Genomic DNA, 107,168 nt, shown 5'->3' with positions numbered 1-107,168 from the left:
GCTGCCAGCGGAGTGTGATGTTCCGCTCCTGAGTTTCAGCATCACAGCTACTTCCCCAGATATCTCTCTTCCCTTTTCATCCACGTGTTTGCAGTACTGGTATTTATTGGGGACGTGTTTGATGGCAACGTCCAAATGATCTGATTTGCGATAGCCAGCAAACACAGATCCGCAACCTCCTTCACCGAGTGGATGCAGTTCTACATATTTAGCCTCAAATCTAAGCTTTGGGTTGTCTTCTTCAGCTGGGTTTCCTCTGAATCTTTTGTCCAGCGGTTGTTCCAGATAGCTTGCTTTTCTCTTTCTGTTATGGTCAGGAATATAGAATGCAGATTCATCCTTTAGGGAAGGAAACTCAAGGTCCCTTCTTTTCTTTGTCGGTGTTGCAGATTCTTTGTCATAGTCAGAGATTTTCCTTTTGGCGCATCTTTGCTTGACTTTAGCATCATCTTGAAATTGAACAATGACTTTTAGTGGGTCACTGTGAAATGGAGGATTTTGATGTTTGCTTCCAAGGAAAGCGACTTTCCTAAGAAAACTGCCCTGATTTTGAAACATGGTTTTCAAAAAGCTTTAACACTGAGAAGAGAAGAATATCAGTCTTTAAAAAGACTACGAAGGTCTTCCTCTTTCAGTGAAGGCTCAGGGGAGTCAACCTGACTTGGGTTAGCACGTGTATAAGTGGATTAGGTTGGCAGTGACATCATAAAGCAGTTGGTGACATCAGGTTGGCATAGTCATCAATGATGTCATAAAGCAGTAGGTGACATCAATGTGTCTTGACTTGGGGCTATATGTCGTGTTGCCTAGCAACATGACTGTAAGGCATTATTAAAGGGCCTTTATGATGCCCTAGAATCATTATGTCATGTTGCTAGGCAACAGAGCTTTTTTTTTAGGACAGAATAGGAAAGATACAACCAGTTACACAATTCATCGGTGTACCTTTAAACAAATTAACAAACCTAATTTACATAAGAAAAATTGAAAGTAATGAAGACACAATTTTATATGAGATTTGAATTATTACATATAAAAATGTGTAATTACATGACGTTACAAAACCCTTTAACTAACATGAATAACAAACCCTAATATTATGTGAAAACAATAAGTTTGCTCCTGGGGAAAAAGTGATTTTTTTTTAACTCCACCCAAATACCTGCAAATGAAAAAAAAACCTTCATGACATCATTAAATCTGCTAATGGGAACAGTTTTGAAATATGGTTTGCTTTTGAACTGGGAGTCATTAAAAAATGAAAAATGAAACTCTGCCATTGGGAATTATTAGTTATTTTTGCAGCTCAGACTTCCCTCCTCCTTCCGCCCACTTCTTCCAGCACCTCTGGGGAGACCCCAGGGTGTTCTTAGGTCAGCCGACAGACATAGTCTCTTCAGCGTGACCTTGGTCTTCCCTGGGACCTCCACCCAGTGGAACATGCGTGGAACAATCCCCAGCGAGAAGTCCAAGAGGCGTCTGGACCAGATGCTTGAGTCACCTCAACAGGCTCCTCTTGACGTGGAGGACCAGTGGCTCTACTCCGAGGTCTCTCCAGGTGACCGAGCTTCTCACCCAATCTCTGAAGGAGGACCTGGAAAACTCCCATCCAGCCAGCTTCTTAACCAAAGAACCAAAGGTAGGACCCCTTCTTGGTCCACATGAATCACATGTTAATTCTCAACTAAAATATATTCTAACATCCAACTGTGTTCTTTTTGAAACTCAATCAGGTTTCAGGGCCACAGTGCAATCACAGCTGCAGTGTCTGCAACAAATGACATCATCAGTGCCTTGGCCACAAACCTGCTCTACTGTGTGTCTCCTCTGCTTTCCCCTTTTCTGATCAGGTGCTGATATAGTGAAGAAAAGCTTTGTAAGTTTCTCTCTGTTGTGGAGAACTCAGCATTTCAGCTGTTTAGCATCAGTAGAAAACCTTTTCCCTGCTGGAATTCAGCTGCTCAGACCTGCTGCTAATCCCAGAAATGTTGACATGAGGAACCATTTCAAGGGAAATAAAGAGGCTTTCCTACAAAATCAAATCTAGAACTAAGAAGAAATTGTCTGTTAAACTAAAACTTCTTTAGATGTTGTATAAAGTTTATTAAAGCACAACAACAACGGTTGGCTAGGATGAACAAAAAATAATATAATAGTTAAAATATTGAAGTTTCTGAAAAATAATCAAGAGTTTGTGACGGTGACGTTTTTATTGTGTCTGTTTTTGGTGCAGCTGAACGACCTTGAGAAGAAAAAGAGAAGGAGCATTAATGGGAACGTACCAAGCTTGTACTGGAGCTCAGCTGAACATTTGAGGAGGTCTTTGGAGACCTGTGTGACGAACTGGGTCCATCACATCTTCCTACAGGATTTCCTGTGAAGTCCTCCTTGTTTGATGAAGAACACTGAGTTGGAGGAGAGGCAGAGGAGGCAGTGGAGAGACTTCTTGGAGGAGAGTCTGAAGAGGAGCTCAGTCCAAACTTTGGAACCGGGCCAGTCGGTGTCTTTGGAACAGAGTTGATGGTCTCCTCTGGGTTCTCTGATGTTCCAGGAATTGGAATTCTCCTCACAGCAAGTATTGGATTGTCAGGATCGCTCGGGTTGGGAAGCAAAAGAGATTTCCAAGTGTAGCGCTGCTCTGTCTGAACATAAAGAATACATCACTGTTGTCACTTCCTGGTGTCTGTGCAATCATGGATCATACAATTTTTTATATACGGGGTGGAATCGTTGTGTTCTACGGGGTTGAGGCGTTACTCAGGGACAAAACAACAATTATTTTACTAACAACTTAATATTAATATTAAAACATAAAAATCATTGCCATCCAAGAAGTATCAACATTTTTTTTGGTTCATGTAAAAATTATTGACTTTTTATGATAAAATTGGTTGGTATTTGCAATGTAAACTTTTATTTAATTCATGACAAGATTGATGGTGTTGTTCGAAAACAAATATTTCTAAATAAAACACACAACTTAAATATCTTTTTTAAAGAAGTATTTAAATTTGCCTTTTATTGTATATATTAAGCTGTTTGAATATAAAGCTTGATGACCAGTTATATTAAACACAGGAGCTTGAAGCAACTGTTCCATTTTCGTGGAAGGACTCAGGAACATTTGGCTTCTCCACACATTTTCTGCTTTCTTTGGTAGAAATGTTGACATCTGAAGTCCCAAAACTTTAGTCATTCATTTACCTTTTGGCACCTTTGTTTCATTAAAACTTCCTTTGGGCAGTTAAATCCAGAAATAGATTTCTAATCTGTCAAGAAACTTAGATGGAAAAAGACAAAACATCTTTAGTGTGTGTGCTTTCATGCTGTAAAGCTTCGCAGTATTGTTTTTTTTTAATACAATTTACATTTAAAGTAATGCCCATTTAAATAAAGAGAAGTCTGACTAGAGAGAGGCTGTCGGGGCGCGTGCATGCGTGCGTGTCTCGCGCATGCAAATCTGTCAATCAGCGTCACCGCGTTCAGGTGTGCAGCTTCAAGCAGATCCCGGAAGTCCCGCTCGCCGCTGATTTGACCCGTTTGTCCGCTTCATTCCGGGATTCAGACGTGGGGAAGAGGAGCTGCCGCTGAGGTGAAGCTGTGAGACGAACGTTGAGCTCGTGCGATGAAGAGGAGGACAGGTGAGAGCAAAGGAGTCTACGCGCGCCCCCATCAATCATCTGTACTACACTAAGACACGCGCCTTAGGTGTAAATATGAGCATTAGTTAAATAAAGGAATTTTCACTGAGAGGAATTAAGAGTGCGCATGTCTGGAAAAACCCTGCAGCCACAAAAGGCTGAAGAGTTTTTCTAAGAATGAAATAAATGCTAACCAAGTGGTTTAAGTCTATAAGGAGGACTGGCTTCACCTGTGCTGATGTTATATTTTGTGGTAGTTTGCATAGTTCAAACCTCTTTCACACGCACGCGCGCACATTAACACGTGCATATGATTATAGAAAATATTAATGTCAGTATTTTTCCTCCTGCAAATCCCCTTCTGCTGGCTGTACTCTCCCATTCAAAGTTCTAGCTGTCTGTTCTTTTATAGAGGCAAAGCGCAGTCAAAGTGGAAGTTAACATTTCTTCTTTTCTGTCAGATTCCGAATATTAAGAACCCCCCCCACCCCCAACTCTGAAATTAGGCTAAATCTCAAGATTTTTAAGTATTTATTCTGAGAGCGTTGTGAGAATTAAAAAATTTAACTTGTTTTTCTAATTTTTTGAAAAACTTTTTTTTTATAGATATGATTCTGCCATTCTTTTTAGACAAAATTATTATTTTTTTAAAGTGTGTACTGAGACATAACTTCTGCTGAACGGCAGGAGCCCATCAGAAATGTGAGTTGTGGGGTGTGTTGGTTTGTGTGGAGCAGGGGGTCTACGACCTTCACCCCTCAAAGAGCCATTTGGATCAGTTTCCCACTGGAAGCTGCAACACCCTTTGGAAAGGCTGCTGTTTCCAGTGAACAGCATCATTTCACTGGTTTTTAACGGTACAGCATGAACTGTCTTCAGAGAAGGTCCTGGCTCGTATGATGCCCTGGGTGAAACAAAACGTCATTTATTTTATGGTATTCTTAAGCATGAAACTAATCCTTTGTTTTATGGGAAGCCAGTGTAAGTTTTGGAGAGTAGGTGTGAAAAAAAAAAATTGGTGAGCAATTTTGGAGCTTAGATCCAGATTCCAGCTCAGACCAGGAAACAAAGATGTTCGTGGATCTGTTTGTCTGTAAGTGGATGCATCAGAATGGAGGGGAGCAGGAAGCTTGTGGCCCCTCAGCTGTAACTACAAGCTTTATTTTAATGACATTTTTTTTTGCATGCCCTGATTCACCACAATTTGAACAAAGAAATCCTCAAATGCAGTTTAAGTCTTATGTGCCTCAAAAAAATGCCCCAAGGACATGTTAAACACACATTTTTCATTTGGGTGGTTCTTTAAAGTGAGCGGCAGCTCCTCTTCCTCACGTCTGAATCCCATAATGAAGCGGACAATAAATAAAGGATGACGGGTTTCATCCATCATTCTTTCATCTGGATCTCAGTGATCAGCTGATGCAATTTCTCCATACAGGGGCACAAACTTTGGTTGGTGGTGTTTCAGGAAGTGATGGAACCAGCTGCTGCTCACTGTGAAATATTCTTTTGCAGCTGACGGGCTGGTGCGCTCTTCACCTCCACTCCCCTTCTCAGAAATTCCCGCAGCACCTCCTAGGGATGCAAGAGTCTCTTGCAAGCGTCCTGAGTTGTCTGAGTTTTTGTGATGAAGTGGAGGAGTCACATGACTTTTACCAAGACAACGGGCGCAACCAGCAAGCAATATGGCAGTCGATGTGTGTTTCTTCATCAAAATACTCTGGTGCTCGGCTGCAGTTGTCAGGGACAAACTGCATGACAGTGTTGATGTTTCTCTTTGCCCGTTCTTCCTCCCAGGAAATTTCCATAGCTCTTCGCCATCCTGGTCTACATTCATCCAAACACCAACGCCGCCACAGCGACTGAGCACATCAACTGCTTTAATCAAACTACAGCCGTTATCTCCAAATGCCCCCAGGCTCATCATAGGGGATGTTAATCAACCATCCTGCTGCCTCCAGCACACACCAGTCATTAGGGGAGGTCATCAGAAGCTTCAGCTGACTGAGGAAAGCATCCAAGCCTCCAAAGGCTGTTTGAATCAAACTGACTTGTAGCAGGGGGGGGGTTGTTTTGCGCCAATGGTCCCACCCACAACTGAGTATTTCTTTATTCAAATTGTTCTGAATCAAGAGCTGGAAAAAGATGGTATAAATTACGCCGAAAATAAGCCGGGCGCACCACAGCTCCCTACTTCCCTTGAGGGGGGTGTTTGCTCTACGCCACCTGCCCCAAACTATACAGTGAATTTCTGATTTTAGCTACTGTCTCTCTGGAGAAACTGTCATAGAAAACACAGGTTTTTTGGTTTGGGCTTACATCAACATAATCATAATCAAAGGACCACTGGAAACGATTTGAAAATGGATCTAAAGATGATCAGCAGTAGGACTCCAATGAGCAGCTGGACATGGGTTTCATCACATATGTCCATAGTTCTATCAAAATCTGTCTATCTTTCCAAATGACCAGCCTTGATCACCAAAGCACAAATATAAATTCTCAACAAGAACAGGATTTTCTTTATCGGCTCAGAATCTGAATTCAGAGAAGATGACACTGACCTTAAACTGCAAAGCTGCAGTGGACAACTGAGGCAGAAAAACGAGAGGCTTAAAACCCCGGTAATACAGCTGCCAGCAGCCCAGAGTCATTCAGGTAGACGGTAGCAGCACCACATCCTTTCTTGATGACCAACATCTTTTTAGACTCGGACAACACCATCCAACTCCAGGAGATGTGAAGCCCTGTAAATCTTTCAAAATGTGAATATGCAATCATATTCTACCTCTAACTCCTTCAGAATAGTCTTTTCTCTTTTATAGTCTTTTGTTCTTGAATGTTTTGCTCTGGTTTTGCTCCTTTACATCACCTGCTGCTCTGTGCTATTTAAATTGTCTCCAGGGGACTATTATTTCTTTGAAGTGAATTGAACAGTTTATCTCTAGGATGTGTCATTCTGGATCTGTGATGAGACATGAAGACTTCTGGAAATCACTGAGTGTTTTCTCTGCATGTAACGTGATGGAGCTCAGAGCTCCTCTTAAACAACAAACAGCCCTGCGTGAGTGGAGGCATTGACCATTGTTTTGCAGAAAGCACAAAGGGACACTGAGCTGTATGGAAAAACTTGGTTGAACTCCTTTGAAATAATTTCATATGAACCGGTTTACATAACCCCAAGCCTTTAAATGCAAGGCTGTAGTTGGTCGTATTTTGGTGCATCAGGAGTCTGTAAAGTTAAACATTTAATTGGCTCAAAAGCTTTTTAAAGAGTGGACTCTGAAGCTGATTTGATGAGCTTTAGGGGTTTGTAGTGTGTGTGTGTTGCAGAAGCTGTCAAATTTTAGCAAACTGTTCCTGCAGTAGAGCAGAATTTGCATCATATTTTCCTGCGTAAATACAACGGCTGATGCAAATGTCTGAGCTGATGCTCTTAGTAGATTATGAAATGTATTCAGATGATTACCGAGAAGCTTGACAGTGTCCATTTGTGAGCACACCTGTTGATGTGGAAAATGCGTTGATCTGGCTATCATTTACCTTATGGTCTACAAATAGAAACACCAGATTGCTGGATGTGAGTTCTGTTGAACGCCCAAAACTGTTTGGACGCTGCATGAAGCTCTCTGGGTTTCAGCTCTAAGCGGCTTCGTCTACATCAGTTGTTTTTCACTTTTAAGGCTGGAAAAACCAACTTTGAATGGTTGTTCTGTAAACGTAAGTGTCATTTTCTCTTTTTCAAACAGCTTTTGAAATTGCCTAGATTCTCTTTACTGAACAGTTTGATGTGAAATTATTATTATTTATTTTTTTTAGAAGTTACTTTTATAAGTATTTAGTGTATGCGGGGTCGGTGGGAAAGGTGGGCTAGATTTTTATTATAATATTGACTTTTTGTCTTAAATGTTGGAGCATTGGTTTGCGCAAGGCATGTAAAGCGCTTTTTTATAGTTTGATTTGATTCAGAACCTAACATGTTCAAAATGCTCCTAATCAATCAGGTTTAATCTCAAAGATCCAGAATTTATTCTAATTCTTCAAAGGTTTCCACTAATATTTTTGAAGCTCTTGTTTGGCGTTAAGCTGATTTGACACATTTCCTGGTAAAGTTATTGCATTTGATGGTTTTCAGAGGACCTTATTGCGTTTCTGTGACATTTCCATTTAGTAAAGATGCAATGTTGTTTTATTCCAGGAGATATTTTTAGAACTAGACTTAAAAATTTGGGCATTTTTACGATATAAAAATATGTTTATAAAAAAGTTTAAATGGAAAGATGACTTGGAGATATTGATGCTTTTATCAAACTGAAGCTTACCATGTGACAGAGAATCGACGAGGCTTTTGCCAGTGAATTGAAGGTAGCTGCACTAAAATCAATTACTTGCAGGCATGTTGGACTCCAGCAGGGATGCCCTTTGTCACCGGGTCTGTTCATAGTTTTTATGGACAGAATTTCTAGGCGCAGCCAGGGGCTGGAGGGGGGCTGGTTTGGGGGCCACAGGTTTCCTCTCTGCCCTTTGCAGATTATGTTGTCCTGTTGGCTCAATCGAACCAGGACCTCCAGCGGGCTTTGGGGTGGTTTGCGGCACAGTGTCAAGCGGTTGGGATGAGGGTCTGCGCCGCTAAATCTGAGGCCATGGTTCTCGACAGAAGAAAGGTCCACCTCTCGGTGGGTGGAGGAGTTTAAATATCTTGGGGTCTTGTTCACAAGTGAGCGAAGAGCCGCGCGTAAGATTTACAGGAGGATCTGGCCCTGTACCTTTCCCCTTGTGACCGGTACAGGGACAGGTACAAGAGAGAGTTGAGCCAGAAAGCAAAGCTCTCAATTTACCAGTCAATCTTCCTTCAAATACTCACGTATGGCCATGAGCTCTGGGTCATGACCGAAAGAACAGGGTCCCGAATACAAGCGGCTGAAATGAGCTTCCTCCGTAGGGTGGCTGGGGGCTCCCTTAGAGATGGGGTGAAAAGCTCTGGTTACCTGCGGAGAGAGCTTGGAGTAGAACTGCTTCTCCTCCACATTCAGAAGAGCCAGTTACAGTGGCTCAGGCATCTAGTCAAGATGCATCCTGGACGGCCGCCTCCCTCTGGAGGTGTTCCGGGCATGTCCTACTGGAAGGAGGCCCCGGGGAAGACCTAGGACTTTCTGGAGAGACTACACCTCTCAGCTGGCCTGCGAACGCCTCAGGGTCCCCCCAGAGGAGCTGTAGGGAGAGGCCAGCTTTTTATTTTACTTATTTTATTTTTACTTTTTTACTTTTTATTACACTAATGTTTTAAACTTGATTCACTATGTATTATCATCTCAAAATTATATCACATTTGAAGAAAGCACAACCGAGACTATTGTCTCGTAACATTCCTTCAGCATCCTCCCCTTTCATCTTTGTGTGTGCTGGTGTATGTGCTCTGGGAAATGTCTGTGATAACCTCAGAGAGATCTGACACTTGAAGCTCTCTGACCTTCGAACATCTAGCCTGCAACAACCTGTGGGTGGGTTTTTCACACCACTGTCCATCGGGTGATCTTCTGAATATGCAAATGCAGGGTTTATATACCAAACCCATTTTCCAGTTTCCTTTGTTCGGAATTTGATGCAGCAACCCTGTTCATCTGTCTGTAACCCTTCGTACAAATTTGTGCCTCTTGTTTGGAGTGAAACTTCACTGAAGCTAAGTTTTGTCTCTGAGTCATTATTCATTCATTTCTGTGTGCAGGAAACTGATGGAACGAACCAACCTAATTTACCTATCTCACAGTCCTGTTTAGAATCTCCAGTTTCCGCACAAGTATGATTTCTTGATTGTGGTTGGTTAATTACATTTTCATATAAAGAGGCACAACTAGACGAGACAAACCAACTACAGCAAGCTAACTGGGAAAAAAGTGTGAAAAATTGACAAATCAACAACAATTAATTCAATTCAATTTAACGTTACTAAAATAGTTAAAGGAATGTCAGGCCGAATGGTTTTCCCTCACACATTTCCACCTCACTAAATGTCTCTTTGTCAAAAGTTTGGACATCCCTGCACTAAAGGAAACATGGTGTAAAGATTTCAAAGCAGCTTTCTTGTTTCTGTGACAAGCATTCATTTGAAAGGTTTCTGCAACAGTAAAAGAAAACATGTTTGCAGAAGTTGTGACATAACATGCAAACGAAGGACTAAAGTCAGTTTTCATGGTTGTAAACGTTATTGTGTTTGTGCAGAAAAACATCTATGCTGTTGATGAAATGCTGTTTCCAGTTATTAGTATTTGAGATGAGGAAATCTGATTTTCTGGAGATTCGTTTGTTTTCCAGCTGCTCAAACATCAGAAGTGAACACAGCATCATAAAGTAGACAGAAGAGTAATGCCTTAGTCCAAAATCAGCGTCTACTGAGTCGTGTTGACGAGCTTCTTTCTTTCTTCCCACAGACTAACATTGAATGCAGAATTGTGATGCTTCAGTTTGACCTCCACCTGATGCCTGAGGCTCCTTCTCACTGCTGAAAGTTTGGCACCATCTTCACTTGTTTGTCCCCTCAGAGTTCCAGCTCCTCCCTCATGAATCCTTACTCGGAAACAAACCAGGACTTTTCTCGAAGTGAGGACAAAGATGCTCTGAGCTCAATTTGCTGTTCAATTCCTGATTCCAACCCGTCGGTGCCCACTTCTCCTCTCCCCCAAATCTACACGGGTGAATCTTTTCCCCCAGCTTCACAGCGTCTGTCAGTCTCAGACCTGACCTGGCTGGACCAAAATGTCCAACCTCCGAGTTCATCTTTGCCCCTTCCAGCATTCACTCCTGCATCTACTCCTTCATGGGGTCTGACCCAGGACTCCCGGTCTCCTCCCATAGCAAACCCTTACTTCTCTTTTGACGACAACCCGCCCCACAAAGTCTCTGTGGATGTCCAGACTCCAGACCTGCACCCCTCTCCTCTCCCGTCTCAGTTCTCCGAGGAGTGTCCGGATCTGGAGTGCTCGATCTGCTTCAGCCAGTTCAACAACGTCTTCCGTTGCCCAAAGATGCTCCACTGCAAGCACACTTTCTGCCTGGAGTGCCTGGCACGCATCAACGTCAAGTCTGCAGAGCCCAATGCGATTCAGTGCCCGCTGTGCCGCGGACTCACGACCCTGCCAACCCTGGGCCTCCCAAAACTGGCCACGGACTCGGACGTGCTGTCCTACCTGCCAGCCGCCATGCAGAGGGTTTACAGCATCCGCTTCATCCGGAACAAAGGCAAGCTGCAGGTCAAGAGGTGAGATTCAACACTCTGGTGGGATCTGTAAATCTGCAAGCAGACTTCTTTTGCCTTTTCAAAGTAGTCTTGATAATGCTGTACAGAAGTTTTAAAAATGTTCAGGATTTTTTAATTATTTCATTCTAAAACTGATGTAAGATCAGTTCAAATGCATCATAGCTGCTGGGTTGTAAGGGATCAGTCCAAAAAAAAAAACCTGGGCTGATGCTATAAACATTTTTTTTTTAAATTGTTTTTATGTCCTCCAGCTTTTATTTACTTTAACTCCAAGATGAACTAAAACAAGTCTGGACCAAAACAGGAAAAGAAATTGACAGAAGAGTAGAAAGAGGCCTGAGGCTTATTTTATTCTACTTTACCATTAAAAGTAAAACTGCAAATAAACCGGAAATGAACAAATTACATTTTTTTATTAATTTTATTGCCCTGTCAGTTTTTTTCTTGTATGAACTGACGGCTGTTCTCCTGTTCAGGGCAACTGAAAGATCCCGGCAGAGGAGTCGCGCTTCGGTGATGTCTCTGGGCCCAACCAACCGCACGCTGAACGTAGGACTTCCCAGCTCAACCACGCAGGGCGGCGAGGCCCACAACATGGATGGAATGGTGCTGTGGATGACGGGACGGCCGGCGTGTCGAGCCTTCCTTATGAGCTGTGTGGTGATCACTGTCCTTGTTCTCACAGCCGCTATCATTTACCTTTTGTCCTACAAAAAGTAACACCATGTTTCACATTCACCTGTTGGATCTTTTTCCGTAGCTTTTACACCCATAAATTCTAGAGACTTGTTTTTTTTCTAAGCCGCTGTGATGAGAACCTTAAGAAATGGTGGAAGAAAAAATTTCGTTTAAAAAGATTTTATGATAAATAAGTGCCAGACTCCCTACAGATGTTGTGGCTGAACAGGATCTGTAGGCAGCAAAGGGGAACAAAAGTCAAACAGGACTGTCGGCATGAAAAAGGGATCATTGATTCTGTGAGGAAGTGATGCATGAGCCGAAGCCATGAAACCAGGCTGCAGGTCAGTGTGTTGCTGAAGGGGAACAAGCAGCAGCTCGCTCTTTGATTTCTGCTCTGATACAATGACGCTCAGGTTTTCATTTTTGTGTACAGGTTGTTGAACTGGCCAACAGTCAGACCCTTCCTCCTCTAAGCACTTTAAATCGTAGTTTTTAAACTTGTTACTACTATGTTGGAGCTGCAGCACTGTTCTTCTAAACAAATGCTGACGGCTCCATGGAAATGAGCCGGGCTGCAGCAGGTCTGCTGCCTGGTTCGGAGAGGGGAGCGGTCTTCTGTGGAGACGGGTACAAAAAGTTCAGTTTACCTGCTAAGGTCTGGTTTTATTCACGTTTGCAGCATGTTACATTAGTATGGAGTGAACTGGGTTAATGTGGTCCCAGCAGTTTCTAGGTTTTTTCTTCTGAACATCGTCTCTTGTTTATAGAGCAGTTTGTCAGTGAGGCCAACACTGGACTGAAGAAACAACAACTGTATAGATTCACAGAGAGGGGAATCTGGCCTTATGCCTCTGCTGCCTCTGCCTGCAAACATCTGCTTTAGTTTGGTCAGAAAGCGTTGTAGCATCAGATGATCATGATCCTCTCTTTAGACTCCGAAGGACTGAGACAAGTTTTCCATAAAAGAAATGTTTGTAAATCAAGACTGAATCCCGAAGCAGCTTTTTGTCCTAAAACCTAGTGTGTCAGTTTGGCTTCAGCATCCAGTTTAGTTTGACTCTACGCTGAAGCCCTTTGTCTTTGTTCTGTGTCTTTTAGGCTTCTCCCTGTTTTACTTTGCAATGTAAAATAAATGACTTTTATGTATTTATAACAATTTTAAGCAAATGTTGCACCTTTTCATATGTATTAAACTTAAATAAATTTCTACGAGAATCCAATCTTTTGTTTCTTATTACAAAAAGTAAAGTTTTCAGATTTGACTTTGATATCTGCACCCTTAGACGTGCAGAGATTACTGGTGTGGCGTGACCTTTCAGGGGAGGACTGCAGATATGTTACCTGTACAGCGACAAAACTGAAATCTGCAGCTTTGACCCTCCTGTTTGGGTCAAATCTAAACTGATTTACAACTTAAAACACTCATAAATGCTGTTTCATCTCTGACTGCCTCTATTATTTAATATCAATGAACTTGAGCATAAGTGATGAGCGTTTTTTCCTTGAATTTGGAGTGTATTAATTAGCCTTGTTGCGTTCTTGGTCAAAAGTGGCCGCCATAGGAAATGAAGGAATATCCAGTCTTTGGAGGTCATTTACACAAAACATCCCGCCAACTCACTCACTTACTTTTATCCATCTATCCATCCATCCATCCGTTGTCTAAACCTGTTCTATCCCGTTTGGGGTCATGGGGTTGCTGGGACCTGTCCTGGTTTCTGTTGGGCGAAGGCGGGATGCACCCTGGACAGGTAGCCAGCCTGCTAATCACTCCCACACAGGGATTAGTGACACTTGGGTGACATAATTCATGGGTTCACTCAGGTGTCTGTTAGGTGAACCTTTCTCTTTCTCAGGTCATCCACACCTTTCAGACTCATTGACATCATCTTCACACAGATCCCACATATATAGTAGTCAATTCCCAGTGTTTTCTGTTTAATGAATGATTCAAGTCCAAGACGTAAATAAAAAAACATAAGATGAAGAAAAAAACCCAGTTTTTGCTTCCTCAACGTGAAGGAAGGTCAGCTCTTGATACAGTAATTGCAAAAAAACATTTTCATGGTTAACACTTCAACTTTTTTCTGCCTTTATGATGAGCTTCATCCAGTCTGGGTCTTTGGGTAAGACCATTTGTGCTACCGTCTATGAAGCCACAAGGAGTCTCTAGTCTGGGTCCCTCTGTACCGGTCCCCAGCCCCCATGAGAATAAGTGAAAGCTGATTCGCTGTGCCCACTCACACACACACAAACACACACACACGCTGCTCTGAGCTGCATCAGCATATCCAGCCTCCGCTTCTTTCCTGGCACTGTTGGCTTCTGGGAATGTGATCCTCTAAAATGAGTTCACTGAGGACGTGCACGACGGAAAAATTAAATGATGTATTTCTAGCAATCATGCAGACCAGATGATGCCCTAAAAAGTTTAATCAGAAAAGTGAAGATGGAATTACTTTTGAAATGTGGTTTTGTTTTGATGACAACTTTGTTCTTTTTAAGGAAAATCTAAAAAATGTTTCTTTTCTTTTTTTGATGGTTCAGGCTGACCTGCTAACCTTTTTCCATTTATGCCAATTGTTTTTTTCAGTCTTCAATGTAAAGAAAAATAATCTAGCAGCACATTTAAACCAGTTAAAAAATCTTTGTTTTAATAAATGTAAAAGTAAGCAATTTAAAAACAATTTAAACAAGTTAAATAATTTAAACGTTTGTCCATTTAACCTTAAAATAACTACTAATCAATTGGACTTTAAAGAAGAGATGTTGAAATACAGAGGAATTGTATGTCACCTTTGAAGGCATTGCCATAATTTAATATTTATAATAATTTCATAAACACTGTACAATACTGTACTAAACTATACTACACCACATTCCACTATTTAACAATATACGTATACTGCCCCACACTAAACTATACTATGCTATACTAGACTAAACTATACGACTCGACACGACACAACACGAAACTTTCTAAACTGAGAACATTGATTCTAAGCGTTTTTTATGCTGATGATACCTAGTTTATTAAAAAGTTTGCTGGTGAAGTATTTGGTGGTTTTTACCCCCAGATTCATTTAGGAGTCTGTGTATCAGACAAAAACTACCCTTTAACCCTTGTTCTATCTTAGGTGACCCCCCCTTACATTGACGTGTTCTCCCTACCATGACAAAGGTGGATAAAGGTGGAAAGATTTCATGTAATCCATGGACACCAGTGAAGATCACAAATCATTGAAGAAAATGAACCTGCATGCCTAGATTTCTGCAGTACTGTTTTGTTACCAGGAGGGTGCAATCTTGTCTTTGCTAACTAGCAGTTTTGCAGCCGTCTGTCTCTGCTACTTAGTCACTGCAGGCATACAGACACAAAATAACTTGCATTTTTACTCAAAATGAGCTGAGAAAAAGAAAGCATTCAACCCAAAAATTATTAAACAATACAAAATTCTATATTATTTAGTTTTTCCTAAATATTTAGTGCTGTAAAAGAATTTCTGCTGCATTTCTGTGCTTATGACACACCACTGTTGTTCTGTGCATTCATAAAAATGGAACGAGTTAAATGAATGAAGCAGATGCTGGCTCTGAACGGGAAGCAGCTGCAGGCTGCAGCTTTGTTTGGATACATTTTTTTAGTCATTTAACTTGATTTGTATAACTCCCTCATTGTGTTTGCAGGTTCGAAGGAAGCCTCTCCTAAAGCCTTTGCACAAAAAAAGCTCCCCTAGAATTTGCTATGGCCAAAGCTGAAAAAGAGGAGGATTACTGGGACTCAATACCCTGGAGTGATGAGACAAAGATGTCAGTTTTTGGAACTTATGGTTTTAAAAGTATATGGCGTCTCAAAGGTTTGGATTTCAAAGAAAAATGCGTGGTGCCTACAGTAAAACATGGTGGTGGTCATGAGCCGGACCAGTCTAAATCTGCCGTTAAAGCGTCTGTTGGGATTAAATCTGCTCCCACAGTTTACTTGGTGTTTGGACACCTGCATCCGTGAGAAGTTTGTTGATGGTAATTGAGCTGCAAGGTTTCTTAGATGGGGTGAAGAAAGGACAGGAGCAAGCTGGGTTGGAGGCAAACACCTCATTGAATCTGCAGATTTCTGATTTAATTAGGAATGAATTCCACTTATAAATCTGTTTTTACATTTCAGGGACTCATCCATGATCCTCTGTGATCATTTGCCGGTAACACCTTGGCTTTGAGTATAATGTGGAATTTGCAAGAGCTGCTGAGTCAGGAATCTTTACCCAGAGTAAGGATGTAAGTTGATGTTGCCATGGTAATCTGCAGTAGAGACCCCAGCAAATATTTTTCCCTAACTTGCAACCAGTGGAGCTCAACTTCTCTGTACTGCTCCAAAGTTCCCTTTTTTTTCAGATGTCAAAGTAGGAAAGAACAGATATTATAATAATTCTGAATTGATATAAACCCTTTTTAAAACCATTATTAATAAAATATTGAAACAATTCAAAGAAATAATTAATACTTAAATCTAAATGTGACACCTGGATACATTATAATACAAAACAATTTAAAGGTTTAGATTTGATTAGTTGTGTTGCTATGATGATGTATTTGAAACTGGTTAATAGAAAACCTACAGATAATAAATAAACTGTTTTACTATTATTTGCCTAACACACATAGTCACAGGAACAAACTACTTAGGTTCATAGCTGTCAAGAAGGAACAGCCCACATGTAAAAATAATTATCCAGGTGTTTCATATATCATGCTGAAGGGAATTAAGCCAAATTCATCTAGGATGTTAAATAAAAAATAAAAAAAAGAGTTTGATGAGCAGATGTTTATAGACACAGACCGAGCAGAATAATGCAAGGACAGCAAGTAAATTTATCAAAAAACGTTTACATTTATTTTTCAAAATGTGTAGTTGGACAATGATGGGACCTTCAAAGAGGTCAAAGTAACAAAAGTAACTCAGGTTTTATAGCTTCAGCTTAACAGAGGACAACTGAACAGACAAACAAACTAATTTAAACTGACCTACTGGATTGAAAACTCAAGGGAACCTATATAATGGCTGATCAGACCAACAAGACACACAAGGGGGAACTTAAAATGACTAAGGGGCTGGGGTTGTTCTCCTGGGGCGGGGCCCAACGTTGGGCCCTACTGGCGCGGTGGGGGGCTGCTCTCCTGGTTGGGCTGGAGCTTGTACTCTCTGTCCCCCAGTGTCTCCCCGCTCTCTGGCTTTGGGGGCCCCTCAGGCGGTCCTGCTGGCCCTGGCCTGGGTGGCGGATGTGCTGCCGTGCGGTTGTCGTGCGTGCGCGTGTGTGTGTGTTTGTGGGGGGTTGTTGGGAGGGTCCTGGCTGCTGCTGCTGCTGCCGTGGCGGGGGTCATGGTGTGGGGATGACTGGGCACTCTCCCTCCTTTTTTTTACATTCCATCATCCACTTTAGAAGAACATAAAGATCCACTCGAGAACAGGTGCTATCTCACCTCTTAACAAATAGTTTGAGTGATTAAATGAAATATTTCACATGGGTCGGTCCGAATGCACAAGTATACGTGTGAACATCAGTTGTATGGTGTACATGTTGACGTATTTTGTATGTGGGCATTTTTGGAACCCACAGGTATGTTTGTGGCATTTCGGTGTGTGGACAGGTCCCACCCCCTTTTGGATTTATAGTACTTATAAACCTGACTGTAATGATTTTAAACATCCAGCAACTTGTTGCCCTTATGCTGCTTTACGGTTCTACCCCCCCCCCCCCCCCTCCTCTTTAATCACCCTCCTACCCCACCGGGCATCCCTCTTTCTTCTTTTCTCCTTTATTTTTTCGTCCGGTCCAACAAAAAACTGTTACAGATATGAGTAAGATGAATAAAGTTTAGCCTAAATTACAAAAAGGGGTTTATTTAAATATACACCTAGTGTGTCACATGTTTCATAACCCCTATTGTAACAGTAAAATCTGTCCAACACAAGAGGCTTTCAGCTTTCATAAGTCTGCTCAGCTGTTGGACAGGACAAGTTAAAAAAAATAATAATAAAATGACTAAGATACAATAGAGCAAAAAAAAAAAAATGATGTCCATCCTGCGGTAAATTAACATACACAAATGAATTAAACTGAGGAACATCAAAATAGAAACTAAAGTAAAGCAATACAAAAAGAGTTTCTTCTCCCCCCAGCGATGTTTCAGTCCAATTAGCTGCCTGCTGAATATAAAGCCTCTGCTGACTGGCATGCTTCCTTGTGTTAGGCTCCAAGTGGAACAGGGACATCTTGGCATACAAGGAGCATTTGAAATCAAAGATTGAAAAACAGGCGCATGATATCTGATGCATCACTCCCGACTCTTCTCCTGGACACGCCGTCAAAGGACGAGCGGTAAACGCCCAAGTCGAACAGAAACAGTCTTATGCATCTTCATGGACTTGTCTCTAGTACGTGTTCTGTATTCTCAGTTTGACATTCGGTCTATCCTGCTCTCTGATTGGCTGATTCTCCTGGAGCATCTTTATTTTTGAATGCATTCCGTTGTGTTGTCCTAAAAGACAACAAGACAAAGCATAGCGTTAAATGAATGAAGCAAATTATAATAAAGTAAACCGAAATGTGTTAATAAATGTGTGTTCAACCAAACATGTGTTTATGTTATGTTTGCAAAATAAGACATCTTCAAAAGTTTATGCAAAATGTGGAGTGAACAATTAAATGTAAGGTGTGGTGCAGGAAGTTACTGCCCTGATGGGGTGGCAGCGTAGGCCGCCATCACACACAGAAATTGCCAAAGAACAAACATTGTCTTAGTGAAACCGTGATAAAAGTCAGTGTGAGTCCATGCCTGGTCATTTTTGACTCTTATACCATTACATTGAGTCAGTCCTGTGGTGTTTATTCTATAAACGGGTGTGACATGCAGAAACATGCATACGTTCTTTCAGTGGTATGATTTCAGGATCAGGAAACTCTGTCATTTCAGCTCTAAGTAAGCAGTTTCATGAGGGGCAGACGGTGTGAGGGCCAGTGTGCTACGCTCTGTCCTTTTGCACATTTCCATGCATGTTCACTAAACCCACATTTAATCAGCATGAATGACTTCTCCGTGGCAATGACTTCTGTTTTGTCATGCATCACACAGAGTGTGTCATAACACCCCTTCACTGCTATTCTTGCAGATTTATATGCGCCTGTTACGGCGCTCATCCCCCAGTTTTTTGTAAACACTCCACAGTGGATGAGCAGCAAAAAGTGCAATTCTCATCCCTCCCTTCTTTCCTCTTCTTCTTTTCCGTCCAGTCCTACAAAACAGGGAGACAAATGTAACCAATCTGAATGAAGTTTTGCCTAAATTACAAGAGGGGTTTATACAAATATACACCTGGTGTGTTAGAAGATCCAGAACCCCCCGTTGTAACAGGAAAATATGTCCAACACAAGCGGCCTTCAGCTCTTCTCTGTGTGCTCAGCGGTTGACCAGGAAATGTTAGAAAAATGGAAAAAAAAGGAGATTCTTTCCTCTTCAAACAGAAATCCTAGACATATCATTTATTTGTATTATTCCGGTCCCTCTGTGCAACCCAACCCCATCTTTTAGTTGCAAATTTGATGCAAACCAGGAGGGAAATCTTCCTTTTCCTCGAAAGATCAGGGGAGGCGGTTGCAGAAGGGAACAATTTGACGTTTAACAATGTGTGTGCATGGTTGTTGTGTGTCTCCACCGTTGCAGTGACATGGCGACCCGCTTCCTGCCTGCAATGATGTCTGTGGTTGTTGATGATCTCACCTTCACTGTGGAACAGAAGCCTCCCAATGAAGAGAGGAGCTTGCTAACGTACCCCACAGGCCTGCCAGATGCATTTAGCAGGTTTGTTAGGAGGAAGTGTTGAAAAGCTCATTTTGACTCTTTAGAATCAGAAACAAGTGGAGATGGACCCATATTTTGTTTGTTTGTTTGTTCTTCATGGTTCGATACCAATTTATGTTGGTCAAAAAGGCTGATAACCAATATTTGGAACCAATTTGCATTAAAAGTTAGCATACTGGCAATAAAAATTCAGAATGATACAAACACCTATAATTAACTTAATTATATTTAAAAAAAACAAGTAAGTAAAAAGCAAATAAATATCTCCTTGGAGTGCAGGATCAGGAGCATTTTTTACATAACCAGTTTCCTGAAAATCTCGAATGTAAAAAAGTAAAAATTTATTAACATAAGTTACTGTACTTTAAACACTATATAGTGGGGCAAAAAGTATTTAGTCAGCCAATTATGCAAGTTTTCCCACTTAAAAAGATGAAAGAGGGCAGTAATTTTCATCATAGGTATAGACTTTTCGATTTTTGCAAAAAAGATAATGATGATATCAAATCAACCATAATAAAGTATTTTCAAAATGGTTTGTCCATCCTCCTTCCTTCAATAGTCTAGGCAGGGTCCAGGTCCTACTGGAAGGTGATGGTTTGATTGTCAGCAGAGTCACTGCATTCGGAGGTTGAATTTTCTCCCTGTGCATGTGTGGCTTTTGAATGATGTGAAATTTAAAAAATGATATCCTGAGGCTGTAATGTTTGATAATCTGCTGTATTTATTGAGCTATGGTAGCAAATCGATTTCAGCATTGTGGGATCAAAAATGGTTCTACTCTAGTCTATTCTAAACAACCACAGCTATAAGCTTATAACAGCAGTCTGGGGCCCTTTTGGACTTTTTAGTTCTACTTAACAATTTATTTATACATTTTTGCCAACAGATCAAAGCCCATTAATAGGTGAATTCACTAAGATTTTGATGCATCTGCTTGTAGACGACTAGATCCACGTACGTCTTTGTTTTCCTTGTCCAAGCCTGAGTCTGGCTCCAAACTGCAAGGTTGGATAGGATGCAATTTTGATGGCTACTTTTGTTGCACCGGTAAAGTTAGGTTGGGGGTGTGAGGGGCTGCAAGCTACTGGGAGTCTAAATAAATGTTTTTCAGGCAGTGGGGGTGGTCCTAAACTTATGAACTCTTGCCACTCTGCAGAAACTATTTACAAGAAAACAAAACCGTTTTTAAAATTTTGGCTAAAAACATAATAATAATCATAATTAAAAGACCACTGGGAATTATTTGAAAATAGATCACATGATGATCAGAGTGAACCTTTACAGTGTTGTTGCAGCTAAACAAAGCATCTCAACTGTAACAGCTTCCTGTTGTTTCATTAAAAAAGTCACATTTAGCTAAAGTTCATGGCAGAGATTCCTGACATCACTTGTTCATAAACGGAAAGTAGATTTAAAACCAAAATGACTTGGAGCACAGCAGAAAATGAAGGGATGGACTCCCAAAGGTATAGCAAAGTGATTTTGCTTTCTTTTCTTGCAGACTTGGAGAACATCTCTTCTCAGTTGGCATCTTCTAAAGCTCAGATAGTTGTGCAGCATTAGGTTCCCTCTGAGGATTTGATGGTACGTGGCTCCGCCCATCCTCCCATCCACACGGTGAAGTAACCCTGTGCAAGTTTCCTTGTGCAGTTCCACAATCCCATCCTTTAAATCCACTGAAAGCTCTTTAGTCTTTCCATGTTGGAGAGTTTGGAGCCGGATTCTGTGGACAGGTGTCTTTTCTACAGGTGACTAGTTCATACAGGTGTCTTCAATTCAGGTGACAGGTTGATTAGGAGAGTCTACTAGTCTGTGTGAACCAGAACTCTCAATGGTTATTAGGGGATCAAATGCTTATTTTCCTTATGCAACAGGTTTACAGAACCTGAAGCTTTCAAATGGAAGGCTGCAGTTGGTCGTATTTTTGTGCATCAGGAGTCTGTAAAGTTAAATGTTTAATTGGCTCAAAAGCTTTTCAAAGAGTGGACTCTGAAGCGGAATGATTGATGAGCTTTGGGTGTTTGAAGCGTTTGTTGGTGAAACTGTCAAATTTCACCAAACTGTTCCTGCAGCAGAGCAGAATTTGCATCATATTTTCCTGCATAAATATAACGGCTGAGCCACTTCATCTCCATCAGTTGTTTCTTTTTTAAGGCTGGAAAAACAATCTTTAAGGTGAAAATATTGAAGTTGATCAGCATGGTTGTTCTGTAAATGTAAGTGTGGTTTTCTCCTTTTCAAAGCGCTTTAGAAATTGCCTAGATTCTGTTTACTGAACAGTTTGATGTGAAATTAAATTTAAACTTACTTTTATAAGTATTCATTGTGTGTGGGTTCGGTGGGAAAGGTGGGCTAGGTTTTTATTATAATGTTTATGTTTTTTTTGTTTTAAATGTTAAAGGGCTTTGACTTGCGCAAAGCATGAGAAACACTTTTTTTATAAATAAAATTTGATTTGATTCAGAACCTAGCATGTTCAAAATGCTCCTAATCAATCTGGTTTAATCTCAAATATCCAGAATTTATTCTGATCCTTCAAAGTGGTTATCATTGATGGTTCACAAGGTTTCCACTGGTATTTTTGAAGCATTTTTGAAATTTGTCATAAGTTTGGACATCCCTGCACTAAAGGAAACATGGTGTAAATTTTTCAAAGCAGCTTTCTTGTTTCTGTGACATGCATTCATTTGAAAGGTTTTTGTAACAGTAAAAGAAAACATGTTTGCAGAAGTTGTGACATAACATACAAACGAAGGCTTAATGTCAGTTTTCATGGTTGCAGACCTTATTGTGTTTATGCCAAAAAACATCTATGCTGTTGATGAAATGCTGTTTCCAGTTATTAGTATTTGAGATGAGGAAATGGGATTTTCTGGAGATTCATTTGTTTTCCAGCTGCTCAAACATCAGAAGTGAACACAGCATCATAAAGTAGACAGAAAAGTGATGCCTTAGTCCAAAATCAGCTTCTACTGAGTCGTGTTGATGAGCTTCTTTCTTTCCTCCCACAGACTAACATTGAATGCAGAATTGTGATGCTTCAGTTTGACCTCTACCTGATGCCTGAGGCTCCTTCTCACTGCTGAAAGTTTGGCACCATCTTCACTTGTTTGTCCCCTCAGAGTTCCAGCTCCTCCCTCATGTTCGAAATAGATGATGATTATGATGATGACTGTTTTTCACCTGAGTACGATGATGATCTGAACACAGATTTCTATTCATCTTCTCCTTATCAACAGTATGAGCCCCAGTATCAGCCCCAGTATCAGCCCCAGTATCAGCCCCAGTATGATCCCCAGTATGATCCCCAGTATGAGCCCTCGCCGGACCAAAATGTCCAACCTCCGAGTTCATCTTTGCCCCTTCCAGGATTCACTCCTATACAATTGGATCCGAACCAGGACTCATACTCTTCTCAGGACGACCCGCCCGGCTCTGATGATGGCCAGACTTCAGAACAGGCCACGGACTCTGATGCACCGACCAAGCGGCCGGCCGGCAGGCGGAGGAACCCCAACAACCGCGTCATCCAAAACAAAGGCAAACCGCAGGTCAAGAGGTGAGGCTTTTCAAAGTGGTCTTGATAATACTGACCAGAAGTTTTTGCCATTTCCGACTTTTACTTCTCCTTTATGCTAACATTTTTTGTGTTATTTAACTCTAAAACTGATGTAAGATCAGTTCAAATGTATAATGACACCCGGGTTGTTTTTGTCCTCCAGCTTTTGTTTACTTTAATTCCAAGATGCACTAAAACAAGAGTCTGGACCAAAACAGGAAAATAAATGATCAGGAAGTAAAAAGAGGCCTACGGCTTATTTTAGTTTTCTACTTTAGAATCAAAAGTAGAACTGCAAATAAACCAGAAATTAACAAAAAAAAATTTTTTGTTAGTTTTATTAGTTTTGTTGCCCTGTCTTTTTTTTTAAATGTATGATTCTTCTGAACTGACGGCTCGTTCTCCTGTTCAGGGCCGCTGAACGTTCCTGGCAGCAGGGTCCCACTTATGTGACTGCTATTGGCCCAGCCTACCACACACAGAACGTAGGAATTCCCAGCTCAACGACGCAAGCTGGCGAGGCACATAGCACGGACAGAATAGTGCTGTGGCTGACGCGCCGCCCAGCAGGACGAGCCTTCCTCATGAGCTGTGTGGTGATCACTGTCATTGTTGTCACACTTGCTATAATTTTTGCTACCAAAGGTTAGTGAAGATAAATTTGGTTTAAAATGATTTTATGATAAATGAGTGCCAGACTACCTACAGATGTGGCTGAACAGGATCTGTAGGCAGCAAAGGGGAACAGAAGTCAAACAGAACTGTCAGCATGAAAAAGGGATCATTGATTCTGTGAGGAAGTGATGCATGAGCCGAAGCCATGAAACCAGGCTGCAGCTCAGTGTGTTGCTGAATGGGAACAAACAGCAGCTCGCTCTTGGATTTCTGCTCTGTGTTACGGCTGTGGCCGTAATATTGTTTTGTTTGTACTTTTGGAGCGGTTTTCTGTCTCCTTTTTTTCTTTTTCTTCGTTGCAATCGGAGGTTCCGTCTTTCCTTCTCTTCCCCTCCTATATTTTTTTTCATATCGGAGCCCAAGTTATTCTGAGACCCTGATTGGCTGGGTACGTCCAGCTCGGGTTTAAATACTGACACATCATCTGTTGGAACCCCCCCCCCCCCTCCATCTGGCAGCAGAAGAGCTTTACATTGATTGATATTGTTTGAGGCTTTGGTCCTTGTATTTTGGTGGTTTTTGTGTGGTTGGTGAGTTTTTTTTCCTGTAAAACCTTCCCAGCCAGGTTTCAGCCTGGGCTTGTTCGTGAGAGTTTTTGAGTTGTTGGAGTATTTATTTTGTTCCTTTTACCTTTATATTACAAACTTTTACAAGCACATAGACATGGGTGTAACATAAATTGGGGGCTTTTCCGGGATTTAACCTGTTTTTTTTGTGTGTGTGTGTGACATTTGGAAGCTAATTTACTTCATATTTTAATATTTGGCTTTGGGTTTTGCTTATTTGTTTGTCTAACTTTTTTTTGCAGTTTGGTTGGACAGTTTTATTGTGAGAGTAAATGATAATGGCTTTTGACTTAAATGATTGTATTCTGGCTCCATGTTTTGAGAAGTTCGATGTGTGCACCAAAGCTGACCTACTAACAGTTGTCCGTCACTGGGATTTTTACATAACCTGTAACTGTCGTAAACAGGAGAGAAGGGACATTTGTTTAGGCAGTTGGTGAAACAGGGTGTGGTCCTGCAAATGTGTCCCTGTTGCCTCCTGTCGCTGCTACACAGCAGTTTGATGTAAGTAAGCACATTGCACTCGTTTCAGCCTTAAGAGAAACTGAAGTTGATTCATATTTTAATGCGTTTCAGCGCTTCCCTGCTACTTTGAGATGGCCAAAGTGTGTAGAGTTTGCTGTTAACAGTAAAAAACTCATGGGAAAAGCACAAGAGGTGTGCTCCACATTATCAATAAACTAAAACCACTGGTTCCGGAAGCTTACCGCCAGAAATTTCGTGCCTGCAGAAAAGCTGTCAACCAAATGCAGTTTGATTGTGAGAAAAGCGTTCTGTTTGACAGGTGGTGCGCTGCATGCAAGGCAGATGACTTTGCTCAACTTCATGAATTAGTTTTACTTGAGTAGTTTCAGTCCTGCCTCCATGCAGGGGCGGTTTTGACACAAATGGCGCCCTAGGTGAGCCACACCAGTAGCACCCCTCTGTACCCCCCAATTACGACCCAGAAATGTACAATTGCTTATTATGGTTTACTTTATTGTTCAAATATGGAATATGGCAAAGTGGAATTAGAGGCTTGTATTCTTACAGCTTATAGGACTGTTATAAAAAATACTAAAGGTAACAATAAGTCTTACAAGGATAACATCATACATGTTTGCTTGAAGTTTCAAATGACCTCCATTATCAGATAAAAAAAAAACTATATACAAGTAGTGCAATTTAAAGCTTGAAACCCATTGAGATGACTATTGCTGTAATATTGGGCGATATAAATAAAACTGAATTAAAATGAATTGAAAATTCTTGCTGCTTACATTATGAACTTGGTCGAGTTCATTTAGTTTAGTTTAGTTTCTCTTAATAGAAACTAAAAATGTGCCCATCTTGCCTTAATACAGGTAAAGTCTTCTATCAAATCCTCATATGTTAGTTCCTCAGCTATGGTGTGGTTTATGCTTATAACTGCCAAACCAGAGAGCCGATCTTGAGCCTTGGATGAACTTAGGAACATTTTGATAAGCTTAAGCTTTTTTATCCGTACAGCTAATATTTTAAGTTTTCATGCAGTAGATATTATGTGGGCTTTTGTCATGTGAGGTGATCAAAGAACTGGCCTGCTTCCAGTCATTACATCCAGGGTTTGTTAAACTAATTTTCTTTTTAGAGATAAAGTTTGCATCAAAAAACACAAGAGCCTAATATTTTTTTCCAAGTACACCAACCATGTTCTTTTCATCTATTCTTCACCAACTAAAGTTTATTTTTTGAAGTACTGGTGATGGAAAAACAAATGTGGATGGCATCTCAATCGGTCCTCTGGAAACCAGATGTGTTCAATTCCTGTCAACATGGGTAAGGGCCAGTTAGCTGGGTCAGTTCTTTATCCACTGAAGCAACGGTAATGGATGGGGATTTTTTTGTGTTTGTAATCTTAAAAAAAAGGCACATATATTGTGAATAAATAAGTGTTTGTGGAATTTGTTGAAGCATTATGGATTGTCATTCATTTATTCATCTTCTTCTGTTTGTTCCCTTTCGGGGTCAAGGGGGTTCCGGAGCCTGTCCCGGCCACTTGTGGGCGAAGGCAGGGGACGCCCTGGACAGGTCGCCAGTCTATCGCAGGGTTGGATTGTCATTCAATTTATGAAATTATGTACACACTGTGACTAGGAAAATATGTACCATATCTACAACACTAGTAATTTAAAATGATGTGCAAACCCGTTGTTTCTTGCTGATGTGGATAAGATCCAAATAGGCCTTCAGTCTCTTTGAAAATGTTTGGTTCTGCCTAGGATAGCACAAGGGTTAATTGGCTGAATTTAACCACCCTTGTGCTATTTTAGATGACCCCCACTCTTACATTGACGTGTTCTCCCTTCCATGACAAAGGTGGATAAAGGTGGAAAGATTTCATGTAATCCATGGACACCAGTGAAGATCACAAATCATTGAAGAAAAAAGTTTTAACGCACTGACTAGTGGGTCTAAATGACACAACTCCCAATGTTGAAGTGCCTAGGATAGCACAAGGGTTAATGCACAAATTGAGTTTGGATTAACTAAACGTTTATATTAGAGGTTGACAAAAGCCTTAGCCTAACTCTTCAAATAGTATTGTGCGTGTTTAGTAAAGTTGTCTAAGGTTTACACATTGACATTAACTGTGTTCAATATCATACCTTTGTCCTTTTCACGTTATGTCGCCCACGATATAGGCCAGAGGTGGGCACTGAGGCCCGCATTCCTGCATGTTTTCCAGCATACCCTGCTCTGGCATGTTCTAATTGGCTGGACAAACCTGAACCAGGTAATCAGCCATGAGTAGGGCAAGACTATCTGAAAATCATGCAGACACACCGGCCCTCAAGGCCTGGAATTGCCCACCCCTGATATAGGCGACCGGCCATATCAAAAACCGCCACTGCCTCCATAAGAGGACTGTCGTTTATTTGAAATAATGAATGCATTAAACTCTGTCAAAGTGTTGGAGCATCAGATGATCATGATCCTATCTTTAGACTATGAAGGAGTGAGACAAAAGTTTACCACAAAAGAAATGTCGTTTGTAAATCAAGACTGAATCCCGAAGCAGCTTTTTGTCCTAAAACCTAGTGTGTCAGTTTGGCTTCAGCATCCAGTTTAGTTTGACTCTACGCTGCAGCCCTTTGTCTTTGTTCTGTGTCTTTTAGGCTTCTCCCTGTTTTACTTTGCAATGTAAAATAAATGACTTTTATGTATTTATAACAATTTTAAGCAAATGTTGCACCTTTTCATATGTATTAAACTTAAATAAATTTCTACAAGAATCCAATCTTTTGTTTCTTATTACAAAAAGTAAAGTTTTCAGATTTGACTTTGATATCTGCACCCTTAGACGTGCAGAGATTACTGGTGTGGCGTGACCTTTCAGGGGAGGACTGCAGAAATCTGTTACCTGTACAGCTACAAAACTGTAATCTGCAGCTTTGACCCTCCTGTTTGGGTAAATTCTAAACTGATTTACAACTTAAAACACTCATAAATATTGTTTCATCTCTAACTGCTTCTATTATTTAATATCTTTGCCACACTATGAACTTGAACATATAAAGTGATGATGACCGTTTTCCTCGAATTTGGAGTGTATTAATTAGCCTTGTTGCGTTCTTGGTCAAAAGTGGTCGCCATGGGATATAAAGGAATATCCAGTCTTTGGAGGTCATTTACACAGAAAACATCCCGCCAACTCACTCACTTACTTTTATCCATCTATTTATCCATCCATCCATTGTCTACACCTGCTCTATCCCGTTTGGGGTCATGGGGTTGCAGGGGCCTGTCCCGGCTTCTGTTGGGCGAAGGTCGGACAGCTTGTTGCAGGCCACATAATCCCTGCCACACAGGGATTAGTGACACTTTAGTGACACCATGCAACCTCTGATGCATGTTTTTGTACTGTGGGAAGTAGCCGGCCCGACCGGAGAAACCCACGCATGTATGAGGATTACATGCATCCTTCACACAGGATTCAAACCAGAGCCTTCTCGCTGTGAGGTGAGTGTGCCGGGGTGCAGCCCCACTCATTTTCAGATTTGATGTCTTTGATGTGTCATTCTCGCGCTTTTCATCTTCCAGATGAAACTATAGTTCATGTCTTCACACAGGTGTCTGTCAGGTGAACCTGTCTCTTTCTCAGGTGATCCACACCTTCCAGACTCATTGGTGTATCATCTTCACACAGAGCCCACGTATACAGTAGTCAATTCCCAGTGTGTTCTGTGTAACCCTTGTGCTATCCTAGGCACTTTAACATTGGGAGTTGGGTCATTTAGACCCACTAGACAATGCGCTGAACCTTTTTTCTTTAATGATTTGTGATCTTCACTGGTGTCCATGGATTACATGAAATCTTTCCACCTTTATCCACCTTTGTCATGGTAGGAATAACACGTCAATGTAAGGGTGGCATCATCTAAAAATAGCACAAGGGATAATGAATGATTCAAGTCAGATGTAAATAAAAAACGTTATAAAATGAAAAAGAATCCTTGTTTTAGTTATTAAACAAATGCTTCCTTAACATGAAGGAATGTGAGCTCTTGATACAGTAATTGCAGGAATCATATATTTTAATGGTAAACACTTTCAGGCTTTTCTGCCTTTACAATGAGCTTCATCCAGTCTGGGTCTTTGATGTTTCAGGCTGATCTGCTTATCCTTTTCCCTTAATGCCACTTGTTTTTCTCAGTCTTCAGTGTAAAGAAAAATAATCTAGCAACACATTTAAACCAGTCAACAAATCTGTTTTAAACAATTTAAAAGTGAAAGTTTGTCCATTCAACCTTAAAAAAACTATCTTCCAATTTGACTTTAAAAAAGAGTGGTTGAAATACAGAGGCATCGTGTATCACCTTGTAGACTGAAGGCATTTCCATCATTTATTATCTATAAATAATGGGTACCAGCCTCACCAATTAGCTGTAGGGAGGTTCCAATTATTATTAGCATTTACAAAAACAAACATTTTTTGTTTTTTGTTCTCAGCCTATTTCCTATTTCTCATTGTCTTTCCTCATCAGTTAGGGGTGAAAGGTGTGACAGGGGTGGGGGTTAGGGGGTTGTGTCTAGGTATGGGGAGGGGGGCCTTATTTTTATTTTCATGCAAGTTTTTATATAATTTATTTTGTTTTGTTTTAATGTAAAGCACTTGTGTTATGCTTTTATATGAAAAGTAATATATAAATAAAGTTTGATTTATAAAAATATCATAAACACTGTACTATACTATACCACATTTTACTATGCAACAATATATATTGCACCACGCTATACTATAATAGACTAGATTATACGACAAGGCAGAACACAACACTAAACTTTCTGCACTGAGTACATTGATTCTAAACTGTTTTTGTGCTGATGATACCTCGTTAATTAAAAAGTCTGCTAACTGAAAAGAAAATGAACCTGCATGTGTAGATTTCTGCAGTTCTGTTTTGTTACCAGGAGGATGCAAACTTGTCTTTGCTAATCATCAGTTCCTGCAGCCGTTTGTCTCTGTAATTAGTCACTGCAGGCCACAGACACTAACTATGGAAAAGAAATCATTAAACCCCAAATTAGTTAAACAAAAGTAAATTCCATAGTATTTATTTTTTCCTAAATATTTAAAAAAATTTCTCCTGCATTTCCCTGCTAATGACACACCAGTGTTGTTTTGTGCATTCATATAAATGGAATGAGTTAAATGAATGCTGGCTCTGAGTAGCAAACCGCTGCAGGCTGCAGCTCTGTCTGAATAAATTGTTTGTCTTTTTGATTTGTATTTTCCCTGATTGTGTTTGCAGGTTCTCTTGGAGGTTCCAGCATAGTGTTGGTCATTTCCAATTGGGTGCATATAGTTGTTCTTTATGGAGTCCTATACTGTTCATAATGAAATAAATATTTAATTCAATAAAGAAATATGGCCTCATGCAAATACACAATCAACCAATAAATCTCTCATAAATATATAAAAAGATCATGAAATTGTGATCCATGGAAATCGACTCATATTCCTGGATACCCGCTCTGCGGTGTGCCAGTCAGAGAGATGACACATTTCAGCGATATCTGCATGGCTTTGCTGACATTAGAGATCAAATAGAGAGAAACTATCTGTCTGCTGCAGAAGATGCAAACATGGACGACTCCGTTTTTGTAGTTTGAGGGTTTGTGTGGACCAAACCACAGAGGAGCTCCGGTCGTCCACGTCTCGAAGCCCCCCGTTGAAACACTCCTCGTTCTCACGCCATTCTCTCAGAGCTCGTCTCTGCTCTGCAGCTAACAGCTCTGCTGTCTGTGCTCACAGATCCAGTGTGACGTCACATCGTGCCTCACACTGTGTCGGCTCACGGGAGGCGAGCTGGCGGCCAGACCGGCTGGGGAAAGTGGAACAAGCCTGCTCGGCCTCCTGAACCTTATATTTTTTTTTATTTTCATTGAGAAAATGATTTTAATAACCAGGTCCTTTGATTTTATTTTTCCCTCTCGGGGAAAATGTTGAATCTTTCCTGCGATGACGTTTCTGACCGTGGTCGGAAAACGCAGCGGAGATCCGGGGTTTGATTTGGGGTTCACTTCCCCGTTCTGACCCTCCACAGCGGGTTAATAAAAGAATCAGGCTCTGTACTTTGGAGGAAACCTTTTTTTACTATTACTTTTCCGGCGAACTGAGCAACAGACCCTTAACTTGCGCTCACACAGACACACACACACACTTGCTGCGTGCTCTGATTTACACGTAATTTAAGACGTAGTTTGACTGCAGGAGTTGAAGCAGAGACTCTCTGGGATGATCTCATGAACTCAAACATGGAAACATTGTTATGTAGAACTATTCAAAATAAATAAACCTGATCTCTTAACATTCTCCGTGTGCATTGTGCATCCATGCATTGTAAGTGAGATAATCACAGACACCACTCCACATGTGGCTATCAGGCTTAAAACATTAGCTGGTAGCTCCTCACACATGCCGCATGGTATGTTCATGGAACTCCAGTTCATAGAGGTTTTGTGGAACTCCAACAGCCACCCAGCCTAACTTAGACCACTACTATACGTTCATCAGAAGATGAGAACCGCCGAACTGACCACAGAATCACCCGAATTATGCATACTCGCCCAAAGCCAATTTTATCCGCAAATTTAGAACCAAAACTGTCCAATTTCTTTTTCATTTTTTTTTTTTAACTTGTCCTGTCCAACAGCTGGGCAGTCAGATGAGAGCTGAGGGCCTCTTGGGTTGGACATATTTTACTTTAACAAGAGGGGTTATTAATCTTCAGACAAACCAAAGGTATGTCTGAATAAACCCCTTTTGTAATTGAGGCCAAACTTTATTAATTTCAAACATGTCTGAAAATCTTTGGTGTTGGACCGGACGGAAAAGGAAAGAGGGGAAGAAGAGAGAGGGACATTAGAGAGAGGGGGGGTAGGGGGTGATAATAGGAGGGGAAGGGGGATAAGACCATGAAGCAGCATAAAGCAACAAGTTTACTGGTTGTTAATCATTATGGTAAGGTTTAAATGTAAAAAAAAAAAAAAAAAAAAAAAAAAAGGGCGGAGCCTGTCCACACACACACTCAAATGTTATAAACACACCTGTTAGTTGCAAAAATGTCCACCTGTCGACATGTACACAAAACAGATAGTGTTCACACGCATACTTATGCCTTAAAACCAACTAGTGTGAAATATTTCAGTCATTCAGTCTGTTGAGCTAACACCTGTGCTCAGGTGAGTGTTTATGTTCTTCTAAAATGGATGGTGGAACGTGAAAAGAAGGAGGGAGAGTGCCCAGCCATCCCCACCCCAAGACCCCCACCCCACCAGCAGCGGCAGCCGGAATCCCCCCAACGCCACACGGAAACCGGCAGGGAACAACCGCCGCCCGGGCGACCAAGCCCGCCACCCAGGCCAGGGCCAGCAGGGCCGCCGCAAGGCCCCCAGAGCCAGAGAGCAGGGAGGCACGGAGGGAAAGAGGGCGCCGCCCCAGCCCAACCAGGAGAGCAGCCCCCCCGCCGCGCCGGGAGAACCCAACGCAGGGCCCCACCGAAGAAGGACGCCCACAGCCCCAGACGAGCACCCCACCACCACCCAGGAGTTCCGGGCATCCCCCCGCCCCAACCCCAGGTACGAGCCAGGACCCCCCAAGGGAGACCCACTCCGCACTCCAGGCAGCCATCCGCCCGGCCGACGGTTGGTCCAGGGAGGAGCGAGGCAGGGGCCCGCCGCCCCCGCCCAGGAGGGGGAAACCCCGGGGAAAAAAGAGGGCCCACAAGGGGTGTTGTAAATATGGCCCGACCAGGCTCGGCCACAGTTGGAAATTTGGCGGGGCCCAGCACTCAGGAGCAAGGACCAGAACCCACCCCCCAGGGACACGAACACCCCCGGCTCAGATGTAATGTGAACCCCCCCACCGCGCGGAGAGAGCACCGCCGGGCCCAGGAAGCCGGCACCCCGGGGACACAGCCGCCGTTGCAAAGGGGCCCGTACCCCCCACCAGGGAAGAGGCAGGGGACAGATGGTCCTAGGTCCCACCTTCCTTGCAAAATGTGTGTGCGTGTATGTGTGTTTGAGAGAGTGTGTGTGTGTGCATGTGTGTGTGTTTATGTTGGGATGTATATATTGAGGGGGGAGGGGTGTGTGTACTAAGGGGGGTGCGGTTAAAATTGGCGGGTAGGGCACTAAGGGGACATCTCCTGATTACTCACAGTGACGTCCCCTCACCCTCCCCACCAAGGGGCCCTAAATGTCTAAGGTGCGGTTAAAATTGGCGGGTAGGGTGCTAGGAGAACATCCTCTGCTTGCTGGCAGTGATGTCCAAGCACCCCCCCTACCAAGGGCCCTACATGTCTAAGGTGCAAATAAAACCGAAAGAGGGGGGGCCCACTCCATACGGCAACCACAGGAGGGGGGCCACTGCCTAGTAAACCCCCCCCCCCAAGGCTCATCGCAGGCTAAGCCCCCCACCCCCTCACCCTATTATGAGGTTATATGAGGAAGGGGGTAAGTTGGGGACAGATGATAGACTGTCCCCCCGGTGGTCAAACAGCCGTCCCCCGCCCCCCCCCCAGCAAGGGGGCCAGGCCCACCCAGCCCCGGGGCCCCACCCCCGGAGGCGCAGACACCCCAGGCCCAGCACCACCACCCCCACACAGAGAGAGGGGAGCCAGAAAGCGCCGCCCCCCCCCCGGAGCAAGCCCAGGCCCCCACCCCCAAACGCCGGCCCTAGAAGAGCTCTGGTCAGGCCTCGACGGGACCGAGGCAGCCAACCGGCCGGGGAAACCGCCGATGGCCTCAGCGGAGACCCCGACCCGTCAACCCCCCTGCCCCGTACCAATAGTGCCCCCCCCCCCTCCCCCAGAATGCCCCCCCACAGGACAGGGCCGACAAGACCCCCACCCCACCCCACCCCCAGACCCCGCAGCCGAAGCGGATGACACCCAGAGCGACCGGGGGCCCCAAGAGGGTTGTCCCGTCCCGCCCCAGAGCCAGGGAAGGGCCGATCCCAGCCCCAGGTGTAGACGGGAAGCCCATCCAGCGCCGCTGCCCCCCGGGCAGCGCCCCCCGCCAACCTCCCCCAGCACAGGCAAAGGGACCACCCCCCCAAGCCAAGCCAGACCACCACCCCACCCCCCCACCACGCACCCCCACACCCAAGCCCAGAGTACCACGCAGCGCCCCAGGCTGCCCCACCCAGGCGCCGGACCCGACCCCCCGACCAACGGAGCCCCCACCACCCCCGGCCAGGCACCGGAGGCCCCGACCCCCACCCCGGCCCACGGCAGAAGGGCAAGGAGCAGCGACGACCATGCCCCCCCCACCCCCTAAGTCACGGAGTTAGCTATGGGAGACCAGAGAGACCGAATTCTTTCAAAGTTACTTGAACTTTGGGCTGACATTTTTTCCAAGCTGATATGATCAAGCAGCAGATTTCTGTGTTGACTTATATTTATATTTTTTTTGCTTTTCCAATTTATTAAAATAGTTTTTTTAGCAATGCAAAGAGTTATGAAAATGATAGAGCCTAATCCTCCTTCTACATCGATGGCACTCATGTCACCAAGCACACAAAGTGACGGTGAAGCTGTGATTGAAACCTTAAGCCAGACTGATAGATCGGCACATACCTGCTGCCAGAGAGCCTGGACAGGCGTGCAGAACCATAGTGCATGCATGTAATTGTCGGGTAGATTACTGTCACAGTGCTGACAAATGTCTGAGTTACTGAGACCCATCTTGAACAGCCTCTGTCCAGTGTAGTAAATTCTGTGAAGAGTTTTGAAATGGATTAGCTGCAGATTTGGACTTTTTGTCATTTTAAAGGTGTTTAGACAAAGTTCTGACCAAAAACTTTCATCTGTGCTGATGCTCAAATCCGCATCCCATTTTGTTGTCGGAAGTGAAATATTGTTATCTAAATTACATAAAAGTTTGTATATTTTGGAGAGAGTTTTATTCATTGAGAAATTGATCAGAGTGGTAACTACATCTGGTAGCTTTAAATCGTTGTCTCTGTATAAAAAACTTAAACTTTTTAGTAATAATTGATTTAAGTTGCTGATATTCCAAGAAGTTATATATTCCATGTTTGTCTTGAAATTCCTGGGGAGTTATGAATCTTCTATCAATAATTATGTGCTCTAGTTGTTTTATGCCCCCTGCTTGCCAAGCTGGGAAGTGGATAATTTTTTTGTTTATGAGGATGTCTGGGTTGTTCCAGATGGGTGTCATTTTGCACGGTTGAATTGATGATTTTGATATTTTGAGAAATTCCCACCAGGCTGTTAAAGTGGCATTTATATTAATACTTTTGAAACAATCCTGTTTTTTAACTATTTGACTAATAAATGGAAGATCTGACAGGTTGATCTTTCCACATAACGCCTGTTCCAAGTCTAACCATGAGTTGGTTTCTGGATTATTTTTTAACCATTTTAAGATGTATTGTAATCTATTTGCAAGAAAGTAATTGTGGAAGTTAGGTAATTCTAATCCTCCACAGCTTTTTGCAGATTTTAAAGTTTTTAGACTAATTCTTGCAGGTTTATTGTTCCATAGAAAGCTTGATATGGATGAGTCTAATGTTTTGAACCATTTTAATGGCGGTTGTGTGGGAATCATTGAGAAGAGATAATTAACTTTGGGTAAGATTTTCATTTTAACCGTGGCTACCTTGCCCATAAGGGACAAAGGCAGGTTGGTCCAGCGTGTTAGATCGTCCTGTATGTTTTTCAGTAATGGGGTGTAGTTTAGCTGCACCAGTTCTGATATTTTGGGGGAAAAATAAATACCTAGATATTTTATATTGCCTGATTTAACTGGTATTGTGAGTCTTTGCTCCGCATTACTGTTCAGTGGTAATAAAACAGATTTATTCCAATTAATGGAATAGTCTGATATAGAATTCATTAATGATTGTTGCCGTTTCATTTACAGAATGTATATTACTTAAAAACAGTAATATGTCATCTGCATAGAGACTAATTTTATGATGGCTGTGTTTGGTTTTAATTCCTTTAATACTCTCATTCTGTCTTATTGCTGCAGCTAGAGGCTCGATAAATATTGCAAAAAGAGAGGGGGAGAGTGGGCAACCCTGTCTAGTTCCTCTTCCAAGAAAAAACCTGTTGGAAGTCTGTTTATTAGTTCTAACTGATGCATTGGGGTTGTGATATAATATTTTGATCCAATTGATGAATGATTCTCCAAACCCAAACTTATGGAGGGCAGCAATGAGGAACTTCCAATTTACTCTATCAAAGGCTTTTTCAGCATCCAGTGATAGTATAGTCATTTCCTGGTTTTTGATGGTGGCAAAGTCTATTATGTTAACGAGTCTGCGGACATTATCATCCGAGTGTCTGCCTTTGATGAATCCAGTTTGATCAAAGTCAATTATGTGAGGAGTGACTTTTTCTATTCTCTGTGCTAGTGCTTTGCAGATAATTTTTACATCTGCATTAATTAAAGAAATGGGGCGATAGCTTGAAGGACTCGTGGGGTCTTTGTCTGGTTTTAGAAGAAGGATAATGTTGGCAGAGTTCATGTTAGGTGGTAGAGATTGGCTTTCATTGATAAATTTTACCGTTTTATAAAACGTTGGTGCCAGTTGTTCCCAGAATTCCTTATAAAACTCTGCAGGAAAGCCGTCAGGCCCTGGTGCTTTACCATTAGGCATAAGTAACAGAGCTTCATGAAGCTCAGACAACGAGAGCGGAGAGTCTAAATTTGTGATTTGATCTTCGTTTAACTTGGGCAGGTTTATATTGTTGAGAAATGAGTTGATGCTTTGTTCTGATGGATTGATCTGTGGAGTGTATAAGTTTTGATAAAAGTCTTTAAACGCATTATTAATTTTTACCGGGTCATGGGTGACATTCCCTGTTTGGTCCATAATCGAAGTGATTGTTGATTTTTCTTTATTAATTTTAAGCTGATTAGCTAGAAATTTGCCAGATTTATTTGAGTTTTCATATCTTTCCAGTCGAAGCCTTTGTATCTGGAATTGTGTTTGTTTATTGATGATGTCATTTAACTGCAGCTTTAAATTTTTCAGGTCCCCCAGTATGTGTTCCTGTGCAGAAGCAGCATAAGCAGTCTCCAGAGTTTTTATTTTATTTCCTAATTCTAATAAATCTGCTTTCTCCTTGCGTTTTTTATGCGTTGAATAAGAGATGATTTTCCCTCTCATGACTGCTTTTGCTGCTTCCCAAAGAATACTTGGTGATATTTCAGAAGTATCGTTGAATTCTAAGAAGGTTGCCCACTCTTTTTTAAAGAATTCAATAAATTCCTGGTCTTTTAACAGAGACGTATTAAACCTCCAGGTTGAACCCGAGGGTCTGGGTACTTCCCTTGAAATAGTAACAGAAACTGGTGCATGGTCACTGATAATAATTGGATGAATGTTGGAACTTTTAATTTCTTTCAAAAGGGAGTTACTGACTAATAAATAATCTAAACGAGATTGTGAATTGTGAACTGGAGAAAAAAAGGTGAACCCCTTAGTGCAGGGGTCGGAAACCTTTTTGGCCAAGAGAGCCATAAATGCCACATATTTTGAAATGTAATTTCGAAAGAGCCATACAATAATGTAGTGTCCCTTCCCCACACTGAGGCACGGAGACTTAACCTCTTTTAAAGTTCTTTATTCCGATTACTGCAGACCACAACAAACGCCGTTCAATTAATTCAGCAACTCCTAATCTCTCCCGCCGACACGAGAGCGTTTCTCCCAACTTTATATTCCCCTGCTCCCGCTGCAGCCCTCCCATTTCCCTTATTCGGCCCATAGCTGAACCCCATTGGTCCAAACTACCTAACAACAGGCTGAGCGACAGAACTGAGAGCCAATCAGATCTCTGCTTGACGCGTTCAATGAACTCCAGAACTTTTAACGCGGCCCAACAGCCAAGTTAAACTCAGTCCGCGACAATATGTTTAAAACTAAATATACAAGTGAATGAGTGCATTTGATGTAATTTCAACATTTTTAAAGTACAATAAGTCTGAAAATTCTTTTTAATAACATTGTTATGCTGTTGATAAATGATGAGTATTTCTCGTGGTAGTTTTGCTGATTGTCTAGTCTGGTTGATACGTGGTGAGTTACTGCTTCATGGAGGCGTTGAGACTTTAAACGTGATCATAGGTCTGAATGTTCTGTAGATGTGACAAAGACTGATCACATGCAGACGGGGAGCCAAACACACACTCACACGCTGCAGTGAGTGACGGGCAGCGGGTTTTACGTTTTTACAATCCCTGCGCGATTCACCTGCTGGCCGTGCCCACAACCCCTCACCCCCACCCTCTGCTTTCTCCCTCACACATCCCGTCCCCGCATCTGCACGCTCTTTCTCAGAGACGGGAGCGCGCAGTTTTAGGCACGGCAATTCACAGGTTTCCAGCTGGTACAAACTCTGTGAAATAATAGATAATAGTAACTGATAGCGCTGGCGCAGATTTCTCTCTCTAAGCACTGCTACTACTGCGCGCCTCTGGCATCGCATCGCGCCCGAGAAGGACTGGTCTAATGAAAAAAAAAAACTATAATTAAAGATTTGTCTGCGAGCCACATGTGACCATCAAAAGAGCCATATATGGCTCGCGAGCCATAGGTTCCCGACCCCTGCCTTAGTGCTTGGATGACATGAGCGCCAAGCGTCGCAGAGACCCAGATCATTCATGTACTGCTTTAGAATACTTGCAGACTGCCATGTACGCTGGTTTGCTGCTGTGCTGAGTCTGTCAAGTTCAGGGTCCAAAACAAGGTTGACGTCTCCTCCTATAATGATTGTGGAGTCAGAGTGAACTGAGAGTGAGGTGAAGAATCTGTGAAAGAAGGAAGAGTCGTCAAAATTAGGACCGTATACACTCGCTATACAAAAGTCCTTATTCTGAATGGATATATTAATGATTACAAATCTGCCTTCTGGGTCAGTAACTGTATCCTTATGAGTAAATGTAACATTTTTATTAATCAAAACTGCAACCCCTCTTTGTTTGGAGTTGAAACTGGCAGAATACATAGCTGGATACTGGGAACAGCACAGGAGATGACCAGCTGATAAAGATAAATGGGTCTCCTGCAGCAGAGCTATATCTGCTTTAAGATCATTCAGGTGATTTAACACTTTCAATCTCTTTGGCCCAGAACCAAGTCCACGCACATTCCAGCTAACGATGTTAAGACTGTTCATAGCTGTTCTAACCGGGAGAGTGCAAGGCTAAATAGTGCGTGTGCCCGTCCGTGTGCGCGTGCCCGCTGTGCGTTCCTGCTACACTGACAAGCGCTATGCGTTGTGGGTGAACGTGTCTTAGCTGTGAGCTACATGTTGCGTGCGTCCTGTGTGAGCCTAAGTGAGGTTTTTGCAGTTTATCAACGTGTGTGTGCGGGATCGCGTGTGCATGCTCTTATGCGCGCTAGTATGCGCGCGCGCCCGTTCCGTGCATAAATAAATACTCACCGTGGTTGCGTTGACTTTACCTGATTCACATATGAGGAAATGGGAAGGGGGGGGGGGCAAGAGAAAAGAGAGAGGGAAAGAGAAAGAACAAAAAACAAAAACAACAACAGAAACATGAATGTGAGAGAAAGAAAAAACACTTTTCCTGAGAGGTGTGGATTATTGATGATCCGATTATTTCCTATTCAATTAAATAAGTTTGCGGGTTTCTTCTGGGCAGTGCAGGTGTCAGTGCGCCTCTGAAAGCCTTCAGCACAGCCAGGGTGTTACCTCTGGGTCCCGGAACAGCTTGCCATTCACAAAAAGTTTATCAACGGCAACCACCGCACGGGCTCCAGCAGACAGGTGCTTCCTCCTCAGCGGGAAGAGGATTTTCCGCCGGCGGAGGATCTCGCCTGGAAACTGATCATTCACGCTGTAATGTGTGTCTTTCAGCTCTCGCCCTCTGCTTTTTACCTGCTCCTTTTGTTTATAATGTTCAAATTTAGCAACAATAGGACGGGGACGCTGATTGTCCGGCCTCTTTCCTCCGAGCCGGTGAACCCTGTGGAAGGAGATCTTCTGGACTTCTTCCTTGGGGAGTTTCAGGTGGACCTCTATGAAGGACTTGACAATGTTCTCCGGGACTTCTCCTGCCTCTTCTGGAATCCCTGCGAACACTAGATTGTCCCTCATGCTCCTCGCCTGAAGATCCAGGAGGGTTTCCTTGATGGATCCGTTTTCCTCAGAGAGACGGGCGGTGTCGTGGCCCAAGGTCTTGACGGTCTCTCTGAGGGCCTGGTTCTCCGCTGCGAGCTCCTGCACCTGCTGTTGGCTGAACTCCAGAGACTCTCGCAGACCTTGGAATTCCTTATGGAGGATCTCCAGCAGATTTAAACGGCAATCAAGGCTGGAGAGCCTTTTATCAATTGAATCCAGGATATCACTCATGTTGCTGCCTGGGGAGGAGGCAGCCCCCGGGGAGTCTTCGGGACGGTTGCGTTTGGTGGACGGAGTGGCGGTGTTGGATTTCTTCATGGGGCAGGTATTGAAACACTCGATGTAATTCTCCAGATCCTCCAGGTCCTCCAGGTCTTCCAGGCTGGCAAATGCTTGACAAACTTTTTCAGATTTTTATTTTTTAAACTTTATGGATTATTTAAATATGGCGGTGTAATTAAATAAATCAAAAATGTTTGTTCACAACTTACGCGCCGCCAAGTAAACTCACCACACTCCTCTCGTCGGCTCTCGCGATACTACAGCATCACGTCCAAAAACTGTCCAATTTCTGGTAACACTGGATGTGTTGAGGTGCACACTCCCCTCTAGTGTTGAGGAGTGGGCATCGCGCCGTCACGTTTGCTGAAGCATCTTCGATGATGTAGTCAGGGTGCTGCTGCTTATGTCTGAGTGTAGGAGTAACCAATCACAAATGTGTTTCTGCCTTGTCTGGTTTGACAGACTCAGTCTGCTGAAAAATTTCTACATGAAATAAATAAGTCATTGTGAAAAACAGCAACATGAAATAAAACAAAGCTACTTTGGAAAATATTGATTTTGAAATCCGAGGTTCTGAAAAAAGACGTAGAATTATAATATTCAACATGATTAAAATGAATATTGAAAAATGCTGTTTTGAAAATAATGAACAGGTTTTTAAAGCAAAATGAAATATATTGAATAATATAATGGCTCATTTACAATCTGTGTGCAGGTTTTTCACAATTTCATGATCTTTTTATATATTTGAGAGATTTATTGGCTGTGTATTTGCATGAGGTCATATTTATTTAATTATGAACAGTATAGGACTCCAAAGTTCTTAAAGTACTTACAAAAAATTACAGTATATGAAAAGAAAACATTTTTCCTAACTCGTGTTAAAGAAAATGTTCAGGAAATGAACTACAATAATATGAAGTTGAACTACAAAGAGCACACATAGAAATGCATCACACAAAACATGCAAACACACTTTTAAACATGAAATGCTCTTTAAAGAGCCATTCTAAGGAGAATGGTGTTTTTTTGTGATTAGTGCATCAGTAGTGCAAATTTTAACATGATAAGTCTTACACGTCATATAAAAGTTCATTGGTGGTACATGCGTGAAAAGTCTGTTGGACATGCGTGGAAAGCCACAAACATTCGTAAGTGTCTCGCAGAAATAACGCACAAATTTGTAAAATTTATGTAGTACAAGGCTAAAGTGTGTAGCGCTCAACAATACAAAAATCTTGGACAGCTCACGGCCAAATTCCTGTAAAGACACTGGCTAAAACCCTGAACGGACATCTGAACACATGGACGAGTCACAAACACAAGAAAGATTTATGAATTCCATAAATCATGCATGCATCATGAAAGCTCAATTTCATTCATGGAAAAAGTGGGTGGGGTGTTTTTCTGTTGATCCACATTCATGCTCACCAGCAGCAGACTGGGAGAGACTAGACGCAACTCTTGGTGAAGTGGGGAACTGGCGGTTTCTAGCCCAACTTTCCCGCTGGAACATGGTGATGTGCTACTGAACCTCGCTGGTTTTCCATTCTTCTGGAGATTTCAAACTCAGCCTGTTTGCAAGGTGTTGGATCTAAATACAAGACAACACTTCTCAACTACATGCATGAAGGAGGAAAGGACACGCACTCACTAGATATCTTTCTCAAGGAGAGCAAACAGGAAACGCACTCAGACAAATCTCCAATTTGTTGAGTTTACAGTGTCTGCCACCTCGTATTTACTGAAGTCAGGGAGTTCCATCAATACAATGTGCAGGGTCTGCTCTGAGGGATAAGGACACAAGTTCCATAAAAGAGAAAGTTACAATATACTCGGACAGTTGGACCTTGTTCATCACTGAATGAGGGCGGCTACCTCCAGGGACTTCTCAGCCCCACTGCACCGGTGGGTAGCCAACTAACAACGCCAAGGGAGATCTCCAATCCAACCCTCACCAGTAGTACCTGCCCAGGGCCCCAATACACACAATCACACCACAACCCCAATAGTGATTTAAAAAAAAAACAAAAAAAACAAAAAAAAAAAAACACAAAACAGAGGAGGTGCACCTGAGCAGGACAAAATTACTTGTAGGCTGAAACACAAGGCTACCATATGGCAACCACCAACTACTGCAAGGATGAAGGGAGAAGGCAGCCACCTCCAGCCAAGTCCAACCACTAAGACAAAAAGGGGCACAAAAACACAGTTTAAAAATGGATAAAAATAAGGGTGTCAAGCTTGATTAAAACATTAAAAACAATTACTAAAAACACAAGAAGCAAAACAGCAGTGGCAACTCTCCTGGAAAAAATAAAGACTAATAAGTTAGTTCTCCCTGGGACATACACATCATGTTTACAAACCCTTTACCTCTCATGCCCCAGGGTCAGAACTCATTCCACCACCTGTTGATATAAATACAATTTAAAATGTTGCAAACTCAAATAAAAACTTCAGTAAAAGGACTCAAATAATTAAAAACTTCAGTGTAAAAAAAGAGAGAGAAAAATAAAAAAAGGTCCACATATCAAGATCACTCACCAAGCCAAACCAGGAAACCAGTATCTAGTTGGGACTCCCACAGCTGCCATTTATCAGCCTCATGGGTCACTAATAGCTCAACAGACAGGTGGTGGCCATGAATGTTGGCCTATGGTACACCATGAGGAACAAACTACCACCCACAGCCCTGTCTGTCACATAAACACCCTCTTTCAATAACAACTGCTCCTATGAGATATCTCTTTGCAGCTGACCTCTGTGGTTTAGAACAGTGGTCTCCAATCTTTTTAATGGCACGGAGCAGTATGACGTCAGTCAAAGATTTCACGGACCAGTCTTTAAGATGTGGCGGACTATTATGCTGCGATGAAGAAGGAACAGAGACGTGACAAGACAAACTTTGCACTTTTATTTTGACATGCATGTCATTTTTCATTGCACAGGTGTCATCATCCTCTCCCCTTCCCACACTCATGGTGCAAAAAAGACATACTGTCTATTAAATGTAGTTTTCTTTTTTTTTGGAAGTCGAAGGCTCCTCTTCTGTCTCCTGGCTGGGCATTTTCCCCTTGGCAAAGAAACTTTTATAAAGACGTTTGTTTTTTACTTATTTTGCTAGCTCCTATAGGTTTCATTTTAGGGTGCCTCGGCCTGAAGGGTGCCTTGACCTGCGTCGAGTGACATAGACGGATGTAACACAGAATCGGCCAAATCCCTGCAAAACCAGAGCCCTGAATGATCTTCAACTTGTGGGTGTCACCTCCCTGATTATGACAGCCATGGAGAAGGTCATGAGCACCAGCTCATCAGAGCTACAGACTCCCAGATGGACCAATTACAGTCTATGTATCACACAGGTGTGGAGGATGTAAAAACATTCATTTTCATGATTCGTAACAGCTGGAGCAACCCAGCTCTTCTGCCAGAATCCTGTTTGGTGGCTTTTACTCCCTGGAAGACACTAAACCCTCCTGCTGCCTTCTTTAGTTCCTTGAAATGAATTGAACGGTTGATCTCTAGGATGTGTAACTCTGGATCTGTGATGAGACATGAAGACTTTTGGAAATCACTGAGTGTTTTCTCTGCATGTAACGTGATGGAGCTCAGAGCTCCTTTTAAAAAACATTCATCGCTGCGTGAGTGGAGGCATTGACCATTGTTTTGCAGAAAGCACAAAGGGACACAGAGTGCTGTATAGAAAAACCTGCCTGAACTCATTTGAAATAATTTCATATGAACAGGTTTACATAACCCCAAGCTTTGAAATACAAGGCTGCAGTTGGTCATATTTTAGTGCTTCAGGAGTCTGTAAAGTGAAATGTTTAGTTGGCTCAAAAGCCTTTCAAAGAGTGGACTCTGAAGCTGATTGATCGATGGGCTTTGGGGGTTTGAAGCGTGTTTTGGTGAAACTGTCAAACTTGAGAAAACTATTTTTGCAGCAGAGCAGGATTTGCATCATATTTTCCTGCTAACAGCTGATGCTCTTAGTAGATTGGGAAGCTTAACAGTGTCCATTTGTGAGCACATCTATTCTTAGTGATGGGAAAATGTGTTGATCAGCCTTCCAGATGGACTGTGGCTCTCACAGTGAGTTCTGTTGAACGCCCAGAACTGTTTGGATGCTGCATGAAGCTCTCTGGATTTCAGCTCTGAGCGGCTTCGTCTACATCAGTTGTTTTTCCTTTTTAAGGCTGGAAAAACCAATTTTAAGGTGGAAACTTTGAAGTTGATCTTGGATGAAAGTTGATCTTAAGTTTTCAGCATGGTTGTTCTGTAAACATAAGTGTGATTTTCTCTTTTTAAATCAGCTTTAGAAATTGCCTAGATTCCGTTTGATGTGAAATTACATTTAAAGTTTCTTTTAGGAGTTATTTTTATAAGTATTTAGTGTTTGCGGGGTCATGTGTCATGTGTGTTAACGGAGGGGAGTGGGAAAGGATGGTTGGGTTTTTATAATGTTTTGTTTTTTGTTTTAAATGTTAAAGAGCTTTGAGTTGCGCAAAGTGCTTCTTTATAAATTAAGTTTGATTTGATTCAGAACCTAACATGTTCAAAATGCTCCTAATCAATCAGGTTTAATCTCAAAGATCCAGAATTTATTCTGATTCTTCAAACTGGTTATCATTGATGGTTCACCAGGTCTCCACTAGTATTTTTGAAGCTCTTGTTTGGCGTTTAGCTGATTTGACACATTTCCTGGTAAAGTTATTGCATTTGATGGTTTTTCAGAGGATCTTATTGTGTTTCTGTGATATTTCCATTAAGTGAAAACACAATGTTGTTTTATTCCAGGAGATATTTTTTTAACTAGACTTAAAATTTAAAAACACTTTCTAAAAAACTGGGTAAGAATTTCTTGATTGAGGTTGGTTAATTACATTTTCATATAAAGAGGCACTACCAGATGAGACATACCATCTACTGCAAGCTAACTGGAAATAAACAGTGTGATAATTGACAAATCAACAGAAAAAAATGTATTTTTATGTTTTTGTTCTATGGGAATAAATGAAAAGTATGCAATAAAAGGTTAATTATTAAAATAGTTAAAGGTCAGCCCGAATGGTTGTCCTTCACACATTCACTCCAAATTTTTCCCTCTTTGTCAAAAGTTTGGACATCCCTGCACTAAAGGAAATGTGGTTTTCAGTTTTCAGTTTTCATGGTTGCAGACCTTATTGTGTTTGTGCAGAAAAACATCTATGCTGTTGATGAAATGCTGTTTCCAGTTATTAGTATTTGAGATGAGGAAATGGGATTTTCTGGAGATTCATTTGTTTTCCAGCTGCTCAAACATCAGAAGTGAACACAGCAACATAAAGTAGACAGAAAAGTAATGCCTTAGTCCAAAATCAGCTTCTACTGAGTTGTGTTGACGAGCTTCTTTCTTTCCTCCCACAGACTAACATTGAATGCAGAATGAATCATGAATCCTTACTCGGAAACAAACCAGGACTTTTCTCGAAGTGAGGACAAAGATGCTCTGAGCTCAATTTGCTGTTCAATTCCTGATTCCAACCCGTCGGTGCCCACTTCTCCTCTCCCCCAAATCTACACGGGTGAATCTTTTCCCCCAGCTTCACAGCGTCTGTCAGTCTCAGACCTGACCTGGCTGGACCAAAATGTCCAACCTCCAAGTTCATCTTTGCCCCTTCCAGCATTCACTCCTGCATCTACTCCTTCATGGGGTCTGACCCAGGACTCTCGGTCTCTTCCCATACCAAACCCTTACTTCTCTTTTGACGACAACCCGCCCCACAAAGTCTCTGTGGATGTCCAGACTCCAGACCTGCACCCCTCTCTGCAGGTCAAGAGGTGAGGCTCAACACTCTGGGATCTGTAAATCTGCATGCAGACTTCTTTTGCCTTTTTAAAGTGGTCTTAATAATGCTGTCCAGAATTTTTTTTTCAACTTTTACTCCTTCTTTATGCTAACATATTTTGTGGTATTTAACTCTAAAACTGATTTAAGATCAGTTCAAACGTATCGTAGCAGCCGGGTTGTAAGGTTTTAAGGGATCAGTCACAAAATGAACAAGTTCATTTTTTTGGAGAAGGTTTTAGTTTTATTGCAGCCATTTTTTTTTTGTACGATTCCTCTGACATGATGGCTGTTCTCCTGTTCAGGGCTGCTGAAAGATCCCGGCAGAGGAATCGCACTTCTGTGACGGCTCTGGGCCAAACCAACCGCAAGCAGAACGTAGGACTTCCCAGCTCAACCACGCAGGGCGGCGAGGCCCATAGCATGAACAGAATAGTGCTGTGGTTGAAGCGCCACCCAGCGTGCCGAACTACCCTTATATGCTGTGTGGTGATCACTGTCGTTGTTGTCACAGCTGCTATCATTTTCATTTTGTCCTACAAAAAGTAACACCATGTTTCACATTCACCTGTTGGATCTTCTTACGTAGCTTTTACACCCATAAATTCTAGAGACTTGTTTTCCAGTCCAGTCTGGGTCTTTGGGCAAGACCCTTTGTTCTACCGTCTACGCATGTAGCCAAAAGGGGGCTCTAGTCTGGGTCCCTGTGTACTGGTCCCCAGCCCCAATGAGAAAAAGTAAAGGCTGATTTGCTGTGAACAACGACATGATGCTCCAAGTGCGTTACAGTCACAGGTTTCATCCATACACACACACACACACACAATCACAAACAATTGAGGGGGGAACTGCCTTGCAAGCCGCTAGCCAGACCACTAACAACAGTGTTGGGGTCATCCTTTGGACTCAAATAGGCAGACGGTGTGAACCGAATCTGTGACTTTTCAATCAGCCGTTAACCGCTCTTCCACTATGCCCCTGTGCCACAACGGCAGAGAATAAAAACAGAAGGACAGAGAGGAGAGCTAGAATTCAAACGTCAAGCAAGTTTGGATTTTTAAACACCCCAAAATCAAGATTCAAGAAATATTTACTGTAATTTTGATCCAGTAATTTACCAATAAAAAATGTATACATTTATCTGTGTCCCTCATAATTCTTTATTTATAGGCTTATTTACCACGTCCTCGTGTGTGTGTGTTTATGTGTGTGTGTGTGTGTGTGTGTGTGCACTTGAGCTGCTCTAAAGATGTAAAGTCTACAAATTCATCACTGTACTATGACTCTACATGTTTGTGTTGGACATTACCAAACGCCCTCCCTAACGACACACACACACACACACACCTAAAGACACACACAACCACACACACGCTCACCCACACACGCGTGCAGTCACTGCAATGACATTTGGTTGAATGAAGACTGTTTGTTTTTAGGGAAAGAGGAAGAGGAGGAGAGCTTCATCTGCTGCTGCTGAAGATGAAGGTGAGACAGGAAGTCAAAGACAGTTGGTGTTTCCATGATGGAGGAATCAGATGGTGGATGTGATCAGAGCAGGAGTCTTTGTAAGCTTTGTAAATATTTACAAATATGTATAAAGCTTTTGTCAAAAGCCTTGTTAATATTTTTAAATTGTTTTTTTTCAAACTTAATTAAAAATCTTTCAATATTTTAGTGAGTTTTTTTTTCTTATAGACTGGATGAATCAGATGATCACTTCCAAAACACACAAACTCTTTCAGGCTCATTATCTTCTGTTTATTGATTGAAAAAATCATTAAACCGCTATACATTTAGTTCTAAAATATATCATATTTTAGAACTAAATGTATTTCTTGAATGTCTACAAAGAAGGTTTGAAATGTTTGCAAGTATTAAATAGTTTGCAGTGGAATGTGAATAAAATCTCTGAGAAGACGTGTGTGTGTGTGTGTGTGTGTGTGTGTGTGTGTGTGTGTGTGTGTGTGTGTGTGTGTGTGAGTGGGGGTGAGTGGGGGTGGGGGGTCAGCTGCTCCTGCTGGGACAACATTGGGAAATGCTGCAGCACCTTTGAAGAGCAGGTACTCCCCCAACATGAGGATGAGGATGGTGACCAGCAGCTCGCTGAGAGGAAGCAGGATCTGGATCCTGGTTGGTTTTATTAGAGTTGCTACTAGAATTAGTTAAGGGTGAGTGTTTCTGTGAGGAAGTTACATGTTATGTTCAGAAAAGAGCTGTTAACAAAACGCAGTGGGTTATTAATGTATCAGGCAGAGGTTTGACACACAACAAGACACACAGTGGAGTCTTGTACCCCCTGATGTTGTCGAAGCACAAAAAGCATCAATAGAAGAACCTAACATATTAAACCACTCCATAGTTGTTCTATTTTTATTTGATCAAATGTTTGATTTCATTCATTCAAAATAAAGTTTTCCATGTGATTGTGTTTTTACAACACAAATGTGTTGGTTGTTGAAGACCTTGTAGTGTGTTGCTGCCACTAGGGGGCAGAATTTAAAGCAAAAATGCAAGATTTTTCAGTTAGTTTTGCTGCAGAGAATTAAATGTATAATAACAATCTAGAAGGTTTATTTTCACTTGTGGTTCATCTTGATCTGCAGGACTATCAGCCTGGAAGACAACTGAGTCTCTGTCATCAATGTGGAAGATATTTTCATGTGTTCCAAAGTGGTAGTCTTTCCAAAAAAACACTGATGTTGGTCACAAAAACAACAAACTGTCTAATGAAAAATAATTTTGATTTATAAATAGTTTATTTCAAGCAATCAAAGCAAAGAAATGATAAATACGATAAACACAATTTATAAGTATAGAAATAAAACTTTAAGTGATTCATTTTGACCTGATTAAAAAAAAATTCAAGTTAAAAGGACACACACACGCACGCTTACACACACACGCACACACCATTTCCTGCATCTAAGCTGTTATTGAACAGGCTACTGAGAAACTTTCAGGTGAAGCCAGATCCTAACAAATAAAGCTTCTGTAGTTGAAATATCTAAAAAGAAATAAAGAAAAAGTCATAGAGAAGAAAATATCTGCACACCTTTAAACAATAAAAATGTGAACAAAAAAATGTTTTCTCATTTTTATTTACTTGTTCTAAGAAGAGTTTTCTTAATCTCTTCTTCACAGGACGTCTTCATCAGCATCTACAGTTCTTCTCCCTGAGGAAGCAGAATTTGGAAGATCAATCAGATGTTTTTATTTCTAAAAGTGCAACTATTGTTTAAGGTCGCCAACTTAATTTGTTAGTAAAAGAGTGAAAGTACTTGTTCTAGTTCTCTGGTCCTCATTCCCTTTGGTTCTCCTCCTGTACATGTAGACCAGAGCAACAACCACACCCAGAAACATCAACACCACCTTCATCACGGCTCCAACGATGATGATGATGTTGTGACCAGAAAGATCTGCAGACAAAAGATTTACCAACATCAACTAAATATATGTGTGTATGGATTACACATTCAAAACTTTGTCTCTGTGGATAAAAATAATGAAAAACATTTTTACCTGAAAGGTCCAGAACATAGACAGCATCTATCTTCACTTCATCATCTTCAACAAACTTGCAGGTGAAGCCTTTGTTGTTTCCACTCTGATGTTTCACAGTCAGAACAGAATCACAGTTTGTTTGTCCTCTAAACTCAAACCCAACACCTTCACCAGACAGGTGAGATCCTGTCGCATCCACCCAGATGATGCTGTTCTGTTCACAGGGAATTGTTGTATCATGTCTATTCAGTGAACACTGTAATGTGACACTTCCATTTCCTCTTGGATGAACTTCTGCTGGATCTTTAGAAACTGAAGGAAAACAAAAACAGAAAAGTTTCTCTGTTAGACGTTTTGACAAAAAACCTTTAGTCCTGACAGTGACTACATTTACCTGCACACCATGTTCCCAATAAAGAACAGGTTTTACTGTTTTAGAAACTATTCAGAGAAAATGTTTTCATTTGTTTAAACAGTAGAAATATTCTTGATTTTTGTGTTTCAGAGTAAACAAAGTCAGAGGTTGATGGAGTCACAACTTTTAACAAATAATATTATAGAAATAATATAAAAATATATCAAATGAATCCAAAGAAATGTTCTCTGCTTGAAGCTGAAACTGCTCTGTCGTCGTCTCTTTCTTTGTCTTTCTAGTCCTGATTCTCCCGGTCTGTCTGGTCTAACTCCTATATTTCTCTGTTAGAAAAGCACAGAAGCTCTGGATTTGTGAAATAAATCTCTCCTCATCTAAGAGGAAAACTGATTTTGACTCTGAACATAAATAAAGGAACAATTTGTCATCTATTATAGAATCTTGAGATTAGAGACTTTAGATAATAAAAAAACTCCAAATGTCAGAGTCTCTTCAGGATTTGAGCTTTTTTTGGATCAGATCAGAATGTTGACATTCACGTAGTCACAGAATTATTCAAGTCAGAATACTCACTGCTCAAAGTATTAAGATACACGTCTAACTCATTCTTGTTCCTGAGCTGACAGAGATATCGACCAGCATCTTCATCAGTGATGTTTGTGATGAGCAGAGAGCAGTCACTGCTCACACTGAGCCTGGAAGCTCCAACTGAACTCTGGACAACATTTCCATTGTTTACTTCTGTTCTTGATGCTGCATTTGGATCTTTCTGGTACAGCCAGTTAACATCAGAACATGAGGAAGAGGAGGATGTAGTTCTGCAAGGTAAAAGGACGTCATCTCCAACTCTTTCATAGAGATGTTTAGTTTGTCCACTGATGTCTGCAGGAGACAAAAGAACAAACTCAGAGAAAAGTTGAACCTTTAACACAACAGTCACTGAAAAAATCACTGAAGAAATACAATAAGATAGATCCACCTGTAAACACACTCCTGATTAAAATCTTAAGACCAGTTAATAAATTGCATGCGTTTCCATTTTGCGTGGTTACATTTTAATAAGGTTCTCAGTAGAGCTTTAAATGTAAAACAAAAATAAAATAAAAAAAGAAATGGGACCAAGAGACAGTTGAATTAAAACAACAGCTGAACTGAAATGGGCTGTTCATTAGCTGATCAAAAGTTTAGGACCATAGCACAAAAACCCTGTTACATTCAAACAAAACGCTCAGTCATAAAAAGCTGCACCAGTCTTGCTGATCACCCCAAAAATCTGTATTGGCTCGTTTCTAAAAGGCTTTTGGAAAGGTTGTGCCAAGTGGTGAAGATGGCTTCATGAAGAGCACCCACTGTCTGGAACTGATGTCCATATTTGTCATTTGTACCATCCATCCCCAAATGTTCTCAAAAGGGTTTAAATCAGGGGAACATGCAGGATGGTCCAAAAGAGTTCAAAAAAGAGCTGATGAACAATCCATTTGATTTATTTAGTTATTATCAATAAATTGGCAACTAGGAATATTTGTTTTCCTGCTCCTTTTTCTTCTTTTTGCATTTTGAAGATCTATTTAGAAGCTTGTTAAGGTCCAGCTGGAATACGTTCAATCTCCTGCATTTTTTTAATTGGTCTCAAGAGTGTAGATTTGTGTTTTTTCCTTTCATCCATGTTTCGCCTAATTGTGCCGTTCATCAACTTTTACTAAACTAGATCTTTACCTTCAGAGTGCAGAATAAAAAGGATCAATAGTTACAGCTTTAGAGCCAGCCTGTCTTGTTGGATGCTGATCTGTTATAAAAGTTTAGTTCAGGGTTGGATTTTCTCTTTAGTAATGATCTAACTAAAAATCAGTCATGGCTCCACCCACTCTGTAATGGAGTCAGACATTTTAAAGCTAAAATGTTACAAAAATAAAGAATAAACAAGACAGTCTAAGTAGTGAAATGTTTTAGAGAGGGAAAGAAAATTGTCACGGTTTTAGTTTCTTTGCTTTTGTGTTCCAGTTGTTTTTTGTTTCTGTCTTGTTTTGGGTTCAGTTTCCTGTTTTATTTTGAAAGTCTTCCTGTTATGTTGTTGTTTCGAGTCTTACTTTTGGTCCCCATCTGCCTGCATTGTTTCCACCTGTGTCTCGTCTGTTCTAAATGTATTAAGTCCTGTCTTCCCTTCTTCCTGTGCTAATCCATAGTGTCATGGTGGTTTGTTTCTCGAGTTTCTGTGTCTTTGTAGGTTCGAGTTTGCCAGCATGCAGCAGTGGAGTTTTCTTTATTAAAGAACTTGGGATCCTGGAACCTCCTGCCTCCTCCTCCTCTCTGCGCCTCGGTGCTTCCCTCAACCCTCAACCCCATTGTAACAAAAATAAGTTCAGACGCCGTGACTCAACTTCAAGACAACGTCCAAATCCAAGTTCCTCCTCTGGGGCTCCTCCCCATCGTTCAGATTGTAGGAGCATTTAAGGTTTCAATGGTGTCTGAACCCTTTTTTTAAGGGGGAGCTGTAGTGAATTTAAGGCAGGATATTCTCCGTCAGAAGGGTAATCCATGTTGCCTTGTGCTGCGATATATAAGTAATGACTTTTTGTTTGCATGATGTTTTAAAAACAGAAAACCGATCTTGTTCTGTATTTTCCCAGCACTGGCAACTGACCAATCATGACATCATCTAGTGGTAGTTACGTTGAAGACAGAATTTTTCCATCTCTCTACGCTTGGAGACTAAATTTAGGGGTAGAAACAAGCCTTAGGGGTGGGGAAGAATTCAGATGTCACCTAAATCAATGAGAATCTTCATCCACATATTAAGGGAAGTCTTTTTTTTTTTTTTTTTTTTTGCTCCTACTTTTCTTTCTTGTCAGTTTTGTCATAAAAGAGAAGCTTCCTGTTGGCAAATGTCTTGTTCCTGTTTTCTTCATGGTTCTTTAGCTGCTTTGCAAACATCTATCAGATGACGGGTTGTGTCTGTGTTTTTCAAACTTTCTTTTGCATCACTTTCTACAAAAGAAATGACTTTTTGTGGCAAATTTGGAGTTTTCTATTGTGGAGGTCAATAATTAATTAATTAATAATCTCCCCTTTTGCAAAAGGGGAGAGGTGGAAACTGCACATTTCATTTTTGGACGTCCTGAACCATCCGAATCTGCGAAGGCCGGACGAGACGGCAACACTATTTTACTTTTTTAAAGTCAGAGTTCTTTTGAGAGATTTTTGACTCATCAATGCAAGAAGGTTTTCCTAAAATGAACCAGAAGAGTCATCATAACGCACTTTTTTACAGTAAAAAGGTGTGAAAAACGTCTTCCAAATCCTCACAGCAAGTGATCAAGTACCTAGAGAGCTCACAGCTCCCCTAAATAAGGTTAAATGTGAGTCTCTGCTACAGGATCAACAGAGTCTCACTCAAGAACACAACAGACATTTTGAACAACTGCAGAAAAAAACAAAAACTGAAACTATCTTCTTGAGGCTTTAACATTTTCTTGATTGTTAACTAAATAAGTCATAAAAGTCACACGTTCCTCTAAAACTGTTGAATGGTTGTAATTTCATTCATGTTTTTCTAAAGTAAACTCCAAACAGGTTCTGTTATTTAAAGTATAAAATCTGCTTTAAAAGAAGTGTTTTATTGAATTTAATTTCTGCTTATAGTTGCTTATAGTTTTGCAATTTCGTTGTACTGTTGTACCAAGTCTGACTGTACAGTGACAATAAAGCTTTTTCTTATTTTAAAAGAAACAGTCTCAACAGAAACGAACACGTTTTGCCTGCCGGCTTATTTTCTTACTAGTCAAAATAACAACTATGAAATTGACATTGAAAATTTAAAAATATATATTTTTGATTGACATTGAATGTGTTTTAAAATGATCCACAGTGATGTTGTGTAAAAGTTTGTTTTTGTTTGAATCTGAAAATCTTGACAGAGCAAAGATTCACAGCAATCACTGAAAAGAACAGAATGTGTTTTTGTTTCTAAACTGTGAAAAAATATGTGGTTAAGATATGATTTGATAAAACACAATTATAAACTAAAATCCTTCAAAATGTCTTACCTGTAAGAACGTAGACAGCATCTATCTTCACCTTGTTGTTTTCAACCAACTTGCAGGTGAATCTTTTGTTGTTTCCACTCTGATGTTTCACAGTCAGAACAGAAACACAGTTTGTTTGCTTTTTAACCTCAAACTCAGGATTTTTACCAAACAGTTGAGATCCTGTCTCATCCATCCAGATGATGCGGTTTACATCACAGGCATATGGTCTATAAAAACCTCTTAAAGAGCATGTTAGGTCGACTCTTCCATAAATATCTGAAGGAGACGAAGAGACTAAAGAAAAACAAAAAATAGAAAATAGTTTTCAGTCTATCCTTTTTGTTCATAATTGAATTTTCTATTTAACATTTTTTAATGTGTAATACATTTACAGTTTTTACTAAAATCAATCAAACTGATCTGAAGTTTATCAAGTTAAACTAAACAGGAAACTCTCTGTTCACCTCTTTAATCAGTGATAATCAGAGACATTGATCTTTACTGTTCATGGATTCATCAATTCAACCTATTTACTATATAAAGAATGAAACATGTAATGATATTTTCTCCCATGAGTCGACTCTCTCACACCTCTCACAATAAACATGCTTTGTCAGCAGTTTGACCTTTTTCCAGCCTAAATGATTCAATGAGTTCACATGTCAGAGTCTCTTCAGGGTTTGAGCTTTTTTTGGATCAGATCAGAATGTTGACATTTATGTAAATACATAATTATTCAAGTCAGAATACTCACTGCTCAAAATATTAAGAAACACATAGGTGTCATTTTTGTAATTGTCTCCTAGCCGACAGGCGTATCGATCAGCATCTTCATCAGTGATGTTTGTGATGAGCAGAGAGCAGTCACTGCTCACACTCAGCCTGGAAGCTCCAACTGAACTCTGGACAACATTTTCTTTGCAGCTTATTTGTTCTGAATGAGGTTTTCCAGGTCTGTAGAACAACCAGTGAACATCATAGAATTGGTTAGAGGATCTATCAACATCACACGGTAAAGTGACGTCCTCTCCAACTCTTTTATAGAGGGTCTCCTCTTTAAGACTGAAACCTGCAGGAGAAACAAGAAGCAGAAAGTTAAAATCCGAACCACAAACAGAATCATTGATAAAAACTGCAGGTTTCTAAATACAGAGTAGAAATCCACAGTCTGCACACATGTTTAGTATTGACCTCACTCACATCTTTAACTCTGACATTTTCTGAATAGAATTGTGAATTCAGATGAAGTATTAATTATTTCCTGTAATTGATGGTATTTCAAATATTTGGTCTCTTTTCAAATTATTAGTTTGTACTTTTAGAAATGGAAAGCAAAAGTTACAAACAAACCAACATTTAGATTATTAATGACCTTTTAGGCATTTAAAAACTAAAGCCATTTGCAAACATTTGGTTATTTTTCTTTCCTTGATTTAATGTAAACCATAAATGAAGAGAAACTTCACATTTTTAAAAGTAAATTTGTTTAGTGGTGAAATATGAGGTCAGTCAATCAATTTCTGAAATCTGTAGCGTTATTATTGGTGTTCTTGAAAGTCTTCCTTTTATTCTCTTCCTCAATTATTTCTTTATTCAACAAAACTGATTATTTTCATCTTTATTATTATTTAATGCAGTTTTTGCAGTTAAAATAACAAAAGTCATTTCAGTTTCAGGAACTTAGTTCAGTTTTTAGTTCATGAGTTTTAGCAAATATTTCAACTTTTAGACTTTTCTTCACTGTGTTAACATTCTTCACCATCTTCACAGTTTTAACTGTCAGTATTCAAATATGCACTTTTGCAGCAAATGGAACTTTTAAAAGTGATTTTTTATTTGTTTTTATTTAAAAAGAAATCTGTTTACAATACAAATTAGAAGAAATATTTTGCAAAAAATACCTATATCCCCTCCAGACTGAAGCATTAAAAAAAGGATTATTTTGTTTTCAGAGTCAAAGTCTGCTTTATTGTCAAATATGCTGCATACACATGATATACAGCATAGATGAAATTACTTTCCTCTCGACAAAACAAATTACACCAAAATTGTTTTTTCTTCCTAAGGAATCTTAAAATACATTTTTTATCAACATAAAACTAATAATATCTACAACTTTATCCTATAAATAACCTACTTTTACTAAACACATCTTTATGAAAATATAACTTAAGAAATAGATCCTCTATATGTGGTAAAGAACAGTTTAAAGCCAAAGTAAGAAATAATTTTGCAAAACATTAAAATAAATATTACCTCCAGATTGAAGCATGAAAATAAGGATTATTTCCAGTAATAGTGTCATTCTTAGTTTGTTGGTTTCTCGCTGTAAATGTTCATTTCCTCTTTGATGATGACTAAATAGAAAAGAAAGTCTTGGCTCCACCCACTCAATAATTTTAGTGCCAGTACATTTGTGAGTGATGTCAGAGTGAAAGGATGAATCACTGATTAAAAAATATAAAATTAAGTTTCTGAAGGTAAAAATGAAACAAAAGAAGACATTTGATGTCATTATATTTGAAGATAAAACTAAACAGTTCATCAGTTTAGTATCATAAAAAGAAAGTCTTTCTTTGTCCTGTCAGGAGTGTTACAACAGAGGAAAAGCTGTGTTTGTTCATTTCCTGTACTCACTACATGCTTCTTAAACTGCTGTGCAGTGAACTTTATTACTTTTGTTCACAAACTGTCTGGTTTTGATCTTTTATAACAAACTTGATGTTTCATCAAAGCAGCAACTGAAACGACTGTTAGTCCATGAAAAAGTCCGTCCTCTTTTATTCCAACTGGTCCAGTCTTGTGAAGGAAGCCGCCTGCTTTAAAAAACAAATGTAATCTCTGGGATTAGATTTGATCACAGCTGCATTTCTGTCTCGGTGGCGGTTTTGGAACAAATGATGTCCTGGGCGAGCCACATCAGTAGCGCCCCTCTGTACCCCCTAATTACGATCCATAGATGTAGAATTGCTCATTATGGTTTACTTATTGTTCAAATATGTAACAAATTTAAATGATAAAAGATGCACCTACAGGCTTGTAATTTCTCATAGTTTATAGGACTATTATAAAAAATACTAAAAGTAACAATAAGTCTTACAAGGATAACATCACACATGTTTGCTTGAGGTTTTAAATGATCTCCATTATAAGATTAAAAAAAACGATATACACATAGTGCAACTCAAAGCTTGGCAACAGCGGCCGTGTCCCTTGGGTGCTGGCTTCTTGGGCCCGGCAGGCCTCTCTCCAGGCAGGGAGAGGGATCCCTGTGCTCTCTGGCAAGACCAGGAGCCGGGGATAACATCACATCTGAGCCAAGGGGTGTCCGTGTTCCTCCAGTGTGGGTTCTGGTCCTTGCCCTCGAGCGCTGGCTTTCTCCAAATTCCAACTATGGGTGAGCCTGGTTCGGCCATGGTAACAACACTCCTTGTTTTGTTTTTGGTTCTATGTTTAGTTCTGGTTCCTGTTTTATTTGGAAAGGTTTCCTGTTTGTGATTTGTATAATGGTTTTGAGTTTTACCTTTGGTCCCCATCTGTCCTGGTTCACCTGTGTCTCGTCTTGTCTGTATGGATGTAAGTATGTATAAGACTGTGTTCCTAGAACCTCCTCCTCTCTCCACCTGGGTACTCCCTCAACCCCCACCGTGACACTACTGGGTGGTGGGTGTTCGTCTGGGGATGGGGGTGCTCTCCGGGGGCGGGGCCCCGCGTTGGGCCCTCCCGAGATGGCGGCGGGGGGGTTGCTCTCCTGGTTGGGCAGGAGCTGCACTCTCTGTCCCCCCATGCCTCCCCGCTCTCTGGCTTTGGAGGCCTCTGTGGCGGTCCTGCTGGCCCGTGCATGGGTGGCAGATGCGATTGCCTGAAGGGCAGTTGTCCTCTGGTGTGGGGATGGCTGGGCACTCTCCCTCCTTCCTTTTACATTCCATCATCCATTTTAGAAGAACATAAACACTCACTTGAGCACAGGTGTTAGCTCACCTTTGCATAAATAGTTTGCGTGACTGAATGAAATGTTTCACGTATTGGACTGAAGACATAGGCATTCGTGTGTGAACATTAGTTGTATTGTGTACATGTTGACATGTGAACATTTTTGGAGCCAACAGGTATGTTAATACCTGTTTTAGATTTGTATTACTTCTAAACCTGACCATAATGATCATAAACATCTAGTATTGCTTTATGCTGCTTATTGGTTTCACCCCCCCCCCCCTCTTCTTTTTTTTTTTTTTTTTTTTTTTTTTTTTTTAACTTGTCCTGTCCAACAGCTAGGCAAACAGATGAGAGCTGAGGGCCTCTTGTGTTGGACATATTTTATTTTAACAAGAGGGGTTATTCATCTTCAGACAAACCAAAGGTATGTCTAAATAAACCCCTTTTGTAATTGAGGCCAAACTTTATTAATTTCAATCATGTTTGAAAATCTTTGGTGTTGGACCGGACGGAAAAGGAAAGAGGGGAAGAAGAGAGAGGGACGTTAGAGAGAGGGGGGGGTAGAAGGGTGATAATAGGAGGGGAAGGGGGGTAAGACCATGAAGCAGCATAGAGCAGACAGGTTTACTGGTTGTTTATCGTTACGGTACGGTTCAAATGTAGTACAAAAAGGGCGGGGCCTGTTCACACACACTCAAATATTATCAACACACCTGCTAGCCGCAAAAATGTCCACATGTCAACATGCACACAAGACAGATAGTGTTCACGAACGCATACCTATGCCTTTAAACCAACTAGTGTGAAATCTTTCATTCATTCAATCATGCAAACTATTAGTGCAAAGGTGAGCTAACACCTGTGCTCAGGTGAGTGTATATGTTCTTCTAAAATGGATGGTGGAATGTGAAAAGAAGGAGGAGGAGCGCCCAGCCACCCCCACACCCATACCCCCGCCGCAGCAGCAGCGGCAGCCGGAATTCCCCCAACGCCACACGGGAACAGGCAGGGAACAACCGCCCCCCGGGCGACCAAGACCGCCACCCAGGCCAGGGCCAGCAGGACCGCCGCGAGGACCCCAGAGCCAGAGAGCAGGGAGGCGCAGAGGGAAAGAGAGCACCGCCCCAGCCCAGCCAGGAAAGCAGCCCCCCGCCGCGCCGGAAGAGCCCAACGCAGGGCCCCACCGGAGAGGGACGCCCACAGCCCCAGACGAGCACCCCACCACCACCCAGGAGTTCCGGGCATCCCCCCGCCCCGACCCCAGGTACGAGCCAGGACCCCCCAAGGGAGACCCGCTCCGCACTCCAGGCAGCCACCCACCCGGCCCACGGTTGGTGCAGGTAGGAGCAAGGCAGGGGCCCGCCGCCCCCGCCCAGGAGGGGGGAACCCCGGGGAAAAAAGGGCGGCCCACAAGGGATGTTATAAATATGGCCCGACCAGGCTCGGCCATGTTGGAAGTTTGGCGGGGCCCAGCGCCCAGGGGCAAGGACCAGGACCCACCCCCCAGGGACACGAACACCCCCGGCTCAGGTGTAATATGAACCCCCCCACCGTGCGGAGAGAGCACCGCCGGGCCCAGGGAGCCGGCACCCAAGGGACACGGCCGCCAAGCCCAAGGGGCCCGCACCCCCCACCAGGGAAGGGGTAGGGGACAGATGGACCCAGGTCCCACCTTCCTTGTAAAATGTGTGTGCGTGTATGGGTGTTTGAGAGGGTGTTTGTGTGCATGTTTGTGTGTTTATGTTTGAATGTATATATTGAAGGGGGAGGGGTGTGTGTACTAAGGGGGGTGCAGTTAAAATTGGCGAGTAGGGCACTAAGGGGACATCTCCTGATTACTCACAGTGATGTCCCCTCACCCTCCACACCAAGGGGCCCTAAATGTCTAAGGTGCGGTTAAAATTGGCGGGTAGGGTGCCAGGAGGACATCTGCTGCTTGCTTGCAGTGATGTCCAAGCACCCCCCCTACCAAGGACCCTACATGTCTAAGGTGCAAATAAAACCGAAAGAGGGGGGGCCCACTCCATACGGCAACCATAGGAGGGGGGCCACTCCCAAGTAGCCCCCCCCCCAAGGCGCATCGCAGGCTAGACCCCCCACCCCCTCACCCTAATATGAGGTTATATAAGGAAGGGGGTAAGTTGGGGACAGCTGGTAGACTGTCCCCCGGTGGTCAAACAGCCGTCCCCCAGCCCACCCCCAGCAAATGGGCCAGGGCCACCCAGCCCAGGCCCCCCCCCCCTCTTCTGTAATCACCCTCCTACCTCCCATCCCCCTCTCTTTAACATCCATCTCTTTTCTTCCCTCCTTTCCTTTTCTGTTTGTTCCACAAATACCATTAAGATGAATAAAGTTTGGTCTAGGTTACAAAAAGGGTTTATTCAGACATACCTCTGGTAATTCAGAAGATTCATAAACCCTGTTGTCAAAGTAAAATACGCCCAACACAAGAGGCTTTCAGCTCTCATCTGTTTGCTCAGCTGTTGAACATGTAAGGTTTAATGGCCACGAAGTGTGCTTTGCCACTTTTTAACCCATGCCGTGGAAGCCTGAATTGCTTCTGCGAAGTGTGTTAAAAGTGATAATGCACACGCATTGCGCCGCACCACCCCTGCAGTCAAGATTCGGCGGATTATATATGCTGATCTTTCTGATGGGTTGAAGAAAGCATCAGTTCAGAGAAAAAGTTCACCTCTTACTGCTTGTTTTTGTCCAAGTGATGAAGCAAAAGGTTGTTTTAAAGAAGCCAGCGCAGTGATACAAAACATTTAGGCTAAGTGACCGGAACTTCTTTTTTCACCGTGCGGTAATCCTGTGTTAATATCACTTTTTAATGTACACCCAGCAGCCAATAAGAATCGAGTATTCACCCGGACCAAAGTATAAGACAAGTTAGACAGAAAAAAAAGGATTGTTCTTCTGTTTATTTCAAGGAAATACACACATCAAACAGCTTAGCCAGAGTTAACCCAGCGGCTACCCTGGAGATCAGACACCCATGAATTCAGACACACACATGAACTAATTATTATTTATTAATTGTTTTTATTACCCTCTGATGGATTTGAGTGTGGTTTAAGATCCCAAAAAAAAACTTAATATGAAATTAGGCAAAGAGCCACAGTACAGTATTTTCATATCCATAGGGCGCACTGGATTATAGGGTGCAGTTTTAGTTATGGGGGCTTTTTCTGTATTTAACACATACAAAAGGGGCACCGGGTTTTAAGGCGCGGGCACGTTAACACATAACGGTAAAACATGCATGCTAGTATGTGTTTAAAAAAGGCAGCGGGAGCAAAACTGAGTTGGTTATGATTTATTTTATATTTTTTCAGTCATCAATCAGCATCCCAAATCCATAAAAGTCCTCATCTTCTGTATCTGAAATGAACACCTGGGCTAAATTTCCATCAAACACGGCAGCTTTTTTTTTGCTCCTACTTTTCTTTCTTGTCAGTTTTGTAATAAAAGAGAAGCTTCCTGTTGGCAAATGTCTTGTTCCTGTTTTTCTTCATGGTTCTTTAGCTGCTTTGAAAACATCTATCAGATGACGGGTTGTGTCTTTGTTTTTCAAACTTGCAAAATTTCGTTGTGATGAAACTTTGTATGCTGCAGAAGTGTATCATATTAAAGATTGTTGTTTTCACTGCTGTCTTGTTTCTCTTTCAATTTGCCACATGTTTGCAAGAAGTAATCAGACTAGATTATGTTTTTACAATGCAGTTACTTCAGGCTTACAAACAAGTTAGCATTGTCTCATTGGTGAGGTCAGAAGACCAAGTGTGTATAAACACTGTACGGGAAGGTAATACGTGAAGATACCCAGCATTTACTACTGAAAGTACCATGTAGTTGAGTGGAAATAGGGCTGACTTTCTTTTACAGTCCAGTTTCATTGTACTTAAGGGGTAAGTACCAACTAGGCCTGCACAATATACCGCAAATTTATCGTTATCGCAATATCCAGCTCTGCAATATGCATATCGCGAAAGACGGTGAATATCGCAATAAATCATAAACCCAAAATGTGTTAAAACAATCTTATGGCAGCTTGAAGCATTTAACGCATTAAATAAATCCCTTTGTGCTTTGACCAATCAGATGGACGCCTTCCCATTGTTTACCAATCAGATGGAGGCCTATTATGTTAGACGATTGTCACCTATGTCAATGAGGGTCATTTGGAGTATAATTTTCAAACTGTTGCAATGAAATGGGAATGATGTTTTTGGTTATTTTTCTATTTGTTTATATACCGCAAATTATATCGTTATCGCCATATTGATCATTTATATCGCATATCGCAAGTTTTCCTCATATCGTGCAGCCCTAGTACCAACTAAAATATTCAAGTGAACATACCCAACATCTACACACACACACACACACACACGCAATGCTGGGAGCTGCATCCAGCCTCCACTTCTTTCCTGGCACTGTTGGTTTCTGGGAATGTGATCCTCTAAAGCAGTGGTCTCTAACCACCGGGCTGCGGGTCGCTACCGGTCCGTGGATCAATTGGCACTGGGCCGCAGAACAAATAGATAATTATGCCTGTTTTTTTTTTCTTTTCTTTTCTTTTAAGTTTCGACAATCTTTTATCCTAAAAAATCTTTCATTTTGAAAAATAACCAGATACTGGGCGGAGGCCCCGGAGAAGACCCAGGACACGCTGGAGAGACAACATCTCTCAGCTGGCCCAGGAATGTCTGGAGAAGGAAGTCTGCGCATCTTTTTTTAGACAGCTTCCCCGCGACCCTCTCCCGGATGAGAGGAAGAAGATGGATGGATGGATGGATGGATGGATGGATGGATGGATGGATGGATGGATGGATGGATGGATGGATGGATTCTCTCAGCTACAGCTAAATCGGAATTATAATTGGCCCATGAAATCATATCAAATGCGCATTAGAGCTGGCCCACAGTAATTTACATGGTTGTTTTTTGTCATTTGGGGCTATCTTTATTATTGTCCTGTTTTTTTGAGGCAATAAAAATCAAACACATGAAACTGGTGTTTCTTATCAGTCATTAATAGTGTTATGTCTTGCTGCTGTCAGGATTAGTTAGCCCTCTGGCTGTCACTTCCTGTTTTATTTTGAAGGCCTGTCTTTTTTGTCTTCATTTCCAGTTCCTGCTGTGTGATCTGCTTCCTCCTTAATGTGCTCCACCTGTGCCTCATTGTCTTCCCTATATAAGCAGTGCTCTTTTCTCAAGCCAGTGCCAGATTGTCTTTCTTTCCCTGTGAGCAATCCAGCCTTAATCTCTCCAGAGTTCATAGCGTAATTTGTTCCTGATTAATTCCTCTTTTGGATGGCCTCCTGAACTTATATTAAAGACTCTGATTCTGCCACTCCCTGACTCCACCATTGTGTCCGCCTGAGCTGCACCTGATAGTACAATCTGGCCATAACATGGATACATCGGAGTCAGAACGTCTCCTCGCAGCGCTTGGAACACAAGGTCAGAGAATAACCCAGCAGGACCAACAGCTCGCACAGCTTCGCCATGATTTTGCAACTGCCATGTCATCACTCTCAACGCAGCTCTCTGACGTAACCACGGCGCTCCAGAATCGGAACGTTTCGGAATGTTCTTCCTCTGTGACTCCCTCTGCTCCCGCTGAGACAGATACTACGCCCCCCGGACCTTCCGAGCCCCGCCCTGTCAGACTATCCAGTCCAGAGCGCTTTTCCGGGGACTCAGGAGACTGTCGCTCTTTTCTCACGCAGTGTGAGCTCCATTTTGAGTTCCAGTCCCACGCTTTTCCTTCGGACAGAGCCAAAATCGCCTACATCGTATCCTACCTGTCTGGACGAGCCAAGGCGTGGGCCACATCGGAATGGAGCCGGCGCAGCGCTGTGTGCAACTCGCTGCCTTTATTCCTAGAGACTTTCAGACAGATTTTCCATTCAGCTGTCCCTGGAAGAGAGGCTGCCAAAGCTCTTGTGAACATAAAACAAGGTAGAAGATCAGTAATGGATTATGCCATTGAGTTCAGAACTCTATCTGCTGATAGTGGATGGAACCAGCCGGCGCTAGTGGATGCCTTCTACACCGGATTGTCGGAGCGTTTAAAGGACCATCTCGCTCCTCTCGACCTCCCCCCAGAGCTGGATGCTCTGGTTTCGCTGGCGTCCAGAATAGATCAACGTTTACAAGAGCGTCAACGTGGGAGATTATCTGCCAGTCTCTCCAGACCTCCAAGTTTGCCTTACGCCCCTGAACTCCAACCATCATGCTCAGGGGCTGTTCCGCCTCCTGATGCTGTTGAACCCATGCAAGTGGGTCACACCCGCCTAACTCCAGCAGAACGCCAACGGCGTTTCAGCGAGGGTCGCTGCCTCTACTGTGCTCAGCTGGGACACCTGATCGCCAACTGCCCTATCAGGGGAGCTGCTTCCACCAACACCTCCTCCGTCATGGTGAGTGCAACCCAGTCCAGGATCTCTGTACCCAGACAACTAACGCAGGTCACGCTCACCACAGACACCTCCACATCCGCTCAGGGTGTGCTGCTAGATTCTGGAGCAGACACCAACTTGATGAGCTATGAGCTAGCTTCCAAACTACACATAAAGGAAGTTGAGATGTCAGTACCTCTCACAGCCACTGCACTGGACGGCAGATTGCTTTGCTACATCACGCACAAGACCCCTCCCGTGACTCTTTCATTTCCTGACGGACATTCAGAGCTGATAACCTTTCACCTGTTTCGCTCAGCAGCTCATCCTCTGATATTAGGGTTCCCGTGGCTTCTCAGGCACAACCCCCACATAGACTGGTCCATGGGAACTGTAAAGTCCTGGGGGAAAAGCTGCTTTAATGACTGTTTTCCTGTGTCCCCTAACCTAAATCCCGATGACACTCCAGACCTGGAAGGTGTTCCTCGGTGCTACCATGACTTAAAGGATGTGTTTAATAAATGTTATGCCACCTCCTTACCTCCCCACAGAGACGGTGATTGCGCCATTGACCTCCTCCCAGGGGCACCCATTCCTAAAGGCAGGCTTTTCTCCCTGTCAATCCCTGAGCGTCTTGCCATGGAAGAATACATCAAGACCTCGCTACGGGCGGGGCTGATCCGGCCGTCCTCTTTCCCTGCTGGTGCAGGATTCTTTTTTGTTGAGAAAAAGGACAAGACCCTGAGACCTTGTCTAGATTACACTCAACTAAATGACATAACCATCAAAAACAGGTACCCTCTTCCCCTTGTCTCCTCTGCCTTTGACATTCTGCAGGGTGCTAAAATATTCACAAAACTTGACCTACGGAATGCCTATCACCTGATCAGAATACGGGAGGGGGATGAGTGGAAGACGGCCTTCAACACCCCCATCGGACATTATGAGTACCTGGTCATGCCTTTTGGCCTCACAAATGCCCCCGCCGTATTTCAATCTCTAGTGAATGATGTTCTCCAGGATCTGTTAAATAAAAAGGTTTTTGTGTATCTGGACGACATCTTGGTTTTTTCCCCCAGCCTGGACGAACACGTCTCCACAGTAAGAGAAGTCCTCACACGACTACTTGACAACAACCTCTATGTGAAGGCGGAGAAGTGTGAGTTCCATAAGGACCAGGTCAGTTTCTTGGGTTACATCATTTCTCAGGGGTCTCTGGCCATGGACCCATCCAAGGTGGATAGTGTGCTGAAGTGGCCCATCCCTACCACCAGGAAAGATCTCCAACGGTCCTTGGGCTTTGCAAACTTCTATAGGAAGTTCATCAAGGGTTTTAGCTCGGTGGCTGCTCCCCTTCATGCGCTAACCTCTTAAACTACTTTCCAGTGGTCTGCATCGGCTGACGCCGCCTTCCAACGTTTAAAGTCATCCTTCACTACAGCTCCCGTCCTCACCTTGCCGGACCCAGCTAAACAGTTCATCGTGGAAGTGGATGCCTCCAATATTGGTGTTGGAGCTGTCCTCTCCCAGAGGTCGGGTGAGGACGGAAAAATTCACCCTTGTGCTTTCCTTTCTCGCAAGCTGTCTTCTGCAGAAAGGAACTATGCTGTGGGGGACCGCGAACTCTTGGCAGTCAAAGTCGCACTGGAAGAATGGAGGCACTGGCGAGAGGGCGCAGTCCATCCGGTTCTTATCTGGACCGATCACAAGAATTTGGAATTCATAAGGACAGCTAAACGTCTGAATCCCCGGCAAGCAAGGTGGGCTTTCTTTTTCTCCATATTTAACTATATACTTTCATACAGACCTGGATGCAAAAACATAAAACCGGATTCTCTGTCGCGGATGTATTCCTCTGCTGACCTGCCTGCGGAGGAGTCCGTCATCTTGGCTCCTGAAAGAGTTCTGGGAGCATTCACATGGAGCATTGAATCCAAAGTAAGGTCTGCTAACAGATCCATCGCCAGTCCTGCAGCATTGCCCCCTAATCGGCTGTTTGTTCCTCCGGAGTTGAGAAGTGAAGTACTACAGTGGGGGCACTCCTCCCTGTTATCGTGTCACCCAGGGGTGAAACGGACCTTGTTTCGTGTAACAGAGAGGTTCTGGTGGCCAGATATGAAAAAAGATGTGTCCGAGTTTGTGTCTGCATGTTCTGTCTGTGCCCAACAGAAATCCTCAAATGCCCCTCCAGCTGGACTCCTTCAACCCCTGCCTATTCCTCAGCGTCCCTGGTCAGAGATCTCTGTGGATTTTGTCACCGGATTACCGCAATCTCAAGGTAACACTGTGGTTCTTACAGTGGTTGACAGATTCTCCAAAATGACCAAATTTTTTGCCCTGCCCAAACTTCCAACTGCCAAACAGACTGCTGAACTCCTCACCACCCATCTGTTTAAAGAATTTGGATTTCCTCAGAGCATTCTGTCTGACCGGGGCCCACAATTTGTTGCCCAATTCTGGAGGGCGTTTTGTGTCCTGATAGGTGCTGAGCCGAACCTGACCTCAGGTTACCACCCCCAAAGCAATGGCCAGACAGAGCGAGTGAATCAGGATCTGGAAACGGGACTGCGATGCTTGTCTGGGCAGAATCCCTCGTCCTGGTCCAGATCTCTTCCCTGGGTGGAATACGCCCACAACACGTTACCCTCTGCCTCCACAGGCCTGACGCCCTTTCAGGTGGTTTTTGGTTACCAACCTCCTCTGTTTCAGAGCTTGGAAAAGGAGGTTGCAGTTCCTTCAGCGGCAGCTATGGTGCGTCGTTGTAAAGGCATGTGGATCAGAGCGAGGGCAGCCCTGTTGAAATCGTCACACTCATACAAAAAGTCTGCAGACCGCCGCCGTCGTCCGGCTCCGGTTTACTCGCCTGGGCAGAAAGTGTGGCTTTCATCCCGGGACCTCCCGCTGAAATTGCAGTGTCGTAAGCTGGCTCCGAGATTTATTGGACCATTTCCAGTATCGAAAATATTTAATCGCTCTGCTGTCAGACTCCGCTTACCCAGGTCTTCTCGGATTCATCCCACCTTCCATGTTAGCCGCATCAAACCGGTAAAGGAAAGCCCCCTGGTTCCACCCTCTGCACCACCTCCGCCCCCCTCGGATACTTGATGGAGGCCCTGTATATACTGTCCGCCGCCTGCTGGCGGTACGGCGTCGGGCCGAGGTTGCCAGTATTTGGTGGACTGGGAGGGCTACGGGCCTGAGGAACGGTCCTGGGTTCCCTCCCGCCATATCATGGACCCCCGGTCCATTTCCACACCTCTCACAGGTCTGGGCCGCACGGGGTCGGCCGTGGGAGGGGGGGTACTGTCAGGATTAGTTAGCCCTCTGGCTGTCACTTCCTGTTTTATTTTGAAGGCCTGTCTTTTTTGTCTTCATGTCCAGTTCCTGCTGTGTGATCTGCTTCCTCCTTAATGTGCTCCACCTGTGCCTCATTGTCTTCCCTATATAAGCAGTGCTCTTTTCTCAAGCCAGTGCCAGATTGTCTTTCTTTCCCTGTGAGCATTCCAGCCTTAATCTCTCCAGAGTTCATAGCGTAATTTGTTCCTGATTCATTCCTCTTTTGGATGGCCTCCTTAACTTATATTAAAGACTCTGATTCTGCCACTCCCTGACTCCACCATTGTGTCCGCCTGAGCTGCACCTGATAGCTGCTTCTGCTTTGCTGCATCCCCTTTCATTCTGCTCACCTGGCAGGTGAAGCCAATGATCTTGATCAGCACCTGCCAGGTGTTTAAGTCATAGGAGGCCACAACCAAGAGAGGCATGCAGAGAGAGCAGAGCAGAGGGGTATTCCAGGAAGCATGTTTAAACTAGCCTGACTTTAAGCCTGAACTCTGGCTGAAATCCGCCTGAACTTGCATACTCGGGGTATGTCGGTTCCAACAGACCGGATATGAGTTGGCGTAATTACGCTCGACTTGGTAACCCTGGGTTAATGCGGGTGCATGTCAAGTACATAAAGACATTCTCAATGGATCGCCGATTTACAGAGTCACCATGGAAACGCGTGGAGAAAAAAAGAGAACGTCTACCTCAGTGATGCCATTTTTGCTTTGAGAATGTTGATGGAAAAGTACAGAGATGGTCAGAAGGAGCTGCATTGTGTGTTCGTAGATTTAGAGAAGGCGTATGACAGGGTGCCGAGGGAGGAGCTGTGGTACTGTATGAGGTCGTCTGGAGTGGCAGAGAAGTATGTCAGAGTAGTTCAGGACATGTATGAGAGAAGTATGACGGTGGTGAGATGTGCTGTAGGTCAGACAGAGGAGTTCAAGGTGGAGGTGGGACTACACCAAGGATCAGCTTTGAGTCCCTTTTTGTTTGCTATGCTGATGGACAGGCTGACAGACGAGGTAAGACAGGAATCTGCCTGGACAATGATGTTTGCAGATGACATCGTAATTTGCAGTGAGAGTAGAGAGCAGGTGGAGGAACAGCTAGAGAGGTGGAGGTTTGCTCTGGAAAGAAGAGGCATGAAGGTCAGTCGTAGTAAGACAGAATACATGTGTCTGAACGACAGGGATCAAGGTAGAAGCGTTAGGTTACAGGGGGCTGAGGTGAAGAAGGTGCAGGAGTTTAAGTACTTGGGGTGAACAGTTCAGTGTGATGGGGGGTGTGGAAAAGAGGTGAAGAGGCGAGTGCAGGCAGGTTGGAGCGGGTGGAGGAAAGTGTCAGGAGTGTTGTGTGACAGAAGAGTGTCAGCAAGACTCAAAGGAAAGGTGTACAAGACAGTGGTGAGACCAGCTCTGCTCTATGGGTTAGAGACGGTAGCAGTGAGACAGAGACAAAAGGCTGATATGGAGGTAGCGGAGATGAAGATGTTGAGGTTCTCCTTAGGAGTGACCAGGTTAGACAGGATAAGGAACGAGTACATCAGAGGGACGGCTCATGTTGCCTGTGTTAGCGACAAAGTCAGAGAAGCCAGACTGAGATGGTTTGGACATGTTCAGAGGAGGGACAGTGGATTTATTGGTGGAAGGATGTTGGAGATGGAGCTGCCTGGCAGGAGGGCAAGAGGACGGCCAAAGAGGAGATATATGGATGTCTTAACAGAGGACATGAAGTTGGCTAATGTTAGGGTAGAAGATGTCCATGATAGACTGAAGTGGAAAAGAATGATTCGCTGTGGCGAAACCTGATGGGAAAAGTCGAAAGAGAAAGAAGATACCTCAGTGAGACGGAGTCTGAGATTTGAATGACGGCATATGAAGATTATACGTCCATCAAAATAGTAACACGGCTGCATCAGCAAAAGAAAGAGTTTCTGCTTGTAGAAAAAGAACAGACAAAGTAAACGCACGAGTTTCTGATCTTATTTACATTTTCCTTGTGATGCATATATATATATATATATATATATAAAAAATCTCTTATCCAATTTTGCCACCTTAAATGAATTACTTCTATTGGTAACAAATAATTGAGTTAAATTTATTCAACCTAATTTCTTACGTCTATAAAACTCAATAATTGTTTATGCAACTGAAATTTATGTATTTATCTAACTGTCATACTAATCGAATTCAATTAATATTTTTTCCTTAATAATTAATTATATTTCTTGATCTCTCATATGTCTAAGTATGAGCCGGCAGATATGCTCATTTTTTTAACAATAAAAAGACGGGGGAAAAATAAACGTTGCGCGTAAATTCATTAAAGAATATTACTTCATTGTCTTTACAGTATGAAGTGGTTGTATTGCTATATAAACTCATCATCCTCTCCTTCACTCTCACTCATGGTGCAGAGACATAACCACAGTAGGACAAAATAACTCGGTAAAACATGGCAAAACACAGTAAAACAGCTACAACTAAACACATTTGGTCAAAAACCCACACTTAAACCAAAATCCGTCCAGACAGGCAAAGGGAATGGTATCCCACAATTCCTTGCAGTGCCGATCCAACAGCAGCACCAAAGTTACACCTACTTAATTGAATTCATTTGAATGAAAGTAAAATAACTGTCTGATAACTACGTGTTATTTTTAAACTGATTTAACAAAAACTGATTTATCTTAACTGAAGCAAATAACTAAGTTATATCAAAGTAAAAAAGTTTAATTTTCCAACATCCATATGTGATCTTATCACCCTCTCACAGTGGAAAAAGTATTATCTGAGCTTCTTCATCCAATAAATCATCTTCAGATGGACATGCCATGCTGCTTCACCTCTCTGTAAACAAACTAACCTTCAACTAAACCTGCTCCAGACCAGGTTATGTTCAGAGCATGAGTTGCTATGGCAACTTGACCCACCCTGAAACATACCTCCATTTCTGGAACCGAAAACTGAGGTTATCAACTTCCTTAGCCTCAAACTTACCGTGGGAGCTACATAACCTGCTTCCTGGAATACCCCCCAGGAGGCTGAGGAGCAGTTGTTTTTGTGTTGGAGCTGTGCTGGTTGGTTTGTTTGTTTCCATTTTGATTCCTTCTTGGTCCTCAGCAGTCTTATACTGCTGGGTTTTGTTATGTTAGTTTGGGGTTGGACCTTGGTAGTCCTTACTTGCGGGTTTTGTTTATTTACTTTCAATACTTAGATTTTGTTAGGCAGCCTTAGCAGGGAGCTGCTGACTCCGACGGTCAACGTGGCTGGGTCAGTTGTCTCCCTGAATTATTTTCTGCTTGGCCAAGGCTCCAATCCCTTTGTTTTGTCTTTTGTTGGGACCAGCACAGTAATTCTTTCTTGTTGTTTTACAGGACACAGGTTATTTCTACCATCTAACAAACTGTGTTCCTAAACTTTGGTGTCCATCGTCCATATGTTTTGGCCCCTTCATGATTTTCCTCTAGACTGCGACAGGTTTGCCTGTCAGGGCCGTAACATATTTGGGGGCTCGTCCTAAAAGCTTTATCCCGCTTGACCAGTGGCAGTTTTTGTTTTGGCAATACTTATTTGGAGGTCTGTCTTTATACAGCCTGTATTGTCTTTGTCATCTGCCCAGGGTTTTGGCGCTGGAATGCGCATTTGTGACTCGTGTTAGCACTTAGTTTTGGGGTGCTTTTTTGTGCCTCATGCTGACACTTCGTTTGAGACATTTTTGCTTGTTTGTGTGAATTTGTTATTCGCACATCTTTAGACACCAGTTTGTGGTTTTGTGTAATCTTCTGCTTTGGTTTTTTTCCTCTCTCTTGCTCCTTTGTAAAGCCCCTGCCTGTCAGTTGATTGAGGGTCAGCTGTTTTGATCTGAGCGAAATTTTGTTGCTCCCTTTGGAGGTATTTTGTTTGGGAGGATGAGTTTGCCGGACAGCAAAGCTTCTACGTCTCTCCGTCTTAAGGAGCTTGAGGTTGAACTGCTTCTTTTGAGAATCAAAAAGAAGGAAGTTGGTTATGAGTTTGAGCTCAGAAAAATTAAGGAGGAAAACCACAGGCAAATCTGCCTAAATGAGCTCGAACTGCAACAAGCCACCTCAGTTGCACCACCTCCTTCCTTTTGTGTGACACCATTTGATGTGGACAAATGTGTTAAATCTGTACCTCCACTAGGTGACAGGGCCATTAATGAGTATTTTGCTCTGTTTGAGAATGCTGCTAGGGTGTTGCAGTGGCCTAAGACTGTCTGGCCAATTTTGCTGCGGAGAGTCCTTACTGGGAAGGCACAGGAAGCAGTGGTGTCCTTGCCAGCCACTGAGAGTCTGGACTATGACAAGGTGAAGGCTGTGGTGCTGCATGCATATGCACTTAAGCCTGAGGTTTGTGGAGGAGATGATGGATTTATCAGGAAAACAAATGATCTAGCTGAGGACCAAGCCCTGATAAACAAATATGTCGTTCCCATCTCTGTTAATCAGGTTTCTGAATTGGTTGTGAAACATCCTAAAGGTTTTCCTGCCAGAGACAGAAGACAGGAGCAGGATAAATCTACAGGAAATGACTTTCTAGACCTGCGTGACGGCTTCATGGCTCATCTTGAAGCAACTGGCCTGCAGCCTGTCGAGTTTCATGTTCACATTGGTGACCATGAGGCCAGAGTCCCTGATCCCCTGGGTGTTTACCCTTTTCTGGCACTGCTTTAAGGGACTAACAGTGTTCCCTCTAAAGAAACTTATTTTAAGGAAAATGTGTGACCTTTCAATGACATCCCAATCTCATTTAGTAGTAGATGCTCCAAGGAACCAAGGGACAAAAAGTATTCAGTGCCTTCAGTTTCTGGTAATGGATGAACAATCTGAGCAGGTTACTGTGGACAGAAACCCATTACCAAGCACTGAAGATATGAGACGGTTTCCTTTAAATAACATGCATTCATGGTCTCTCTTTACAGAAGCCATCCTCACAGCACACACAGCCAAAGCAGACCTTTTACAGGAGAGGTGAGAATTCTGGAGCATTTGTTTTCCAGGTACAGGACCCCACAGGGTTTGAGTTATTCCAACCCAATACCTGTTGGAGTGGACCAGTCCAAAAGATCAGCAAGACCTCACAGTTGCCTCTAAAAAGAACAACATTTTGTCTGACTGTATTACTTGTAAACATGTCTTTTCATTTTCTAATTGCAGGAAATTGGCCCCCTCGCTATATAACAATATATATGCACCACACTATACTATAATACGCTATGCTATACTAGACTAGACTATATGACACGACACTAAACTTTTTACACTGAGTACATTGATTCTAAACTGTTTTTATGCTGATGATACCTCGTTTCATTACAAAGTCTGCTTGTGAACTATATGGAGGTTTACCTCACACAAATTAATTCAAGAGTCTGTGTATTAGACAGAAACTACCCTTTAACTGAAAAGAAATTGAACCTGCATGTCTAGATTTCTGCAGTACCGTTTTGTTACCAGGAGGGTGCAAACTTGTCTTTGCTAATCGGCAGTTCCTGTAGCCGATTGTCTCTGCTGTTTAGTTACTGCAGGCCACACAGACACAAAATAACTTGCATTTTTACACGTTGCACAATGAGCTGAGGACAAGAAAGCATTGCACCCAAAATTTGTTAACAAAACAAAATCCTATAGTTTTTATTTTTTCCTAAATATTTAACAGTGTAAATACATTTCTGCTGCATTTCCCTGCTTATGACACACCATTGTTGTTCTCCGTGGCGGAGCTATGTCCGGTGAATCGTATGGCAAAGCAGCAAGCCTAGGTATCATAAATCTTATAATATTTTTCTTATCTTCATTGAGACAGTAATAAATTGATCATTCTTGTTTTTATTTTTCCTTTCTTGAAATAATGTGGGTCACAGATACACGAAAGTTACCGTTGAAAGCGGCTTTTGCGGCCCGACGGAGAGCATATCCGTGTTTATGAATGACATATGACGTGAATAATTATTGCGTTCGAACGAATTAATTATTGTGTTCGCACAAGTTAAGCATTTCGAGGGAAATGATCGAGGGAAATGTTCGCACGAAATACCATTTCGAAATACCATTTCGTGCGAACAAGATATTAATTTGTGGAAACAAGATATTAATCTGTGAGAATGAGATATATTTTAATTTTTTAATGTCAGGACACGGGCTCCGTGGGTATGGACTCTGTTTCATGTGTTTTTGTGTAATTGATGGTAATGCTGGTTGTCCTGGATATTATTTTAAGTTACCTCTATTTTAATATTTTGAGGACTTATAGGTTTTTTGATTCTATATTATTTTGATATTTGTTAAAACAAAAATGCTTTGAGTTATTACTATTATTATTTTGTGAAAGTTTTCTCTGAGTTTGTGCCGAGACGACTGAGAGGAGCATACTGCGACCCCATGTGTTTAACCAGGGAACTGCATGTCACCAAGTTGTCTTTATGTTTTGTTTGATATGTACAGATCTCGCTGTGGTGATCAAATAAAAGGGCAGCAACCAGCAGATGCTCGGGTCCAGACTCTCCTCATTTGTCCAGCAACACAAAAATAACACAACGCAAATTGATTGGGTCAACGGACGCGCATTGCGAACTGAATTGCAGCCAGACTGATTGGCGCCCGTTACACGGACAAAATGAATGAACATCGTTGTGTTTCCACCCCCATTTCTGAAATAGCTTTGATTTACTCAGATGAACACAGCTGTTATATAAAACTGTGAGCAGCTCTGAATTAACTGTGTCTATGAGCCCCCAACCTCTGCCCTTGCAGGTCACTTCATTGTTGAAGCAATTGTTTGTCTCAGTGTACAACCCAGTCTCATCCCTAAAACGGTAGTAGCTGTTTGCAAAGGATTCAAAAGTGTGTCACATTTAGGTTCAAAATGTTAACCAACATGGTGGCAAAATAAATAAATGGCCACACCCCCTTTTGCAACAAGCTTTTGGTGGTGTTTGAAAGGGGGGTGGGTCAAAATGGCTGCAACCTCATGTTTGCAACTTTCAATGACACTTTGAATAAACTGCATTATCAGAGTCACAGAGTCCATGAATCTATTTTTCCATTTTGTGGGAGTTTTTAAAGCAGGACTTTTTACTGTGGATAAAATTAAATTAAATTTACTCCAAGAATTTCTGCACAATTTTCACAAGTTTCAAGCAGAGTACACTGAAACGTATTTTCATTTATTGTCCTGAATGTGTTTTTTACAAGTGAAAAAGCTGTGATGACATCATCGCAGAACGTCTTCATTGAATCATTTCAGGAAAATCCTGTTTGTATGATTTATCCACTGGAGCCCTGATTACTTCCGACAGCAATAATTGTGACCAGCAGGCGTTGCAGACACAGTAGGAAATGATGACGATGCATTTTTACAGGCACAATCACTGCTCCCCACAAATATGATCTCTTTTATTCAGACTTAATGATTTTCAAGCTCCAACATGCCTCAGCTTTCCTGGAGCACTTTAAATCAGCATTTGTTTAGTGTTCACTTCCCTGATTGGTTGTATTGAGATGCTGTCATCCTGAGGAGAAACGGGGAAAATCCACACTTTCTCTTGTTGCATCAGAAGAGTCAGTCACATCCTCTTACAAAAGGTTTCTTCATTACCACAATTAGCTGAAAAACTAGCACTGCTCTTCCTGATATGTCTTTCAAGATATTGATATGAATTAAACCCTGTGTGTCTTCAGTTTGAGCAAAGTTATTTTCTCCAGAAAACTTCCTTCATCATGAATCTTCTTGCAAGTTCTTGCAGAGTCGCTTATCAAAGATATTTCTTTTTCCTGTTGTAAATCTCAGCTGGATAGTCAGTGTGATGAAGAAGTCAATGAAACAAACGCAATTTAACAAAGGCTTTAGAAGAGGGGTGTCAAACATACGGCACGCGGGCCATATCCGGCCCGCCAGATGGTTTAATCTGGCCCACACATGAAGAGTAAAAATTATAAGGATTTTAAAAAAAACATGTTTCTAGTCCATTCCTGTGGTGAGTTATGATTTTGTGAAGAAATAACCGAAATGTGCAATTCCGCCACTAGGGAGAGCAAAGGAAAAGCATAACAGGTGAAACAGCATATCTCTGCACGTGCCAAAAGCGAAACCTAAGAGCTTTAGGTCTGGGTAGAATGTAGTTTGGTTCCCTGCAAGCCTCACCACTGTTACATTGCTATAAGAATGATCAGTATTGACACAATAATGACCAATATGTTGTCAAAAAGAAAAAAAAGGTTGAAGTGGAGTGCCGAGCTTTCCAGGAAAAATGGAAAGAGTTTTATTTGTTCACAGAGCTGAATGCAAAAACTTGGTTTTGGTATGTCATCAACAGGTCACAGTGCTCAGAGAATATAACGTTCAGCACCACTATGAGACTCACCATTGAGAAAAGTTTCACCATTTGGAGTTAAGAAAAAAGAAGACGTACAAACTATTAGCTGGACTGACAGAACAACCATTTGCATTTACCGCTGCTGTGACGTCATTTATGGAGCAGTGACACTTTATTGCAGACAAGTTGGAGCAAACATCCAAGCCATTTTCAGAGTTGAACTTATGATATTTCTGCAGAAGTCTTTTGCCCCCAAAAGCAGTCGACCTTTGCCAACATGAGTCTGTCAAGGACTACCATTGCAGATACAACATCTCTAAAGAGACTTGGTCGCCAAATGAAGGAATCCAGTCATTTATTGCATTTGCGGTTGCTGCTGATGAAAGAACCGACATCACAGAAGATGCACATCTGTGCATACAGTCTTTTGCATATTTATTAGAGGTTGAAGAGACTGTCACAGCAGAGTTTCACGAGTTTTCTCCCATGATAGACACAGCAACAGCTGATGACATAGTCAGCTCTCTAGTAACTGCACTGGACAACGTTGGAGTGAACTGGTCACCTGATGTCAGTCTGGTCACTGATGGCACCCCTTTAACCCTTGTGCTATCTTAGATGACCCCACCCTTACATTGACCTGTTCTCCCTACCATGACAAAGGTGGAGAAAGGTGGAAAGATTTCATGTTATCCATGGACACCAGTGAAGATCACAAATCATTGAAGAAAAAAGGTTCAGAGCACTGTCTAGTGCAGGGGTCGGGAACCTTTTTGGCCGAGAGAGCCATAAACGCCAAATATTTCTAAATATAATTTCGAAAGAGCCATACAATAATGTAGCGCTCCTTTTCCACACTGAGGCACGGAGACTTAGCCTCTTTTAATGTTCTTTATTCTGGTCGCTGCAGGCCGTACCAAACACCGTACAACTTGTTCAGCAACTCCTGAATCTCTCCCACCGAGAGCGCTTCTCCACAACTTTTTATTCTCTCGCTGCCTGCCGCATCAAGCCCTCCCATTTCCCTTATTTGGCCCATAGCTGAACCCCATTGCTCCAAACCCCCCAATGACAAGCTGAGCGACACAACTGAGGGCCAATCAGATCTCTGCATGATGCGTTTAATGAACTCCAGAACTTGGAACGCGACCCAACAACAGTCAAAACTCAGTCCGCTACAATATGTTTCAAACGAAATATACAAATGAATGTGTGCATTTGGTGTATTTTCAACCTTTTTAAATTACAATAAGTCTGCGGATTCTTTTCAATAACACTGCTATGCTGTTGCTAGTAAATGATGAGCAGTTCTTATCATTAATGCGACTTCTGGTGCTGCATTGTTTTGCTTATGCTCTTGTAGTCTGGCTGATAAGATGTGAGATTGAGCTACATGCAGGCGTTGAGACTTCCGTCGGTTAGACGAGATCGTACGTTGGTCTTAATGTTCTTAAGATGTGAAAAGGACTGCTCACATGCGTACGTGGAGCCAAACATCGTCAATACAGCAACACTCACACGCTGCAGTGTGAAGAATGTGACAGGCAGCGCGTTCCAAGTTTTGAGAATCAGCTGGTCTGCGGGTTGAAGTGTTTTCATTTCTTCCCACTTGTGTTGGCTCGCCAGCTCTGCTTTCTGTCGTTCAAGTCTTTCCAGATCTTCATTCAGTGACTTGAACTTATTCACCCACAAGTCTGAGGCCTTCAGGTCAGCAGCTTGCAGCTCAAAATCTCTGACAGAGACACCGGGGATGTAACTCAAGTCCGTGCTGTTCACAGCGCACTCATGTGGATGGGTGATGAACTTAAAAAGACGAGTGCGCTCGCGAAATTCTCCAAAGCGCGCTTTGAATGACTGCAGGAGATTAGATGTGAAGCCTGCTAGCTGCTGAAGATGAAGATGTCGATCAGGGTCACTTGCTATGCATGCATCTTTAAATTCTGACAGTTTCTCAAAGTGCAGTAAACGACCCGTTTCAATGTCGGCGATGAAGAGTTCCAGCCTGTTTTCAAATGCAAACACTGCTTGTTGCAGGGATAAGATTGTATTTCCAACACCTTGCATTTTTACATTGAGGTGGTTTAAATGTCCAGTCATGTCCACGAGATAATAGAACTTCAGGAGCCACTCTGTGTCAGCTAACTCAGGATGCTCGACATTTTTCCTTTCTAGAAAAGTCCGGATTTCGCTCAGACAAGCCGCAAAACGGCTGAGCACCTTCCCCCTTGACAACCAACGCACGTTGCTGTGCAGAAGCAGACCAGGGTAACTGTTCCCAACTTCATCCAGCAGAGCTTTAAACTGGCGATCATTTAAAGCTCGGGCAACAATAAAGTTGACCACCCTCCTGATGTAGGATGCAGTGAAAACTTAGGATGCGTCTCTTTTCATGTTCACGAAGAAGCGCAACGAATCCTCTGTTTTTCCCCACCATGCACGGAGCACCATCAGTGCACACCAAAACAAGTTTGTCCATCGGTAGATTCTTTTCTTTAGCAAACTCATTGAAGGATTTAAATAAATCCTCCCCTCTTGTTGTCCCTTTCAGAGGCAAAACAGCAAGACTTTCCTCACGTATTGTGTCACCAGCAACATACCTTGCAATCACGCTGAACTGGGATAAATTGCTCACATCTGTTGACTCATCCAGAGCGAGAGAAAAAAACGGTGCCGCATTTATGTCCTTCACTTGTGTCGCCAAATTTGATTTGACATCATGATGGTCCGATCGTGAACAGTTCTTGCAGACAGAGGCATGTCTTTTATCTGTTTTATTATCTTGTCTTTATCCGAAAAGTTGGCATAAAGTTCATTGGCAACATCAAGCATGAAAGATTTGGCGAACTCCCCATCTGTAAATGGCTTTCCGTTTTTTACAATTGTCAAAGCAGCAGCAAAACTAGCCGAATTCCCGTCACCTTGTTGGGTCCAAACACGGAGTTGCTGCTGGCTAGCTTCCACTCTGGACAGTAGCTCTTGACATGCTTTTTTTCTGCTGTCCCCCGCAGGATATTTCGATGCAAATGCAGCATGACGTGTGTCGAAGTGTCGTTTAATATTTGACCTTTTCATTGATGCAATTTTATCACTGCATATAAGGCACACTGCAGAACTTGCTCTCTCCACAAAGGCAAATTCATCTGTCCAATCCTGCTGAAAAGTACGATACTCATCAACTTTTTTTCTTTTAGCCATCTTTAGCCTCAAAAGGTTTCTAAAGTTAGTTAGCAACAACGCGTGTTCACGGTAAGCCGTTGAGCGGACCCTTTGGCGCAAACGCACATCGCCCCGCTATTTTACGACATAAAATACGGCAATCCCACTTGAACAGTGTTTCTGCCTCATCTGCGTTGTCTATAGGATTGATAAATAAATAGACAGCATGATATGTATTTTTCCCACTTTCACACTGAAATGACTGTGAACCGGCCTTCTAGTTGCCGGTGACAGTCGCCGGTGACAGTCACCGGTCCGCGCATGTGCAAAGCAGTCTACTAAAACATTTTTCGTCTGCGAGCCATATGTGGCCATCAAAAGAGCCATATATGGCTCGCGAGCCATAGGTTCCCGACCCCTGGTCTAGTGGGTCTAGATGACTCAACTCCCAATGGTAAAGTGACTAGGATAGCACAAGGGTTAAAGGTCAAGAAGAAGGCAGGTGTTACCTCAAAATTCAGGCAGCCAACCAGAAAAAAAATTCTTGAAAATGTCATTGTGTTTGCAAACTTGAACAACAGTAAATGTGTTTCTGCACAGGATCTGAATTGATGACAGGCGGAAGTTTCAGGAGAGAAAGGGAGGTTAACTCCAAATTCTTGTTAGGTTCACAAATGTTTGCAAGTTTGATTTAGTTTAATTTTTCATTGATTTGCACATTTTAATCTTTGGAAGGGTGTTTAATTTTTTTCTGTAGCCCCCTCTTGGTTATTTTGCTTTTATGTCACTGGTCCGGCTCACTTGAGATCAGACGGGTTGAATGTGGCCCCCGGACCAAAACAAGCTTGACACCCCTGCTATTGACTGTATATTATCAGGGTTTGGTATCTTTCCTTCTCATGAGATTCCATATGCATCTTTTAAGTAGTTCCACTGAAAAAGGGCTTGAGCTGCCATTGCATTTGCTCTCTGAAACAAAGCTCCTACAAGATCAATATTTGAAAAGGGAGTAGAAAATACCGCATGTAAGGATTTTCCTCCATGTTTTGGGAAAAAAAGGTTTCATACTAGAGAAAATGTTTCATACAGGAAATGTCTGGAAGTTGCAGGTTCAACTACACTTCTACCTGTGGACACTGAGCAGCTCTTCTCAGGCAAACTTGCCAATCTGCACACTTCAGTGGGAATCCTGCTACAGCAAATAAAAGATCTGCAAAATGTTCACACTTCATGTCAATTTAAAAACAAAACTCTGACAGTTTTTTGTTTTAGTTCTAAACAAAAACAAAACCAAGTTTTCATGTCATTTTTTGACACTAATCCTTTAGATTAATTGATCAAAGACTCAAATCCTCCCAAACTTTGAACATTTCAAAGCGATCAGCCGCAGTAACAGCTCTGTCAGGTTCTGAGGACAAATTCAGGGTAATATTTTTTTGCTGTGGTAGAGTGGCTGGACGTTACAGCATTCTGGATGGATTTGGACGACCAGGAAGCAGAAGGTCAGAACAGTGGGACAGGAATGGATTTTTTGGAAGTCCTAAAGTGTCAGGTTGGGAGGGCTGGTGAGCATTAAAGACCCAAAATGCAGAGACAGTAGGCACACAGTTTCAGGGCAAGGGGTTTATTCGTAAACAAAAGCGCAGCAGAGCAGGAAAACTAAACTAACATGAACACATGACAAACTACAGTCAGGGAAGAGACGCTATGGACCGGCACAAGAGGAAGGCAGAGAGAAGACTTATATACAGACAGGACTGACAAGACACAGGTGAAAACGATCAGGGAAGTCAAAACTCAAAAACATCACAAAACAGGAAACCTTCCAAAATAAGACAGGAAACAGAACTCAAACATGACAGTAACAAAAAACTAAGGCAAAGACACCCAAACCATGACATAAAGAAGACCGGCTCACTGGCAGAAACTCAAACTTTAAAGATATCTGAAGATATCCTAGTTTTTTTAAGCTTTTATAAGATTTATATCAATATTTGACACCTCTCATCCTTCAGATAATTAAGATTATACCAAAGTAAAAGTAAAGTCAAAGTGGAAGTTAAAATTTCTTCTTTTCTATAAGTTTCAGATAAATATTATTCAGCTGTTCTGTCATCATATGTTCCCCCCCCCCCCCCCCCCCCTATTCTGAGATTAGTCTACATCTCAAAACTCTTTGGGATTTATTCTGAAAGTATATTCGTAAGAATTCAAAAAATTAAACTTCTTTTATGTCGTATTTTTTAAAACTGGTTTGTTGGAGATATTATGATTCTGCCATTTTTAGACAAAGATAATTTTAAAAAGTATTTTCTAAGACATTACTCCTGCAGAACGGCAGGAGCCCATCAGAAATGTACCCTGTGTTGTGGGGTGTGTTGGTGTGGAGTAAGCCTGTGTTTATTTCCCATCATGCCTTTGCTTAAATGCTTTCCCACTAACTTACAGCCCCTCACAACTCCAACCCAACATTACCACTCCAACAAAAATGCTGAGCAATATTGGGGCTTTTGAGCCGTTATCTCCACATGCCCCCAGCTCATCATAGGTGATGTTAATCAACCATCCTGCTGCCTCCAGCACACACCAGCCATTAGAGAAGGTCACCAGAAGCTTCAGCAGACTGAGGAAAGCATCCAAACACTGCAAGGCTGTTTAGAATGAATGGCTGACACAGAAGCTATTACGGAAGGGGGGGTTGTTTTGCACCAATGGTCCCACCCACAACTCTGAATATCAGTATTTCTTTATTCAAATTGCTCTAAATCAGGTGAAGAAAAAAAGCTATACCAGCAGGAAAAAAGATTGTATATATTACGCTGAAAATACGACAGGGGGACCACAGCTCCCTACTTTACTGGGGGGGGGGCTGCTCTACAGCATAACCAAATGAGCACCTTGACTGGACCACTGGGTTGTTTCAGACCCCCTTCAAAGCTGTCTGAACAGCACCAGGTTGTCTCATTGACCATTGTTTTGCAGAAAACTTAACAGGACTATGAGTGCTGTATGGAAAAACTTGGCTGAACTTATTTTAAATAATTCCATATGAACTGCTTTACATAACCTCAAGCTTTCAAATGCAAGGCTGCAGTTGGTCGTATTTTAGTGCATCAGGAGTCTGTAAAGTGAAACATTTAATTGGCTCAAAAGCTTTTCAAAGAGTGGACTCTGAAGCTGATTGATCGATGAGGTATGGGGTTTTTTTTAGGGTGAGTAAGTGAAACTGTAAAATTATAGCAAACTATTTCTTGCAGCAGAGCAGGATTTGCATCACATGTTCCTGCTAAGAGCCGCTGATTTTAGTAGATTATGAAATGTATTCAGATATTTACTAAGGAAGCTTGACAGTGTCCCTTTGTGAGCACATCTATTCTTAGTGATGGGAAAATGTGTTGATCAGCCTTCCAGACAGACTGTGGCTCTCACAGTGAGTTCTGTTGAACGCCCAAAACTGTTTGGACGCTGCATGAAGGTCTCTGGGTTTCAGCTTTTAAGCAGCTTCAAATAAATTAATTCTTTTCCTTTTTAAGTCTGGAAAAGCAAAGTTTAAGGTGGAAATTCTGAAGTTGATTTTTAGATGAAACTTGATCTTAAGTTTTCAGTCTGGTTGTTCTGTAAATGTAAGTGTGATTTTCTCTTTTTTGATCAGCTTTAGAATTGGCCTAAATTCTGTTTACTAAACAGTTTGGTGTGAAATCACATTTAAATTTTCTATTAGAAGTTATTTTTATAAATATTCATTACGTGAGGGGTCGGTGGTAAAGGTAGGTTGGATTTTATTATAATGTTTATATTTTTTGTTTTAAATGTTAAAGAGCTTTGAGTTGCGCAAAGCATGAGAAACACTTTTTAAAAATACATAGTTTGATTTGATTTGATTTGATTCAGAACCTAACATGTTCAAAATGCTCCTAATCCATCAGGTTTAATCTCAAAGATCCAGAATTTATTCTTCAAAGTGGTTTTTATTGATGGTTCACCAGGTTTCCACTGGTATTTTTGAAGATCTTGTTTGACGTTTAGCTTATTTGACACTTTTCCTGGTAAAGTTATTGCATTTGATGGTTTTTCAGAGGATCTTATTGGATCTATGTGATATTTCCATTTAGTGAAGATGCAATGTTGTTTTATTCCATGAGAGACTTTTAGAACTAGAATAAAAAATTTGGCCATTTTTAAGATTCATTCATCTTCTTCTTATCTGTTTGCTCCCTTTTGGGGTCACAGGGCTGCTGGAGCCTATCCTGCCCATTTGTAGGCAAAGGCAGGGACAGGTCACCAGTCTGTTGCAGGGCCACAATCACATTCACACTCACACCTAGGAACAATTTTACATATGAAAAATATATTTAAATGGAAAGCAACAGTAAAAGAAAACGTGCTTGCAGAAGTTGTGACATAACAGACAAATGAAGGACTAATGTCAGTTTTCATGGTTACAGACCTTATCGTGTTTGTGCAGAATAACATCTATGCTGTTGATGAAATGCTGTTTCCAGTTATTAGTATTTGAGATGAGGAAATGGGATTTTCTGGAGATTCGTTTGTTTTCCAGCTGCTCAAACATCAAAAGTGAACAAAGCAACATAAAGTAGACAGAAAAGTAATGCCTTAGTCCAAAATCAGCGTCTACTGAGTCGTGTTGACGAGCTTCTTTCTTTCTTCCCACAGACTAACATTGAATGCAGAATTGTGATGCTTCAGTTTGACCTCCACCTGATGCCTGAGGCTCCTTCTCACTGCTGAAAGTTTGGCACCATCTTCACTTGTTTGTCCCCTCAGAGTTCCAGCTCCTCCCTCATGAATTTTTACTCAGAAACAAACCAGGACTTTTCTCGAAGTGAGGACAATGATTCTCTGAGCACAATTTGTAGTTCAATTCCTGATTCCAACCCGTCGGTGCCCACTTCTCCTCTCCCCCAAATCTACACGGGTGAATCTTTTCCCCCAGCTTCACAGCGTCTGTCAGTCTCAGACCTGACCTGGCTGGACCAAAATGTCCAACCTCCAAGTTCATCTTTGCCCCTTCCAGCATTCACTCCTGCATCTACTCCTTCATGGGGTCTGACCCAGGACTCCCGGTCTCCTCCCATAGCAAACCCTTACTTCTCTTTTGACGACAACCCGCCCCACAAAGTCTCTGTGGATGTCCAGACTCCAGACCTGCACCCCTCTCCTCTCCCATCTCAGTTCTCAGAGGAGTGTCCGGATCTGGAGTGCTCGATCTGCTTCAGCCAGTTCAACAACGTCTTCCGTTGCCCAAAGATGCTCCACTGCAAGCACACTTTCTGCCTGGAGTGCCTGGCACGCATCAACGTCAAGTCTGCAGAGCCCAATGCGATTCAGTGCCCGCTGTGCCGCGGACTCACGACCCTGCCAACCCTGGGCCTCCCAAAACTGGCCACGGACTCGGACATGCTGTCCTACCTCCCAGCCGCCATGCAGAGGGTCTACAGCATCCGTTTTATCCGGAACAAAGGCAAGTTGCAGGTCAAGAGGTGAGATTCAACACTCTGGTGGGATCTGTAAATCTGATCTGCAAGCAGACTTCTTTTGCCTTTTCAAAGTAGTCTTGATAATGCTTTCCAGAAGTTTTAAAATTTTTCCAATTTTTACTCCTTCTTTATGCTAACATTTTTTGTGTTATATAATTCTAAAACTGATGTAAGATCAGTTCAAATTATTAACGGAAGCCGGGTTGTAGCGTTTTAAGGTGATCAGTAAAAAAAAAACTGGACTGAAGCTATATATGTGTATATGTAAAAAAAAAAGCCCCTCTCACCCTTCTGCGGGTGGTTTCTTCCCCAAGCTCCAAGGTCCTCTACCAGAGGCCTGGGGGCTTGAGGGTCCTGCAGTATCTTAGCTGTTCTTAGCACTGCGCTCTTCTGGACTGAGAGGTCTGAGGTCTTTCCAGGTATCTGTTGTAGCCACTCCTCCAGCTTGAGGGTTACTGCCTAGAGTGCTCCAATTACCACAGGCACCACTGTCACCTTCACTTTCCAGGGTTTCTCCAGTTCTTCTCTGAGTCCCTGGTATTAGTCCAGTTTCTCATGTTCCTTTTTCCTGATGTTCCCATCGCTTGGCACTCCTCTGTTCTTTATCCACCACTACAATGTCTGGTTTGTTAGCCATTACCGTCCTATCAGTCTGGATCTGGAAGTCCCACAGGATCTTTGCCCTCTCATTCTCTACCACCTTCGGAGGTGTTTCCCATTTTGACCTTGGGGTTTCCAGTTCATATTCTGCACACATGTTCCTGTATATTATTCCAGCCACTTGATTGTGGCGCTCCATGCATGCTTTCCCTGCCAGCATGTTACACCCTGCAGTTATGTGCTGGATTGTTTCAGGCGCCTCTTTGCACAGCCTACACCTTGGGTCTTGCCTGGTGTGGTAGATCTACACCTTGGGTCTTGTCTGGTGTGGTAGATCTGAGCCTCTATGGCTCTGGTGCTCAGGGCTTGTTCCTGAGCTGCCAGGATGAGCGCTTCAGTGACTACCTTGCCTCTCTTTGTCACCATCCAGCTGCTTTTCTCGTCCCTGAATGACTTCCCAATGTCAGTACTGTAGATCTTGGTGGTGTGGATCAGGGAGTCAATGTCACGCTTGCTCTTAGCAGATAGCTTGATGTCATCCATGTAGAGGAGGTGACTGATGTTGGCCCTATTTCTGAGTCGGTATCCATAGCCAGTCTTGTTGATTATTTGGCTGAGGGGGTTCAGACCTATGCAGAAAAGCAGTGGGGACAGAGCATCACCTTGGTACATCCCACATTTGATGGACACTTGTGCAAGTGGCTTCCCATTGGCTTCAAGGGTGGTTTTCCACAGCTTCATGGAGAAGGCTCTTAGATTCCTGTTGATGTTGTACAGCTCCAAGCATTCAGTGATCCATGTGTGTAGCATTGAGTCATAGGCTTTCTTGTAATCAATCCAGGCTGTGCAGAGGTTGGTGTGTCGTGACCTGCAGTCTTGAGCGACTGTTCTGTCGACCAGGAGTTGGTGTTTGGCTCCTCTGGAAGGGTTACATGCAGAAAATGTTGAATAAATAGTTTTTCTTGCACGATTCCTCTGAACTGACTGCTTGTTCTCATGTTCAGGGCTGCTGAAAGATCCCAGCAGAGGAGTCGTGCTTCTGTGATGTCTCTGAGCCAAACCAACCGCACGCTGAACGTAGGACTTCCCAGCTCAACCATGCAGGGCAGTGAGGCATATAGCGCAGATGGAATGGGGCTCTGGATGATGGGCCACCCAGCGTGTCGAGCTACCCTTCTGGCCTGTTTAGTGATCCTTCTTATTGTTGTCGCAGCCACTGTCATTAACCTTTTGGCCCACAGAAAGTAACACCATGTTTCACATTCACCTGTTGGATCTTCTTACATAGCTTTAACATCCATAAATTCTAGAGATTTGTTTTTCCAGTCCAGTCTGTGTCTTTGGGCAAGACCCATTGTTCTACCATCTATGTATGTAGCCACAACTTTTTTTTTTAGTCTGGGTCCCTCTGTACCGGTCCCCAGCCCGAATGAGAAAAAGCGAAAGCTGATTTGCTGTGCCCAAAGGTGAACAAGGACATGAACGCTCAAAGTACGTTACAGTCACAGGTTTCATCCTTACACACAGACACATTTGGGGGAACTGCCATGCAAGCCACTAACCAGACCACTAACAACAGTGTTAGGTTCATCCTCAAATAGGCAGACGGTGTGAACTGAGCCTGTGACTTTTCAATCAGACATTAACCGCTCTTCCACCATGCCCCTGTGCCACAACGGCAGAGAATAAAAACAGAAGGACAGGGGCATGGTGAGCTTGAAACCAAACACTAAGCAACATTGGATTTTTTAAACACCCCAAAATCAAGATTCAAGAAATATTTACTGTAACTTAGATCCAGTAATTTACCAATAAAAAATTGATACATTTCTATGTGTCTTTCATAATTCTTTATTTATAGGTTCATTTACCACTTCCTCTTAAGTTATTTCTTGTGTGCAGCTGTGTGTGTGTGTGTATGCGTGCGTGCGTGTGCTCGAGCTGCAGAGCTAAAGATGTAAAGTCCAAAAAATGGATCACTGTACTATGACTCCATAAGTTTATGTGGGACATTACCAAACGCCCTTCTTATCCACACACACACACACCCACACACACACACACACACACAATGCTGTGAGCTGCATCAGCATATCCAGCCTCCGCTTCTTTCCTGGCACTGTTGGCTTCTGGGAATGTGATCCTCTAAACTGAGTTCACTGAGGACGTGCACGATGGAAAAATTAAATGATGTATTTCTAGCAATCATGCAGACCAGATGATGCCCTAAAAAGTTTATCAGAAAAGTGAAGATGGAATTACTTTTGAAATGTGGTTTTGTTTTGATGATGACAACTTTGTTCTTTTTTTCTTTTCTGTTTTTAGGTTCACGCTGACTTGCTAATCTTTTTCCATTCATACCACAAATTTTTTTCAGTCTTCAATGTAAAGAAAAACAATCTAGCACATTTAAACCAGTTAAAAAATCTTTAAAAGTGAAAAGTTTTTCCATTTAACCAAAAAAAAAAAAAAAAACTACCAACCAATTTGACTTTAAAGAGGAAAGGAAAGGAAATACAGAGGCATCGTATTTCACCTTGTAGATTGAATGCATTACCATTATTTATAATAATTTCATAAACACTGTCCCGTAATGTACTGTACTGTACTATACTTTACCACATTACACTATACAACAATATATACTGCACCACATTCAACTATTTAACAATATACTTACACTGCCCCACACTAAACTATACTATGCTACACTAGACTATACTATACAACAAGGCACAACAAGACACTAAACTTTTTCCACTGAGTACATTGATTCTAAACTGTTTGTATGCTGATGATACCTCGTTTGTTAAAAAGTCAGCTTGTAAACTATTTTGTGGTTTATCCCACCAAATTAATTTAGGGGTCTGTGTATCAGAGAGAAACTACCCTTTAACTGAAAAGAAAATGAACCTGCATGTCTAGATTTCTGCAGTACCGTTTTGTTACCAGGAGGGTGCAAACTTGCCTTTGCGAATCAGCAGTTCCTGCAGCCGTTTGTCTCTGCTACTCAGTCACTGCAGGCCACACAGACACAAAATAACTTGCATTTTTAAACAAAATAAGCTGAGCTGAGAAAAAGAAAGCATTAAACCCAAAATTTGTTAACAATATATTTTTTATTTTTTCCTAAATATTTAAAAGTGTAAATGAATTTCTGCTGCATTTCCCTGCTTATGACACACTATTGTTGTTCTGCGCATTCATAAAAATGGAACGAGTTAAATGGATGAAGCAGAGGCTGCACCTCTGTCTGGATAAATTGTTTTAGTCTTTTTCTTTGACTTGTATTTTCCCTTATTGTGTTTGCAGGTTCTCTTGGAGGTTCCAGCATAGTGTTGGTCAGTTTGACCAATTTGTTAACTTCAACATTATTTCAGTTGGGTTGAGTGCTTATAGTTGTTTTTAAAGTACTTACAAATTAAGTTAATTTTGATTCAGAAGATCCATCCATCTGTTATTTTATCCGGGACCGGGTATCAGGGACAGCAGTCTAATCAAAGATGCCCTGACTTTCCCTCTTCCTGGTCACTTCTTTCAGCCCCTCTGGGGGGACTCCGAGGCGATCCCAGGTCAGGCAAGGGACGTAGTCTCTCCAGCGTGTCCCGGGTCTTCCCTGGGGCCGCCGCACAGTAAGACATGCCTGGAACACCTCCCCAGGGAAGCGTAGGAGGGATCCAGACCAGATGCTCAAGCCACCTCAACCAGACTCTTCTGGATGTGGAGGAGCAGCGGCTGTAGTCCGAGCTCTCTCTCTGGTAGACCAAGCTTCTCACCCTATCTGGGCGGCCGTGGTGCAGTGGTAGGGCGGTCGACCCATGATCATAAGGTTTCAGGTTCAATTCCTGCCTTGCATGCCCATGAGTCAAAGTGTCCCTGGGCAAGACACTGAACCCCACCTTGCCTCTGGTGGTAGGCGGGTGCCTGTGTTTGGCAGCAGAGCAGCCACTAGTGTGTGAATATGTGTGTGAATGGGTCTGTGACTGTAAAAGCACTTTGTCCTTGTAGGTAGAAAAGCACTATACAAGTATACACCATTTACCATCTATCTGGTCAGGACAATCCACCCTCATTTTAGCTGCTTGTATTTGCGACCTTGTACTTTTGGTCATGACCATAGGTGAGTATTGGAACAAAGATCAACCGGTAAATTAAGGTAAACCAGATTGTGAATGCGGTTTCACACCAAGAACATCAACAGCGGTCTTCAATGCTTTCTTTCTGTGAATAGTTCCAAGAAGAAGTTATTTTTAAATCCAAATGTCTTTTTCTAACATCTCTGTTTGCAGACTGAACTGTGAGACAATGCCTTCAGTGCTTTCTGTCACTCAGGTTTCAGCTCTCAAACTTCATGTGACGTCCTGAACCAAACCCTCCACTGACATTTAGCACGGGTCTGGAGGTTGGAGATTTGTGTTTATCTCTCAACTGCTTCTTTTATTGTCTCTAAAATGTGATTAATGAGGTCTCTGCATGGCAGCAGCTTCTGTTTTCAGGTCATGTTTTGATGTAAGAAAACAGAGCAGTTATGTGACAAAGCCAGTGGGTGGAGGATGAAGAGGAGGAGGACAAAGACACTCAGTCCAGAACCCAAGAACAAAAGAAACTTCAATCCAGAAAAAATGAATGAACATCGTTGTGTTTCCACCACCATTTCTGAAATAGCTTTGATTTACTCAGATGAACACCGCTGTTATATAAAACTGTGAGCAGCTCTGAATTAACTGTGTCTATGAGCCCCCACCCTCTGCCCTTGCAGGTCACTTCCTTGTTGAAGCAATTGTTTATCTCACTGTACAACCCAGTCTCTTCCCAAAACCTGTGGTAGCTGTTCGCAAATGATTCAGATAGTGGGTCACATTTGGTTTCAAAATGTTATCCAACATGGTGTCAGAAACGCATATAGTAACGACGCAGGCCACACCCCTTTTTGCAACAACCTTTTGGTGGCGTTTGGAAGGGGGGGTGCTAGAAATGGGTGCAACCTAATGTTTGCAACTTTCAAAGAAACATATTTTGAATAAATTGCATTATCAGAGTCACAGAGTTTATGAATCTATTTTTCCATTTTGTGGGAGTTTATAAAGACTTTTTACTGTGGATACAATTAAATTTACTCCAGGGATCTACTTAAAGTCCCCACTCAGATCATCTTTTGAACTCTTGTAAAAGTTGGTCTTTTAATTATGGTTGTGTCATTTTTAGCCAAAATCAGGCCATAGTTTGTGCAGAGCGGCAGGAGTTTATCAGAAATTCACCTCTGAGTTGTGGGTTGGACACAACTCGGGCTCCCGCTAGCTTAAAGTCCCTCATGACCTCAATATTAACAATGCTACAAAAATGGCGAGCAACATTGGAGCTATCCAGCCGTACAGTTCTGATCCACATACCAGCTCAGACGAAGAAAATAAAGACGTTTATGGATCTATTTGTCTGGAAGTAATCAGGATGGAGTAATTCGATGTTTCGACAACAGTAAAGGGAACATAAACCATTTTATATTATTTGCTTGGGTCTTTTAATCTACACAGGTCTCTACTGCTTCTTTTAAAACTCGGCTCCTTTCACCTTTGGATCTTTGCCTTCAGATGCAGCATCTTCAGAGTCACTGCTATTTGTTTGAGCACGTCGGCTGTTTGTTTCCCGACTGTCATGGTGATCTGTCAGTGTTACCTTTGGAATCAGAGCAAGTATCGATTGCCTAACTCAGTGGTAAAGATGAGGTTCTCCTTCTCCTTCTCCTCCTCTCAGGGTCAAACGGTTTTGGATTGTAGCCTGTTGAGACTCACCCCCACCTGAAACCTCACACACTTATTCATTAGCTCTCCCTGTCATTATAAGTGTAATCAGATTACAGGTTGGAACTGGGGCAATAGACATGCCTTTCAAGGGTCTGAACAATGCTTCTCAATGTTTTCCTGCTTAAACTGCTTTTGATGAGGAAAGACAGAAAGGCGTCATCATTATGCTTTTGTCTGACATGTTCACTTAACCCCATTTTACGGATCAATTTGGAAAAAAAGGAAAATGAAATACATGAAAAAATTTTTTTTTCAAGTTTGTGTTAGAGAAAAAAATTCTGAAAATTAAATTTTTGTGCTTAAAATTTTTTGTTTTCCGTATTTTGAGATGCATTTAAAATTCACAATCCCACAAACGTATCTGATAAAACTACGAAAAGCCACAACCAAATGCAAGACTTCCCTGTGTCTGTGCATGAACATTTTCTTCAGCTTCATCAACAATAACGAACTACAAATATATGAATACAATATGGTCCTTGCAGTCAGTGACTGCTGCTGCTGCGGGCATAATTACATAATCACACATGTATCATGAAAGACCAAAATTTCATACGTGAAAAATGTAGTTAAAAATACCACTGGGAGTACTTTTACTATAGCCTCTGGAGACCCGAGCTCCTGTTTGATATGCCTCTTTTATTTCGTAGTCACAGGGCCCCAGGTAATCAGAATGAAGTGCAGTGGTAATAAAACCCACAGAGTGATGTCAATGTCTGAGGATGTCACGTCTCAAGAGGGTAAATCAAAAGATGATCAGAGTGAGACTTTAAAGCTTCAAAAATGGCTAAAAAAACAGCGTCAACCCTTTCAATAGCAATTGTTCAGCAACTTAAAAAAACAAAAGCTGCCAGGTTAGGTTTACCACAGCTTAACCAGCAGTTGAACCATCAGCATATCTTAGGGTCACCAAGGCTTATTAAAAAATCTACCTTTAACCAGAACACGTCAACTCACAGCAACATTACACAAAGCAGGGAGGGCTACTGCTTTGGTCTATGGAAAAGTAACATTTGCAATTTCTGCACAATTTTCACACGTTTCAAGCAGAGTACACTGAAACGTATTTTCATTTATTGTTCTAAATGTGCTTTTTACAAGTGAAAAAGCTGTGATGACATCATCCCAGAACGTCTTCACTGAATCATTTCAGGAAAATCCTGTTTGTATGATTTATCCACTGGAGCCCTGATTACTTCCGACAGCAATAATTGTGACCAGCCGGCGTTGCAGACACAGTAGGAAATGATGACGGTGCATTTTTACAGGCACAATCACTGCTCCCCACGAATATGATCTCTTTTATTCAGACTTAATGATTTTCAAGCTCCAACATGCCTCAGCTTTCATGAGCAGTTTAAATCAGCATTTGTTTAGTGTTCACTTCCCTGATTGGTTGTATTGAGATGCTGTCATCCTGAGGAGAAACGGGGAAAATCCACACTTTCTCTTGTTGCATCAGAAGAGTCAGTCACATCCTCTTACAAAAAGGTTTCTTCATCACCACACTTAGCTGGAAAACTAGCACTGCTCTTCCTGATATGTCTTTCAAGATATTGATATGAATTAAACCCTGAGTGTCTTCAGTTTGAGCAAAGTTATTTTCTCCAGAAAACTTCCTTCATCATGAATCTTTTTGCTAGTTCTTGCAGGTTCTTTTTCCTGTTGTAAATCTCAGCTGGACTGTCGATGTGATGTAGCAGTCAATAAAACAAAGAAACTCAATTTAACAAAGACTATATACTGTATACTATCAGGGTTTGGTATTTTTCCTTCTCATTTGATTCAATATGTATCTCACTACATGGTCCACGAATTCATACAAAAAACTTCTTTGTGATGATACGATGCAGTTCTTTTACCTTAATGGATACAATCTAGATATTTATTATTCATTTGAAACTTAAAAATATAAATGAAAATACATTTTAAAGATTAAATTTTTGTTTTTGTTTTACTGGCACTTTATATTTTATGGTGTATTCAGACTGGGCACATTTGGTTTGCTTAAAGTGAAGCAGAGTTCATTTCCCGGGATAATCCGGAACAAATTTTCATTCGGAATACATCCAAGTGGACCTTGGTCCGGAACCTGGAACCGTTCTCAAACCCATCTTTGGAGGTGATCTCAGTTTTTTTTCAGTTGGACTGAGCTTCAGTTCGCCCTGAGATTCCTCAGTCTGAATAGGCTAAATGGTCAGAGTAGAAAAACTGGACCAAAATGGCCACAGTCACCGGTAAACAGAGAGCCACGGACAAACAATGAGCCACAGCAACTCACTGAAATGTGGTTGGATGAATGCAAGCTTATTAAAACAACTTTTATGAGACACATTGTCTCTCACTGTTTGCCCGACAATCTACATTATCCTTAATACTTATCAGCGTACCTTCTTAGCCGACGTTTCCTTGGTAACCGCCTTGCAGCGTGCCTCAGCCAGATCAAAACAACAGTTAAATATGTTGTACCAGATATTGATAGACATTTAAAATTGATCAGGGAAATATAAAGTTTGAATAAGAGAATTATCCCGACAAGGAATAAAAAGAGTAGGAATTCCATTATTCTTTCTCTTGTCGCTTTACCCCGCCCTCATAATTCCTGGCCAATGACTGAGGAGATCTTTAGTCATTGGCCAGAATAGTAGATCTTTTATTTACAAGCTTTGGTTTAACACAGTAAAGTTTGCGTAATGACAGTCTGAATACAGACCAAACGCAAAGAACAGGACTCGATCTGCATCAATTAAGCAGAGTCAGCCTGGACCAACGGACTTTTCCAATCTGAATATATCCCGAATCAACAAATACAAAATGTCTTTGACATAACAGGTTCCTCAATTAAAACCTTCATTTTGGATCTTGTACTGTTTGTTTCTTTGTGGAGTCAAAATAATTTGTTCAGGTATTGTTTGCAGTGCTGTGGTGAAAACAAAAGCTATTACATGTTTAGTGAACACAACACAAATGAACGACCCTGGGAGTATTTCAGGCAGGCAACTCGAGCTGTGCGTTTACCTGGTTACTCCTCCCTGCGGGCAGTTCAGTCTAATTAACTCACCTGTTTTATGAGGTTCCATTTGTGCCAAAAATATCAAAATGTGTTTTTGCGACCACTTTTATGTCTTTGGTCCATTGTCTATGTCTATTGATCGTGTTTTTGCGTCCACTGTCTATGCTTTGGGCTCATTGTCTATGTCTATTGAACAAGTTCATTTTACATTGGTTCATGTCTATGTACTACTAAGCAATATCTTCTGCATGCCCATGATTCTTTGATTATTACTTTGAATTTACTTTGTGATGTATATGCTTGCTCCATGCTTAAACTTTGCATTTGTCTTTGTCATTGTCATTGTCCTTATCCCATGTCGTCTAACTACGACGTCAGGAAAGTCCTTAGCAACAGTTGCTAGTGTCGTTTGCTACGTCGTCTCACCATGTCGTGTCCTTAGATCTTGTTGTATTTCAAATTTTGCAAAAGTTGTCAGAGAAGTCCTTTGTACGGTTGGTAAATTGTTTCCTGTATTATCACAGAACGAAACATGTTTAAAACATGTTAAAAAAACTTTATTGATAATCCTGCAAACGCGCATTGCCAGAAAGGGGGGGGGGGGGGGGGGGCAAGCGTACAACGGTTTCGCGTTCCCGTTTAAAGTTATTTAGTTTTAAGTTATTTAGAATATGGCTTCAATTCAATCTTGTAATGAAACTATTATTTAAAAGTCTTTTAAAAAGTAACTGATCTTTATTCAACATTTTGTTACAAATCTGATGGATAAACGAGGAGCAGAGGCGCCCAAAAGAGCCTTATAGTGGTCCAGAGAGCGCCACCTCATGCTCAAATAAATACATAACAGATTGAAAAGAAAAGATCAAAATCCATTCAAAGATTTTGGGCCGTCTGCTCCTCGTTTATCCACCCGATTTGTGACAGCATGTTTGATAAAGATCAGCTGTTTTTTAAAAGACTTAAATAGTAGTTTCATCTCCAGATTTAATTGAAGATAGACTCTAAATAACTTTAAAAAATTGGCGAGAGAGTCGCTTCGGGAACGAGAAAGCGTTGTATGCATGCGCCCCCCCCTTTCTGGCATTGCGCGTTTGAGGGAATATCAATAAAGTTCATCTTAAAAAAGTGTTTGTCATGGTTAACCCTAGCGCCGGCTTTAATAAACATTTCTTTTTTCATTCGGCGGTAGTACAGAAAACAATTTACCGGCCGTACAAAGGATTTTTCTGACGACTTTGGCAAAATTTGAAAAACGACAAGATCTATGATCTAACGACAAGACACGGGGAAACGTTGTAGCTAACGACAGTAGCAAACGTCGTAGCTAACGACAGTAGCAACGGTTGCTAAGGAGACGACAGGGTGTATAACAAAGACAAATGCAAAGTTTTACACATAACGCATGAACCAATGTTCAATGAACTAGGTCAGTAGACATAGACAATGGACCAAAGACATAGACAGTGGACACAAAAACAGATTTTTGGCACAAACGGAACCTCATACTGTTTAGCGTCCTGAACAGGTGTGCCGTACAATCGTCTTAATCCATTTCCGCGAGCTCTGCGTTCGTCACCCCACCCTCCTCCCCGGCTTCCACCTGTGAGCTCCGTTAGGTGAAAGCCTAACAAAGTTTTCTATGGAGATCTTTGGTTTATGTATCCGAACGGAGCCTTGAGCCAAACTAAAAGAATTTTGGAAATAAATCTTCTTTACTGCACGAGTTGTCTGACTGAAATCCCTTTCTGTGTTTCACCTTCAGCCGATTGGAATTGACCCGACATTGTAGAAGCAAACTTGTAATTGGACGCCTTTTTGTTTGCATCACATGTACGGTACGTAAAAAGATAAAGACAGTAGAGATGCTACAGGGAGATGAACTAACAACAGAAACTGGTTATTTACTTCCTGATCGACTTTATACTTTTTTACCAACAAAATCATGTTTATGTCTGAGGTTTTCAACTGATGCTGAACATTTAATATTTGATTTTGGTATTTTGATATTAAATAAACATTTTATTTAATATTTGTATATATTATATGCTTATACATTAGGCCTATTTTAGTAAGCTTGTTGGAGAATCATCACAGGTGTCTAAAGGTCTAATGAGGCTCTTTCAGGAGACATCAGCTGTCAATGAGGAAATGTTTCTCACATGAGTGACAGTCAGGCAGCCATAGTTGTGGTTTGACTCATTTGCTGACATTGAGGGCTTCATGAGCTCTTCTACTGTTTATTGTAGGTGTATCTCAGCTGCAAACGATCTTGTACTTTGGCTTTTTAAGTACAAGCATATCTATGTATTCTTTTAACAAAAATATAGACTCTTTAATTGATGTTGGAATTTGAAAAAATCCCAGGGGTGGTGTTCCTGGTATGTTCCAATAGGAGGCACACATTTAGTTTCTTTTGTTCTGTCATACATAGTTCTGGTAATCGTTTTAATTTCGCTTTCTTACCTGAGTGACTTCCTTCCTGGTCTGGAGCTCTTCCTGGTCTAAAGTAGTGGCTGAAAGTGGAGCTGGTTTTTATGCCCCTGGGGGAACTGGAATAAATTTAAGCTTTTTGTAAACTTACGAAACTTCAAGTAATTATTAGCTTTGAGTAAACATAAGCTTTGTTAAAGTGAATACATTCTTTTGATGTGTCTCATCTTGAGGGTCGTTTGTTTTGTTTCTTTGTTCCGTCAGAGTTCTGGTTAAGCCCATGTTTGCTGTTGTTTGAGTTTTGTCGACCTCTTTTATGGGCCCAAATGTGTACTGTTTTACCTGCGGTTTGTTTTTAACCACCTGGTTTCTTAGCAATGGGAGAAGATGATTTACCACTGTCGCTGATGGACATGCATGCTTGCAGGAGTGAATGAAGCCGTGCTGAAGTCATGGTAAAGATGTTCCACTATTGCTGTTGTTTTTCTTTTTCCAAAAAAAGAGTGATGTGAGAATATACAGCTCGAAATCTAATCACTTATTTTTTCATTTCAGGCACTTATAGGTCAACAAAAGCAGTTTTGCTTCTGCTTGGATGTTTAATTTCTTTCTTTAATACACATCATTATTTTCCTGCAAGTGTAAAAAGCTAAACAAGGAATGGTCTAAGGAGTAACGTATTTATCACACATCAGCTTCATTTGCATCTCCCGCAGACGTCATCATAAAAATGATTGTTAGCATGCCTGTACAGTACGTAAATAAGCGACTCGTCGCATTTCGGGCAGACACTCGGCAGAATTGCAGTTTACTCCCCTAGGGCGGGTCTGTTAATTAACCCACCTGCTTAGCGTCCTATTTAAGTCAGGTGTACAATTGTTCATTCTCTCTTACCTTCAGCGCTCATTCTTCGCCGGTCTCCGAGCCCGCGGGTCTCCTTCTCTTTCGGCGTCTTGCCATGTTCCCCCGTCCTTGGGAAGGATGATCCCCATCTTTCTGATGTGGGGTTTTGGTTTCGCCGCGTCTGCTCTCCTTAATTTCTCCTCCGCTCCGCGGGCGGCTGCCGATCCGCGGGCGGCTGACGGCGCACAGCGCGTTCGTTTCGCCGCGGTCGCGTGCATCTGCAGGGGGTGTGCTTTCCGCAATGTTCGGGATGTCCGTGCCCCCCGATCAGGAGTAGTCGGGTCTTCTCGTCTGCCGTGGTCACCCCAATTATCCACGGTGAGCGTCGTGCGGTACTTTTCCCATGTAGTTTTCTATGGCTGCGTCTCACTTCCTGTTTACTTCGGTGACGTCACGCCCCTAAGGACCCTGGGAATTGTAGTTTTTTTCGGGTCCTTTATGATGCACTTCTGATTCTTTTTCTGCTGCGTAGTTCTGCGTCGTCCGGTTGTTTTATTTTTTTTTTTTTCAGGGGTTGTGGGGTCCTTTCTGTGGTTGTGAAGGCTGGCAGTCCTCGTTTGGACAGGTTTCTCATGCTGGCTGAATTTATCGTGGCTTTTAGCATTTATTTTCTATTGCTGTTTTGTTCTTTGGGAGCTGTGTGTAAATCTTGATTGTCTTTAATTTGATGCTGGCTTTATTATTATGGCGGTTCTTCTGTTTGTTTTCTTCGTTGTTGTAGCTGCTGGTTAGTTGGAATGTGAATCAGTGTCTCTTGGACCCGTCTCTGCGCTATGGACATTTTCCCTTATGATTGGTCTCTCTTATGCAGCGTCTATGGCTCATTTTATTCACTCAGCGATCCTCATTCATTGCCCCGCACGTTCTGCTCCGCCTGTTTTTTCCCTGCTCTGTGTACCCCAGTGGGTCCTGCCCTGTCCTCAGGGACTTGCGTCGGCCGCATTAGTGAGTGTGTCGGTCTCGTCGCGGCCTTGTTTTCTCGGCTGGGGGTAGTTCGATCCTGGGCCGCGTGTTCCTGTTCTGGATTTTCGTGTTTTGCGTTTGATCTTTCCCTCTCTATGCCTGGAGTGGTTTTGTGATGGATGTTGTGTCTTCAGGCTTCCTCCACTTGTTCTCCTGTGTCTGCGCCTTCTGGTTTGGGGGAAAAGGATTTAAGAAGAGTGGTTTTTGTTTGACCGGCCGCCAGAATCTACAGCTCTGATGGTTCTTAAGGGGTCGTCCGGTTATTTCATCCTTGGAGATTATATTAAGGCTGTTTCAATATTGAATGATAGTATTGTGTCATCGGTTGACTTGGTTAATTAACACTTTGAGCAACTTCTACCCTGACCATAGGAAATATATCACTTGCGCTCTCAAGCTTAGTTCAAGAGTTAAATCTTGTGTCCACAAGTCAGTCTTCGGTCTGACTTTTCTAAGCAGATGGCACTCTGCTAGATGCATCCCCATTTGGAGGCTTGTTATACTCCGCCTCTGAATGCTTAAGGTTCAGTCTAGCAAAAATAATATCAAAACCATGATCCCTCATGGCTCTCAAGTTCTCTTTTGCAGTATCCAGTCGCCCTTGGCTAAATAAAAAATTTGAGAACCATTAATATCATATACAAGGCATCAAATCCAGCCGAGCTGTAATCCTCTGCTACGTGGGATGTTGACCTTCCTCATCTACAAATCTCCTTGGCTACTCTTCCCATCTACTACTCCTACTCCTCGATGGCCTCCTGAAGGTGCGTCCCTCTGAAACTGTCAAAGGTTACTTTTATCATTGGAATATATAAAACAAAAAATTGGTGTTAAGATTCCGTGCAGGTCATATATTTCACTATTATTTCACTGTTGGAATTTGTAATTATGGTGGTTTCTAGGGTGCGATAAATCCACAATGGGTCTTTACCTTAACTATCTACTAAATTTCACTTTCTCAGATTTGTTTTTAAAAGCACTGTTATTTAATTTATCTCAATCATTTTGAAACTGATCAGTTTCTGGGTTATTTATATATTCTTGTCAAGACTAATACTGCTTTGTTTTTTATCTATGCATCGCATCCTGAGCCTGCGAACCCTCACGCCCCGATCAGCTTCTCCGTTTCCAGGAAATGATGTCACCCATGCATTCCCTGATCTGGTGCTGCAACGATGACTGCTCAACGTACCTATTGCTGCACTGAAAGTGAAGGGGTGGTGGACCTCCTCTGCGTTCCAAGGACACTTCTGGCTTGAATCAATCTATGTCAGCTGCAGAATGAGTGTGAAATTCTTGGATTATAAATGTTGAAAGAAAATTATTTGTCAGGTGGAAGCCTCAAAATTTAGGTTGCTCTAAGTTGTATCAATTCAATCATTTTAATTGGTATGCCAAATGGGAGAAAACTTTGTGGCCGTTAAGCTCGTTGTGGTATTGTCGTTGGAGTTCGTAATAATGGCAGTTATTAAGCCTGCGTTAGTAGCATGCATGATGTGTATATAATGGCGTCGAGCCCGTCATAGTGTGATGGCAGCTTAGAATAATGGATTTTACTAAGCTTGTGTGAATATTATGCCAGATGAAATGTTTATGGCCGTTAACCCCGTCATAGTATGTGATGGAAGCTTCAAATATGGGGTTATTTCATTCATGGCATAGGATGTCATCGGGAGCATTGTATTGGATGTAAGTTTGTGTCATCCTAGGGTCGTCCATGGCGGCTAGAATTATAGTTCCGCCAGCGTTTTGCGGACGTGGGCTTTACGTTCTAAGATCAGGTAGGAGTACTTCTTATGTCGGCTCCCATTTCATTTCTTTCCCTCTCTCTTTGAGGTAGTATGCTCCCCTGGTGAATGGGAGCGGCCCAACGGTCAATGGTGCCGGGGTAAACACATAGCAGATACACTAGATAGCATGTTCCCTTCGTAGAGTGGTTCTCGAACGGGAGCGGCCCAACGGTCAATGGTGCCGGGGTAAACACATAGCAGATACACTAGATAGCATGTTCCCTTCGTAGAGTGGTTCTCGAAGGGAGCGGCCAAACGGTCAATGGTGCCGGGTAAACACATAGCAGGTACACTAGATAGCATGTTCCCTTCGTAGAGTGGTTCTCGAACGGGAGCGGCCAAACGGTCAATGGTGCCGGGTAAACACATAGCAGATACACTAGATAGCATGTTCCCTTCGTAGAGTGGTTCTCGAAGGGAGCGACCCAAACGGTCAATGGTGCCGGGTAAACACATAGCAGATACACTAGATAGCATGTTCCCTTCGTAGAGTGGTTCTCGAAGGGATCGGCCAAACGGTCAATGGTGCCGGGTAAACACATAGCAGATACACTAGATAGCATGTTCCCTTCGTAGAGTGGTTCTCGAAGGAAGCGGCCCAACGGTCAATGGTACCGGGTAAACACATAGCAGTCATACTGGAAAATGAAATGAAGTGAAGTGAAAATGGAATGCAGCCGAAAACACACCTCATCTTATTTACACACTGATTATACATTCACATTTTCTCTTCTGGATGATCTTGGCGTTGGGGGTTTTTGTTACCCTAAAGCGTAAGGAAAATAATTATCTTAAGAGAAGTCCTCCCTCAAGTAGAAGCCGCGAATGATGAGTATAAAATGCATGGTGTTTAAATTGAATCAGGTTGTGTAATCTTGTTGGCTCCCCTCCAGTCTTCTTTTTCTCTCTCTCTCTTCAGATAGTATGCTCCCCTGGTGAACGGGAGCGGCCCAACGGTCAATGGTGCCGGGTAAACACATAGCAGTCATACTGGAAAATGAAATGAAATGAAATGAAATGAAGTGAAAATGGAATGCTGCCGAAAACACACCTCATCTTATTTACACACTGATTATACATTATACATTTACATTTTCTTCTTCTTCTGGATGATCTTGGTGTTGGGGGTTGTTACCCGAAAGTGTATGGAAAAATAATTGTCTCAAGGAATTGAACGGAGCCTTATGCCAAAACGAAGTTGTGAATCAAATTGTGAATGTCATCCTAAAGATGTTGTGAAATAAATGTTCTTCTGCAAGAGTTGTCTGACTGAAATAAGCGACTCGTCGCATTTCGGGCAGACACTCGGCAGAATTGCAGTTTACTCCCCTAGGGCGGGTCTGTTAATTAACCCACCTGCTTAGCGTCCTATTTAAGTCAGGTGTACAATTGTTCATTCTCTCTTACCTTCAGCGCTCATTCTTTGCCCCTCCCTCCTCCCCGGCTTCCACCTGTGGGCTCCGTTACGGGGGTTGTTACCCGAAAGTGTATGGAAAAATAATTGTCTCAAGGAATTGAACGGAGCCTTATGCCAAAACGAAGTTGTGAATCAAATTGTGAATGTCATCCTAAAGATGTTGTGAAATAAATGTTCTTCTGCAAGAGTTGTCTGACTGAAAAGAATTTACGTTGGAGTCGTAACCGTGGGTGTGGGTGGCATCTGAGAACGTCTGGAAAATGCCTGAAGCAACACACCTCTAATTCACAAAAGGTTATTTTTGTCTTCACACAGGAACTCGACACAGGATTTTCTTTTAGAAAACAAAGACTGACCTTCCAGCTATGCATTGAACAACAAACTGACGCACATGGCACTCAATCCTTCATTGTATGTCCATCATAACGTGTTAGTGATAACACAGAGTAAGCTTCTCTGTCGGGAAAATCATCTGTTTTTTGCAGACTACACAACATTTTTGGAGCACAGTAGTTGCATTGTTGAAGGTATTTTAGTCATTAGCACCGTTCTCTCAGATGTCACCACTTTTAGTTTTAATTTAGTCAGTCTGTGCAAAAACTTCCTTCAGTTAATCAATGGTGTGATCACGAGACCAGAGTCCAAATAAAAAGGCCACGTCATACAGCCACAATGTACATTTTGTGCATATTTCATGGATGAAAATTGGTCATACATAAATATATGTGGAAAAAGAGAGAAAACTTGTGGTCTTTACGTGAAATTCTTTTTACAGATGTATCACAAATGCATATTAAAACCAAAGAAATACGAATAAACACGCAAATCAATGTAGAACACGAACTGTGCGTGATTATTGCGCCGTTCATAGGGAACTCACTAGTGATTTTTGTGTCAATTATGTCATCTTAATGTGATATGTGCTCCGTATACGCATTTTAATTTTAATTTTTGTAATAAATGCGTATAAATTACGTAAAACTGCATAATTCTTAACCAACCAAATATTTTGGACAGCTCCTAACCGAATTCACGTAAAGACCTGTCAGCCGAAACCCTCGAAGGACGCACATCGACGAATGACGTATGCAACATACACTTATGAATCACACATATCATGTATCAGAAATATGTGGAAAATACGCAGAATGTACGTAGTGGCTGTGTGACACGGCCTTAAGATTCTGTTTATTTCTGTCTCCAACAGTCAGTTTTACTGATAAAGCCGCCCCAGGACTTCCTGATTGAAGCACAATGTTCTTCTTATCATTGTAGACCAACAAGTGACATTAAGTCAAAGGGGAGGAAGATTTGCATTTTGGTTATATATGTAAAAATAAATCCACATCCTTGGCTTTAAATCAGGGCTGCATGGTGGCTCAGTGGTTGCGCTCTTGCCTCACAGCAAGAAGGTCCCTGGTTCAAGTCCCAGTTGGGGGACTGGAAACACAACATCAGTGGGGGACCTTTCTGTGTGGAGTTTGCATGTTCTCCCTGTGTATGCGTGGATTCTCTCTGGGATCTCCAGCTTCCTCCCACCGTCCGAAAACATGCTTCATAGGTTAATTGACAACTCTAAATTGTCCATAGGTGTGAGAATGAATGAATGGGTGTGTGATTGTGGATATTCTACCCTGCAACAGACTGGCAACCTGTCCAGGGTGTCCCCTGCCTTCGCCCACAAGTGGCCGGGATAGGCTCCGGCAGCCCCGTAAGAAAATGAATGGCTCTAAAACACCTTTGTGTTTTTAACATCCCTTTGTTTTCTTTCCTCCCCTGCAAGATTCAGTGATCATTTTCCTGCCCAGAAAATGCTAACTAATGGGGGACACGACCACATCAGAGAGAGTTTGAACTCTGTGACATCAGTGTGAAGAATGAAAGTCTGGGTTTCATGCAGCTGCGAGCTGACTCACTGCAGCCATCCTTGTTTGTTTTTGATGAGGCACGTACGTCATGGAGAAGACCCGAGCGGTGGAAGTTCTCTGTGGTCTTCCTCTCAGACATGTGGATGATGCTGCCTCTCACAGCAGCAGACACAGAATGGCGGCTCTCTATCTCTTCAGAGGCTCTGAACCTAGAAAAAGCTGTGAGTCTGACAGATTTAGTTGGTTGAAAAAGAACAGGCATCATGGAGGCTGGAGCTGGAGTGCATTGGTTCCAATGCAGGCCAACTGCAGGTCAGAGCTCATAAAGATTTCTGCAGGTGAGCCAAAGCAGACGATTTCACAGCAGAGCTGGAATTTGGCAAACACAGCTACCAAAAAATCTGGATTGGAGGCTGACAAAAGGACAATTTATTTAAGAGTAAAATGTCAAAACAGCTATAAATAATGTGCGTTTTTTAAATGAGAGGAGCTTACAATAAATGAGTTTATCCCTTGTGCCATCCTATGACCCCACCCTTACATTGACGTGTTCTCCCTACCATGACAAAGGTGGATAAAGGTGGAAAGATTTCATGTAATCCATGGACACCAGTGAAGATCACAAATCATTGAAGAAAAAAGGTTCAGCATACTGTCTTGAGGGGTCCAGATGACCTCACTCCCAATGTTAAAGTGCCTAGGATAGTACAAGGGTTAAAATGTCATTTCATGACCACTCAACCCATCAACCTCCAGACGTACTGAAATAGATCCAGATCCATTATTCATCGCCAGTTCATTGCCCCTGATGGTGCATAGTATAGTCACTAAGTTAATTCTTAGCCCATGTATCTTTGCTCTCGCCTAACTTCGTTTTATGCCTCGTTTCCAGGACATTCTAACCACGAGTGGTCACCTGAGTCTCCAGTCTTCCTGAAACGAAATTCTTCACGGAATCTCTGGGATCCCCCTACCATGTTTTTAAACTAATTGCTGGTGCATGATGGGAAACAACACCCAAAATAATAAAGCTGGTGACCTTGTGGTTACCCGGAAGCTTCTTCCTGTTGGAGAGGTCAATTCAGTTCAGCTCAATTTTTTATAAACCAGCCAAAAACAGAAGTCGTCTCAAAACCCTCCCCAAAAAAACAAAAATCCTCATAGTTATGGTCACAAATTGGTACTTGAACATGGTTGTTAGTTAAAGCCAGTTTCATATCACAATTATTCCTTTTTAATTTAAATTGGTCTCGCCCTCACAAGTTTGATGTCAAAATGTTGCTCACTGGCAAATCTGTTGTTGTCACACGTTAGAACTTGACACAGAGATCTCTGCTGGGCAAATACCAGAACAGTAACAGAAACGGACTCTAATCGAAAAGAAAAAAAACATTTTGAATAGTCCCACTGAAAAAAGGGCTTGAGCTGCATTTTTCAAATTTTGCCCTCTGAAAAAAAGATCCTATAAGATCATATTTGAAGGGGAGGGGAAACTTCAGCATGTAAGGATTTTCCTCCATGTTTTGGGAAAAAAAAGTTTCCTATAGGAGAAAATGTTTCATAAACTAAATTCATAGAGTTGCAGGTTCAACTACACTTCTACCTGTGGACATTGAGCAGCTCTTCTCAGGCAAACTTGCCAATCTGCACACTTCAGTGGGAATCCTGCTACAGCAAATTAGAAGATCTGTAAAATGTTCACATTTCATGTCAATTTATAAACAAAATTCTGACAGTTTTTTTGTTTTGGTTCTGAAAAACAAAACCAAGTTTTCATGTCATTTTTTGACACTAATCCTGTAGATAAATTAGTCCAAGAAAACTGTGAACATTTCAAAGCCATCAGCCTCAGGAACAGCTCTGTCAGGTTCTGAGGACGAATTCAGGGGAGTATTTGTTGCTGTGGTAGAGTGACCGGACGTTACAGCATTCTGGATGGATTTGGACGACCAGGAAGCAGAAGGTCAGAACAGTGGGACAGGAATGGATGTTTTGGAAGACCTAAAGAAGAAGACGGGCTCACTGGCAGAAACTCAAACTTAAAGATATCTGACCTCAAATGTGACAGCCAAGAACAATGTGCAACTAAAAACCACAGAGGGTCACTATAACCTGGTGGATAATGGAAAGTACAGTCTGGTGTGACGGTGAAAAGGTGAAACAGAAAACCTGACAACAGAATACTACCTGATCTCAACAAAATGTGGATTAACCTGACAAACACAAACCAGGAAGAAAAACTAGGAGACCAGTCTTCACACAACGTCATCTAAAGTCATCTACATTTCCTATAGTCTTACTGTATTTTGATGAAGTTTATTAACATTTAGTTGTGATAAAATGTGATAATTAAAGATGAAGGATCTTGATTCCACCCAGATGCAGGAGTTAATTTCTGCAGAGCATCTGATAAAACTGCAGACACGCTAGAATTCATTCCACCCTCAGCTGTAGTTTGTCTTTCATGTTTGCTTTTGGAATGTTGTTTTTGTCCTTTAGGATGGAAAAAAAAAATAGCGTACAACAAGGAAACCGTCGCCTGAACCTTTCCAAACGCAGCTTCAGCAGGGATTTCCACTGCATGAAAACACAAACACAAGAGGAGGATCTTTGTTTTGAGGCTCATGCAAATTCCAACCATAGTTGAGCTCCAGCCTTTTTATGCAAACACGTTCTAAAGATAGATAGCAGTCTAACCTTTCCAATACAAAGGCGGGTCTATAAGGCCAAAGGGGGGCGAACTGCACTTCTATGCATCAATTTCAAGAGTTTGTGCTGCAAAGAACAGCAGGTTAATCTTGATTAACATCAGGTAAGTACATGCAGAGACAGCTGAAAGGTTTTCCAAAGAAATTCACAGGTCGAGACTCAATGGAAAGACAGAGAGAGAGAGAGAGAGAGAGTAAAGACGTGGATGATCAGATCAGATGTGAAGGGACCTTTAGCACACGATAAGCTCCTTCTTTCTTCAGAGGTTGAGAAAACAGAATTCCAAACAGAGAAGCTAAAAATAGATTCAAAAATGGAAAAACATGAAGAAAACAGAATTTCAAACAGAGAAGCTAAGAATAGATCCAAAAATGGAAAAACATGAAAGATCTCAGTTGTGCTCCCTCATGTTCCCTCAAGTTCCTGTGTGGTTTTTCGGTGGACGATGGAGACCCCCTCCCCCCCTGCAGTTTTGGACAGCTCTGTGAAGTTCAGGCATGACATTTGTGCTGCGAGCTGCTCAAACATCACCAGCACTGATGTTCAACCTTGACCTCTGGACGCAGATTTCTCCAGGCTCTCAAAAGGATTCTTGGTTTGTCGGGTCATTGACCTGCTCCTCCCGCATGATGACACACAAGCTTTACACAATCATCCTTTTTCTTTTGCTGCCATGCAGCAGATTACCTGCAGACCATTAACATGCAAGAAATTTTGCACAGATAACAAAATGTTTGCGGCTTTATTTCAAATGTATAACCTTTTTTACAGTGAGCCTATGAAAATGCATTAGGTGCTGTACGGTTTTATTGACTACGTGAGTAAATGTTTGTGCATAGCTTAGGCTAGACACAGAGGTTACATTCTTTTTTAACTGAAAGTTTTAGTTGATAGGACATTCCTTTGTATGATATGCTATTTTTAAACATTAATTACCCTGATGAAACTCATGCTGGATGCTAGCAGTTTTTCCACGACCTGTTACAACACGTCTTTTCCTTGCCTCAAGTAATATGTATGGTTGTCGCTGTTGTCATTGTCCCTGTGAAAATTTCAAAAGAATTCTTGTAAAATGAAAGAAAAGGCTTTTTCAATCCCTCTACAGACTCCAAAACCAT

The 107,168-nt window shown here is 42.1% G+C and overlaps 4 protein-coding genes and 4 long non-coding RNA genes across 13 annotated transcripts; 6 read left to right on the top strand and 2 right to left on the bottom strand.

Moving 5' to 3' along the window:
* Positions 1–1,334: 1,334 nt before the first annotated feature.
* Positions 1,335–2,985, top strand: LOC144994499 (uncharacterized). The gene is made up of 3 exons (XR_013658063.1): positions 1,335–1,639; positions 1,734–1,876; positions 2,234–2,985. It is a non-coding gene; the product is annotated as an uncharacterized LOC144994499 (long non-coding RNA).
* Positions 2,986–3,437: 452 nt separating this feature from the next.
* On the top strand, positions 3,438–12,797 carry LOC105354806 (uncharacterized). Of its 2 annotated transcripts, none has more exons than XM_011479660.4 (3): positions 3,438–3,641; positions 10,070–10,896; positions 11,373–12,797. In XM_011479660.4, exons 2-3 carry the CDS (start codon positions 10,199–10,201, stop codon positions 11,614–11,616), a joined length of 942 nt encoding a protein of 313 aa, XP_011477962.2. In that variant the 5' UTR covers positions 3,438–3,641; positions 10,070–10,198; the 3' UTR covers positions 11,617–12,797. The 2 variants fall into 2 exon arrangements, with proteins under 2 accessions (XP_011477962.2, XP_011477963.2); XM_011479661.4 differs by lacking the exon at positions 3,438–3,641 and adding an exon at positions 7,121–7,361.
* An 8,258-nt stretch (positions 12,798–21,055) lies between these two features.
* Positions 21,056–26,149, top strand: LOC110015560 (uncharacterized). Of its 2 annotated transcripts, none has more exons than XM_078952465.1 (3): positions 21,056–21,182; positions 22,446–22,993; positions 23,406–26,149. In XM_078952465.1, the coding sequence occupies exons 2-3, from the start codon at positions 22,575–22,577 to the stop codon at positions 23,641–23,643; spliced, it is 657 nt and encodes a 218-aa protein (XP_078808591.1). In that variant the 5' UTR covers positions 21,056–21,182; positions 22,446–22,574; the 3' UTR covers positions 23,644–26,149. The 2 variants fall into 2 exon arrangements, with proteins under 2 accessions (XP_078808591.1, XP_078808590.1); XM_078952464.1 differs by lacking the exon at positions 21,056–21,182 and adding an exon at positions 21,299–21,650.
* A 14,781-nt stretch (positions 26,150–40,930) lies between these two features.
* LOC105354808 (uncharacterized) lies at positions 40,931–42,805 on the bottom strand. Of its 3 annotated transcripts, none has more exons than XR_013658061.1 (3): positions 42,537–42,805; positions 42,233–42,343; positions 40,931–42,127 (listed from the first exon to the last, which is right to left on the bottom strand). It is a non-coding gene; the product is annotated as an uncharacterized LOC105354808 (long non-coding RNA). The 3 variants fall into 3 exon arrangements; XR_013658060.1 differs by having other exon boundaries at positions 40,931–42,343; positions 42,537–42,571; positions 42,708–42,756; XR_013658059.1 differs by having other exon boundaries at positions 40,931–42,343.
* A 1,418-nt stretch (positions 42,806–44,223) lies between these two features.
* On the top strand, positions 44,224–47,130 carry LOC144994497 (uncharacterized). The gene is made up of 3 exons (XR_013658062.1): positions 44,224–44,379; positions 45,570–45,983; positions 46,296–47,130. It is a non-coding gene; the product is annotated as an uncharacterized LOC144994497 (long non-coding RNA).
* Positions 47,131–48,730: 1,600 nt separating this feature from the next.
* Positions 48,731–97,671, bottom strand: LOC105354809 (uncharacterized). 2 transcript variants are annotated; one of them, XM_078952463.1, is made up of 7 exons: positions 97,295–97,671; positions 54,647–54,961; positions 53,911–54,186; positions 50,441–50,749; positions 49,513–49,806; positions 49,272–49,409; positions 48,731–49,166 (listed from the first exon to the last, which is right to left on the bottom strand). In XM_078952463.1, exons 1-7 carry the CDS (start codon positions 97,305–97,307, stop codon positions 49,129–49,131), a joined length of 1,383 nt encoding a protein of 460 aa, XP_078808589.1. In that variant the 5' UTR covers positions 97,308–97,671; the 3' UTR covers positions 48,731–49,128. The 2 variants fall into 2 exon arrangements, with proteins under 2 accessions (XP_078808589.1, XP_078808588.1); XM_078952462.1 differs by lacking the exon at positions 97,295–97,671 and adding an exon at positions 56,149–59,916.
* LOC144994391 (uncharacterized) lies at positions 83,731–86,987 on the top strand. The gene is made up of 2 exons (XM_078952151.1): positions 83,731–84,559; positions 86,161–86,987. The coding sequence occupies exons 1-2, from the start codon at positions 83,862–83,864 to the stop codon at positions 86,402–86,404; spliced, it is 942 nt and encodes a 313-aa protein (XP_078808277.1). The 5' UTR covers positions 83,731–83,861; the 3' UTR covers positions 86,405–86,987.
* Positions 97,672–100,203: 2,532 nt separating the features above from the next.
* LOC144994496 (uncharacterized) lies at positions 100,204–101,658 on the top strand. Its single transcript, XR_013658058.1, has 2 exons — positions 100,204–100,343; positions 101,042–101,658. It is a non-coding gene; the product is annotated as an uncharacterized LOC144994496 (long non-coding RNA).
* Positions 101,659–107,168: the final 5,510 nt, after the last annotated feature.

The sequence above is a fragment of the Oryzias latipes genome, chromosome 9 (assembly GCF_053564925.1).
Source record: "Oryzias latipes strain Hd-rR chromosome 9, Olatipes_Hd-rR_3.1".
NCBI lineage: Eukaryota > Metazoa > Chordata > Actinopteri > Beloniformes > Adrianichthyidae > Oryzias > Oryzias latipes.
This window is presented reverse-complemented; position numbering and strand designations above follow the sequence as displayed.

Excerpts from the sequence above, each read along its gene's own strand:
- LOC105354806 (XM_011479660.4), top strand. The coding sequence starts at position 10,199 with ATGAATCCTTACTCGGAAACAAACCAGGACTTTTCTCGAAGTGAGGAC. Across the intron at positions 10,897-11,372 it reads GGCAAGCTGCAGGTCAAGAG|GGCAACTGAAAGATCCCGGC; the intron begins GTGAGATTCAAC and ends TCTCCTGTTCAG.
- LOC110015560 (XM_078952465.1), top strand. The coding sequence starts at position 22,575 with ATGTTCGAAATAGATGATGATTATGATGATGACTGTTTTTCACCTGAG. Across the intron at positions 22,994-23,405 it reads GGCAAACCGCAGGTCAAGAG|GGCCGCTGAACGTTCCTGGC; the intron begins GTGAGGCTTTTC and ends TCTCCTGTTCAG.
- LOC105354809 (XM_078952462.1), bottom strand. The coding sequence starts at position 56,437 with ATGAACTGTTTAGTTTTATCTTCAAATATAATGACATCAAATGTCTTC. Across the intron at positions 54,962-56,148 it reads TTTCATGCTTCAATCTGGAG|GTTTCAGTCTTAAAGAGGAG; the intron begins GTAATATTTATT and ends TTTCTCCTGCAG. Across the intron at positions 49,807-50,440 it reads GTATCTTAATACTTTGAGCA|TTTCTAAAGATCCAGCAGAA; the intron begins GTGAGTATTCTG and ends GTTTTCCTTCAG.
- LOC144994391 (XM_078952151.1), top strand. The coding sequence starts at position 83,862 with ATGAATTTTTACTCAGAAACAAACCAGGACTTTTCTCGAAGTGAGGAC. Across the intron at positions 84,560-86,160 it reads GGCAAGTTGCAGGTCAAGAG|GGCTGCTGAAAGATCCCAGC; the intron begins GTGAGATTCAAC and ends TCTCATGTTCAG.